At 41.5% G+C, this 144,179-nt stretch overlaps 1 protein-coding gene across 8 annotated transcripts; it reads right to left on the bottom strand.

The window, feature by feature from the left end:
* Positions 1-30,626: 30,626 nt before the first annotated feature.
* Positions 30,627-142,430, bottom strand: SHLD1 (shieldin complex subunit 1). Of its 8 annotated transcripts, none has more exons than XM_070381252.1 (5): positions 142,311-142,402; positions 129,386-129,567; positions 66,361-66,446; positions 66,148-66,237; positions 31,412-31,540 (listed from the first exon to the last, which is right to left on the bottom strand). In XM_070381252.1, the coding sequence occupies exons 2-4, from the start codon at positions 129,561-129,563 to the stop codon at positions 66,196-66,198; spliced, it is 306 nt and encodes a 101-aa protein (XP_070237353.1). In that variant the 5' UTR covers positions 129,564-129,567; positions 142,311-142,402; the 3' UTR covers positions 31,412-31,540; positions 66,148-66,195. The 8 variants fall into 8 exon arrangements, with proteins under 8 accessions (XP_005891120.1, XP_070237351.1, XP_070237352.1 ...); XM_070381253.1 differs by lacking the exon at positions 31,412-31,540 and adding an exon at positions 62,784-64,205; XM_070381254.1 differs by lacking the exon at positions 66,148-66,237 and having other exon boundaries at positions 31,373-31,540.
* Positions 142,431-144,179: the final 1,749 nt, after the last annotated feature.

Genomic DNA, 144,179 nt, shown 5'->3' with positions numbered 1-144,179 from the left:
TTTGCATAAAATGTGCTATTACAAAGCACTAATGAATGTTCAGTTAGGAGGCTCCAAACCAAACCAGTATTACTCCTGGAGCCATTTCAGAGCAACTTGTCCTAGAGACATCCAAGGGGAGAGAATCCATGAATAGAATGTCAGACACAAGGAGAGGTTCCCCAGGGACCTACTTCAGTTAAGAGCCTTCTCGATGTCCCTCAGCTCATACCTGTGGGTTGTGGCCCACTTGGTGGGCCAACTCTGCTCTTGCTCTACAAGGAAACAATAACTCCCATAATTATATTCTTGGAGTGGGGATGGGGCTGCTGAAGTGGACATTTCTGTGAACACTGCAAAGTGGGTGGTGGGAGGATTTTCCAGAACTCCTGGGAGGGGCAGAGGTCTTTATCATCTCTGTCTCTTGACAGCATTTGATCCAACTTCAGTGATTAAGGAGGTGTTCATCTTGGGATGTAACTTGACTGCCTCTGCTGATCTCAATTATCCACAACTAACATACTTTACCTGTGCCCATGAGCTCAGCCTTGCCTTCATCTTAGGACCTCTCTCAACCTCTGTTAGGAGAGATTCACAGAGTTCAGCATTAGGCCACATTTCTTTCTATGTGGTTGGGCTCAACCCGGCGTCTGACTTTTCACGACTTTTTTATTTCTGACTACTCTGCCACAAGTCTTGGGGTCATCCTCAACTCCTCTATTCTCTTACTTCACTAGTTGATCTTTAGAAAATCCTGGAGACTCTTGATTAAATATAAGTAGAGAATCTAACTGCTGGTTTCCAGCTCTAATTACTAATGCTGCTGCTACAAGTTACCACCATCCCTCAGGTAGATAAATGAATGTCCACCTCACTGCTCTTCCTGCCCCTACTCAGGTCTCTTTATAGTTCATCCTCCAAAGAGCAGCCAGAAACAGACTGAAGTGTGTAGTTGTGTCATGTCACTACTCTACTTTGAAAATGTTCAACTGACTCCCATCTCATTCAACCAGTCTTTCATGATCTGGCTTCCTTTACCCCTCTTGCTTCTCCACTTGTGTTTCTCCACTTGTGTGCCCTCACGCACCTGCTCCAGCCGTACAGGCCTCTGTGCTCTTCCTAAAACATGCCAAGAACCCCCCTGCCTCAGACCCTTGGTGCTTTCTGTGCACTCAATGCCACCTTTTCAGTGAGGTCTTCCCAGAACTACCCCTCCCACTTTGCCAGCTTTCCTTATCCTTTCTCCTGATTTTTTGTTTTCCAAAAAATAAGTAAAAGAGCACACTTGTTTTACTTATTTGTTTGCTGCCTACCTCTCCCACTAGCGTGCAGGCTCCATGGGGTCAGGGGTTTTTCCCATTTTATTCTGTACTTTCCCTGGCATCTAGGAAAAAGCCTGGCACACACTGACTGATCAGGGCATGTTGAGTGAGTGACTGATGGCGAAACTATATAGGGGAATCATTATTAGGGAGGACATTCAACCAGTAGGGAGCTGGTCTATTATGACCTATTTTTGAGAACATTAAAACTATGGCATTGTGTAGCATTTGCTGGGTTAAATTCAAATGTTAGATTATTTTAAAAAAACTACTCAATTATGTTCAACTTCCCTGGTGGCTCAGATGGTAAATTGTCTGCCTACAATGTGGGAGACCTGGGTTCAATCCCTGGTTTGGGAAGATTCTCTGGAGAAGGAAATGGCAACCCATTCCAGTATCTTGTCTGGAAAATCCCATGGACGGAGGAGTGTGGTAGCTTACAGTCCATGGGGTCGCAAAGAGTCGGACACAATTGAGCAATTTCACTTTGTTTCCTTCAGTTATGTTCACTGACTTCCCTGGTAGCTCAGCTGGTAAAGAATCCACCTGAAATGCAGGGGATCTGGATTTGATCCCTGGGTTGGGAAGATCCTCTAAAGAAGCGAACAGCTACCCACTCCAGTATTCTGGCCTGTAGAATTCCATGGGGTCACCAAGAGTCAAGTATTCTGGCCTGGAGAATTCCATGGTGTCACCAAGAGTCCAGTATTCTGGCCTGGAGAATTCCATGGGGTCACAAAGAATTCCATGGACTCTATGGGGTCACAGAGTCAGACACGACTGAGTGACTTTCACTTTCATGTTCAATGGCATTTACAGTGTTTGGGTATTTGCTAGAAGCTACAGTTTTTTGTACATACTACTAAGCTGTGTTTCTCATTTATTAGAATATTTAAAGAAATTCATAATAATGAATAAAAAATTTCTAATATTTCACTTTCAAGTCCTAAAAATTAATATTTTTGGAAAATTTAGAAACACTATAATGAGTGAAGATACAAAGAAGTTAGTGAGATCCGTTTTGAAACTTTACCCAGGGTCAGTCTTGTTCCTGGAGGACAAATGATGGTCTCCATGAGGCATGGGTTTCCACAGGAAGCATAGATATTTAGTAAATGTCACAGGCTAAAGAAGCCATAGAAAGTTGCTTTTGTTTATCTTGTCTCCCATGATTGCAATTTCATTTAAAACATAATTTTACTCTGTCTTGGCTGACAAGTCAGCTCATATGCTTATGGGGGCTTAAAAGAATGAGGCAACCTGAGCTACTGTTTGGTTGTAGAATCAGCAGTTTCTTAACTACTCTGAGGCTGAAAGTGCCCAGGGCCAAAGAGCAAGATCTGCAGCTTCTCATGCCAACTGCATGTTTTCCAGCCCAGACCAGTTTAGGTGGAACAAGATGTGATCAAACCATATCAAGTTCTCAAAGAACAGTGACTGCTCTCTTAAGAATAAATTATTCTTTATCACTGTGTTGGAGACAATTGTGTCTGCAGCAGATGCCCTCTGGTCCTGGGGACTGGCAAGCAAAGAGAGGGCATGAATGAAAATCATCAAGCACATGCTTAACTTCTTGCTTCAATCCAAATAAAAATGGAAGCCTCTTTGGCTTCTACTAGCAGGAACCAAAGTTGTCCTTTGAAGCCAGGACAAAGCCTGCAAAGAGTTCACAACTCTTATACTTTAGCCAGTGTGATCAACAATGGTCATGCTCTGTTCTGCTCACATTTTAGTATGTGGCTAGAGGAGAGGAGAATTAAAATTAAATTTTAATTTTAGATGAAATGGACCACTCATTTTGGTGTAACAAACATTTTTGTATGTGGCGTGTGATATTATGATTTGTAATAAGAAATGTATATACTTGTCTCTGTCCCTGTTTCTGGCACAGAGCTTCTAAAACCCTTGAAATTTCCTAAGAGTGATAAAGTTGCTTTGATATTCATAACAAACCTCTTTTGATTTGAATTTATGTTAAGAAGATGACTTCTGAAAGCACCTAAGGATGGGAGCTGGTTTCCAGAGGAACCAACAATCCACATGATTGGAGATTCAGAACTTTCAGTCTCATCCCATTTCTGAGGAAGGGACAGATCCTGGAAGTTAAATTCATCATGACTATGTAATGACTATGTTTGACTATGTAATGATTGACTATGTAATTAATTTTGACTATGTAATGAAGCCTCCATAAAGATCCCAAAGCATGGAGTTTGGAGATCTTCTAGGTTGGTGAACCAAACTGCTTCCATGTGCCACCATGCCAAGCCCCAAACTCCATGAGGACAGAAGCCCCTTTGTCTGAGACCTCACCTTTGAAACCCTTCATTTATAGTCAGTCAGTCAGAAGAACAGATACTGTAACAGAGCAGGATGAGCACAGCCCTCAGCAGGCAGCCATTGCTGTGCCTCCTCTGCTCCCTGTTACTAGGCAACAGGTCTTGCTCAGCCATTGCTCAGTGCCTCAGGGCCTCAGTGGGCCCTGCCCACAAGCAACCAACTGTCAACGAGCGACTGTTAATTGTCCTGCTCAACAACTGTTCAGCACCACAGTGGGCCCTGCCCACTGGTAACTGTCAGTGGGAGACCACTGTGGGGAAGTGATTGAGTCCAAGGATCAGTGTTGAGGTGGTCATCAGGTAGAGAGTGAGGTTAGAGGCAGATTCAGGCCTTCTCCTGGAGGCCCTCTATCTTACCCAGCTTTGGGTCAGTGAGTGAGCTAGAAGACCCAGAGACCAGACTGGGGACTATGTCCTGCAGGTCTCCAGAGCCCTCACCAAGGCCCTCCACTAGCCTTGGTCCAGCCCTTGAGGCAGCGGTGAACCTCTCCCCCATCCCCGTCTCTGAGACCTAGTAGAAGTGGCCATATGCCTAGGTCACAATCTGTGAGACCTAGTCTTCCCATTTGGGTGGCCTGAGGAGACTGAGGGCCAGTTAGGTTGGGGGCCAGGCTCCCTCAGGGATAACAGTTGGGCACATTGTGAGAAACTGACCCCAAAGGAGCTGCCAAATGAGATCTGCCTCCTCTTAGCCAGGACTGGGACCTTGGAGGGTGAAAGTTGTGCCTTGGGACTTTGCCCTTTCTTGTCAGGATAGAGAATAACATTTATCTGGCAGAGATTTACAGGAACATCGTTACCTGACCATGACCTTACCTCAAGAACAAAGGATCTGACACCAAGAAGTCTACAACAATTAACCATGCCCATCCCTTACCTTTTGCTTTTACAAGGACTTGCAGAAAGCATTCAGTAACTTTGGGGTTCTTAGAGCATGAGCCACCCATCCCTTTGTATGAATCTGTAATAAATCTTTCTCTGTTCCAAACTCTAGTATTGATGGGCCTCACTGTGCGTCAGGCACATGGACTTAAGAATTTGCTAACAATACCAACTTAGACTTGTGATTGGCACCTGAAGTGGAGGGCAGCCTCGTGGAACTGAGCCCTCAACAATGGCATCTGATGCTATCTCTGGGGTTGACAATGTCAGGATTGAGTTGACTTGTAAGACTCCTAGTTGTTGTCTTACCATTGCTTAATGGTGCAACCCCTTCCCCCACCAACAAACTCATGAACTGGTTCATCAGAATCTTTATGGTCAGAGAAGGAGAGAATTAAGATTAAATTTTAATTTTAGATTAAATGAACCACTAATTCCAATGTAACAAACATGTTCTGAGCTGCTAATTAGATATAAAGGTATATGTAGATTTAAAAAATGTAGGTTATGTAGATGCAGGTGCTGATATAGATTATGTAGTTTATGTAGATACTGTAATTGCTGTCAATGACATAGATGTAAATGCATATGTAGATTCTTTAGATATAAATACAGATGTAGATAGATATCAGTTAGAGATGTAGATGTGTATGACATAGCTGTAAACATGGGTGTAGATTAAAATTTTCAACTGTAGCACTATTGATATTTTGAGCTGGATAATTCTTTGCTATGAGGGGCTGTCCTAGATGCCAGGGGCCCTCTCTCACCTACTCTCAAGTTGTGACAATCAATGATGTTTCTGGATGCCTCCAAATGCCTTTTGGGTGCACGTTTCTGGGGTTGCAAACCAGTGATGTAGACAATGTAGATAACTGATATATGCAAATATGGATGTATCAATAGATGATGATATGAGTAGATACAAATTATATAACTCTAAACATAGATGTAGATGCTTTTGTACTTTTAAAATTTTTATTTATTTATTTGGCTGTGTCAGGTCTTAATTGTGGCATGTGGGATCTTTGATGCATCATGTGGAGTCTTGTTGTGGCACATTGACTGTCTGGCACATGAGCTCAGTAGTTGTGGGGCACGGGCTTAGTTGCCCTGCAAGTCATGTGAAATCTTCCCAAACCAAGGATAGAACCCATATCCCCTGAACTGGCAGGCAGATTTTTAACTGCTGGACCACAGGGAAGTCCCTAGGTGACATATTTGATATGGACAATGTAGATGGCATAAATATAAATTTTATGATCTGGGCAGGAAAATGTAGATGTTAATGATGCAGATGACATAGATTATGTATAGGTGATGAGATAGATATCTAGATAGATTAAAATAGAAATGTTTCTCAATTTGAATTTAAGTTCTTTGAAGGTGATATTCATATCTCCAAAAGCAATTTGAAGCTATTCATTAGTGATCTGTTGATTGGTTAATTAGCTCTACCACTTCAGAGCCACCTAAGTTCTCTTCAATATTTCATGTATGCTTTCTATTAAGAAAAGATTATCTTCAGAAAATTTATGGGAATTTAAAACCCTGAGTTATAAATAAATGTATGTGGGCAGACAGTAAATACATTTTTTAAATATCCTTCATATATTTTCCCAACATTTTATTATGAAAATTTTCAAACATGCAAAATACTTGATGCAAATTTACAAGGGCTGTATACCCACCACATTTTACCATTAATATTTTATATTTTACCATTAATTCTTACTGTGCTAACTTATTTCATGTCTATCCATCCATCACCCCATCTTACTTATTGATGCTTTTCAACCACATCTTGCACATGTTTTTAATTGATTTCCTAGAAGACTAAATTCCTGAAAACTGCTTTGACTTCATATAATTACATACTATCATTTTACTTGTGATGGTCATAGGCCACTTGAGAGTTCTGCAGAATAAATCTTTGTAGTATTGGGAAGTTTGTCATAATGTTTATTAAAAATTTGAAGCTAAAGGGGATATATGTACATGTATGTATGTATGTATGTATATGTATGGCTGAATCCCTTCCACTATTCACCTGAATCTATCACAACATTGTTAATCGCTATCCCCCAATACAAAATTAAAAGTTCAAAAAAAAATTTAAGCTGAAATTTAAGAAGGAATAATCCCAGAGCTTACTAAGGAGAAACACTGAGATCAGGGAGGCTGTGGCATTTCTCACACCTCTTTTAGGAGAGTTTTCAGACCAAGGGTAAGTAGATTCCTTTCAGGAGTGGTTTAGTGTAGTGTTGCATGAAGTGAAGTGAAAGTCGCTCAGTCGTGTCTGATTCTTTGCGACCCCATTCTCCAAGCCAGAATACTGGAGTGGGTAGCCTTTTCCTTCTCCAGGGTATCTTCCCAACCTAGGGATCAAACCTATATCTCCTGCATTGCAAGCGGATTCTTTACCAGCTGAGTTACCAGGGAAGTCTAAGAATATTGGAGTAGGTAGCCTATCCCTTCTCCAGGGGACCTTCCTGACCCAGGAATTGAACTGGGGTCTCCTGCATTGCAGGTGGATTCTTTACCAGCTGAGCTACCAGGGAAGCCCAGTATTGCCTGAAGACAGAGAAATTTCCCAGATGATCTATTAAGGCCCTTTTCAATAGAGCTAACTGATTCTGAGATCACTCAGTTTTTAATAAAGGTTAGTAATCAGGGTAAAAGAGGGAGAAAAAGGATGAAAATTAGAAAGACATCAGACTCAAGCTATCCGTTTATTAATATAAAATCATATGGCAAGACTCAGATGGCCTTTCAACTCATTCAATAAATCTTGGCAAGATATTCATACATCAGACTACAACTGAGTATATGTTTCTGCTTTTACCAATGTCTTTCTTTCTAGATATTGCCAAGTTGCCAATTCACCACTGGCTGACTCATAGTTTACACGATACTATCCATAGTCCTAAAGGAATGTGACCTTTTCCCTTGGAGATGAGAAATACTATATCCCCTCAAGATCACATACCGAAATCATCATGTTTAGCAAATGGTAAATCTCTCCAGAAGATCAAAGCTTACAGTTTAGTTCAGATCAGTAGCTCAGTAGTGTCCAACTCTTTGCAACCCCATGGATGGCAGCACACCAGGATTCCCTGTCCATCACCAAATCCCGGAGCTTGCTCAAACTCATGTCCATCGAGTCGGTGATGCCATTTAACCATCTCATCCTCTGTTGTCCCCTTCTCCTCCTGTCTTCAATCTTTACCAGCATCAGGATCTTTTCCAGTGAGTCAGTTCTTCATTTTAGGTGGCCAAAGTTTTGGAGCTTCAGCTTCAGCATCAGTCCTTCCAATGAATATTCAGGACTGATTTCATTTAGGACTGACTTGTTTGATCTCCTTGTAATCCAAGGGACTCTCAAGAGTCTTTTCCAATGCCACATTTCAAAAGCATCAATTCTTCAGTGCTCTGCTTTGTTTATGGTCCCAACTCTCACATCCATATATGACTACTGGAAAAACCATAGCTATGACTATACAAACCTTTATCAGCAAAGTAATGTCTCTGCTTTTGAATATGCAGTCTAGGTTTGTCATAACTTTTCATCCAAGAAGCAAGTGTCTTTTAATTTCATGGCTGCATTCACCATCTGCAGTGATTTTGGAGCCCAAGAAAATAGTCTCTCACTGTTTCCATTGTTTCCCCATCTATTTTCCATGAAGTGATGGGACCAGATGGCATGATCCATGATCTTTGTTTTTTGAATGTTGAGTTTTAAGCCAACTTTTTCACTCTCCTCTTTCACTTTCATCAAGAGCCTCTTTAGTTCTTCTTCATTTTCTGCCATAAGGGTGGTGTCATCTGCATATCTGAGGTTATTGATATTTCTCCCAGGAGTCTTGATTCCAGCTTGTGCTTCATCCAGCCCAGCATTTTGCATGATGTACTCAGGATAGAAGTTAAATAAGCAGGGTGACAATACACAGCCTTGACATGCTCCTTTCCCAATTTTGAAGCAGTCCATTGTTCCATGTCTGGTTCTAATTGTTGCTTCTTGACCTGCATACAGATTTCTCAGGAGGCAGGTGAGGTGGTCTGGTATTCCCATCTCTTCAAAAATTTTCCACAGTTTGTTGTGATCCACACAGTCAAAGGCTTTAGGGTAGTCAATGAAGCAGATGTCTTTCTGGAATTCTCTTGCTTTTTCTATGATCCAATTGATGTTGGCAATTTGATCTCTGGTTCCTCTGCCTTTTCTAAATCCAGCTTGAACATCTGCAAGTTCTCGGTTTATGTATTGTTGAAACCTAGCTTGGAGAATTTTGAGTATTACTTTGCTAGCATGTGAGATGAGTGTGATTGTGTGGTAGTTTGAACATTCTTTGGCATTGCATTTTTGGGGGATTGGAATGAAAACTGACCTTTTCTAGTCCTGTGGCCACTGCTGAGTTTTTCAAATTTGCTGGCATACTGAGTGAAGCACTTTCACAGCACTGTTTTTTAAGATTTTAAATAGCTCAACTGGAACTCCATCACCTCCACTAGCTTTGTTTGTAGTGATGCTTCCTAAGGCCCACTTGACTTCACACTCCAGGATGTCTGGCTCTAGGTGAATGGTCACACCAAAGCTAACAGGGACCTGTCTAAAATACATTGGCTGTGGACTATGGAGTTTCCAAACACCTAGGTTGTTGCTGAATTGGAAGTAGGAGTGAGTCAGTCAGTGAGACTTATTCAGTTTTTCCAGAGCTGTGGTTAGGGTCTGAGCTGCTAACATGTTACTAGGCAGGGCTGAAAGAGGACTAAACCACAGATTGACCCTGTAACATGGGGGGAGATGCACTGAACAATAAATGGTGAAATAAGTAATCTGTACCAATTAGAAATCTGGTTTGGAGTAGACAGAGGATGCACACCTACTGGTTGACTCTGGGCTGAATGGATGGGGAACAGAAAGGTTATCCATGAGTCTGGAGGATGAGAGAACACAGTGTAGCAGATGCTGAGGCTATCCTGCCGGTATCACCCTGGGCCTTGACATTTTGCACACAGCAGCCTGATTTCCAACTGCCAGCATCTGCCTGTTTACCAAAGGTCTTCATCTGCTGGTTTGCATTTGCTCTGTTCAGACATGCAGCAGGCCAGAAGTGCTGGAGAATTAGTGCCTTCCCACCTGCAACCTTCCACCAAACACTGTGGAATTGGTGCTTATATCCAGCTCCCTAACTCCTTGTGCAGGATAACTGAGGCTTACATTCTGTACTGACCCCCAAAGTTCCCCAGTAGGGTTGAATTCCGATTGTCTGTGGTGGCAATTTCCTTAAACATGAGCTTCCTACAGGCTTCTGTCCCTCCCGTCTCATGTCCTACTCAGACAAAGTACTTGCACTTGAATTTGTATCTCAGTCTACTTCTAAGGGAACACAAACTATGACACACAAGCAGTGGACAAATGCTCTGAAGGTCACTCTGGCTTTTTTTTCCTTTCTTGTAATCTGTTGGATAAGAGGCTTATGGGAGTGTCCTGATGGGAGAGACTAAGGGGGAAACTGGGTCTTGTTCTGAGGGCATCAGAACAAGAGGGCAGAGAGAATGAAAAACTCTGAGGGCATCAGAGGGCAGACAGAATGAAAACCACAATCACAGACTACTAATCACACTGATCACATGGACCACAGTCTTGTCTAACTCAATGAAACCATGAGCCATACCGTGTAGGGCCACTCAAGATGGACAGGTCATGGTGGAGAGTTTTGACAAAATGTGGTCCACTGGAGAAGGGAATGGCAAACCAATTCAGTATTCTTTCCTTGAGAACCCCATGAACTATATGAAAAGGCAAAAAAATATGACACTGAAAGATGAACACCCCAGGTCAGTAGATGCCCAAAATGCTACTGGAGAAGAATGGAGAAATTACTCCAGAAAGAATGAAGAGATGGAATCAAAGCAAAAGCAACACCCATTTGTGGATATGACTGGTGATGGAAGTAAAGTCTGATGCTGTAAAGAACAATATTGCATAGGAACCTGGAATGTTAGGTCCATGAATCAAGGTAAATTGGATGTGGTCAAACAGAAGATGGCAAGAGTGAATATCAACATTTTAGGAATCAGTGAACTGAAATAGACTGGAATGGGCAAATTTAACTCAGATGAGCATTATATCTACTACTCTGCGCAAGAATCCCTTGAAGAAATGGAGTAACCCTCATAGTAAACAAAAGAGTCCAAAATGCAGTACTTGGATGCAATCTCAAAAATGACAGAATGGTCTCTGTTCATTTCCAAGGCAAACCATTCAGTATCATATTACTGTGATACTGAAGTTTATGCCCCAACCAGTAATGCCAAAGAAGCTGAAGTTGAACGGTTCTATGAAGACCTACAAGACCTTCTAGAACTAACACCAAAAAAAGATGTCCTTTTCATTATAGGGGACAGGAATGCAAAAGTAGGAAGTCAAGAGATACCTGGAATAACAGGCAAATTTGGCCTTTGTACCAAATGAAGCAGAGCAAAGGATAACAGAGTTTTGCCAAGAGAACACAATGGTCATAGCAAACGCCTCTTCCAACAAAACAAGAGAAGACTCTACACATGGACATCACCAGATGGTCAATACAGAAATCAGATTGATTATATTCTTTGTAGCCAAAGATGGAGAAACTCTATACAGTCAGAAAAAACAAGACCAGGAGCTGACTGTGGCTCAGATCATGGACTCCTTATTGACAAACACAGACTTAAATTGAAGAAAGTAGAGAAAAGTACAAGACCATTCAGGTATAACCTAAATCGAGTCCCTTATGATTATACAGTGGAAGTGACAAGTAGATTCAAGAGATTAGATCTGATAGGTAGAGTGCCTGAAGAACTGTGGACAGAGGTTCGTGACATTGTGCAGGAGGTAGTGATCAAGACCTTGCCAAGAAAAAGAAATGCAAAAAGGCAAAATGGTTGTCTGCTAAGCTACTAAGTCACTTCAGTCATGTCCGACTCTGTGCGACCCCATAGACGGCAGCCCACCAGGCTCCCCCGTCCCTGGGATTCTCCAGGCAAGAACACTGGAGTGGGTTGCCATTTCCTTCTCCAATGCAGGAAAGTGAAAAGTGAAAGTGAAGTTGCTCAGTTGTGTCCGACTCTTAGCGACCCCATGGACTGCAGCCCACCAGGCTCCTCCATGCATGGGATTTTCCAGGCAAGAGTACTGGAGTGGGTTGCCATTTCCTTGTCCAATGCATGAAAGTGAAAAGTGAAAGTGAAGTCGCTCAGTCATGTCCAACTCTTAGCGACCCCATGGACTGCAGCCTACCAGGCTCTTCTGACCATGGGATTTTCTAGGCAAGAGTACTGGAGTGGGGTGCCATTGCCTTCTCCAATGGTTGTCTAAGGAGGCCTTAAAAATAGCTGAGAAAAGAAGAGAAGCTAAAGGCAAAGGAGAAAAGGAAAGATATACCCGTTTGAATGGAGAGTTCCAAAGAATAGCAAGGAGAGATAAGAAAGCCTTCCTTAGTGATCAATGAAAAGAAATAGAGAAAAAAAAAAAATAGAATGAGAAATACTAGAGATCTCTTCAAGAAAATTAGAGATACCAAGGGAACATTTCATGCAACAATGGGCTCAATAAAGAACAGAAATGGTATGGACCTAACAGAAGCAGAAAATATTAAGAAGAGGTGGCAACAATACACAGAAGAACTATACAAAAAAGATCTTCATGACCCAGATAACCAAGATGGTGTGATCGCTCACTTAAAGCCAGACATCCTGGACTGTGAAGTCAAGTGGGCCTTAGGAAGCATCACTACAAACAAAGCTAGTAGAGGTGATGGAATCCTAGTTGAACTATTTCAAATCCTAAAAGATGATGCTGTGAAAGTGCTGCACTCAATATGCCAGCAAATTTGGAAAACTCAGCAGTGGCCACAGAGCTGGAAAAGGTCAGTTTTCATTCCAATCCCAAAGAAAGGCAATGCAAGAATGTTCAAACTACCGCGCAATCACACTCATCTCACACGCTAGCAAAGTAATTCTCCAAGCCAGGCTTTAACAGTACATACCATGAACTTCCAGATGTTCAAGCTGGATTTAGAAAGGCAGAGGAATCAGAGATCAAAATGCCAACATCTGTTGGATCATAGAAAAAGCAAGAGAGTTCCAGAAAAACATCTATTTCTGCTTTATTGACAATGCCAAAGCTTTTGACTGCCAGGATCACACCAAACTGTGGAAAATTCGTAAAGAGTTGGGAATACCAGACCACCTTACCTGCTTCCTGAGAAACCTGTATGCAGGTCCAGAAGCAGCAGTTAGAACTGGACATGGAACAACACACTGGTTCAAAATTTGGAAAGGGGTACGTCAAGTCTGTATATTGTCACCCTGCTGATTTGACTTATATGCAGAATATATCATGCGAAATGCTGGGCTGGAAGGAGCACAAACTGGAATCAAGATTTCCAGGAGAAATATCAATAACCTCAGATATGCAGATGACACTACCCTTATGGCAGAAAGCGAAGAAGAACTAAAGAGCCTCTTGATGAAAGTGAGAGTGAAAAAGTTGGCTTAAAACTCAACATTCAGAAAACGAAGATCAAGGCATCTGGTCCCATCACTTCATGGCAAATAGATGGGGAGACAATGGAAACAGTGACAGACTTTATTTTGGGGGGCTCCAAAATCACTGCAGATGGTGACTCCAGCCATGAAATTAAAAGGTGCTTGCTCCTTGGGAGAAAAGCTATGACCAACCAAACTAGACAGCATAATTAAAAAGCAGAGACATTACTTTGCCAACAAAAATCTGTTTAGTCAAAGCTATGGTTTTTCCAGTAGTCATGTATGGATGTGAGAATTGGACCATAAAGCTGAGTGCCAAAGAACTGATGCTTTTGAAATGTGGTGTTAGAGAAGACTCTTGAGAGTCCCTTGGACTATATGGAGATCCAACCAGTCAAGCCTAAAGGAAATCGGTCCTGAATATTCATTGGAAGCACTGATGCTGGAGCTGAAATTCCAATACTTTGGCCACCTGATGTGAAGAACTGATTCATTGGAAAAGACCCTGATGCTGGGAAAGATTGAAGACAGGAGAAAAAGGTGACAACAGAGGTTGAGATGGTTGGATGGCATCACCAACTCAATGGACATGAGGTTTGAGTAAGCTCTGGGAGATGGTGATGGACAGGGAAGCCTAGTGTGCTGCCGTCCAGGGGGTCACAAAAAGTCGGCATATGACTGAGCAACTGAACTGAACTGTGATCTGTTAAGGCTATCAGAAAGCAGAGAAGACAGGAACTGCCCAGCATTCTCTTCAGCCCAGGAAACTCAAAGACATCTTTTCTTGGTAATAAAAAATTATTTGCCTTTGGGAACAGCTGTCATTGGGTCAGCTCTGGCTTCATATTACTTAACCACACAGTACCATCTCCCATTGCAAATTTAAGAGACATCAAAAATACACTGAGAGGTCAGTAACAGAATCCTAGCCGTTGCTTTAACAAATCTCCTATGTTCCAGCTCATCTTTGCCCCAATCTGATATGTAAAAACATGATATGTAGCATATTAATCACTAATGGAGTCCTTGTAGAAGAAGTTTTAATGCCCTTGTCAGCCACTGTGTTCACATTGGGCATCTGAGTGAATCAGGTGGATAAATTGATCTTTGGTTTCCCCCCCTAAGGAGACAATCGCTGAACCACTAGGACACAGACTAAAACTGTTTTTCTTTCAGTGAGGTTAAAGTCTTTGCAAAATCAGCTCTTAGAATAATGCTGTTTGTCTGGGGATGTAGTCCATTTTTGGAGGTAGGAAATAGCTCCATATTTTGTAAAAATAACTATTGTTGTCTATGTCCTTATACTAGAAGTTCAGTTGCAGAGACAGAGTGTGTGCATGGGTGCTCAGTCACTAAGTTGTGTCTGACTCTTTGCAACCTCATGAACTGAGGGCTGCCAAGCTTCTCTGTTCATGGGATTTTCCAGGCAAGAATACAAGAGTGGGTTGCCATTTTCCCCGCCAGGGAATCTTCCTGACCCAAGAATTGAACCTGAGTCTCCTGCATTAGCAGGCAGATTCTTTACCACGGAGACACCTGGGAAGGCCCACCACAAAGATAGAGTGGTCATCTGCTATCATGGGAGGATAATTAGCATCCTGACACTCTTTCCTCTATGATGTGGGTCATATGGTAGAAGCTAGCCAAGCCAGATGGTCCTTTCTCTGATCTCTGTCTGCCAGAGGACAGTCATAGGATCCAGCCTCAGCAAGTCAGACATTCTTACCCTGGACTTTTAATTTAGACTCAGAGACAGCTTAGAATTCTATGGCAGCAGAGGCACTTGGGCTGTTGGCCTCAGCTGTGGTGGTGTCCGTCAGCCAGAAAGGCAGCAAGGCCAGTTGGGAGCGTTCAAATCAAACTGTCCCTGCAACATGACCTCAGCTGTTTCTCCTGCCCAGCCTCTCTCAGATCCTGTCTTTAAAATCTGGTTAACCAGCCTTCTGGTCAATTCTGTTAGCCCCCATTATCCTTGTACTAAAGTTAGCAGGTGTCCACTCCTGCTATGCGCCATCCAGAACCCTGAGGGGCACAGAGAGCAATATTTTCGTGTGTGCAGGGTCTCCCCTGTAGGTCAGAGACCTGGCTCTTGTCCAAGGAGCATCTAGATGTCTAGTTAACTAGCAAAGGAGCCTTATCTCCTTCCCTGCAGAGAGCTTGATTGCATACTTGTTGTTTCCTTTCCTGTTCTAAAAGTCTATGACTCTTCATGAAGTGTTGTACAGTAAAGACTCAAAACTACTTAATCCTGCAGCCTTAGTGATAAGGAGAGGGTTTCTGGGCGGGGTGAGGGGTGGTGGTGGTGGGGAGCCATCATGTGAAGCCCATAGATGGATCTTGTCCAAATCAAATAATCAGAGTATCTCAAATCCATATTATGCATAGGTCCCCAAAGAGGTGATTGTATCTGGTAAACAATGTTTGTGGCATATCAAGGCCAAGAAAATGCACAGTTCAGTTAATAATGTTCACAGGTGTCTGTTATATGAATGGTCCCATTGGTGACAAAGAATCAGAGATGATAAGACAGGGAGATTGACTGGCACTTATACATACTCAGTAATCTGAATGATTTTTGTAGCCTGGAGAGTGGGCAATGTGGTCATAACATGCATAGGTCATGGGGTTTGGTGGGGAGAGTAGAGATTGTTTGTTTTTAAGCTGTTCCCATGGTCACATTATAATAGTTTCAGGGAAAACCCATTTGAAACATTATGGATCAAGGAAACTTTCTTAGTTAATGATGAAAGTGAAAGTGAAAATCAGTCAGTCGTGTCTGACTCTTGGCAACCCCATGGAAAAAGTCCTTGGAATTCTCCATGGAATACTGGAATGGGTAGCCTTTCCCTTCTCCAGAGGATCTTCCCAATTCAGGGATCAAACCTAGGTCTTCTGCACTGCAGGCAGATTCTTTACCAGCTGAACCATGAGAGAAGCCCAAGAATACTGGAGTGGGTAGCCTGTCCCTTCTCCAGCAGATCTTCCTGACCCAGGAATCAATCTGGGGTCTCCTGCTTTGCAGGCAGACTCTTTACCAACTGAGCTACCAGGGAAGCCATAGTTAATGGTAAACCAATCTATTTGGAGTGGTTCAAAACAGTTCTTAAAGGAAAGGGAGACTATCATAGATTGAAAGAGGCTTAAGAGCTATGTCAACCAAAAGCAGTGGTAGATCCTTACTTAAATCCTGATTCAACTAAAACTGTAAGAACATGAACTGAGTACTAGATGATATTAAGGAGTTACTGATGATGATATTGTGGGGGTATTAGTGGTATTGTGGTGTGTTTTTTTTCCCAAGTCCTTACCGTTAGCGATACATATTGAATTTATGTGTGAAATAAAAGAATGTCTTAGACTTGCTTTGAAATACTCTAGCACAGTATTACTGAAAGTGTGGTCTGCAGATCGGTGCCAGTTTTCCAACTGTGTGCTATGAGTTTGTGGTAAGTGCAGACATTGACAATGAGTGTTTAGAAACTGTGATATACTGAGTGGGTTGCCATTTCCTGCTCCAGGGGATCGTCCCAACCCAGGGATCAAACCTATGTCTCCTGTGTCTCCTGCATTAGCTGGAAGATTCTTTACCACTAGCGCCATCTAGGAAGACCAAGAACCTGTGATAACACTTTGCATTGTCATGGCATCCAAGCAGCAATGAGTGGACTTGTCTCATTGACCACCGCAGAGCCAAGTTGGGTATCATTGAACTTGCATGGTGAACAGCCTGTGGTCCATGATAACTGGAAATAAAACGGAAGGGTTCTTAACCACTGATAGCTTAAGAAGAAATGGAAGGGTTCTTAACCACTGATAGCTTAAGAAGAAATGCTTTATTTAGTACACACAGAGAGGGGTGAGGGTTTAGAATTAGATGAAAAAGAATTGCAAACATCTGGTGACTGTTGAAGCTAGGTGAAAGGCATATAGCACAATTCTATTTTTGTGAAAATTTGAAAATCCACATCATTTGGTTTATTAAAATTAACCCAACATGTTAATTTTAAATGCACATTGTCAATAAATATATTTATATCTAAACATACAGTATGTAAGTATAATACATGTGTATTTCACACACATAAAAATGACACATAATATAGAAAGATACACAGAATTCATAGCTCACATACCTTACATAACACATGTAGTTTTATTTTACAGAAATCTTAGGTAAACAAACAAATTAATTTGCTGGATGATAAGCTTGGTGAGCTTTTATTATATAACTATAATAAACTGATTATATAATAGACGCCTTGAGGCCAAGGATCCTGTGAGATACCATTTCTGTGTCTCTACAGCACTCAACCCAGGGTACTGCAGAGTTAATGGTATCCAATAAACCCTGGCTAATCAGCTAAACTCAGGAAATGAATTGTGATGCAGAGTGGTTTAATTCTCCGTGCAATAAGAACATACCACTCAATTCAAGAATCAGTTTCCTGAATCTGCCCTCATGGAGATTTGTCACAGAACATTTGAGACTGAGGGGAACTTGGAGCTTTACAAAATGTCCTCATTCTGTAAACAGAAGTGAGGGCCGGACAAGTTCCATGAGCCTCGCTGGACATCTCGCTTGTTAATGACGAAGCTGTTGCCTCCAGTGCCTGCAATTGGACTGTTCCCTCTGCCGTGTTGTTTCTCAGAAGATACAAATCCACCTCCCACCCTGTGCTCTTTGCTCCTGGCTTAAAATTATCTGGTTTCAGATGTAGGAAAGACTGACTCCACCAGGAGGCTGAATAGATGTGACTACAGAACAAGTCATAACATGATTAGTATCTACCCAGCACTGCTCTGTGCCTCTGGCCTTCAGGAACTTTCTGTCTATTGGGGAAGGCAGGTTGTACACATGTCAAGAGAGAGTGGTTTTGCTGTGTAGGATTAAAGCAAAAAGGATTAGCTGGGTAGAGCCCTGGGGGAGAAGGGACAGAATGTCTTAGAGGCCATGGAGATTGGGCATGAGGTCAGAGAACCAAGGAGAGGGCAGAACTCTGGGTTAGAATCACACGGACCTGGGTTTATGCTTTACCCTGTTGATATTAAAGAGCTTGAGAGGTTTCTGTGGGGAACAGGATAAGATCCAATACTGGCTGGATTTAAACAGACTAAGTGTGTGGAAGTGTCTGGCAGCAGGAGAACCATGAAAAGGGCCTAAGGAGATGAAAGTGTGGAGCAGGTGATGGCAGAGGGAAGAGAGAGAAAATGCAGTTGTGAGAATTTTGACTTTTAAGTAAAAAAACCAAAAAGACAAAGAAAAAACCCCGCCAACCCTCCCACCCCTGTCCAAAACCGTGTGACATGCCAAGAGCTGTTCTGCTGCTGCTGCTGCTGCTGCTGCTAAGTCGCTTCAGTCGTGTCTGACTCTGTGCCACCCCATAGACGGCAGCCCACCAGACTCCCCCTTCCCTGGGATTCTCCAGGCAAGAACACTGAAGTGGGTTGCTGTTTCCTTCTCCAATGCATGAAAGTGAAAAGTGAAAGTGAAATCGTTCAGTAGAGTCCGACCCTCAGCGACCCCATGGACTGCAGCCTTTCAGGCTCCTCCGTCCATGGGATTTTCCAGGCAGGAGTACTGGAGTGGGGTGCCATCGCCTTCTCTGAGCAGCTGTTCTAACACCATAGAAATCTGAACTAATCCGAACATCCTGAATTAGGTATTATTGTTATTCTTGCTTTACAGATGAAGAAACTGAGGCAAGGAAAGTTAAGTCACATGCCCAAGGATAAACAGTAAAATCAAGATCACACCCAGGCAGTCAGTCTGTCTGCTGGTCTCAGCTCTTCACTACCATTGCACACTGTAGTGAAGTAAAGGTATTAGAGGTAAAAGTCATGATGAATCCATCCTGACCAAGTGACTTAGAAAATGTTAATGCCATTGACAAGTTAGATACATTAAATGAGAATATTAGCCTGGGGGAAAGCAGATACATATAGCTGGTTTTTTATACATTTTGTCTAAGTTGACAAGGCCACATCTGAGTAAAGTGTCCCATGGGAATTTAGAACTATAGGACAGAAACTTGGGAGAGATGTAGTTGCCAGTTCCCTCCTGTCGGCACTTGAAAAATGCTGTGCCTCTTCATTCTGGCCTCTGTGATATCAGATAAGAAATCTGCTATCATTTGAATTGGTTTTGCTTGTAACTATTGCATCATTTATCTCTGGTTGCTGTTAACATTTCTTAGTTTTCAGAAGTTTAATTATGATATGTTTGATGAGAATTTTTTTAGATTTATCTTATTTCAGGTTCACTTAGCTCTTGAATCTGTAGGTTTCTGTTTTTCACTATTTATTTCAGCCATTATTTCTTTGATTATCATTTAGTTCAACAGTCTTTCTTGTCGCCTGCTAGGATCCTGATGATATAGGAGTGAGCTTTTCTTAGAGGGTCTGGCAGCAGGGAGAACTATGAGCAGAGCCTGAGGAGATGAAAGTGTGGAGCAGGTGATGGCAGAGTGAAGAGAGAGAAAAGGCAGGTGTGAGAATTTTGACTTTTAAGTAAAAAAAAAAAGCAAAAATCCCACTAACCACCCCCCGCCCCACACCCTTTTTAGTTAGAGCTTTTATTACTATCCACAGATGTCAGAAAACCGAGAGCTTTTGTTACTGCCCCACAGGTCCCTTCCCCACCCCCAGTCTCTTTTAGCTGTTTCTCAGATTGAGCGAATTGAATTGAATTGTTCTCAAGTCCAGTGATTCCATCTTTTGTCATCTTCACTCTACCACTAAACCTATCCTGTGAGTTTTTATTTTAGTGGTTGTACTTTTCAGTTCTATAATTTTCATTTGGTTCTTTTTTTGTAATTTCTATTTCTTTGCTGAGGTTTTCTATTTTTTTTTTTTCATTTTTCTAGGGATTTCATAATTGCTCGCTGAAACCATTTTATGGTGACTGCTTTAACATCTTTGCCAGATAATTCCGGCAATCTGATTCATCTCACTATTGATGTCAGCTGATTATCTTTTTTCATTCAAGTTTTTATTTTTCTGCTTCTTGGTATGACAAGTGATTTTTAAAATAGCATTCTGGAGATTTTGCATATAATGTTAGAAGACCCTTGATCTTATATAAATCTATTTTAGTAGGCACTCTGTATTTAGTTTTTCTTTAAGGCATACTTTTGTAGGCTATCATTTCAATGACAGTTTAGTCTTCTGAGTCCTTGCAATGTTGTTCTGGCTCTGCTTAAGCTCCCACTGACTCACTACATGTGATACTTGTACGGGTAAAGGTATTTCCCTGGGCTGCTTGATGTCATTAGGCAGATATAGGGAGATGCCCTGGGTTACCTTCTGCCACTGCATGGAGGTCTGGAGACAGCCTGCTGGCACTACCAGTGCAAGTGTAGGGCCCTGCCTGCCAACCTGGTGTTGGGCAGTGTATGAGCTTGGTTCCTCAGTTTCTCTGTTTCTACTGACGTGGGCAGATTGAGTCCACTGCTGCGGGGGATTGGGTGGTACACAATGGGTTGGCCTGCCTGCATTTTGCTTTTGCCACTGCTATGGGTAGCTCAGTTTGCTGCTGTCTGTGACTGTGGGATGAAGATGGGTTGGAAGTTAATTTCTGCTTCTTGATATCGCTATGAGTGGGTTTGGCCTGCTGTTACCATTGAGTATGTATCTCCTTATTGAGGCCCTGCTATGGTTCTCTTTTCCTGGTCCTATATATCCAGAGAGAGCAGGTTTTTCTTCCTTCCTCCTTTCCTTCCCTTTTCCTTCCTTCTTTCCATCTCTTTCTTTATTGCTTGATTGCTTTCTTTCGCTCTTTCTTCTTCTCTCTATTGCTTTTCTCTTTTTTACCTATTATCTCTTGTTGGTTTCAAGTGCAGGCTGGCTGGTACCCAGGATCTACGGAAGATAAAAGAACACCCAGGGAGTTCTCCGTGGTGTTGTTCCTCAAGTCATGAGGTCCCCAGCCAGTCCACTTTCTTCTTTCCATCTTTAAAAGTCTTTAAGAGTATGATTGTCTTTTGAATTCTTTCTGTGACCTTTACTTGCTTTCAGAGGGGAGGAGCCAGGAAAAATGAATCTGTATCATCTTCTCCTGGAACTGGAAGTTGCTTCAGGATTTGGGGCAAATGTTTTTAGATTAAGCCACTGTATTGGCTGCTGACTGCTGCTGTAATAAATTACCACAACCTTAGTGGCTTAAACCAAGACAAATATGTTACCTTTTGTTCTGGAGGTCAGAAGTCCAATAATAAATCTATAGAGAAAATCAAGGTGTTAGCAGGGTTGCCTTCTTTCCAGAGGCTCTGGGGGAGAATTTATTCTTTGCCTTTTCAAAGAATGCTATCTGTGGTCTCCTTCCAGGAATGGCATCACTCTGACTTCTGCTTCCATCATCACCTCCCCTCCTCTGACAGTCCTTTGTTTGTTACAAAGCTAATGCATGTACTTTTGGCTACAGATGTCCCAGCCTCCCAGCTCTTCTTCACAGAAACAGCGGGTGTTTCTTCTTCTGCATGTCTCCAAAGATATTTCAGGCATTCACAAACATTTCTCTTTTGCCTTTGTTTCCCCCATAGAAATTGACTACATATACTCTTTTCCCCAATTAATAATAGAGTTTGGAGGTATTTCTACATTATAGTGAAAAGAACTTACTCATTCTTTTTACAGCTGCATATTGGTCCCTAATGTGGATAGGCCATAATCCATCTAATGGTCCCTTACAATGGGACATTAGAGGCCCTGCTGGGATTTGAGGGGGTGACTGACAATGGCCTTATTTTTAAGGGAGGTAGGTGCTATTCACAGTCCTGGCTGAGAGGAGCTTCAGCTGAGCATCAGTAGGATAGAGGTCAGATTAGAAAGGGATAATGAACCAGTGAGCACAGAGCAAAAGAGGCCGTCTCACAATTTCACTGTGCTCTATAATTTATAAAGGGTTTTCAGGGACATTTCATATTAATATTGAATATTCATTAACTTATGAGAGTCTCATAAAGACTCCGAGACATAACAATCACCTATTATCTATAATTGGCATAGAAGTACATTCAGGCCCAGCAGGGCTGAGTGATATGCTTGGAGGTGAACAGCAGTAGAGCCATCTCAGGGTCTTCTCTGTTTCCAAATTCCATCATCTTGTATCTTGGCTATTTCCTGGGTCCCAAAAGGAAGAGAGGAGCTGAACAGAGATAAAATGATTAAATAAAGGGTTTTTTTTTTGTTTGTTTTGTTGTTGTTGTTTGTGCATGGATATGTGTGTGTGTGATTTTTTTTTTTAAGGTAAAGGAAACTTATAAATATGTGATGGAAAATGGAGAGGACATAGAAGAGAGCTGAGGATACAAGACAGTGGAGAGAGAATGTGAAAAATCAGGGGAGGGTTAGGCACTGCAACCTAGCTCCCAGGTGTTCCTGAACCAGAACATCTGAGAACTCCACACCTTATTCCAAATGGACCACACACCTTCTAGAGAGTCAGCATGGCAAGCATTAATCAGGATCCCAGGGGCATCCCATTGCAAAGTAACCAGAACGCTTTCATGGCTTGAATACACATGAATTACATTCTCATGAAATAATAAAGTATGCTTAAGGCATCTGACATTAAGCTGCAGATGCTGAAGGAGGCCAAGGGAAAATAACAGCCATGGCAGGATCCTAATTCTTGAGTCTTCTGTGAATGCACCATGCAGTGAGACAGCAGTTGGGAAGGATTCTCTTGGGTGGATTTGGAGAATTCTTGCTTCAGCTGCTGGTAAAATTACTTTCTCCAATGCACAGCTTTCAGCTATTTAAGAAAAAAGCAATGAGAGAATAAGGCTGGTGGGTTGCAAGCAAGTAAACAGACCTGACTCTGGTCCACAAGCCTATTTGCTGGGACAATCATTTATCCCAAAGGGGCTGTCATTTGAGTCTCCTTAATATACTGGATCCAAGCAAGAAACTGGGATAGGTTGCCATGGAAACAACTGTGCAGTGGTAGCCCAAGCCCACAAGGGACAGTTTGGGTTTTCTGGACTCTGTGTTTTTCTGGAAAGGCCCAAGGACTGAATAGCTCCTGCAGGTCTAAAACCATGGCCTTGGACCAATAACATTCAGAGATGTGGCCTTAGAGTTCTGTCAGCATGAGCGGAAACTTCTTGACCCTGTTCAGAAGAAACGGTACTGCGATATGATGATGGAGAAATGTGGTAACTTGGTCTCAGTGGGCCCACTGCATTTCTAAGCCAGACATAATTGTGATATTGGAGCTAGGGAAAGAATCCTGGATTGTTCTGAGGGAAGAAACAAGAAGCTGGTGTACAGATTTGGATTCAAGTTATAAAATAATCAGAGATAGAAAAACGTTTATATATAGAAAACATTCATCTCTTTTTTCTGCATCAGAGAATTCATAGTGTGAGAAACTCTTTGAAGATGAAGAATGTAGGAAGGCCTTTAGTTACTCCTCAAACCTTGCTTAACATGGAAGAGTTCATATTGGAGCAAACAGCCAGGGCTCCAAGATGGCATCAGTCATCCCCTGAAGGAGAAGGAGCTCCTGGATGTCAAATTAGGGGAGCTGCCACACTGGATACTAATCCAGGATTTCATCCCTAAACACATTACTGGACCATTTTGAAGAGGTTATTACTGGTATTACTAGTATTTCAATATGAAGAAAGGGATTGTTGCTGGGCTTTCTATGGTGCTGGCAGCTTAAGTGCTTTTCAGCTACTGCTGTTCTTACAAGGAACTTAAACATGTGAATTCCCTGGTGGCCCAGTGGTTAGGACTCCACCGTTTCACTGCCAGTGGCCCAGGTTTGATCCCTGAGTGGGGAACCAAGATCCCACAAGCTGGTTATTAAAAAAAAAAATAGGAAAAAAAAATTAAAGATGAAAAAAAGAGAGGGAAATCTTCCATAAACATGAGCAGCTAAGCTAGTACCACTGAAGAGGGTGCACTCTGCATTCCTGACCATGACCTTTCCCTGGCACCTTTCATATCCTAATGGAGAATTAACAGTAAAAGATGGAAAAAACAGAATCTCTCAGAAACTTTTGAGTATGTAATACAGTATTATTAACTATACTCACTATGCTGTACATTACATCCCCATGACTTATTTTAGAATTGGACATTTGTAGCTTTTGACCACCTTCACGCATTTCACCCACTGCCTCTGGCAACCATCAGTCTGTTCTTTCTATGGCTTCAGTTTCACTTTTTTTGGAGGGGGATTTCACATATAAGTGAGATTATACAGTACTGGTATTTGCTTTCTCTGATTTCACTTAGTGTGATGCCCTTAAGATCCATCTATGTTGTCACAAATGACAGGATTTCCTTCTTTTTATGACTGAGTAATATTTGATTGTATATATGCCACATTTTAAAAAATCCATTCATTTCTTTATGAACTCTTGTTGATTCCATGTCTTGGCTATTGTGGGTGGTGCTGCTTTGAACACTGGGGTGCAGATATATTTCAAGATAGTATTATTGTTTCCTTTGGATGGATACAGAAGTGGAACTGCTGGGTTACATGGTAGTTCTAGTTTTAATTTTTTGAAGAAACACCTGTTTTCCATGGTGGCTACACTAATTTGTATTTCTGCTAGTAGTACATAAGGGTTCCCTTTTTTTCCAGGTCCTTTCCACACAGAATTGGTAATCACAATTCTTATAGATGTGAGGTGATATTTGTTGTAGATTTGACTTGCATTTTACAAATGCAAATTGTAATGATGAGTGACAGCTGTGGATGTCACTGATAACTAGTGATGTTAAGCATCTTTTCCTGTACTTCTTGGCCATTTGCATGTCTTCTTTGGAAAAATGTCTACTCATATCCTCTCCCCATTTTTTAATTGGGTTGTATGTTTGCTTTCCTATTAAGCTGTATAATGTTTTAAAAATATATATACTGTGGATTGTAAATCAACTGTACTCCAAGAAAAAACAAAAATTAAAAAAAAGGGGGGGCTTTCTTTGAATATAAACTTGCTCATGGAGATTGTGTTCTCTGACAGTTAGGGAAAGTGGTTTTCCTCTGTGAAAGAAAGTACAGTCTGAGAGAGTCAACCACTGCAAAGTGACCTGGGGGAAAGGGAATAGAGAGAGAAAATGGGAAAAAAAAAAAAATGTTTCAACTCAAAATGCAGACAAAAGCAAATTGGCTTGTCATTTATTTGGAAGTATACAAAGCAGCATACAAATGAAATTGATCATATCTGTTTCATCTTGCTTCCATTCAAGTATTTAAAAGTAAATTACAACCATTACGACATTTTATTGCTGAATTCTTCAGTACACATCTCTAAGCACTAGAGATGTTTTTCTACATTCTATTTTATAAATATAAATGAGTATCACTGTTTGCCAGCCGGGACACGCTAGGCATGGGTGAACAAGATAGAACTCTCTTTCCTTTGGTGTGGGTGGGAGATGGGGAGGTGGGGGAGACTTAAGCCATGTACTACATTGCTCATTGTTACGTTCATTTGGTGAAGTCAAGCTGTGAAGGTGATGCTCAGTGCTGCAGGACTACATGGAAGGCAGCAGCCCCTCCCAGCAGTGGTGGGAGGTGGAGGGAGTGTGAAGGCTTCTCTGAGGAAGGCACACTGTGGGTGGCCCTGGGGTGGGAAGAACGTTAGCATTTGGGAGCAGGGAGCTGAGAAGGATAGCTCGGGGTTAGGTATGGGCTCTGGTACTTCTTCCACTATCTATTAGCTTTCTGTGCCTGTTTCCCCATCTGTAAAATGGGGCCAGTAAGAGGGGTGTTTGAAATGATGGTTAGCCTTATTAAGGAATTCACGGTCTTACCCAAACACTGTTGGTTAAGGCGGTGGCCAGGTTTAGCAACTGAGAAGTCACTGTGGCTGTAGCAAAGGTAAAGCGATGAGATGGGCAGGACCAGCTGCTAGTCCAAGGGCAATGAGAAGCATGGAAGGGGCATGTGGCAAGTCTGGGTCTATATTTCTAATTTTTCATTACTTACTCAATTGCAAATTGTGATATGTTTTCATTCTGGACTGCCATGTCCGCACATCTTTGTTATCACCAGACAGGATTGATCTTTTCAGTTTCTTACCAATCATATAGACTCTAAAACGGCAACACTTTAAAAACTGTGTTTCTGTGATGACTCACATCAAGCAGCTATTCATACTGAGCACTGGAAACACACACACACACACACAACTTACAGTTATGAGTTGTGTTTTATTCAGGGACCTTACTGAGGACTACAGCCTGGGAAGGCAGCCTCTCAGACAGCTCTGGGGAACTGTTCCAAAAGGTAAGGGAGGAGCCTGGATATACAGGAGTTTCTGCTGAAAAACAAACAAAAAACATGTAGTTTTGGACTACAGGTAGATCAAACCAGTCAATCCTAAAGGAAACCAACCCTGAATATTCATTGGAAGGAGTGATGCTGAAGCTGAAGCTCCAGTACTTTGGCCACCTGATGTGAAGAGTTGACTCACTGGAAAAGACTCTGGGGCTGGGAAAGATTGAAGGCAAAAGAAGAGGGTGACAGAGGGTGAGATGGTTAGATAGCATCACCAACTCAATGGAGGTGAATTTGAGCAAACTCCAGGAGATAGTGGAGGACAGAGGAGCCTGGCGTGCTATATAGTCCAAGGGCTCGCAAAGAGTCAGACACGACTTAGTGACTGAACAACAACATGTAATATCTGTGAAAGTATAGATGTGATTTATTTTTCTAACATAAATTGAAAAGATAACAATGAAAATAAACATTGTCCACCTAGCAGCACCTAAAGTTCTTTTGTATACTACCAGTAGTTTGAGAAACACTGATCTGAGCAAACCATTCTAATTAGTTCTTTGAAAATCTCCACTCAGGGCTAGCTGGTAAAATCTGTTGCTTGAGTGGGATGCTGGTTGACCGGTAGGTTCAGTTTGTAAAAATCTTCAAGATGTTCACTTATAAACACTCTTCTGTATGATTAAAACCAATAAAAAGTTTAAAAAATAAACTTTGAAAACTTTAAAAAGTATCACTGTACTGTTTTTTGTTAATTACCAGTAATATGATCTATTACATACATACATCATGCAAAGAAACAGACTAGTAAAGTGAAAAGCAGTTACACAAATATATTAAAATATGTTTCTCCTCCTTAGAGTTCAGAGGTTTCTGCAAGCAAATCCACCCTCCCATAGACTTCTGAAATGGACCAAAGATGATATCCTAGATAGAATGTTCATAGGCTAAGATGTCAATGAAGTAATCTGTAGGGCAGTATTAGACAATGATACCAGAGATCAGAGTCTTAATATCCTTATCTCTTAGTCTTTATTAAAGGAAAACAGAGATGAGTGGAAAATGCCATCCTAACAGCATGAAGATCAAATTAAGGAGTGAGATTGCAGGGAAACAAATATTTTGTACTGACCTGTCACAAACACTTACTCAGATACAAGAAAGCACACACCACACTTTTTTTTTTTTAACCCTGAAATGATTCTGGCTTTTAGATTTCTAAATTCTCTATTTTCAGAGTTTACCTTTTTTCTGAACACCCGCAGCACTGATGTTAATCAAGGTTACAAAGTCACTGATACTAAAATCTTACCACCAAATAGAAGCAGCTACTTCTTAGTATGGAAATTCAAATACCTTATATCTTTTGTCTTTTAAAAACAGTATAAAATACTCTAGTTTTCTTCTGTTGATAGCTATGGAAAGTAATCTCCAATACATCAGTGACTGCTGCTGCTGCTGCTAAGTCGCTTCAGTCATGTCTGACTCTGTGCGACCCCAGAGACGGCAGCCCACCAGGCTCCCCTGTCCCTGGGATTCTCCAGGCAAGAACACTGGAGTGGGTTGCCATTTCTTTGTCCAATGCAGGAAAGTGAAAAGTGAAAGTGAAGTTGCTCAGTCGTGTCCGACTCCTAGCGACCCCATGGACCGCAGCCTACCAGGCTCCTCCGTCCATGGGATTTTCCAGGCAAGAGTACTGGAGTGGGGTGCCATTGCCTTCTCCATCAGTGACGGAATATGCTAAAAACTACAGCATATTAAAAAGTAGAGACATCACTTTGCTGACAAAGGGCCATATAGCCAAAGCTATGGTTTTTCTGGTAGTCATGTACGGATGTGAGAGTTGAACCGTGAAGAAGGCTAAAAAGTGAAAGTTGCTCAGTCGTGTCTGACTCTTTGCAACACCATGGACTATGCAGTCCATGGAATTCTCCAGGCCAGAATACTGGAGTGGGTAGCCTTTCCCTTCTCCAGGGGATCTTCCCAACCCAGGAATCGAACTGGGGTCTCCTGCATTGCAAGTGGATTCTTTACCAACTGAGCTATAAGGGAAGCTCTGAAGAAGGCTGAGCGGTGAAAAACAGATGCTTTTGAATTGTGATGTTGGAGAAGACTCCTGGACTCCGAGGAGATCAAACCAGTCAATCCTACAGGCAGCCAACTGCAAATATTCATAGGAAGGACTGATGCTGAAGCTGAATCTCCAGTACTTTGGCCACCTGATGGGAAGAGCCAACTCACTGGAAAAGACCCTGATGCTGGGAAAGATTGACGGCAAAAGGAGAAGAGGGTGACAGAAGTTGAGATGGTTAGATAGCATCACCAACTCAATGAACATGAATTTGAACACACTCTGGGAGATAGTGAAGGACAGAGGAGCCTGGTGTGCTGCAGTCCATGGGCTCGCAAAGAATCAGACACGACTTATTAGCTGAACAAAACAACAGCAGTCAAGGGCATCTACGGGTTAACTTCACATTAAAAAACAATAAAACTAGCAACTTCAAAATTCAACCTGTAGTTTTTCAATTATAAATCCTCATGGTTTGACAATTATTGGGAGGCCAGTTGAATAGGAGAAGCCCATGGAGAAAATGCAGATAACTGGTTGTCAGAGGAAGACCTGGAGTTGTTTTCTCAAAGGACTATTCATTTCCTATTTCCTTCCTGTTAGGTCTCCTTCCAGTGGTGCTGTATTTTGAGGTGGATACTGTTCCCACATTTGTTTCTCCTAGAACTGGAAGCCATAATGTGTAATTCCAAACTTTTAAAAGGCTTCTCTCTCCAGTCAAGAATCTGCAAGACCTCTGGTTTGAGAGGGCACCCTCATTCACTGTTAATATACACATATAAGCTGATCTTTGTGCATACTCTGCTTTCCGGAAACCTATGGAGTCTCATGCTAATTAAATTTCCCCTAGAGTTTCTCAAAATCTAATTACTCAGTGTTGCCGGCTTTTCTCATAGTCCCCCTGTCAAGTGATAGAACACTTTAGTGCAATTTGTTCCAAGGACCTTTGAGGGAGGGGTTAGCACGAGGCTTCCGATTACAATTTCAGGGAGCTCGGTGCTGAGAGATGTCCTTCTAACCAAAGGAATCTCAAATAAACCTTAAGGATGCAGCTGAAGAGCAGAGGACCTACCAGCACAGGCTTGCTTGGGCTATTTAAAAGCCATTCCCCTTAAAAAGGAACAAAATAATGCCATTTGCAGCAACATGGACCTAAAGATTGTCATACTGAGTGAAATAAGTCAGAGAGAGAAAGACAAATGTCATATGATATCACTTACATGTGGAATCTAAAAAAAGGGTACAAATGAACTCATCTACAAAACAGAAATAGAGCATAGACATAGAGAAGGGTAGGGGAGGAGGGATAAATTAGAAGATTGAGACTGACATGTATACACTACTATATATAAAATAAACAACTAATAAGGACCTACTGTAGAGCACAGAGAACTCTACTCAATATTCTATAATGGCTTATATGGAAAAAGAATTTAAAAAGGAGTGGGTACATGTATATGTGTAACTGCTTCACTTTGGTGCACACTTGAAACTAATGCAACACTGTAAATCAACTATACATCAGTAAAATTTTTTTAATTAAAAATTTTTTAAAAAATGAAGCTGCTCCTGACCAAGCAAGGGCAGGACAGGGGTGAGACATCCGTTGTTCAGAGGGTGACAGAGGGTGTGGGCAACAGGCAGGTGGAACCAAAAATGAGAGGAAAGAGTCCACTTGGGCAAACGATTCCTTTTCTTCTTCCACCACAAGTTGACAAGGCTGCATCCATCAATTAAGCATATGATAAATGAGTTTACACATACTTTGGTGAGTGGTGCACATTTGTTTTTTTCTCACCTCTCACATTTACAATCTGGTGGAGATGAACAGACTTTTTTTCTTTTAATTTGCGAATCTTAGCTCTTATTTTAGATGGTTCAAATGTTCCTTCCATACCCAGTGAGTATAAAGCAGAAAACTCTGGCATTGGAGAAGCACAGGTATGATTAAGATGTGATGCACCTTTTGGAAACATATTTAAATTATTTGGGGACACACGTTCTCAGTCACATGGTCACAGTTTTACAACTTGATTGAATTCTTATATTTGATTCAGCATAAGGCTTTGTACCCTTCAAAAAAACTAACTCATCAAGGGACTTGTTTGGCACTCCAGTAGTTAGGACTCCATACTTCCACTGCAGGGGCCCAGGTTCTATCCCTAGTCAATGGGCACCCCCCCCCAAAAAAAAAACCCAAAAACTCATCAAATGGAAGCCTGTTCTCTTAGGTCAGGTTCTTCCAGAAGTAGACTCTGAGTCAAGGGTTCAGCTATAGAAGATTTATTATAGAAATACTCCCAGGAGACACCAGTAATTGAATGAGAGAAGGAGGGCGGGGAAAGGAAGGAGCCAGGAAAGGGTGAGATAGTGAAACCCCAGCTTTGACCTGACCAGGAGGGGAGCTCTTGTACTTGAATCATGCCTCAGAGCATGTCCTTCCTGGAAAGAAGGAAGGTGGACTTTGGACTCCCAAACCACTTGGTCACTGGCCTTAGGTCAAAGGGATGGCCTAAAGGCAATAAAACCACCAGACACTGCCAGCTCTCCATTTGGACTGGACTGGCTCCAGGACCAGATCACAGATGCCAGCCTTGGCCTGCAAAGCACTTAGCTGGGGGCTGGGCACACCAAGCTGGCAAGAGACCTGATGGGTTCTGGGTGATGCACCAATGGTACTGGCCACAGGGATACTCTCCTCCTGCCCCCATACACCTGCTCTCACCACCAGGCACCAGTTACTGGTCTTTCATCAAGTTCTGCTGCAAGAGGAAATGAATAATATCTTTTGAAAGTCCTGGGGTCAGCTTTTCATCCTGTAGAGACGTACTTCCTTCTCTGACTGGGTAGAAGTGGGCATCCCTGGAATGTTTCTGTAAGATGGAGCAGCCATTCTGGTTAAAGATGACCCGGGCCATTTGAAAACTGCGGAGGGTGTACGTTTGGTTCTCCTGGTCCTTCAGTTCATTGATTTTCTGAGACAGGCACTGGCAAACAGATGTGGAGAGTGAATTTCCAGAGGCTTGCTGTGGATTGCCAAATACTTCATAGAATTTATCCAGAGATTTCCGAAGTCCATCATCCTCTTCCTTGGTTTCTGGTTGGCCCTTCACAGAAGGGTAAAGCCAGGAGTTCTCAGAGGTCCAGGAATCATTTTGCTCAGTATTTAGGTTACTGCTGTCTGCAAGACAAAATACATTCCAATCTTCAAACACATATTTTAAAGTATCAGAAAGCAAGGCAAGAGCAAATGATATTTCTTTTCAGTTAACATACTCACTGTTCCTTGGTCCTGGATGAAGCACAAGCTGGAATCAACACTGCTGGGAGAAATATCAATAACCTCAGATACGCAAATGACACCACCCTTATGGCAGAAAGCAAAGAGGAACTAAAGAGCTTCTTGATGAAAGTGAAAAAGGACAGTGAAAAAGCAGGCTTAAAACTCAGCATTCAAAAAATGAAGAATCATGGCATCCAGTCCCATCACTTCATGGCAAATAGATGGGGAAACAATGGAAACAGTGACAGACTTTATTTTCTTGGGCTCCAAAATCACTGCAGATGGTGACTGCAGCCATGAAATTAAAAGATGCTTGCTCCTTGGAAGAAAAGATAGGACCAACTTAGACAGCATATTAAAAAGCAGAGACATTACTTTGCTGACAAAGGTCTGTAGAAAGCTATGGTTTTTCCAGTAGTCATGTATGGATGTGAGAGTTGGACCATAAAGAAAGCTGAGTGCCAAAAAATTGATGCTTTTGAACTGTGGTGTTGGAGAAGACTCTTGAGAGTCCCTTGGACTCCAAGGAGATCGAACCAGCCAATCCTAAAGGAAATCAGTCATGAATATTCATTGGACTGATGCTGAAGCTCCAATACTTTTGCCACCTGATGTGAAGAACTGACTCACTGGAAAAGACCCTGATGCTGGGAAAGACTGAAGGCAGCGGGAGATGGGGACGTCAGTGGATGAGATGGTTGGATGGCATCACCAACTCAATGGACATGAGTTTGGGCAAGCTCCGGGAGACGGTGATGGACAGGGAGGTCTGGCTTGCTGCAATCCATGGGGTTGCCAAGAGTTGGACACAACTCAGCAACTGAACTGAACTGTTCCTTAGTAACTGGCAATGAGTAGAATAACCTGATTTCAGAATCTGTTCCCACTATCTAGGGATTATGCCACTCATTTCCTCAAAATAAGAATATCTTACTTGCATGTATCAGGCAGGTGTTCTTAACCTGGGAGTCCTTATATAGAAATTCAGGATGTTTATGAACTAGAATGGGGGAAAAACCTTATTTTCATTAACCTCTACCTGAAATTAAGAATTTCCTTCCATAAAGAATGTAGGCAACAAACTTATTAGCAGCAGCGTCTGTGACTCTGTTACCAACAGATCACAGCTATTTTTATTTCATATTAAAGTTTATTGAAGATGTTTTAAAATATCACTTATGCTTATCACTATGTATGGACCAAACTGTCCTTCCAGAATTCATATCTTGAAGGCCTAATCCCTAATGTGACTATAATTGGAGATGGGACTTTAAGGTTATTAAGGTTAAATTAAGTCATAAGGGTGAGGCCCTAATCAGACAGGACTTGAAGGCCTTGTAAGAAGAGGAAAAGATCCCTCTCTCTCCCCTTCCCACCCCCTCCCCACCCCCATGTGCAAGAACCAAGGAAAGGACATGTGAGCATGTAAGCACACAATGAAAAGGTGATCTTCTGTAAGCAAGAAGGAAAGCCCATGCTGACACCCTGATCTCAGGCTTCCGGCCTCCAGAACTGTGAGGAGATACATGCCTTTCTTTGGTGTGAGCCTCGCAGTTGATGGTACTTTGTTATGGCAGCCTGAGTAGTTGAAGACACACTGCTCTGAAATCACCATAGTTATTACTTCTGATACTAGATCTTATTATATAAGTGTTAATAAAAAGCATTATATATTGATTATAATATCATATCTTTGTTCTTTAAATATTTTAATAACTATTTTTCAATATTTTTTCCTTAGTAATCCTATATATTTTGATTCATGTATTTAAAAACACTATTCTGAGAAGTTGAGAGGCTGCACCAGAGGCCAAAGGAGGCAAAGGAATTCATGGCACAAACACAGCAATGACCCCTAACATACAGTTCTGGGCCTTTATACAGTTCAGACATTTTCTTTTCTACTCCCTATAAGAATCCTTTAGACTCTTTACCTCTAAATTAAAGTTACCATTTTTTGTGCTTTTTAAAGGAGGGGTAACAAATAAAGTAAGTGATTTAATAATAAAGAAGAAAGCAGATCTAAAGACAAATCTTAGTTCTTGATCTAACCTGTTCCTCTCTGGACACCCTAATTCTTAACGTAGAAACCCTTTAGGTCATTCGAAACAATGTTCCTATTGATGTGTTCTACAAAAGACTTTATACAAAAAATTAATTTGCAAGTTGCAGAATTCCTTATACAGCTAGCAGTTTTATTCTTTAAAATTTCATACTTTAAATCAAAATGTATTTTCCTTTTTTCACTATGACATAAGCTTTATTAAATTACTAGCTTTAATTTCACACACACTCTACCCTTGCTAACTCAATTAATAGCTATAATAAAAATACTTGTACTTGCTAAAGATGAAGAAAGTTGAATGGCGCACTGGGTGAAGTTTAAAAAAGAAGGCAGGATTTGATGTTTTGACTCTAGTTTTCCTACCAGGTAGACATGACATCTTTCTAAGCTTTGGCTTTCTCGTCTATAAAACAAGAGTTTTGCTAAATGATCTCTTTCCCAGAACTTCCATGGTAATACAGGGAATGGAAAAGTATAATCCAAAGCATTAGAGTATACAAAAAGAACGTGGACATAAGTTCTGTGAGACACATGCAGGGCCAATGTGGACAAGCATCCACTAATTCAACACACATTTAAAAGCAATCTAATGATATCAGTGTAACTCATTACAAGTTGCTACAAAATACACAGAGGATGCTGAAGACCATGGCCTTCACCTGAGACTCACACTTCAACTGGACCTCAGTTAGAAAGAGAAGACATACTTCTAGATATCAAACAACTGGAAAATACTCACAGGATGTGTGTGTGTGTGTGTGTTGTCAATACACAAAGATGGGATGATATTGACTGGGGACAGTGTGGATACAAAGGATAAATGCAGTGTTAGGGAAGGATCAGCATGTAGCAGAAATAGTGAGGGGTGCCTCTTTGGAGAAGGTTACATGCAGTCTTATTACGAAGCGACCAGCAATCAGAGACCACGGAAACAGAAGGAGGGTTAGTGAACAAGGCCATGTGGCAAGAAGAAGCAGAAACTAAATAATTCCATGGCTGGTGTCAACATCCTCCTCTACTAGTTGGCTATATCTTCAGCAGCCTGAGACCCAGCATGGAGGCAGAAGGAGAAAGAATTCATAGAGTGGCCAGACAGATTCCTGGGACAGACAACAGAGACCATGGCTTTCTAAAGAATTTAGTGGCAGATATGGTATATCCATTACACTGGATTTCAGCAAGTCTAAAACTATGTCCCAGGCCCCTCAATCATAAAAAATAAAATACAATTTTTTAAAAAGAAAAAGAAATCTCCTTTGTTGTTGATATGCCCAGAACTTCTGCCTAAATTCCCCCCAATAAGCCCCTTACTGAACTGCAGCCTCCTGGATGGGTGGAGGGTGAGGGAGGCAGAAGCTGGCTTCTTTCTGGTCCTGGTGTCAGAGAAACAGCAGGAGAGGACTTCCTAGCCACCCGACTTGGAATGCTAAACACACTTTCCAGTAGCAACTTTCTTATCCACACAGGTCAATAGGTTCTATAATGTGGAAGGGGATGTGAATAGACAGTGGAAAGTTTGGGATCATCTAAAGCAGAGTGATTCATAACACAGTTTCCAAAGTCAAGTAGACCCAAATTCAAATCCCTGCTCTGCCAAGTTCAAGTTGTGCAAACACTGAGTAAATTACTTAACATCTCTGAGACTCAGCTTCTTCATGTGAAAAATGGAAATACTACCAGTTATCAGCTCATGAGTCTCATGTTGTGAGAACTGACTAAGATAATACATGTAAAGCACTTAACCCACCTTGAAGAATGGCTGATTCCAGGCTGGTGATAGGGAAGTATAAGCCCAGAACATGAATCCATAAAATAATTGAAAGTTTGATGAGAAACAGGCTATTTACAGCTCATAGTATCTCCCCATAAGACACTTATTAGTTATGAAAGGAAAAAGAATAACTTTATATATAGTGGAGAAGCATGGCAAGTATCACCATACACAAGGGATCTAAGAGCAACATCAGTAACAGGACAAACCAAAATCATGTGTGACCTGATCCAGTGAACAGGAAGGCCCAGCATCACTTCTTGGATATTCTTGCCAAAGGTGCAGCACCTGAACCAATTATGATGAAGCGGCAGACAAAACCAAATCAAGAGAAGTTCTACAAAATGAATGGCCCGTACTCTTCCGAAGTGCCAAGTTCATGAAAACCAAAGAAAGGCTGAGCAACTGTTCCAGACTGAAGGAGACTACAGAGACAGGACAACTAAATGTAGCATGGGATTTCCTCTGGCTCCTTTTGCAGAACATTCTTGGGCCCCTTGAATGGAGTCTGGGGATTAGATGGTAGTAACATGTTACTGTTACTTTTCTGATTTTCATGGTTTCATTGGACTTTGTAGGAGAATGTCCTTATTTGTAGGAAAATCAGAGGTGGTGGGCAACAAGTTGGCAACTTACTCTCAAATCATGAAAAAAGAAAAAAAAACCTTTATATCATACTTGCAAATTTCTATGAGTTTGAGATTGTTTCAAGAAAAAAAATTAAAACAAACCTCTGAAGGAATAATTGTTAAAATTTCTTTGGGTAGCCTACTATAAAATTAAAACAATCATAAAAGCCTTAGTTCAGGATTGGCAAATATAGTTGCCTAACAAATGTACTGCCATTAGAGAGGTGAGGGGAAAGGGAAAAGGGAAGGATCCCACCATGGCAGGGCAAGGTGTCCCTTTCCACCTTCTTTCCCACAGATGATCTGGTCCTGGGGGTAAAGGCAGGAAGCCAGGGGCTGGGGAGGGTCAATGGGAAGAAGTGGGAGAGAAGGAGAGCTACGCAGAGACACTCCAAGTAGTAGGGTGTGTACTTAATAAGCAGCTGGTCAATAACTTGGATATGCAGATTTAAAACTTCTCATCTGTGTTCCATTTTTATGTTTCATTTAATTTTTGAAATTCAGTGTCCATGGAAGAACCTAAAAACCTAGCCTGTCATCTCTATTTTCAGGGATATGTCAAGCAGCTGGCAATTCATCTTCAAAGAGACCCTCCTTCCCCTTTCCAGAAGAGTAATGACAATATGGATTGAGTTATTTACTACGTCAGTTCTTTTGAACACTGCTTCTAGTTCATTTCGACTTTAATTTCCTTTAAAAATTTGCTTTACCACTGACTACAAAGTCATCTCTTTAATTATGTGGCTGTGGTGAACTTTTGGATATATTATTGTTTCTTCACCAGTATACAAAGCCAGCCACTTCTTTTCCTGATGTACCTACACACAGACAGAAGATGGACATCTGATAACTTGGTCAGTTCCTGCTCAGTGGAGCATCCTCACAGCTATATTCAAACCCCACCTTATTCTACCTGTTGCTAGAGCTCAGACTTGTAGGGCTCTCAACTGGGGATAGAAATGTCTACTCCAGGGACAGTCTGGGGATGCTTTTGTGTCAGTGACTGGAAAGCGTTACTTGTATTTAGTGAGTGGGATCAAGGATGTAAATGTCCTACAACGCATGGAAGAATCCCATATATCAGAGAATCATCCTTTCCCCAAATCCCAGTAATGCCCTACACTCCCAGGGAGTGACACTGGCTCAAAGGATTCTGGAAGGAGCGGAACTGAATGCTGAATCCTACAGAGCTGTAACAGATCGATTTGCCTTGAGCTCTCCAAGGCATTTTTGCTATTGATACCTGCATAGTGAATGCCCTTCTAGGGGGTCACCTGTTTGCACCATGCATTCCTTCCCTCCAAGGCTTTGAGATGGCTTTTTATTTTCTCAGTGAGGCCCCCAATCCTAATAATTCTGGCATTATGTAAATTGGGTGAAATTTCCCTTTCTATTTCAATATGCTTTCCATGGTGAATAGATTTCTTTAGGATTTGAAAGAAGAAAGCAGCAAGGATGGGGCTTGAGATCACAGTGCTTTTGCATGCATTGCTTCCAGGGCAACTATCTACCAGAGGTAAATTGTTAAATTTTCTTTGACCAAAGAGAGTAGTGATAATATATAGATATTTAAGATTCTTATAGACCTAAAAACTACTTTTTATCTTTAGGAGTTATAGATGCTATTTGAGTTTAGTAATCCAAGACAATCAATTAGCATGGAGCATTTGAGATTAATGGTTGTATTCTGAAATTAATGCCATTAGCCTTCAGAAAGTCAGATATTTAATGAGAGTTTCTCCCAGTAAATCTTCCAAGGCTACTACTTCTGTGGTTGATAAATGCACAGTGGTATTTTTATCTCTGTGAAACATTTTAGCCTTCAACTTTTAAGTTTCTTTTAGATGGATTTGATATTTAGAACTCTGCCTCCTCCATGCAGAAGCATCAATAGCCGCCTACTCTGCCTTACTTGGGGAGAAGGCAATGGCAACCCACTCCAGTACTCTTGCCTGGAAAATCCCAGGGACGGGGGAGCCTGGTGGGGCAGTCTATGGGGTCGCACAGAGTCGGACATGACTGAAGCGACTTAGCAGCAGCAGCAGCTGCCTTATTTGTCCAGAGTTTCTTTCACCAGCAACTGCTAATTAGGAGGATCTGTGGCTTCAAGGCTGTACAGAGCTGACAGAAATCTAACCCAACACTTAATAAAAATATGGAGAATGATCAGGATTTAAAGAAAGAAGGAATATGTGGTTTGTATAATCTCCTATGTTGCTTGGGCAGGGGTGGAGGGAGCTGCCCCTTTCTCAGGGTGCTGCATGGCACTCCCAAGGGTAGCTCTGTTGCCTCAGTTTGTCTGTTGGAGGCTCCCTGGGTTCCGTGTGGCTCTAAGAAAAATTTACGGGCATGAGAACAAGGAGAATGGGAGAAGGGGAACACGTCCTGGTGAGGGGTGGTCACTCACCAGCACACTTTGGATGCGCTGACTCATCTCCTTCATGACAGCAGTCAGAGGCCTCCCAACGTCCCTACATGGGTGACCTACCAATTTTAGTATATCAGGGGCTGTGGCCCAAAGATCTGGGGCACCCCCTGTGAGGCTGCATCTTCCTGCTCCAAACCTCATTTGCTTTTCCTTCCTTTATATCCTCTTCTTTCCTCTCATTCTTGCTGCCTCACTCCACACTCTGTGGAGGAACAGAGAAGTGAGCAGAATCACTGGATGAACAAGAACAAGTCCTATGTCCAGCCCTACAGACCTCAGGGAAATCAAACCGGTGCTGACACCTCTGCATCCTGACTTCTTTCCTGATCCTTGAGCATATCAAGAATGCTCCCGCCTCAAAACCAGGACTTCCCTGGTGGCCCAGAGGCTAAGACTCCATGCTCCCAATGCAGGGGATCCAGGTTCAACCCCTGACCAGGGAACTAGATCCCATGTGCTGCAACTAGAGTCCACAGGCAGCAATAAAGATCCTGCACGCTGCAACTAAGACTGGTGCAGCCAGATAAGTAAATAAATATTTTTTAAAAAAAGAAAAGAAGGTTCCCTCTTCAAAACCTTTTGCACTGGCTATTCCTCCCCATGGAACATGCTTGCTCCACATGTCTGCATAATCGGTTTCCACATCACCATCAGTTCTCCGCTCAAATGTTTGTTACCTTCTCAGTGAGGCCTTCTGTATGAGTGGCCTAGGGTGGCCTAGGTTATGCTACATAACAAGCAAATCCCAAATCTCATAAAACAACAAATGATTATTTTTTACTCCTTGCACTCTGTCATGCTACTAGCAGATCTGTATCATCCTTGTCCTTACCCTAGAACCCAGGCCACTACCTCAACATTGCTAAGTGACTATGGAACAGAGCATGATAGGGCAGTCCCTGGGAGAGCACTGCCATTTCTGTTCACACATCAATGCCAATGTTAAGTTGTATGGCCAAACCTGATTTCAAAAGAATGAGGAAGAAAAATTCTCCCATAGGGAGAGGAAGAGATTACTGGTGAACAATAATTCAGTCTGCCACACTTTTCTGGAGCACACTATTTAAAACTGTATTTCTTTTACTTCCTAGATCCTGCTGCTGCTGCTGCTAAGTTGCTTCAGTCATGTCTGACTCTGTGCAACCCCATAGATGGCAGCCCACCAGGCTCCCCATCCCTGGGATTCTCCAGGCAAGAACACTGGAGTGGGTTGCCATTTCCTTCTCCAATGCATGGAAGTGAAAAGTGAAAGTGAAGTCACTCAGTCGTGTCCGACTCTTCGCAACCCCATGGACTGCAGCCCAAGAGGCTCCTCTGTCCATAGGATTTTCCAGGCAAGAGTACTGGAGTGGGGTGCCATCGCCTTCTCCGAGATCCTAGCTGTCCCTATTTCCCTTGTCTGTCTTATAGTTTCCATATAAACCTAACAGCCTTTAATAATACATGATTCGTTGTTTACTGTCGATCTTCTCCTACTCAGTTTTTTGTCACTCTCATTATCTGTTGTATCATCATGGCCAAGCAGATGGTAGATACATTTTAAAAGTTTTGATGTTTTGTTTTATTTGATAAGTTTTACTTTCAAATGTACATGTAAATGTGTGTATTACTATGGTAACCAGTATTCACTAGGGTGACTGGGATGTTTGCCTGGAAAACCTCAGTTTGTGCCTGTTGTCTCAATTATTTATTAAGAGTATCCTTTTTCACTCTCAAAAGGGCCCTGGGTTACATAATCCACTATATGAACATATGAATCATGATATATTACACTTATAAGCTGATGCTGGAGGAAGGGGCAGATATATCTTGGGTCAACAGTGAGACATTCCACCACACACACCTGGGGGCAAGGTAGGGGAGGGTTGAGTTTTGATGCCGGAAATAACCCCAGTCTGTGGTATACATAATGGACCTACAGATTTTTGTTTCTTTGTTTTTACTAAACCTTCTGTGGATTTGTTCTACTGTATTCTAAGAAAATCCTCTTTTTCTACCCTTGCTTTTTCAGACCTGGTATTTTTCCTACCCACTTGCTGTCCAAGAAATTTTGATTACTGCCCTGCAAGTGAAGGGCTTCAGTTTACTCTACTCTATCAGCAACTTGCTTAGATTCCTCTTTCTGGTTTCATCTGGCTATCCCCCACCCCTCAAGGAATAGCATCAGCATAGTTATTCCCCATCTCATTAGTAACATAAAATCAATGACCAGAAAAACATAAGCTTAAGCCTCCTTTTGCCTGATGGCTTATACATTTTAGAATCTGCAAACCATTTCTTTAAGGGACATAAACCACATACTCATAAGGAAAGGCAAGGAGATACTCATATTAGGATATTTAATCCAAATTAACACTTCAAAGGATGGATGGTGTGGTCAGGTGCTTTTGAAACCACAGTCTAGGTCTGTATTTACATCTTTTCAAAAGTAAAAGCATGGATGAATCACCCAACAGATGCCAAGGGCAGAGAACAGAGTCCTCTAAATGGCAACTGCTGAGAAATAAAATGAATGCTGAAAAAATTTAAAAAAATATGTGTCATAGGTGAACAGCCCTAAGAGTAGGTGCCCAGAGCAATTAATAAAGGTCAATCTCTACTGTCTGATTTATAAACTATCTTACTTTTATCTTGGCATTTTAAATTTTTTCTGAAGAGATTAAAATTCAAAATTTTCTAAAGAGATTAAATTCTGAAAATTACAGAGAACAATAATATCCAAGTTCACACCACTCCAGATTGACAATTACCTAATGACATATTTGCTTCAAATCTTTTTTCCCTATTAAAGAAGAATTAAACAATTCAATTAAAGTTGACATGTAAGTAGAAATTCCCACATAGAAACTGATTTCTTCCAGCCCATTTTTATACTTTACATATATAAGTATCCATAAGCAAGATAGAGTGTTGCTTTATGTGTGATGGTCTTTTCAATTTTATTTTCAAGGCTGTGTAGGTTGTGTCTAATTTTTCACTTTTACAAACATGGCCTTAGTGAGCCCTTGTGTACTTGTGAGACTTTCTCTGGAAATACATCCAGGAGTGGAACTGCTGAGTTGAAGGAAACATGTGTTTTCAATTTCACTAGATCCTGCCAAATCACTTTCCCAAGTGGTTGCAGCATTTACAGTCCCACCGGCGATGTCCAGCTTTTCCTGTTTCTCCACAGCTTTGCCAAACCCTGATACTGTCAGATGCTTCAAGCTCTATCTCCTTATTGGGTTCACATTTTCCTGATTACTCCTATGCTGAGCTGCTTTTCATATGGGTTTCCTTGCTGTAAACTGTCTGTTAATGTTCTTTACCATTTTTCTTTCGAGTTTTTGTCTCTTTTCTATCTTCTTTTTAATGGCTTATAAAATTATAAAGAAAACAATATCTTTTCTGACTTTTCTCCAATTAATCTCAAGACCAGATTTTTCCAGACTGGAGATTTTTTTAAAATGTGAGGATGAAAAAAAGACGACATGAAAAGCCTCAAGTCCTGTTTTTGTTTTAACCGCAAACCTGCTTCCCAAACAAAACAACTCTCTGTGTTAGTTTATCACTACCAAAAAGTGATACTGTGTTTCTACTCCATTTAATAAAAAGTCACGATCCAGGGGCTGGGGACACAACCAGCTTATTGAATCTCATTTTCCAGACAAAAAAAATTAAGACAGGACCAAGTCTCCAGAGTCACTTGATGAAGGTATTGGCAAATAGAACACACAAAAAAGGCTAACAGACTCATTATTTTTCTTAATTAAAATCATTTTCATATAACTACTATTTGCCACAATGAGGACCACTGATGGTGATGATGAGCCAAGTAGGGCGTTCAAGAGTCTCCCTAGATGATTCATAATCAACATTTAGAAACCATAAGCTTAGATACTAGAAATGCTTAACAATTCTCTTCTTTACTATGAGACTGAGGCTTAGCCTGAAGCTTGATTTTAAAACAGCTTGAATTGCCTTTTCTTCTTTTCTTTCAGTTGCTCAGTTGTGTCTGACCCTTTGGAGACCCCAACAAACACCAGGTGAAGGCTTACCTGTCCTTCACCATGTCCTGGAGCTTGCTCAAACTCATGTCCATTGAGTCGGTGATGCCACCAATCATCTTCCTCTCTATCGTTCCCTTCTCCTGCCTTCAATCTTTCCCAGCATCAGGGTCTTTTCCAATGAGTCAGTTCTTCACATCAGGTGGCCAAAGTATTGGAGCTTCAGAATCAGTCCTTCCAATGAATATTCAGGATTGATTTCCTTTAGGATTGACTGGTTTGATCTCCTCACAGTCCAAGAGACTCTCAAGAATCTTCTCCAACACCACAGTTCAAAAGCATCAATTCTTCAGCACTTAGCCTTCTGTATGGTCCAACTCTTACATCCATACATGACTACTGGAAAAACCATAGCTTTGACTCTACAGACCTCTGCCGGCAAAGTAATGTCTCTGCTTTTTAATATGCTGTCTAGGATGGTCATAGCTTTTCTTCCAAGGAGGAAGCCTCTTTTAATTTCATGGCTGCAGTCACCATCTGCAATGATTTTGGAGCCCAAGAAAATAAAGTCTGTCACTGTTTCCATTGTTTCCCCATCTATTTGCCATGAAGTGATAGGACTAGATGCTATGATCTTTAGTTTTTGAATGTTGAGTTTTAAGCCAGCTTTTTCATTCTCCTCTTTCACCTTCATGAGGAGGCTCTTTAGTTCCTCTTCACTTTCTGCCATAAGGATGGTGTCATCTGCATATCTGAGGTTATTGATATTTCTCCCAGCAATCTTGATTCCAGCTTGTGCTTCCAGCCCAGCATTTCAATGATGTATTCTGCATATAAGTTAAATAAGCAGGGTGACAATATACAGCCTTGATATACTCCTTTCCCAATTTGGAATCAGTCTGTTCCATGTCTGGTTCTAACTGTTGCTTCTTGACCTGCACACAAGTTTCTCAGGAGCCAAGTGAGATGGTCTAGTATTCCCATCTCTTTAAGAATTTTCCACAGTTTGTTGTGATCCACACGGTCAAAGGCTTTAACAAAGTCAATGGTGCAGGAGTATATGTTTTTCTGGAATTCTCTTGCTTTTTCTCTGATCCAATGGATTATATTTTGTTAAGTAGCAATTAAGTTACTGGAACAGAGAACCTGACCCCTTCACTGTTAGAAAAGCCATGAGGAGTCACCTTGTTCAACTCTCCTCACTTTCTGGATCAGAACATTTTAGCTACAGCTGGAATAAGAACTGAGGCCCCCACAAACACAGAGAACAGACTTGTGGTTGCCAAAGGAAGGGCTGGTGGGTGAGGGATGGACTGGAAGTCTGCAGTTAGCAGATGCAAATTATTACATACTGGATGGATAACAACAAGGCACAGGGAACTATCAGATCAGATCAGATCAGATCAGTCACTCAGTCGTGTCTGACTCTTTGCAACCCCATGAATCGCAGCACGCCAGGCTTCCCTGTCCATCACCAACTCCCGGAGTTCACTCAGACTCACGTCCATCGAGTCAGTGATGCCATCCAGCCATCTCATCCTCTGTCGTCCCCAGAGAACTATATTCAATATCTTTTTTTTTTTTTTGACTGTATTGGGTCTTCATTGCAGCATGCAGGCTTCTCTTGTTGTGGTGCACAGCCTTAGCTGTCCCGTGACATGTGGGATCTTACTTCCCCAACCCGTGATTGAACCCTCGTCCCCTTCATTGGAAGGCAGATTCTTATCCGCTGGACCACCAGGGAAGTCCCTGTACTCAATACCAGGAGATAAACCATTATGGAAAAGAATATTTTGAAATATATATATATATATATTTGTGTGTGTGTGTAACTGAAACATTTTGCTGTACAATAGAAATTAACACAATATTGTAAGCCAACTATTCTTTAATTTTCAGTTCAGTTCAGTTCAGTTGCTCAGTTGTGTCCGACTCTTTGCGACCCCATGAACCACAGCATGCCAGGTCTCCCTGTCCATCACCAACTCCCAGAGTCCACCCAAACCCATGTCCATTGAGTCAGTGATGCCATCCAACCATCTCATCCTCTGTCATCCCCTTCTCCTCCTGCCCTCAATCTTTCCCAGCATCAGAGTCTTTTCAAATGAGTCAGCTCTTCGCATCAGGTGGCCAAAGGATTAGAGTTTCAGCTTCAAAATCAGTCCTACCAATGAACACCCAGGACTGATCTCCTTTAGGATGGACTGGTTGGATCTCCTTGCAGTCGAAGGGACTCTCAAGAGTCTTCTCCAACACCACAGTTCAAAAGCATCAATTCTTCGGTGCTCGGCTTTCTTTATAGTCCAACTCTCACATCCATATATGAGCTTTTTATTTATTTATTTTATCTCTTTGCATATTTTTAATCATTTTAGGATAATTTTTAACACAAGCATAAAGTTCAGCATTTCAATTTACTATTCAGGATAATTTTCTTCTCCTATTGTTTAGAAATACAAATAACAAAATTTTCAAGGCTTTCTCTACTATGAGCTTTTTAAAATGCTGTCTATGTTGGTCATAACTTTCCTTCCAAGGAGTATTGTCACAAAGAAAAAAGAACTATGACCCCTAGACCTCATCCACATTCTGAGCACCAGGAACCCTGAGATGAGATAACCAGGTGAGGCCATCACACAAGGGACTTATGCTTTTTCAGGAACCTTTGGGAATTATGAGCTTCAAGGTATCATTTAAAGCAATCATTTTAAAGTATTTTTCCCCTCCCAAACTATTTGAAAAACCTAATTTACATGGGAATTTTCAGGAAATTTGTTTCCTATCCAGGCCTAGCTAGTAAGGAACAATTGTGAACAGAAAGGAAAAGCGAATGATTTGGATTTAGGTTGCTACAGCAACATTACTATTTTGAATATAGCTGTTTATTTCAGCAGAGTTAATTTAAACGTGAGTGGCTAATTAAGATGATGCTTGAAACTTTAACCTAAACCTTCACTGTAAGAAAAAGTAAGCACTTTAAAAATGATACTTGAAAGTGTTGCTGGAGACATACTTAGTAAGAAGATCATGCTCCTCTGCTGGAGAAGCAGAAACCGGATCTGTTTTCTTTGAAGAAGGCAGGCCTACTCACAATCTGTCCAAATCCGCAAGTCATTTCCTAATTGTAAGATTTAAAGGGGAACAGAATTCCTATCAAAACCAAGCCAGTTCCACTGTTGACACCACCAGTAAGACTTTCTGAGACTGACAAGGAAAGTCTGATGTTTCTCTACACACAGCAGTATTTGTGTTAGACGCATATTTATGTAAAGGGCTTCCCTGGTGGCTCAGCAGTCAAGAATCCACCTGCAATAAAGGAGATACGAGTTCTATTCCTAGGTTGGGAAGATCCTCTGGAGAAGGAAATGGCAACCCACTCCAGTATTTTTGCCTGGAGAATTCCATGGACAGAGGAACCTGATAAGCTATAGTTGATGGGGTCACAAAGAGTTGTACATGACTAAACAACAACAAATACTTGTGTAAACATATTTCACTCTACATCAAATCAAAGTCAAGTATATCTACGAAGTGACAGACTGAATTGGAAGCAAACAGACCAGACCATATTTGTATATGTAAATATATCACTGAATGTTCCCTCTTCAAAGTGACCACCTTAGGGGGCAGGGGTAAGCTCTTAATTTAAAAATGTTGATGCTGCTGAGACCATTTTGGAGTTTCTTTAGAAAATGTCTTTATTTACTCTGGAAACTTCTGTATGTCCTTATTAGTGGCAAATCTCCATCCTCAGAGGACAGAATTAGCTTTTTGGAAAATGTCAAGAGGCATTAGGAACAAAAACTGATAAATTGTGTATGTGATCATGCAGGGTAACAGGGCTTGGGTTAAAAAACAAGGTTCATCTCCAAAAGGAAACTACTTTTCTTCTGTTTCACATGCTGGTTCTAAAAGCAGTTCCCACAAGGGAACTTCAAAGTTAGTTCTATGCAATGGAAGGCAGCATGGTTTCAGTGTACATATATTTTCACATCTGCTACCTTAAAGGAGAGACTAATGTGGTTTTAATTTCTGGTTATCGTAAAAAAAAAAAAAAGCTCATAATCATAAATCAGAAATCTGAATGCTTTTGTCCTGACAGACAAGACACTGGTGGACTTTGTATTTAGAAGACTTGAATTTGAATCTTATCGTGGTCACTTACTGGGTATGTGACCATGGGAAAGTTACTTAACATCTCTGAATCTCCATGTCCTCATCTGTAAAATGGAAATTAACAGCTCCTGCCTCATAGGACCATTGTAAGAACTAAATAATCTTTCAGTATAAAACCTAGTGTGGGACTTCCCTGGTGGTCCAGTGGTTAAGAATTCACTTGCCGAAGAACGGGATATGAATTCAATCCTTGGTCTGGGGAGATTCCACACGCTGTGGGGCTACTAATCTTGTGTAACACAATTACTGAGCCCAAGAGCCCTAGAGCCTGTGCTCTGCAACAAGAGAAGCCATCACAATGAGAAATCTACATGCTGAAAAAGAGTAGACCCCATTTGCTGGAAATAGAGAAAGTCCATGCATAGCAACAAAGACCCAGCACAGCCATAAATAAGCAAATTTTTAAAAAACCTAGTGTGCCATGTCCAACGAATGTAGACTACTTTATAATTATCACAGTGACAAGAGTAATACCAGCAGCAGAGTTGTTACATGTAAGTATTATGCTATTTGTCATTTAGCATCTAGGGTTATGTTTTATTTTTTGGCCACTCTGTATGTAGAATCTTATTTTCCTGACCACAGATCGAACCCATGCTCCCTGCATTGGACACACAAAGTCTTAATCACTAGACCACCAGCGAAGTCCCAGCATCTAGGATTTTAAAAAGTGAATTGTAAAGGCTGCTATAGGTCTTCTCTGCAGTGATAAATGAATATCATAAGCAAAGTCCAGATGAACAAGCATTCATTTTGGACTAGAAGGAATATCACTTTTATCTACTGCCTTATCCTGGCATCAGGATTGGTGGGATGAATCAGAGTGTACATTGCCCATCTCACAGCAGTAGGACTATGACTACAGAGAGGTCCCAAGTGCATGCTATGCAAAGCAAACACAATCCCATCGTGGGTGGGAACAGCAGGTGCCTTAGTGTGTGGGCATGTCACACATAGAAGCTCAGGCTGCTGGAGCCCTCATCTGTCCCCCAAGGTGCACCAGCCCCAGAGTGTGGGTGGGACTAAAATGACTCAACCTCCAGGGAGCCTCATGGGGGGGTGGTTTTGGAACTAGATGGAGATCAAGTGAAGAATTTCAGGGAAAATTTTATATTAATAAACACATTGAAGAAAGAAACAGGCTACTTTAAAAAAAAAAAAGAAAAGATTGAGAAACTAGGGAAGAAATGATCTGAGTTCACAGAATGACCCCTGGCTGACTCAGAAATGTAGTGTGACTTAAATTTTAAAAAGGAAGATGAAACTGGGAAATACAGTGAGAACAATTATAAGAGATATTTCTTAATTTGCTTCTCTCTCCTTCCTTCCCCCACTAACAGCTAAATCTAAGAAGGGCAAAGCTTTGAGCCTTCTCTGAAACAAATAATTTCAGAGAACACAGAAAACGCAGCAGAAGTAGGAAAAAAGCCATAAACAAAAATTTTTATATAGTATAATATACAACCTATGCAGAATATGCTTATAAACAGAAGTGAAACCCCCAGAAAGCTGAGGCTGACTGAATGACAGAAAATATGGGATGTGGGGGTTTAGGATGTATTTGTGTAGAAAATGTTTCTAACATGGAAACATGAGCTCGACAAGGACTGCTGCTGTTGCTGCTGCTAAGTCGCTTCAGTCGTATCCGACTCTGTGCGACCCCATAGACGGCAGCCCAACAGGCTCCACCGTCCCTCGGATTCTCCAGGCAAGAACACTGGAGTGGGTTGCCATTTCCTTCTCCAATACATGAAAGTGAAGTCACTCAGTTGTGTCCGACTCTTAGCGACCCCATGGACTGCAGCCTACCAGGCTCCTCCATTCATGGGATTTTCCAGGCAAGAGTACTGGAGTGGGGTGCCATTGCCTTCTCCACAACAAGGACTAGGAGGTACAAATATGGAACTGAATTTCCACCTTTACAAGGACATGACAAATAGTCCCTGTGACCAAACATCTAAAAATGCTGGGTAAAACTTTAAAAAAAAATCTCTTATAACACATGACTGAGTTGGGATAAAATAAAGTCCTTAGAGACCAAGAGGAAAATAAGAGTGGGTATTCCAAGAGGAAAGTGAGTCCTGAGCTGGTGCCTAGAACCTAGTACATCAGTTTTAATGTCCACACAGCATTCAGAACACAAAGCCTAGATCATAGCAAGATGGGGGCCTGAGAGGAAGCTCACTGCACAAGGCTGAGAGTACTGTAGCTCCACCCTCAGAGAAAAGATGAACTAGGAAAAAAATATGCCTTGAAAAGGGTTGTAGAAACTTCCCTGGTGGTCCAGTAGTTAAGACTCTGAGCTTCCACTGCAGGGGACATGGGTTCAGTCCCTGGTCAGGAAACTAGGATCCCACATGACATGCAGTGAGGCCAAAATAATTTTTTAAATAAAAAATAAAAATAAAGAAAAGGATTACACTTAAAAAAAACTTGTCTGTCTTGGCTTTGTTCTAAGTGGAGAGAAAAAAAGAACCATCTCTCCAGAGATATAACTGTGAGCCAAATCTCACAAATATATGTGGCCTGAGTTGAAACTATTTTGTAGTGAAAATCCTCTAAGCCAGGTATATATTTTAATATGGTTCCAGACTGAAGTACACTCACATGTTTGGAGAAAGCAAATGCAAATCCTTTTAGAAGACTGTACTCTCAACTCCAAAAGAAACGTATATAAAGTTCCATGGAATATGACTTTACAACAAAAACAACACTCAAAAAATACATATTGAAACAAGGCACCTTTATTGACAAGGAATAAACAAAAGAAACAGCACTGGAATGAAACTCATGGAAACAGACTACTGAAATTAGCACAGTAATTTAAAGAAATAAAATAGGGAATAGGCAATTTGACTAAAGAACAAGAGACTGTGAAAAATAAACAGGTAAATTAGAAGTTTAAAAGCTTAGAAAAAATGTAAAATTATAATAATATTTATTTATACTTCAGTAGCTGGGTAAAAATAGAAGATTAGACACTGCTGAACAGAGAATTACAAAATGGAAATCAGATTTGAAGATATTAGTCAGAATTTAAGGAAACAATCCCATTCACCATTGCAACGAAAAGAATAAAATACTTAGGAATATATCTACCTAAAGAAACTAAAGACCTATATATAGAAAACTATAAAACACTGGTGAAAGAAATCAAAGAGGACACTAATAGATGGAGAAATATACCATGTTCATGGATCAGAAGAATCAATATAGTGAAAATGAGTATACTACCCAACACAATCTATAGATTCAATGCAATCCCTATCAAGCTACCAACAGTATTTTTCACAGAGCTAGAACAAATAATTTCACAATTTGTATGGAAATACAGAAAACCTTGAATAGCCAAAGCAATCTTGAGAAAGAATGGAACTGGAGGAATCAACCTGCCTGACTTCAGGCTCTACTACAAAGCCACAGTCATCAAGACAGTATGGTACTGGCACAAAGACAGAAATATAGATCAATGGAACAAAACAGAAAGCCCAGAGATAAACCCACGTGCCTCTGGACACCTTATCTTTGACAAAGGAGGCAAGAATATACAGTGGAGAAAAAACAATCTCTTTAACAAGTGGTGCTAGGAAAACTGGTCAACCACTTGTAAAAGAATGAAACTGGAACACTTTCTAGCACCATACACAAAAATAAACTCAAAATGGATTAAAGATCTAAACGTAAGACCAGAAACTATAAAACTCTTAGAGGAGAACATAGGCAAAACACTCTCTGACATAAATCACAGCAGGATCCTCTATGACCCACTTCCTAGAATACTGGAAATAAAAGCAAAAATAAACAAATGGGACCTAATTAAAATTAAAAGCTTCTGCACAACAAAAGAAACTGTAGGCAAGGTGAAAAGACAGCCTTCAGAATGGGAGAAAATAATAGCAAATGAAGCAACTGACAAACAACTAATCTCAAAAATATACAAGCAACTCCTGCAGCTCAATTTCAGAAAAATAAACAACCCAATCAAAACATGGGCTAAAGAACTAAATTTCTCCAAAGAAGACATACAGATGGCTAACAAACACATGAAAAGATGCTCAACATCACTCATTATCAGAGAAATGCAAATCAAAACCACAATGAGGTATCATCTCACACCAGTCAGAATGGCTGCGATCCAAAAGTCTATAAGCAATAAATGTTGGAGAGGATGTGGAGAAAAGGGATCCCTCTTACACTGTTGGTGGGAATGCAAACTAGCACAGCCACTATGGAGAACAGTGTGGAGATGCCTTAAAAAACTGGAAATAGAACTGCCATACAACCCAGCAATCCCACTGCTGGGCATATACACTGAGGAAACCAGAATTGAAAGAGACAATTTCTCTGTGTACCCCAATGTTCATCGCAGCACTGTTTATAATAGCCAGGACATGGAAGCAACCTAGATGTCCATCAGCAGATGAATGGATAAGAAAGCTGTGGTACATATACACAATGGAGTATTACTCAGCCATTAAAAAGAATACATTTGAATCAGTTCAATGAAGTGGATGAAACTGGAGCCGATTATACAGAGTGAACTAAGCCAGAAAGAAAAACACCAATACAGTATACTAATGCATATATATGGAATTTAGAAAGATGGTAACAATAACCCTGTATGTGAGACAGCAAAAGAGACACAGATGTATAGAACAGTCTTTTGCACTCTGGAAGAGGGAAGGGGGGGGATGAGTTGGGAGAATGGCATTGAACATGTATAATATCATATAAGAAATGAATCGCCAGTCCAGGTTTGAAGCAGGATACAGGATACTTGGGGCTGGTGCACTGGGATGACCCAGAGGGATGTATGGGGAGGGAGGTGGGAGGGGGGTTCAGGATTGGGAACATGTGTACACCCATGGCAGATTCATGTTGATATATGGCAAAACCAATACAATATTGTAAAGTAATTAGCCTCTAATTAAAATAAGTAAATTTAAATTAAAAAAAAAATTAGCACAGAGAGACAAAGAAATGGAGAAAACAAAACAAAAGAAAATTAAGAGATGTGTAAGTCAAAGTGAGATGTTCTAATTGGAATTTCAGAAAAAGACAATAGAGAGAACATAGGAAAGGCAAGGCACAATGAGTTAATGGGTGAGAATGTCTTAGAACTGATAAAAACATGAATTCTCAAATTTAATAATCACAATATTTTGTAAGCAGGCTAAATAGAAAAGATATTATTCCACTGCTTTCTTGCTTGCATTGCTGCTATTGAGACATCAACAGTCAGCTTAATTATCATTCATTTATAAGCAATCTGTCTTTTCTTTATGGCTGGTTTTAGGATTTTTATTTTTGCCTTTGATAATATATAATCTTGTATTTATTAGGCTCTACATTTTGTTTCCTGAAATTTTCATTCTGTAATGAGTTAATTATGCAAAGTCATTCCACTTCAAAGTTGTTCTAGTTGGTTTCATTAAAAAATGTGGATGCTTTTATTAACAATGTTTCGCAGATGTTATTTTCTCTCTTTAATCAACTGTTTTCATATGTTTTTCAAAAATTACTACCTGGATCTTCCTAAGTCAGCTCATGCTGCTACTCTAGTGCCCTCAGCATTATAATACTAATTGTACACTGACCTACAGACCAAGCACCCTTTTAGAAAAAAAGGAAAATAATTATTTTTACTGTTTCATGATATTCACTCTCTTTGAAGAGATCATATAAAAGCAGGAATATAGCTTAATTTTAAGAAAGTAAATTTTCAGTACTTCCCTGGTGGTCTAGTGAACGAATTCGCTTGCCAATGCAGGGGACGTGAGTCTGATCCCTGGTCAGGGAACCAACATCTGGCACACTGAGGGGCAAGTAAGCCCATGTGCCACAACTACTGAGCCTGCCAGCAGCAACTACTGAGGCCTGTGCACCCCACAGCCTATGCTCTGCAACAACAGAAGCCACTGCAATGAGAAGCCCAAGCATACGCTGCAACTGGAGAGTAGCCTCTGTTCGACCTAACTAGAGAAGCCCTGAGCACAGTGATCATGACCCAGAGCACCCAAAAATAAATACATAAATAATTTTTTTAAATGAAAGTAAACTCACTTTTAGCTAGCCAATGAATTATGCCAACCATAAGAAGATAAACAGAGTCAAAGGTTATGACTCACAAGTTATTAGTCGTAACATTTACAGCTTTATTTTTTTGTTACCTAAGGTCCTTCTTAAATTTATTCCATTTCACATTAAATGAAATAATTTTCTTCATAAACCTAGGATGGGGTACCAATTTGTAAGCGACAATGAAGAAGGAAAAAGAGGAAAATGACCTCGTTATACTGGTCATTCCAGACAATCACTTTTTTGACCTCTGAGTGGCAAAATCTCAAATGTATTCGAAACTTTATCTCCTTTTAAAAGGAGCCCCACAAATCCCATGCACACAATATATTTTTCATGCACATATCTGTTTTCCTATACCTTGACCTAGGTAGTAGCTAATTGGGTATATATATATATATTTTTTTTTTTTTCCTTTTTACATATGTAAAATCTACCAAGCTGAAACACAAAAGACTCATGCATTTCACTGTATAGAAATTGTATCTCAATTTGAAAAATATTTACACACACACACACACACTTCCTGTCTTCAATAAGTCTTGAATGTGGCACAGACATTAAGTTTTTTAAAAAAGATTCACAGATGATTCTAATGTTTAACATTTGATGTTTGGTTGGGTTCTGCTGCCCCAAGACACCTAGAACACGTGTTAATTAAAATAGCCACCCAGCAAATAACTGTTTCAATAAACATATGAATGAATGAATGAACCAACAAACTAATAAATATCTATGTTATTCATGGTTCTAGGTATACCATTTATTGAGGTCAGAAAAAGCTCTAAGAATGTCAAAAAGGGGAGGGGGGCATGCCACATGTTTTGGGTTTCCCTGGCGGCTCAGTGGTAAAGAATTCACCTGCAATGCAGGAGATGCAGGTTTGATCCCTTGGTAGGGAAGATTTCCTGAAGGAGGAAACGGCAACCTGCTCCAGTATTCTTGCCAGGAAAATTCCACGGACAAAGGAGCCTGGTGGGCTACAATCCGTGGGGTCACAAAGAGTCAGATATAACTGAGCAACTAAGCATGCTACGTTTTAGGCCCGTTAAATGCCTTATTGCTCCTCATTACAACTCTATAAGGGAAGGTGACTGTTCCTGATCTTTAGTTGCAGCCAACATAAGTCATTTTGGCTACCTTAAACAGAAAGAGAGGTATAACACAGCTCATGATATTGTTGGGAGAACTGCAGAGACAGACTCTAAGATGAACTTTTAGGAATTACTCCTCAAATCACTCAGCAGAACTGGACAAAGGTGCTGCTGAAACCTAAAACACCAGGAAGCTGCTGCTACAGATGCTGCTCCAAACTCAGTTTTTGCTACAGTTTGGAAGTTCTCAATCAGGAAGCTGCCTGTCGAAGCAGGAAGCTATTACTAAAGCAGCTGGTTTCAGAACCATGCTGCCTCTGCCATTATCCATACCAGCTAGAAATGAAATGAAGGTCCAGACCCCATCTCTCTTCCCACATAATCTAGGTCTGAATTCAGAGGTTTATGGGAATGTATTTGATTAGCAGATCTAACTCCAGAATACTAGCTGAAAGATATAGAAATGGAAACTTCCAACCCTGTGTAAAGCAAGAGATAATGCTAGGAGGAGGCTGGAATAGGCATTAAGTGGGCTAATTAATAGATAATGAAACTGAAGCACAGAGATTAAGAAACTTGGTCAAAGACACACAGCTAGTAAGTGGCAGGGCCAGGATTCAAACACAGGAAGTGGAACCAAAGACCAATAAGGCATGGGAGGAGGAGGAAGAAATGTTGCTCAGCTGTGTCTGACTCTTTGCGGCCCCATGGACTGTAGCCCACCTGGATCCTCTGTCCATAGGTTTCTCCAGGCAAGAATACTGGAGTGGGTAGCCATTCCTTTCTTCAGGGGTTCTTCCTGACTCAGGGTCCTGCATTGCAGGCATTCTTTACCACTGAGCCACCGGGGAAGCCTGAGACTAAAAACCTGAGACTAAAGCTGGTGGTATATTCTCTGTTATCTGATACTTTATTTCCACACATTCTTAGCACAATTCAGGTTGTCAATCTGCCTCTCTGTCTCTCTCTCTCTCCATCTAGTCACCCACCCATCCATTTCTCTCTAAGAGAATGACCCAGATGGTAGAATAAAAACATTAAACTGTATCCAATATAAATACATCAATAAGTATGGACTAAGGCTGAGAGGAGTGAGAAGGGTCATTTCCAAATCACAGGGTGGACATGCTGAAAGTTCCCCACAAAGGAGAGTGTGTCAGCTATTTTTTAAAGACTGTAATTCAGAAAATGCTTCATTTGACATGACAAGTTATAAATTACAAGTCAGTTTGGGAAGGGTAAATATTTGCTGAAGATTAAGTGCATGGCAAAGGTACATCATTAAATCTGAAGTAATTGAAAAGTTCAGTTTGGTATCATATATGTCCACTCCATCTTTAATGAGCACACAACCTCAACAACCATGAGCCACAGTCTTATCCATCTCCATGGTAAAGAAAGAAATAATAAATGTCTTCAGCATGACTTCCAATAAAGTGAGCCTGAATTAATTATTCTGTGTGCAAGTGCAAATGGATTTGGTTAAACTAATGAGACTACCCGCCAAGGACATCAGCGAGATACTGGACTGAATTCACATTAATCAAGCGTACATCAGACTGAATCACTGACATATGCACAGAAGCAAGGCTGCTTAAAACTTATATTTTAATTCCTGATTTTTATGTTTTTAAAAGTAATATAGGCTCAGAGCTTTTAAAAGTCAGATGAGGCTAAAAGTCTGATAATGAGCAACAATACTTCCTGTCTCCTCCAGCATCCTCCCCATTGCTCAGAGTCTACATTCCTATTTGATGTTCCTTCTGGTTTTTAAAATCTTTTTATGTCTAATGAACATGATCCTATATGATAACTTGTCAGTCTTAAGACACTATATGTTGACATCAGGCCCCATCACACACATGCCCCTGTGCAGAGACTTACCTTTCCTTGTTCTCTAAATACAATTATACCCAGTTTTAAAATTAAATCAACATTTAGAGTTTTAAGTTATGATAACTATATAAAGTTGTCACTGCTTTATTGTACAATATTACTATTTCTGTGCTTGTTATTCCTCTTTTACATTTGCTTGCTTTGCTACCCACATTCCCCAAGAGCCTCTCAGCGTAACTTCCACATGTCCACCTGGCAGAACAGCCTCAGGTCCCCAGCCTGCTGAGCACTTGCCTGAGCAGCTCTCTACCCTCAGGCTCCAGGCCTGCTCCATGGCTGCTGACCCAGGTCTCCCCCTTGTTGCTTTCCTAAATTTTTTGTATTATTTCTATGATGATTTCCTCTACCCCACTTCCTGTTTTATTTTTTTGCAGATTACTTCTGCTCCATCATTATCGCTGTCTTCTGAGTTCTTTGTTTCTTACTTATCTTGGTTTCTACATTTTATGATGGAGGATTTCCACAAATATCTGCTAATCTTTGGCTGTGAGTTCTTAATTTAAGGGTGAGGCATTAAAATACTAATTGGAAGCTCTTGCCATGGGTAGGGCTTATAGACTGGTGGACTTCATGAAGCGTGACTGATATTCATTTAGGTTTTCCAGAGATGGATCCACTCATCTCCAAAATGGCCATGAGGATGCTGTTTTAGACGGAAAGGCCCAGACAGTCCTCTCTGAGGAGATGGCATTTAACTGGGGAGCCCTACATGCAATGAGAGAGGAAGTAATGCGAATATCTGGGGCAGATGGGCTTCAGACAGAAGAAACGGCAAGTGCAGAGTCCCTGAAACAGAGGCAGGTTTAATTAGCCAGGATGAGGACCAGACAGGAGGCCCCTGTGGCTACAGCAGGGGAAGTAATGGGAAGACAGAAAGAACGAGGTGCATTTATAGCTTGTGGAAACAATTTTCACATAGACTTTGTCAGAGACATTAAAAAGCCTAATATCAAAATATTTAGTTATAGTTTATAAAAATGAATCTGAATCATTTTTACAGTACTTGACATCAGACAAAAAAAGATCATGGTGACTTGCCTTTGTTTGGTTTATCAGGTAAGCTAACAGATATGTGAAATTATTTATCTCTGTTCAACCTTGTGAAGATTATGAAAAATGAGACTCTATACCTCATAAACACACTAGCAACACTGAATGAGATATAAATCTGTTCACACATCTGAGCTAAATCAAAGGAAGCAGCTCACGTTTTTGAGAAAAATCAAAAGCTTAAAAAAAAAAACCCCAACCAGTTGCCAAGGCAACAACAAAAAAAAACTAGACAAAATATATTTTCCATCTTAAGCACTATCACATTCAAAAGCTCAGTATCTTCTGGCCCTGCTTTTGAAGTTTTATTTAACCTTCATTTAGTCATTCCTGGAGATGGGGCAAGAATTGAGAATCCACAGAACCTGGGTCTTTGTCAAAGCTGGGTGGTGGCAATGCACTAGTAAAAAGTATTTTAAGGGAGGGGAATAAACCCTCTGGTAAACAGACTAAGGCATAAGAACTACCTTCTTGAAATTATTCTTTGACTTTTCCTGTATGACACGATTTTGCAGAGAACTTCCACTTATGAGCTGGACACCAAATGGTTACTGAGAGACTGGAAGGTCAAATAATGTGCTGGAGAATTTCCAGATCCTTCCCCTTGAACTTGTGCAATTTCAAAGGGTGACTCAGAGCTGACATTAAACACCATCTGTGCTTCTCCACCAGACACCCTGCTAAAAGCCCTGCTGTCCACAAGGCTGCCAAACTCAGTCTTGACTCTCCCCTTGCTGGCTTTCTCTATCCAGAGGCTCCGTTGCTTCTTGGAGTCCCTGTGCTCCATCCTCTATGAAGCCCACACAGGTTCCCAGGCAAAACTGACCCGCCCACGCCACAGCCCCAGGGTCGAGTACACAGCACCCAGTGGTTCTTCCACATCTGCTGAAGGCCTGTGCATAGCTCTTTTCTTATCTGACTGTGGCTCCCTAGAGACAGAGACACTGTCCTAGATATTGTGGTACATGTGCCCCACACAAGCCTGGGGAAAATGGTTTTAGTGAATAAAACAGAATGCATTCATATACTGCTCTAGATTTTAATGCTAAAGAACAATCTCAAAACATCATCAAAACAAGTATTGGGAAGAATCTGGTAAGCTGGTGGTGGGTAGAGGGAGGCAACTGTGTCTGGCTCCAGCTCAGGCCCTGGCCGGCTGTGTGACTAGTTGAACCTCTCTTGTTTTCCAAACTGTGTCTGCAGAAATACCACCCGTGTCCAGAGAGAGGGTAGTAAGTGTTCATAAAAAAGGGGCTTGAAGTTCAAGGTGGCGGTGTTAAAAGCATAAGGTAAGTCTTTTTTTTTTTTTTTTTAAGGCAAGTCTTTTTACTGTAGACCTTTGTGGAACAGTGTCTGACCTGGAGGATGGAAGGAAGCAGAGCAGGCCAGACACCTGATAAACAATGATTCTCATTTTCTTTATTGTTGCTCTCCTCATCTTCTACATTCTGTAGATTGTTTTCTATAATGACTGTATACTATTTTAGTTAAAAAAAACTATTTTATTAAAAGAATCAGTCAAATTAGAATGTAACCTAATTGGATAATGATTCCTTTTCTAAAGTTACACACAATTAGTTTCACTGTCAATTTTTTTCCCTTAAGTTTGTAAAGTTGTATACAGGATAGGAGAACCACCCATCCTGGGTGAGGGAAAACACCACCATAAATCTTCCTCCTGGCAGGTGGTTCTGTTCTGGCCTCCAGAGGGCTTGGGCTTGAATAGTAGCTCCCAATCTGCTTTCCCCAAAACTGAGCACCACCTTCCTGACAATGAGGGCATAAACACCACATGTATGAATTCACCCTTAAGCAGATATCTGCATTCCATGGGTCACAAAGATGAAGGGAATCAAATGTAAACACACGTGAAGTTTTGTCTCCTCAGTGCCAAGAATAGCAGGCACATCTTAGGTGAATGGGGTTCCAGACAAAGAACAGTAGGGCCACTCAGGTCAAGGGTTAGACAAAACAGAAATGATAATGGTGCAAATCCAATCTTTAACCTTTTTCTCTTTTCTGTAACTATTTCCACAAGAACTAACTTTTCTATAATGTTGTGTGTGTGTGTGTGTATTTCTCTGTCTCTCTCACACACACACCACAGGACCCATATTAGATGGACTCTGTTCAGGACAACCATTTATAATAACAGGGTGAAGCAGAAGCTTAGAGATGATGCAAATGTCATGAGACCCCCCTAAGCAGAGCTGAGCTGAACAAACCGTGTTCCCATTAAGTTATTTTAAAGGTCAAAAGAAACTGTCTGTCAGAGTTAGAGGCGTGATTTTTCTTACCAATGAACAATCTCATTTAAATGAGTATAATTTAAATACTTTAAGAATCTAAAAAGAAACTTGGGACAAAACTCAGAGGAATCTGAAGGAAAAAAACTGAAGCAGAAGAGTCTATTTTTAGGACAATTTTAAGAGAAAAAAGAAAGTGTAAAACACTGTATCTTGAGAGTCCCTTGGACAGCAAGGAGATCAAACCAGTCCATCCTAAAGGCAATCAACCCTGAATATTCATTGGAAGGACTGATGCTGAAGCTGAAGCTCCAATACTTTGGCCACCTGATGCCAAGAACTGACTCACTGGAAAAGCCCTGATGCTGGGAAAGACTGAGGGCAGGAGGAGAAGGGGGTGATAGAGAATGAGATGGTTGGATGGCACCATTGACTCAATGGACATAAGTTTGAGCAAACTCTGAGAGAGAGTGAGGGAAAGGGAAGCCTGGTATGCTGCAATCCAGGGGGTTTCAAAGAGTCGGACATGACTGAGAGCACTGTATGGTGCGTACACCCAGGGGAATGACGGGTGGGGAGTGGGAGCTCCAGGTATGGCAGGAGGACAGACCCGTCAGCCACACAGCACAAGGGAAGGGAAGGCAATGACCAACTGGTTCCAGAAACAAAGAACAGTACAGACTGAGACAAGTGCCTAGAAACCTCAACCTGGAGAAGTAGACCTTCTCTAAGATTCTTGAGCAGAGAACTAGGATTAATGGGATGTTAAGGGCTAAAAGATGTTGAAATCTAAAAAATCTAAAAGATCTCATCCTGCTTTCAGGATGAGACTGAGAACAATACTATTAAGTATTTTAGTAAGCAGAATAATGCTATCCTGGAAGAACTCTATGTCTTTTCAGTAATTTGGAGTATAATGCACCCACCAGCAATGCTGACCTCAAAAATAAAGCAGTGGATAAGAAGAAGCTTGAGTTAAATATCATGACATACTCTTCTATGGCCCAGCACTTCATCTAAGCTACCCCTTCACACATGGAGAGTAAAGAAAACCAAAACAGAAACACATGCAGCCTCTACTCTATCCAAGAATTCTTTAGAAATGTAGAGTAGTCTCTCCTAGACTTATTTCCATTACTCTTAGGAAATTTAAAAAAAAGGGGGGGAGAGGAGGACAGGAAACTTGAAAGCAATGCATTAGAAGAAAAGCAAAAGAAGATAATATAGCAAAATAGCAAGAGTTTCTTTTTTGTGTTTTTTATATTTTCCATCTTCTACAGTAAACATGTAAACAAGAAAATGTTTAAACAGAGAGATCAAAGGGATTAACGAAATCAAATTGAGACAACTCAAAGGAAGCAACACAACTGCTATCACTTAAAAGCAAATGCTTGCTCTGGCTCAGGCATGGTCTCTGTTCATCTTCCTATCTCTTCAATGACAACAGTCATTTGTCAAATATTTACTAAGTGTTCTTTTTTTTGGCGGTACACTGAGGCATGTGGGATCTTAGTTCCCCAATCAGGGACGGAACCTGGACCCCCTGCATTGGAAGCATAGTCTTAACCACTAAACAGCCAGGGAATTTCCCTCAAATATTTACTAAATGTGCACCAAATGCCTGACCCTACGTAGAGAAACAAAAGACCCTGGTGGAGCTGTTGTCCTCAACAAACTTGTAGTCAAGAAAGATATTAAAAAAAAAAAAAAACCCCACACCGAGAGCACTATAAAATGCTAAATCACGTTCTTCTGATGACCGCTGTAATCAGAGCTTGTAAGAACAGAGTCAGAGGTGCCATAAAGAATTCACTGAACCAGGACTCCAGACCCAGCTCCTAAAAGAAATGGGGATTTGGATAAATTCCCATGGTTCTCCACAAATGATCACAGCTAAGTTGAAGTGGTTTCAACTTGGTAGCTCAGTGGTTTCTCTGAATGAATGAGACACACATGTATCTGAGAGTGGAACTGCTGGGTTACAGAGTATACAAATGTTCAGTTTTTAGAAATCCTGAAAGTAGGTGTCATAGCATATATGAGAGTGAAGGGCCTGACTCTGGTTTGGCCTGTTCTGAAGATGGTGAGCCCTCAAACCACTCTATTTTCATCTACCTTAAGAATATCATCTTCATAGACATTGCCAACATTTATTTTTTCCTAAAGAAAAGGCTGTTAAAACTAAGAAGGGCAGATGAAATTGCACTGTTGTTAAAGGCAAATTATATTATAAAGGACAAGCTGTCTAGTAAAACAAACTTATAATTACAATTATCTTCAAAATAAATCAAATTATCTGTATAAACCCAACCACTCACTGGTAAATTAATGGAAAAACATGACAATGTTGAGCTTTTAACTGCTTCTATTGCAAAAGCCCCAAATATAAACTTCAGTTATCAGGCAGAAAAGAGGCAATTAGTTTGCAACAGATGTACCACTAAAAACCTGTTACAGTGGAGCCCCAGAGTTATTAATTTCAAAATTTATGAAGTCCATCTGTGCAATTTTTACAGGTTTTCACTTAGACAGTCCTACTTAGATGGTCCCTCCTAACTAATTGCTTTTTATTTTGCTTTTGAGTCTTAAAAAATATTTCCAGTATATATGCTTCATATGAGCTCTATTATCTCAAACTCCAAGTTTAATTTCTTTTCCAGAACATTTTTTTGTTGTTGTTGTTATATTAAACCTTGGGAAAATACCAGATGACAAGATTATTGAGCAATGATAGGACTTAAACAAATTAAGGCTTCCAGGCTGTGTTGCTACTTGTTTCAAAAAATCAGTCTTTTTCAGGTTATCAAACATCACTTGTGACCTTTAAAAAGAACTCCCTGAAGTCATTCATTCGTAAGAAAATCTGGTTAGACTATTACAGTAGTGAATAATGTAAAATGATGCCAATGTTCAATTATAAGACCTGCTAATGATTACTACATATTTTTAGTATTACTGAGTAGGGTTGAAATGGTTCAAATAACAATCAAATATATTTTGCTTGGTACCATCAAATGAAACTACAAACAAATACAATAAGAGAAATGAGAAATAGAATAATTTCAGGGAAATAAATTTCCCCCAGTAATCCCTATGAATATTGAAGGAAAAAATAATTTGTTCTTGGTACAAGATCTGCTCCCATTCAAGTAAAAAGGGTGGTTGCTCTACTGATGGGAGAGTGGGGTCATACGGAAATGACCCCTTAAAGCAGTGAGGAATGACTCGAAGAGTATGGAAAGGAACTTCATGGATCCTTCCATGGCACCTAGAATCCCTACTCTGCTGGCCTCCTGAGATTACAACATGCCACAGAGTACTGTGACCAATATGTTTATTCATTCAACAAATATTTGTGAAGGATCAATTATGTACCGTACTCTGTCCTACAGCCTGGAGATTCTGTGATGAACGACACAGATAAAGCCCTCATGGAGCTAAAGATATAGCTGCTGCTAAGACACTTCAATCATGTCCAACTCTGTGCGACCCCACAGACAGTAGCCCCCCAGGCTCCTCCATCCCTGGGATTCTCCAGGCAAGAACACTGGAGTGGGTTGCCGTTTCCTTCTCCAATGCATGAAAGTGAAAAGTGAAAGTGAAGTTGCTCAGTCGTGTCCAACCCTTAGTGACCCCATGGACTGCAGCCCACCAGGCAAACAAGGAATAAGTAATTCCACAGATAAATTCTAACAAGTGACATATAGGGTGTCCCAGAGAATATTACAGCAACTAAATCTGGATACTGTAGGGAAATGGGGTTGGAGATGGACTTGGTTATATATGACATAGGAGAGTTAACCAGGTGATAAATATACTAAATCCATTATTCATAACTAATGGCATCTGTATCTAGGTGATATTTATTGCATCTTTTCCTTAGTCATTTCAATATAACTAATTTTTTGAGCACTTTTTAAAAAACTTTTTATTTTGTTTTGGGGTATAGCCAATTATACCAATTATACATCTCAGATATGCAGATGACACCACCCTTATGGCAGAAAGTGAAGAGGAACTCAAAAGCCTCTTGATGAAGGTGAAAGAGGAGAGTGAAAAAGTTGGCTTAAAATTCAACATTCAGAAAATGAAGATCATGGCATCTGGTCCCATTATTTCATGGGAAATAGATGGGGAAACAGTGGAAACAGTGTCAGACTTTATTTTTGGGGGCTCCAAAATCACTGCAGATGGTGACTGCAGCCACGAAATTAAAAGACGCTTACTCCTTGGAAGGAAAGTTATGACCAATCTAGATAGCATATTAAAAAGCAGAGACATTACTTTGCCAACAAAGGTCCGTCTAGTCAAGGCTATGGTTTTTCCAGTGGTCATGTATGGATGTGAGAGTTGGACTATGAAGAAAGCTGAGTGCTGAAGAATTGATGCTTTTGAACTGTGGTGTGGAAAAGACTCTTGAGAGTCCCTTGGACTGCAAGGAGATCCAACCAGTCCATTCTGAAGGAGATCAGCCCTGGGATTTCTTTGGAAGGAATGATGCTAAAGCTGAAACTCCAGTACTTTGGCTGCCTCATGTGAAGAGTTGACTCACTGGAAAAGACTCTGATGCTGGGAGGGATTGGGGGCAGGAGGAGAAGGGGACAACAGAGGATGAGATGGCTGGATGGCATCACTGACTTGATGGACGTGAGTCTGGGTGAACTCCGGGAGTTGGTGATGGACAGGGAGGCCTGGCGTGCTGCGATTCATGGGGTCGCAAAGAGTCGGACACGACTGAGCGACTGAACTGAACTGATAGCCAGTTAACAATGTTCGGATAGTTTCAGGTGAATAGCGAAGGGACTCAGCCACACATAGACATATATCCATTCTCCCCTAAACTCCCCTCCCATCCAGGCTGCCACATAACATTGAGCAGAGTTCCCTGTGAGCGCTTGTTTTTATTTCAACTACTTGGAGGTCCCACAAAGGAATGCAGAGTTGAGCATGGTGCGGTCTCTGTTCGAAGAGTGGAAAATCAAGTCTACAGAGCACGTGGTCCCACAAACAACCCTGCACACCACAACATGAACTGCCCTTGTAATGAGGCTGTAAGGGAATCTAACTGGAGGCAGGGGAAGACTGCAGAGAACAAGCAAGGATATCCGGGCCAGACGCAGTGAAGATGCAGCACTTCTCCAGACCTAGGAGGAGGGAAGAGCACTCCTGAGAAAGCAAATGAGCATGAAAAGTTTAAACATGGTACACAGGTCATGGCATGTTTTATGGGCAGCCAGCAGACTGGTCAAGTGGCAGGGGAGGGGACCAGAGTGCTGGGTATGAGGGCAGAGACAGGAGGGTTTATGTGTGGAGAGATGGATATGGGCCAGACAACAAGGCACCATGACTCAGGGCCACGTGGGAGCTGCAGAGCAGAGGGACCACGGGCGCTATGCGGACATTTTCCACCCACCCTCTGGTCTAGATGCACTCTTTAGCTGGCTCCATCCTGCTCTGCCTCAGGAGGCTGACCACATGGACTGCACAGATGGGCACTCTTGCCCTCTGCCTTGGGGTTGAGAACCAAAGGGAGGCCTGGCAGGAGATGCAAGGAGGGAGAAAGGTGAAATGGGACCACTTCCCTGGCTCCCTTCCTGGGTGGTTGTCATGGGCTGACCACATCCCTCCTCTAAGCTCACAACTCAGCCCACCTACCACAGCTCTCAGGCCCTGGCCGTGCCTCCCCTGTGGTTTCCTCACCCTTGCTCACAGCTTTAGTAAGCTTTCCTCAGATTATCTGGTTGGGTTGAATTATCTGTTCCTCACCAGGACTTGAACTAGTGCAGTCATGCAGCAAGGAAACTGGAAGGTGACTGAGGAAGGCATCACAGGCAAATGCAGAGAGGGAGAAGCTTGTGGCAGAAGGAGAGGACCATGGAAGGTCATGATGACGGAGAAGAGTCAGGGAGGTGGGATGCCAGACTGGCCATAGGCCACAGCACTTACGTGAGCCCTGCCATGTGCCAGGCATGATTCCACAGGCTCTAACAAAGCTCACTTAACTCTTAGAACTTCCTAATAAGGCATGCCAAACTAGTAAGTGGTGAAGCTCGAATTTAAATCCAGGCAAGTCTAGTGCCAGAGTCATGTTCTCAACCTCTGTGCTAGACTGACTGCTCTGCCTGGCAGAAAAGGACACTTCAGAATTCCAGACCCTGGAGAAGGCAAGACAATGGTGGTAAAAACTCTGAGGAAAGCCATCTGGGTAGACTGCTGAAGTAAGGCTACTGAAGAAAATCTTGTAACCCTATGCGAACTCTGCCTCAGTGACAATGTAGAATCCTGGGCAGAAATCCTAAAAAAATAAAAAATGACCATGTCCAAATAAATTAGTCAGTTGGAAATTCCCTGGTTGCCTAGTGGTTAGGATCCTGGGCTTTCACTGCCGAGGGCCTAGGTTCAATCCCTGGTTAGGGAACTGAGATCGTGCCAGCCTTGTGATGTGGCCATTAAAAAAAAAAAAACAGTTTTCTCATAAAACCATAATAATTTTATGTTCTTAAGAAACCTCACATTATCAAAACACATATCACATAGTTATTTCAATATGGAAAAAGGAGAATTATGGTTAGAGTTGATAAGATTAGATACTTTTTCCTGTAGGACCTTCAACAACTGAGAGTTTAGTTATATTTTGTTACCATCTGAAAAGAATAAATGACTTGATCAAACACCAACAGAGAACCAAAAGAGAAATCTGAAAAATAACCTGTGGCCAAGTTCACAACCAATGAAGGCAAAGAAAAGCCCTGCACACCAGCTGGCCTTGGGCCTCTCACACAGCGTGGCTGTGTGCCTTGTGCCCTGCGGGCAGCCGCTTCCTTCCTCCAGCCCAGGGGAGCTTCCAATAGCACTCACATCTCAACCCCTACTGGTCCAGAAAATGAAAACTATGATTTCAACACACTCAGATGAATAATAACCAGTTTGCAGAACAAACTTACACAGTAAGGAAAATATTAGTCAATGATGTTTGTTTAGGGCTTCCCAGGTTGCCCAGTGGTAAAGAATCCATCTACCAATGCAGGAGATGTGGGTTCAATCCCTGAGTCAGGAGATCCCCTGGAAAAGGGAATGGCAACTCACTTCAGTATTCTTGCCTGGGAAATCCCATAGACAGTGGAGCCTGGTGGGCTACAGTTTATGGAGTCGCAAGAGTCGGACACAACTCAGCGCCTAAAACAACAACAACAATTTGTTTGTTTCGAGTCTCCTGCAGCAGATGAGGTCATGAAATCAACCGTGCTCTGCGATGTGTAACAGGGCACATCCCATGACTTCTTTTAAATGGCATCTCACCATCTTAACTCTGCTGCTGCTGCTGCTGCTGCGTCGCTTCAGTCGATCCTTGCTCAAATAACTTCCACAGCAACCACTTTCCTTTCCTAAGAGAGAAAGAGAGGAAGAGAAAATACTCCCTAACCAGACTTTTCATATGCCCGGTGGGTGGCGACATAGTAAGGATGAGTGCAATAACAAGTTCTTAGAAACTTGTTGCAGTCTGCAGCCACACGATGGGGCCTGCAGCCACACGGTGGGTGTCAGACTATAGCTGCTGACTGCACTGATGGGCCTCTCCTTTATTCTGTTCTTCCTGAACATCCTCAGGTGGGGTTCCAGGCACAGGAAAGATGGGGCTGCAGAGAACAATCCGTTTCTGCGGTTGTTTCCTCTACATTAAGGCAGGTTGCCATGACTGTGTGTACACTCAACTTGCAAGAGGAGGCAGTTGGCACATGGCACTGGTTAATCAGGAATGTTCCATACATTCATATTAACAGGAGCCAGGAAAACCTACACTACTGTGAATATTTATCCTTTCAGGTTCAATCTGCTGATTTGTTTTAAAGAAGAACATCCTCTCTTTGGGGTATAATGGGAGATTCCATAAAGGACTTTGACAGGGATGTGCTTTAGTTGATTGTATTGCCAACTATTAAACCTTCCTATTTTCCTGATGCCTCAACACCCCCGAGCACAGACTGCAAGCACCTGCCAGGCAACCAGATGCAAGTGTGACAAGGCTGGTCCCTTCTTGCCCTCCCTTGACTGTGACCAAGTGACATTCAAACACACCAATAAAATCCCTTCACACCTTTCACTTGTGTGGGAACCGTACCTGACCCTTGGTGCTCATTCGTTCTCAGCCCCGGACCTGCTTGTTGAGTCTGCTCCCTGAGTGCTCCTCCCACATGGCCTCCTGCCCAGCCTGAGGGCCTCTCTCCTCTAGCACTGTGAGTATAATAAACCCTCTCATTTCATACGCATCTCAGAGTGTGGCTGTGTGGACATCATTCTTAAGACCCCACAAGGGCACTGACTCCCCATTTACAATATGCTAGCAATCAGGTGGTTTTGAAAAGGAAGATAAGGCCTCTGATGACCGCAGCAGTTGCGAAAACACACACTTCAATCCACACTGTAGTGGAGATTTCATCATTAAATTCTTCTATAGGTACATATTCCCTTAAAAATCTCAGTTTGGGAAAGAGATCTTTTTCTTAGGCTGGATATGGTCAATTTTGGAGAAGGCAATGGCAACCCACTCCAGTGTTCTTGCTTGGAAAATCCCATGGACAGAGGAGCCTGGTGGGCTGCAGTCCATAGGGTCCCTAAGAGTCGGACACGACTGAGTGACTTCACTTTCTCTTTTCACTTTCTCGCATTGGAGAAGGAAATGGCAACCCACTCCAGTGTTCTTGCCTTGAGAATCCCAGGGAGGGGGAGCCTGGTGGGCTGCCGTCTATGGGGTCACACAGAATCAGACACGACTGAAGAGACTTAGCAGCAGCATGGTCAATTTATGGAGAAGGAAATGGCAATCCACTCCAGTATGTTTGCCTGGAAAATCCCATGGACAGAGGAGCCTGGTGGGCTGCAGTCCATGGGGTCACAAAGAGCTGGGCACAACTGAGCGACTTACACACTTGGTCAATTTATATACCAATGTATATAATTTTAAATAAATCTGTTTCTTATGTTTCTGATCTATTTAAAAATATTGAATCCAGATCTCTTTTAATTTCTTTTCAATGACTGGTAATATTTCTCTTTCAGTTACCACTTGTTTTCAACTCACTTGATTCCCTAAGCCCTCTCCTTTTCCACGAAGAGGTTCATTTCACTTAAGCCATGATCATGGGTAAAATTCATGTCAAAATTCCAGTCCACTTTAAACTATATTTGACAGCCAGTGTGCAGAGCAGCACCTCCAGTTCTTTCGACTAAAGGGCAAAACTAGGCAGTAGATAGCTGTAGGCATTAGATTCTTGTGGTAACTTGGGCTGAATCTTGTAGATTCTACATTGCTACTGCTTCATTTAGGAAATGACACTTTAGATCAAGGAAAAAAGTAGACACACAGGTTAATAACTCATCCCAGATCTCTACTGCAGTGTTTAAAACATAGTTCTTCAATTATGGTAGAAGATGAATATTAATTCAATCATCACTTAACACAAATTTCTTGAGTAGCTGCTTTGTGTCAGGCATTAATTCTAGATACTGACAATTCAGCAGTGAATAAGAGAAATAAAGTGCTTACTCTCATGGAGCTTATGTACCCCCTGGTAAAACAGAAAATAAGTGAGCAGAGACTTTAACTGGAGACCGTGAAAAACCCCAGGAAGAAAGATAAAGCAGAGGAAGGGGATAGAGAACGATGTGGATGGGAAGGCCAGGATGGAGGGGGTGGGCCAAAAAGGCTCCTGGGAAAGTCATATTTGAGCAGAGATCTGCAGGAAATGAGGGAACAAAACATGTTCCAGTGGAAGAACATTGCAGGCTAAAGGACCTAAAAGTGCAAAATCTGAGAGGTGGGGATGAGCTTGTGTATGGTCAGAAGTGGGTAAGGAGGAGGGGATATACCCAGGCAGGGAGAGGCCAGATCACGTGGGGCCCAGAGGCCAATGGAAGATACTTGGATTACGTCCAAAGTGCACTGGAAGCGTTTCAGTAGGAGAGTTAAGTGGCAGAACTGACAGTTTAGGAACAGGTTGCTCTGGGTGCCAATGGAGAGTGAATTAAGGAGGGCAAGAAAGGGACTGGAGATTAGTTAGGAAGCTACTGCAGAGTCAGTGTAAGATGGCGGCTTGCATGGGTGGAGTGATGGAGGTGGAGAGACGCTGCCATACTTGGAACATATTTGGGAGATAGAGCCTGTGGGACAGCTTGTATTGGACACAGAGGATAGGTTTGAGGACTGAGGAACTGGGTAAAGAGAAGACAATTAGGTGAGAGGTTGAGCTGTTTGTTCATCTGTTTGAAGGGGATCAAGAGTTCTATTTGAACCGAAGTTTGAGGTGCTTATTAGATGCCCATCTAGAGCTATGGAGTAGGTAGGTGAGTGTACGTGTCTGGGGCTCAGGGAAAGCTGGCACCGTAGGAGTTAAAAGACATCATCATGGGATGAGGCAGATGGTGAAGGGGAGAGGCCTGAAGTCTGAGCCTGGGATGCTCCAGGGGTTAGAAGCAGTAAGAAGAGCCAGAACCAACAAAAGAAGCTGAGAAAGAGCAGCCAATGAGAGGGGAGAAGCAGCAAGAGGAAGGGGTGTCCCAGAAGCCAAGTGAAGAACAGATGTCCAGGAAAGGGATGACCAGCTGCATCAACCGTGCTGTTTGGTTAAACACGATGAGGACTGAGAACGGACCCCAGGATTTGAGAGTTAAAAGACACCACAAGTCCACAAGAAGAGCAGAGGTATGGTGTGTGGAGGTAGGGGAGGGGAGGCCTGGTGGGGAGGTGAGGCAAAAGCCCAACTGCATGGGTTGAAGAGAAATTAGGAAGAATTAAGAGAGTGGGTCAGACAAGCTAGACTCCTCTTTCATAGCCCTTTGCTACAAAGACGAGCAGAGAAATGGGGGCAGTAGTTGAGGGCAATAAGGAGTCAAATTAAAGATGAGAGATTTTATACTGCGAAGAATGAACCAGTCAAGAGGGGGAAATCAAAAATGCAGGAGAGAAGAGATAACTGGAGGTGTGATGCCCGTGAGCAGGAGAGAGAAGATGGGAATTGCACATGAGTGGAAGGAATAGCCTTAAATAGGAACACAGACAATTAGTCACTGTAGCAGACTGGGGCATCTGGGGACACAGGCAGGTGGTAGGCAATGAGAAAGTTCTTTTTCTTTTCAAATTTTATCAGTCAAATGAGAAGTAAGAAGCAAGGCTGCCTTATGACTCATGGGGGTAATCCTTAATAGAGGCCTAAACGAACCTGCTTCCTTTAGACCCAGGCAAACAAGCGCCTCAGGATGGACTAATGAGGGCACCAAAGCCCACAGGGCAGCCCAGCTCTCCAGGCGAGAACTGCCGAACCCAATGCTTTCTCTTTGTTTCTTTCTCTCAGTCTTTTTGTTTTAGCTTTTGTGATTGACTCCCATTGTAGAGTTTGTAAACTGAGCTACAATAAGTTTCAGCAAAACAATATAATGTATAACATTAAATTAATGCTGTTAATTTTTTAATTTTGTTGTTTATTGTTTTGGCTTCATACTTGTATAAGCACAATAAGCCTGAATTTTTTTTTTTAATGTTAAGCATTCTCACTACACACACGAAACTTAAATTAACTCTGTGAGGTAGTGAATCTGTTATTTTCATCTTGGTAATCATTTCACAGTGTATATCAAATCATTACACTGTACACTTTAAATATATATAATTATATTACTGTCATTTATTCCACAATAAAGTTGTAAAAAAAAAAAAAGCTACGTCTTTTTTTAAGGAGAGGAAACAGCTGGGAGAACCTAACTTAGCAGCCAGAAGAGGGCATAAGAATGCAAATCTCTGAGGAATCAAAACCAGGCAGAGAAAAGCCCCTAATCCTTCAGCTACACTTTAAAAATTTAGAAGTCTGTGATCCATTTGCGCTCAGTTTCACTAGTGAACCCCTCTTACTTATTGAGGGAAATACCAATGTTCCAATAAGGAAAGTAGGTAAGGACATTTACAAAACAATTTATAGGTGAAAAATGGGAAATGCCAATTCAGACCAAAATAAATGTTGCATTTCACCAGTAGAGGTAGAAAGTAGACTGGTGGTTGCCGTGGCGGAGAGAGGGCGGGGGGCAGGAGGCGGGGGTCGGGGTAAGGGAAATAGGGAGTTAGTGTTTAATGGGTAGAGTTTCAGTTTGGGAAGAAGAAAAAGTTCTGGATTTGGATGGTGGTGATGACACATATTGCCACTTAACTGTGTATTTTATTAATAAAAAATGGTTAATATGGAAAATTTTTTATGTGTATTTTACCACACATGAAAAAATACTGCATTTCACTGGCAAAGAAATCCAAATTAAAACAATGAGACAGAAGTTTGTACCCGTACTCTAGCCGCAGTGGGCACGGATGGCTGTGGAAGAGGTGGATGTCACCCAGGACACAGGGAGACCAGCCTCCTCGCAGCTTGCTGGGTGGAGGGAAAACAATGTCATCTTCCCAGAGGCCTATGAGACTCAAATGCTTTGACACTATGCCTGTCAAGAGCCTATTCTAAAGGAAGCATCAGTACCCAGACTGAGAATATGAAACCAAGTGCATACATATGCATTCACTGTATGCTGGAAGGCCAGAAGGGTGCCACCAAGGGATGACAACCAGGGGAGTATCTGGGAGACAGAAAGCACAGTGGGCAAGACAGCATAGAACTCAAGGGTGCCAGGCACCCATACCCGTCCAGCTGAAAGAAAATAGCACGCAAAAAGTGAGCTTTCGAGCAGAAATCGGAAATGATCCTGCAATCGGATGCAGGAGGAACTGGAAGCAGAAAGTGTGGGGCAGGGAGAAGGAGGCGGTCTCTCTGGATATTATAAAGGGATCAGGACAGTTGACCCAGCTTTTTCACGCTCCTCTTTCACCCTCATCAACAGGCTCTTTAGTTCCTCTTCACTTCCTGTCCTTACAGTGGTGTCACTTGCATATCTGAGGCTGTAGATACTTCTCCCAGCAATCTTGATTCCAGCTTGGGATTTATCCAGCCTGGCATTTCACATGATATACTCTGTATATAAGTTAAACAAGAAAGATGACAATATACATTCCTGTGCTCCTTTTCCAAATTAGAACCAGTTAGCTTGAAATTCAACATTAAAAAAATGAAGATCATGGCATCCAGTCTCACTCAGTTCAGTTCAGTTGCTCAGTCGTGTCCAACTCTCTACAACACCATGGACTGCAGCACACCAGGCTTCCCTGTCCATCACCAACTCCTGGAACTTACTCACACTCATGTCCATCGAGTCAGTGATGCCATCAACCATCTCATCCTCTGTCGTCCCCTTCTCCTCCTGCCTTCAATCTTTCCAAGCATCAGGGTCTTTTCTAATGAGTCAGTTCTGCACATCAGGTGGCCAAAGTATTAGAGTTTCAGGTTCAACATCAGTCCTTCCAATGAATGTTCAGGACTGATTTCCTTTAGAATAGACTGGTTGGATCTCCTTGCAGTTCAAGGGACTCTCAAGAGTCTTCTCCAACACCACAGTTCAAAAGCATCAACTCTTCGGTGCTCAGCTTTCTTTATGATCCAACTCACATTCATACATGACTACTGGAAAAACCACAGCTTTGACTAGACGGACCTTTGTTGGCAAAGTAATATCTCAGCTTTTTAATATGCTGTCAAGGTTGATCATAGCTTTTCTTCCAAGGAGCAAGCATCTTTTAATTTCATGGCTGCAGTCACTATCTGCAGTGATTTTGGAGCCCAAAAAAATAAAGTCTGTCACTGTTTCCTTTCCTTGTTTCCCCATCTATTTCCCATGAAGTGACTGGACCAGATGCCATGATCTTTTTTGAATGTTGAGTTTTAAGCCAACTTTTCCACTCTCTCTTTCACTTTCATCAAGAGGTTCTTTAGTTCTTCACTTTCTGCCATAAGGGTGGTGTCATCTGCATATCTGAGATTATTGATATTTCTCCTGGCAATCTTGATTCCAGCTTGTGCTTCATCCAGCCTGGCATTTTGCATGATTGTACTCCACATGTAAGTTAAATAAGCAGGGTGACAATATGCAGCCTTGATGTACTCCTTTCCCGATTTGGAACCAGTCTGTTGTTCCATGTTCAGTTCTGTTGCTTCTTGACCTACATATAGATTTCTTATGAGGCAGATCAGGTGGTCTGGTATTTCCACCTCTTTAAGAATTTTGCACAGCTTCTTGTGATCCACACAGTCAAAGGCTTTGGTAGTCAATAAAGCAGAAGAAGATGTGCTTCTGGAACTCTCTTGCTTTTTCAGTGATCCAAAGGATGTTGGCAATTTGATCTCTGGTTCCTCTGCTTTTTCTAAATCCAGCTTGAACATCTGGAAGTTCACGGTTCACAAACTTTTGAAGCCTGGCTTGGAGAGTTTTGAGCATTACTTTGCTAGCATGTGAGATGAGTGCAATTCTGCAGTAGTTTGAACATCCTTTGACATTGCCTTTCTTTAGGATTGGAATACAAACTGACCTTTTCCAGTCCTGTGGCCACTGTTGAGTTTTCCAAATTTGCTGGCATATTGAGTGCAGTACTTTAACAGCATCATCTTTTAGGATCCAGTCCCATCACTTCATGGCAAGCAGATGGGGAAAAAGTGGAAATTGTGACAGATTTTATTTTCTTGGGCTCTAAAATCACTGGATGGTGACTGCAGCCATGAAATTAAGACACTTGCTCCTTGGAAGAAAAGCTATGACAAACCTAGACAGCATATTAAAAAGCAGAGACATAATTTTGCTGGGAAAGGTCCTTATGGTCAAGGATATTGTTTTTCCAGTAGTCATGTATGGTATGTAAATGTTGGACCATAAAGAAGGCTGAGCGCCAAAGAATTGATGCTTTCAAATTGTGGTGCTAGAGAAGACTCTTGAGACATGGACAGCAAGAAGATTAAACCAGCCAAACCTAAAGGAAATCAATCCTGAATATTCATTAGGACTGATGCTGAAGTTGAAGCTTCAATGCTTTGGCCACCTGATGGAAAGAGCCGACTCATTGGAAAAGACACTGATGCTAGGAAGATTGAGGGCAGGCGGAGAAGGGGGCGACAGAGGATGAAATGGTTAGATAGCATCAGTGACTCAATGACATGAATTTGAGCAAACTCCAGGAGATAGTGCAGGACAGAGGAGCCTGGTGTGCTGCAGTCCATGGGGTCACAGAGTCAGACATGACTTGGTGACTGAACAACAACAATGATGATAACAGCTGACCCAGTTCTACCCCGACACACACCATAAATATGTTCCTTCTCAGAGCTGCCATCTCTGATGTGTGTCAGAGGATGTAACACAAAACACATGGGACACTGATGTGCTCAATGGCATTATCTGTAAGAGCAAAAATATTACTGATAGCTGGCAAAGTTAGCTAATAAATTACAGCATATCTCTATCATTCAAAGTTTTTCAGCGATTAAAAATTTATTTTTGAATTTAAATGATATCAGAAAAGGCTCATGTCTAAAGGAAATAGACATCTGCAAAAATTGAATCGGGTCTGTGGAATAATCCACAGTGAAGCTCTGTATAAATGTTGATTTCTCTGATTCTGATAACTGTACTGTAGTTATATATGAGAATGTCCCTTTTTTAGGAAATATACACTGTACTACTGTATTTATGAGTGAAGGAGCATCATGTCTACACTTACTCTCTGTTAACGTTCTGTTATGATTAACAGAAAAAATAATATACAGAGAGAATGATGAAGCAAATATGGTAAGAATATTCTCAGTGGGAGAATATGAATGGAAGGTATAATTTTTTCAAAAAGCAAATAACCCAGTTAAAAAAAAATCCAATGATAAGGACAGATAATCCACAGGAGAATAAAATGTCTAAGAGAATTAAATAGAGTGATGCTCAAACCTTACTAGTAATCAGAGAAAAGCAAATTAGAACAATGAATTCTTGTTTTTCAGCCATGTCAGCAAGGATGTGGGAACACAGTCACTCTCAGACATTTCTGATACCGTTGTTTGGAGTGTTAGCAGCACTTATGTAACAAATTTGGAAAGGCGTGTGCCTTTTGATGCAGTAATTCTACCTTCTAGGCACAGAATGAAAAAAAGCTGCATGCAAAATTATACATAGAGCATGACTTTTATTTGGTTAAAAAGAAAAAAAAAGCTATAAGTAAATCACAAAAATGGTAACAATGATTAAGGATTATCTCCAGGTTTTAAAAAGAAGAGGGGTTTCTTCTCAGTATTGCTTTTTAAAAAATACATGAAATACTCAAGCAAGCAGGAAACATACAAAAACAAAAATAGCAAACCTTCATGTACCCAGGAACCAGAGTTAAGTGATGTGAACAGTTATAAGAAAGTAAGTCATTAGATGTGCTTGAAGACCATCCCAACTTCTTCCCACCCTTTTCATCCTAGAGTTTCTTCTAAGCATTCTTCTCTAAGTTTGTCTGTATTTTACAATGTTAACTTATTACCCTTATAACAAGAACAACCCTTCTGAAAAGCAGCATTGAATGGAAACAGAGAGAATGATGAAGCAAATGTGGTAAGAATATTCTCAGTGGGAAAATATGGATGGAGGGTATAATTTTTTTGAAAAGCAAATAAGCACATCATTTGCACACTTCTCAGAATGTCTGGGGGACTCTGGTGATTCCCTCTGACTATCTGTTACTGGAGAAACCAGGGTACTGTCACGTACCTCCACTTGCATGCCATAAGACTGGCTACTTATAAGTCTCTGAGTGGAAATAAAATGCCACTTAGAAACCAGTAGCTTTCACATTTGAATGCCCAGTAACTCTTCAGTGGTCAATACCTGCTGAAGCAGCAGTTGCAACGTGACTGAACTAAAAGGAAGGCAGGTGCTGATAAATTTTTCTTCTAGCCCAACCACTTTGTAATTTAAGGAATTTAAATTCTAGAGCAAGCATGTGACTTGGTCAATACCAGACCTGGATCTCATAAGGAGGAGACTAAAGGAAGGGCTTTACCAGCAGCCTAACACTGGATCCTTCTTTCCCTTTGTGGAAAATGAGGGCTAAAAGGCACCATGGCTTTGATGTGTTCCCAGGATGTTCCACTGACTACAGGTTCCCTCCTCAGATTCCCCAGACCTGGAGCCTGATCAGTGTCCCCTTCAGTGGACAGACAAGAGGGGGTTTTTCCCTTGTACTGGGTCCCTGGTCTTGCCCAGGTTGAGATTGTTCATCCAATCCCAAGTCTGTGAGTGATCAATCCGTGCCTCTCAAGTGTCAGCTCTTTCGCCTGATGGATGATAGGAAACTACAGAATTGGCCTCAAGGCTGGGATTTAGGGACACACACATGCACATTTACAACCTCTCAGATCTGGATTTTCACTCTGTGTCTCTCAAGAAGATGAGCAACAGAAGCAGTATATATCAACTCACCTGGCCCAACATGATGGACTTTTAAATGAAATTTTGCCTGATCAACAGCCGACATGGTAGCCAAGCCTCCAAGATGACCCCTAAACGTCTCCATCTCCTGGAGTTCATGAAATTCTGGAATAGCCTCCTGCCACGCTGTAGCAGGGTAGGCTTGTGCGACACATAGAATATGGTAGAAGTGACAGTCTGTTGCTTACAAGATTAGATTATGAAAGGTACTATGGCTTCTGTTTTGAGCACACTCCACCTCTCTCTCTCTCTCAACTCACTTGGGGAGAAGCCACCTGCCATGTCTTGAGGACACTCAGCAGCCCTGTGGAAGGGCCTGGAGAACAGAAAACTCCAGCCAGGAGTCACATGAGTGAATCTTCTTGGAAGCAGATCCTCTAGCGCCAGTCAAGGCTTGACTGCAACCTCATGAGACCCCTTAAGCCAGAAACCCCTAGCTAAGCCACTCCCAGATTTTTGACCCCCAGAAACTGTGAGATAATAAATGTTTGTTGTTTTAAGCTGTGGAATATTGGGGGTAATTTTTTATCACTCCCAAACTGAGTGATAACTCAGGTAACTGAGGTAACTGAACTCACTCTCCCTCAATACTCAGTATGCTACAATGAAGTTTTTACCAAGCTATGTTTTAGAGTTTAAAAAAATGTTGGTCGCATGCAGACACAGAGAAAGGAGTTAGGGACAGAACAGTGGGGACGGAGTTGGGGGTATAAATTGAGAGAGTAGCGCTGACATATACACTACCATACGTAAAGTAGATAACCAGTGGGAATCTGCTATATAACACAGGGAGCTCAGGTCAGTGCTGTGTGATGACCTAGAGGGATGGGATGCGGGAAAAATGGAAGCAAGCCACAAGAGGGCAAGGATATATGTATACTTATAGCTGATTCATGTTGCTGTACAGTAGAAACTAACATGATATTGTAAAGCAATTAAAATTTTAAAAAATATATTGGTCACAGACTTCCACATAATTTTAAAGCCCTTTATTTAACTTATCTATAACTGATGGACCCATAATTTCTTATTTTCTCGGTTGACTACACTCTGATGGTAAAAGATGATCCAAAGGATTACAGATTGCTGCCATACCCAAGCAAACTGTGCCTTTCAAAGTAGGATGGGGAAACACTATTTTATGAGGCTTTCAGGGTGCTGCCTCCCAGCAGGCTCTCCCTGAGCAGGCTGCAGAAATCTTCTGTGTGGCTCTCAGACAGCTTGATTTGGGACAATATATCAGGCTCTTAGGGATGGCCTGGCTGGCTTTGTCATCCCAGTCTCTTTCTTCAGAACACTGTAAATCAAAGGCCCTGGCTAAAGCTTATACATCAAACTCGGAGATGAAAAGAAGACAAGACCAAAGGAGACATACATAAAACCTTCCCTGTGAGACAGCATAACAGAAGGCTAAGAGATCATTTAACATCAGCCTAAAGTAACATGTTCCCATCTTTATTTTATGAACTTTACTTGCACTTCCACAACTGTTCCTTTTTAAACCTACCTATGACAAACAATTCTGAGTTTACTGGTAAAAATATTATGGTGGGAAAATGTCTTCTAATCTGGACGTTTCAGAAATGGATTCCATGGGTTTTCTATCACTAAAGGGTAAATTCCAAGACAGGAAAGACTGTTTCTAGCTCACAATTCCTCCCTAGGAGCTAGCACAGAGCTTGTTCAATGAATAGTTGGTGAATAAATATACTGAATTTACTTTCCATCTCTGAAGGTCTATAGTCAAAAGGTATCAGCTGAGTGCCTATGGACAGCATGGTGCCCTTGCATTGCTCCTTAGCCGTGAGGGCCACAAAAGTTAACAAGGCCTAGACCTGAAACTGAAAAAGACTATCAGGCCCCCATGTGTGTCCACTGGAATCCAGTAGCTCTTTAGGCATAAAAACAAATGTGTGACTTTCTTAGCAAATTAACTGCTGTTTTAAATATTCTATAGAGTTCTGATGGTGCCTAAAATCAATAAACATTCATCAATAAATACCACATTATATGTGGTGAAGACAAAGCAGTTACAAAGGTGAGCATTACAGTGAAAAACCAAAGTTTGAGATTGAAAATAATGGATAACGGTAAGTATACAGATGATTTTTGTCCTTCTAATGTTCTGTATTTTCAAAGTCTCCTACAATTAGCATGTGTTGGTTTTAAAAATAAGAAGAAAATAAATGGTATTCCTGCAGGGGCAGAATCAGGTGAAAGGGGAAAAAATACTAGGAAAGTCAACAAAAATGAGTCAGGGAAAGGTACCCTCTGCTGGTGAACCATAACGATGACTAGCACGAACTTCGGAGTCTGCTGTGCCCTGTTCAAATCTCAGCATTGCTGCAATATTGTTATGGGCAGGTAATTTTGCCTTTGAGCCTCAGTTTCCTCATCTATAATATAGGAGTAATAGTGTCTTCTTTAGGTAGAGAATGAAGATTAAATGAGATAATATGTTGAAGCATCTCAGGTCAGCAGCTATTATTTCTATATTGTTACGGGTGACAGTGAGTGACATCTTACACAACTCTTGGGGTTACTATAGCAGCCCCAACTTTCTCTTCTGATACACAGATATAGAGCTCTTCCTACCCCATTCTTCTACCACTTTCTTTTTTTATTCTGTTTTCTCTTCTCTCCACTGCTTTTGTCTCTGCCAACTGGAACCAGTAATACTCACTGGTGTGCCACTACCAACACTCACTGGTATGCTTAGGTCCACAGGCGGGATCTAGTCTAGTAAGTCAGGGCAAGGTCATATGATCCAGGGTTCCTGCCATCCTACCAATTCAGTATGTGATCTCAAGCTTCTTAATCACTCTTGGCAACTCTGTATCATCTAACCTATAAAGTGGGGACAAGATCTCTGCCTTTACTTAATATGGAAAAATAGTAGAGAAAAAAATCTAAATAACCTCTCACAAAACTTCATGGCAAATAGATGGGGAAAAAGTGGAAACAGTGACAGACTTTATTTTCTTAGGCTCTGAAATCACGGCAGGCAGTAACTGAAGCCATGAAATTAAAAGACTCTTGCTCCTTCGAAGAAAAGCTAGACAAACCTAGACAGCATACTAAAATGCAGAGACATCACTTTGCTGACAAAGGTCCGTATAGTCAAAGCTATGGTTTTTCCAGTAGTCATGTACTGTACTCACATGTACAGATGTGAGAGTTGGATATAAAAACGGCTGAGTGCCAAAGAACTGATGCTCTCAAATTGGTGCTGGAGAAGACTCCTGCGAGTCCCTTGGACTGCAAGGATATCAAACCAGTCAATCCAAAAGAAAATCATCCCTGAATATTCACTGGAAGGACAGATGCTGAAGCTGAAGCTTCAATACTTTGGCCACCTTATGCAAAGAGCCAACTCACTGGAAAAGACCCTGATTCTGGGAATGATTGAGGGCAGGAGGAGAAGGGGACAACAGAGGATGCAATGGTTGGATGGCATCATTGACTCAATGGACATGAGTTTGAGTCAACTCTAGGAGATAGTGAAGGATGGGGTTGCAAAGAGTCAGACAAGACTGAGCAACTGAACAAAAAAAACCTCTGGCAATGATACACTATCTGGTACCAGACTTGCCCTTCTGCTGTAAATAACCAGAAAATAGGACAAAATGTATGGAACAACTCTTTTCAAATACTGGACACAAGTGGTATAGGATCCCTGAGAAAAGGAAAACAAAACAAGATGCGCTAGGACTGCCTCAGTTTCCTACCTGGAGGCATTTTCTGGATCACAGTGCAGGAGTGGGATCTAAGCAGAGCCCACTAAGGAGACAGATACGAGTATAAAGTACTTGGAATTTGTGAAGCTAAGTCCTAGAGAGGAGGGAGCTACACAGGGAAAGAGCTCCAGAGACTGGAACAGGTATTCTTTTTGCATCTTTTACTGAACACATGATCTTGATTCATTTTGAAGGCAAACCATTTGACATCACAGTAATTCACAATTTTTGTCCCAACCACTAATGCTGAAGAAGCTGAAGAGTCGAACAGTTCTATGAAGACCTATAAGACCTTGTAGAACTAACAAACAAACAAAAGATGTTCTTTTCATCATAGGGGACTGGAATGCAAAAAGTAGGAAGTCAAGAGATACCTGGAGTAACAGGCAAGTTTGGCCTTGGAGTACAAAATGAGGCAGGGCAAAGGATAACAGAGTTTTGTCAAGAGAATACACTGGTCATAGCAAAAACCCACTTCCAACAACACAAGAGACGATGCTACACATGGACATCACAAGGTCAATACTGAAATTCGATTGATTATATTCTTTGTACCCAAAGATGGAGAAGTTCTATACAGTCAGAAAAACAAGACTGGGAGCTGACTGTGGCTCAGATCATGAACTCCTTATTGAAAAATTCAGGCTTATGTTAAGAAAGGAGGGAAAATCACTAGGCTATTCAGGTAAGACCTAATTCGAATCCCTTATATTTATATATTGGAGTTGATGAATAGATTCAAGGGATTAGATCTGGCAGACAAGAGTGCTTGAAGAACGATGGACAGAGGTTTATAACACTGTACAGGAGGCAGTGACCAAAACCATCCCAAGAAAAAGAAATGCAAAAAGGCCAAGTGGTTGTCTGAGGAGGCCTTAAAAATAGCTGAGAAAAGAAGAGAAGCAAAAGGCGGAGGAGAAAGGGAAAGGTATACCCAACTGAATGCAGAGTTCCAGAGAATAGCAAGGAGAGATAAGAAGGCCTCTTTAAATGAACAATGCAAAGAAATAGAGGAAAACAATAGAATGGAAAAGACTAGAGATCTCTTCAAGAAAATCAGAGATACCAAGGGAACATTTCATGCAAAGATGGGCATGATGAAGGACAGAAATGGTATGGACCTAACAGAAGCAGAAGATATTAAGAAGAGGTGACAAAAATGCACAGAAGAACTATGCAAAAAAGATCTTAATGACCTGGATAACCAGAATGGTGTGATCACTCACCTAGAGCCAGACATCCTGGAGTGTGAAGTCAAGTGGGCCTTAGGAAACATCAGGAGGTGATGGAATTCCAGTTGAGCTATTTCAAATCCTAAAAGAGGATGCTGTGTAAGTGCTGTACTCAATATGTCAGCAAATTTGGAAAACTCAGCAGTGGCCACAGGACTGGAAAAGGGCAGTTTTCATTCCAATCCTAAAGAAGGGCAATGCCAAAGAATGTTCAAACTACCATACAATTGCATTCATTTCACATGCTAGCAAAGTAACGCTCAAAATCCTTCAAGCTAGGCTTCAAAAGTATGTGAACCAAGACCTTCCAGATGTACAAGCTGGATTTAGAAAAGGCAGAGGAACCAGAGATCAAATTGCCAACATCCGTTGGATCATAGAAAAAGCAAGGGAATTCCAGAAAAACATCTACTTCTGCTTTATGACTACACTAAAGCCTTTGACTGTGTGGATCACAACAAACTGTGGAAAATTCTTAGAGATGGGAATACCAGATCACCTTATCTGCCTCCTGAGAAATCTGTATGCAGGTCAAAAAGCAACAGTTAGAACTGGACATGGAACACCGGACTGGTTCAAAATTGGGAAAGGAGTATGTCAAGGCTGTATGTTGTCACCCTGTTTATTTAACTTATATGCAGAGTACATCATGAGAAATTCTGGGCTGGGATGAATCTTTAGCTAGAATCAAGATTGCTGGGAGAAATATCAACAGTCTCAGATATTCAGATGATATCACTCTAATGGCAGAAAGTTAAGAGAAACTAAAGAGCCTCTTGATGAAGGTGAAAGAGGAGAGTGAAAAAGTTGGCTTAAAGCTCAACATTCAAAAAACTAAGATCATGGCATCCAGTCCCATCTGTTCATGACAAATATATAGAGAAAAAGTGGAAACAAGGGCATATTTTATTTTCTTGGGCTTCAAAATTACTGTGGACAGTAACTACAGCCATGAAATTAAAAGACATTTGCTCTTTGGGAGAAAAGGTATGACAATCCTAAATGAAAGTGAAAATGAGGTTGCTCAGTTGTATCTGACTCTTTGCGACGCCATGGACTGTAGCCTACCAGGCTCCTCCATCCATGGCATTTTTTCAGGCAAAAATACTGGAGTGGGCTGACATTTCCTTCTCCAGAGGATCTTCCCAACCCAAGGAATGAACCTGGGTCTGCTGCATTGCAGGCAGACGCTTTACTGTCTGAGTCACCAGGGAAGCCCTTATGACAATCCTAAACACTGTATTAAAAGCAGAGACAACACTTTGCCGACAAAGGTCTATATAGTCAAAGATACGGTTTTTTCAGTAGTCATGTATAGAGGTGAGAGTTGGACCATAATGAAAGCTGAGCACCGAAGAACTGATACTTTTGAATTGTGGTGCTCAAGAAGACTCAAGAGTCCTTTGGACAGCAAAAGATCAATCCAGTCAATCCTAAAGGAAATCAACCCTGAATATTCATTGGAAAGATTGATACTGAAGCTGAAGCTCCAATAGTTTGCCCACCTGATATGAAGAGCCGACTCATTGGGAAAGACCCTGATTCTGGGAAAGATTGAGGGCAGGGGGAAGGGGCATCAGAGGATGAGATTGTTGGATGGCATCACCAACTCAATGGACAGGAGTTTGAGCAAACTCCGGGAGACAGTGAAGAACATGGGAGCCTGGTGTGCTGCTGTCCATGGCATCACAAAGAGTCAGACAAGACTGAGCAGCTGAACAACAATAACTGAGCACTAAGTTGTGCACATTTATGGTGAAACTCCATAGAGCCAGGCAAAGCCAGGGAAGTTGAGCTGAACAAGTCCAAAACCTTGCACAGGGCTGGAAGACTGCCATGTTCTGGCAGCCATAAGGAAGAAAACTTGCTGACCTTTCAGTAGTGATCCAGTAAGGCCACATCTTGGTAATAAGCTAAACTAAGGACTGAGTAAAGGCTACACCAGAATCTCCCTAACGAACCTAAAAACAAGCCTGAAAAACAGCAAACTGACGAGCAAGTAACTTAACTGTCTGCCAAAATGAACTTCAATACTTTTTAAAGACTGCAAAAAAAAAAAAAAAATGATGTCAACTACGTAATATCATGAAGTCCAAGCAGCTAGTAGAATTTAACTAGACTTGAGAAGTAGAAAAATGTAACCTATATCCAGAAGAAAAATCAATCAGTAGAACTAGATCTTGAAAGGACAGAGATGATGGAATGAGCAGACAAGAACTTGAAATAGCTATTATAAATATCCTCAAGGTTTTAAAGGAAAACATGAACACTGTGAGTAAAGAAATAGGAAGATCTGTGATAGTTTTGCTTCTTCATATATATAATTTTATTTATTTTTGGCTGTACTGGGTCTTCACTGCTGCACGGGCTTTTCTTTAGTTGGCATGAGTGGCGACTATTCTCTACTTGTGGGGTGAGGGCTTCTCACTGTGGCAGCTTCTCTGGTGGAGCATGGACTCTAAGGCATGCGGGCTTCAGTAGTTTTGGTTCCCAGGTTCTAAGTGCAGGCTCAGTAGTTGTGGCACACAGACTCAGTTGCTCCGCAGCATGTGAGATCCTTCCCAGATCAGGGATTGAACCTGTCTCCTGCACTGGCAGGCGAATTCCTTACCACAGAGCCACAAAGGAATCCCCGTGATAGTTTTATATACTGTCAAGCATTTCAGTCACAATATTGGATTTTGAATATGATATCATAGAAAAAGTATGAACCAGGAACCAAATCAGAAGAATAAGTTCCAGATCCACTTCTACCATTATCTTGCTATGGCACTCAGGCCCTGACTTGCATTTTCTGGAGTCTGAGATCCTCATCTGCGAACTGAAGATGTGGACCTAAGTAATATCAGTTGCTCAATTTTTCTGATTTTAAAGTCGCACTGCCTCCTGTTTACCCATAGGGAATGGATCCCTGAAGCACAAAAATTCATTCATCCAGCACTTCACTTGAAACCAATACTTAGGGAATTCCAAGGCAGACCAGTGGTTAGGACTCCATACTTTCACTGCCAAGGGTGCAGCTTCAGTCCCTGGCTGAGACTCCATAAGCTGCATAGCTCAGCCAAAATATATGCGTTGTTGTTGTTGTCCAAGAGCCCAGTTCAGTCTGACTCTGCAACCCCATGGACTGCAATACGCCAGGCCTCCCTGCCCCTCACCATCTCCCGAAGTTTGCCCAAGTTCATATCCATTGAACTGGTGATGCTATCCAGCCATCTTATCCTCTGACACCATCTTCTCCTTCTGCTCTCAATCTTTCCCAGCATCAGGAATTTTTCCAATGAGTCAAAAATATATATATCAACCATTATCAGTCAGGTTGTGTGTGACAAATCTAGGCAGAGAACTTTTCTGTTTCTAAAGAGGAATCCTCAGTGGTTCTGCCCAGGAAATCCTTATTTAAAACCAAAAATTGTGATTCAAGGAAAATGTATCTTTTTGGTGCTATAATAAAGTCACTTAAGAATTTTTTTTTTTAATGTAATTAGAGGGCAGAAATTTCTTTTAAAATACTAATACTTCTATCTGTAGCCAATTCCATGTTCAGACAGTAAAGCGTCTGCCTACAATGCCAGAGACTCAGGTTTGATCACTGGGTCCGAAGATCCTCTGGAGAAGGAAATGGCAAACCACTCCAGTACTCTTGCCTGGAAAATCCCTTGGATGGAGGAGCGTGGTAGGCTATACAGTCCATGGGGTTGCAAAGAGTCGGACACGACAGAGTGACTTCACTTTCTTTCTTTCTTTCCATGACCCAAAACCCATGAGCTTCAAATTCTACTAGTTGTGCCATTTTGTTGTTGTTGTTCAGCTGCCAAGTCATGTCCGACTCTTTAAGACCACATGGACTGCAGCACACCAGGCTTCCCTGTCCCTCACCATCTCTTGGAGTTTGCCCAAGTTCATGTCCATTGAATGAGTGATGCCATCCAACCATCTTATCCTCTCTTGCCCTGTTCTCCTTCTGCCTTCAGTCTTTCCCAGCATCAGGGTCTTTTCTAATGTGCCAGCTGTTTGCATCAGGTGGCCAAAGTATTGGAGCTTCAGCTTCAGCATCAGTCCTTCCAAAGAGTATTCAGGGTTGATTTCCCTTAAGATTAACTGCTTTGATCTATTAGCTTTCCAAGGGACTCTCAAGAGTTTTCTCCAGCACCACAGTTTTAAAGCATTAATTCTTCAGCACTCAGCCTTCTTTATGATCCACCTCTCACATCCGTACATGACTATCGGCTAGCTCATAGTCTTGACTATATGGACCTTGGCTGGCAGTGATGTCTTTGCTTTTCAACACACTGTCTAGGTTTGTCATAGTTTTCCTGCCAAGAAGCAATCGTATTCTAATTTCATGGCTGCAGTCACCATCCACAGTGATTTCAGAGCCCAAGAAGAGGAAATCTGTCACTGCTTCCACCTTTTCCCCTTCTGTTTGCCATGAAGTGATGGGACTGGATGCCATGATCTTAGTTTTAATACTGAGTTTTAAGTGGGCTTTTTCACTCTCCCCCTTCACCCTCATCAAAGGGTTCTTTACTTCCTCTTCACTTTGTGCCATTAGAATAGTATCTGTATATCTGAAGTTGTTGGTATCTCTCCCAGCAATCTTGATTCTAGCTTGTAACTCATCCAACCCAGCATTTCGAATGATGTGTTCTGCATGTAAGTTAAATAAACAGAGTGACAATAAACACCTCTGTTGTACTCCTTTCTCAATCCATTGTTCCATACAGGATTCTAACTGTTGCTCCTGATCTGTATGCAAGTTTCTCAGGAGACAGGTAAGATGGTCTGATATTCCCATCTTCTTAAAGAATTTGTTATGCCATTACTTTTATATAAAAACAAATTCCCAAGTACAGAGAAAGAAGTGCCATAAAGTGAGCAATGCCACTTACGGCGTGCCATAAAATAAGATAATGCTGAGAAGGAATTTTCAATGGTTGTAAGGAGGTTTATCAAGGGTCTGTCTTCTAGAGCAGAGATTAGCAAATTTTTCCTGTAAAAAGCCATAAGGCTGTACAAAAAGAGGCCTTGGGTCAGATTTGGCCTATAGGCCATAGTCTGCTAACCCTGGCTCTACAGTCTTATTTAGACATCATTGGTCTCTACCTCAGACTTTACTGAATTAGAATCTACATTTTAAAACAGACTGATGACTGATATGGACATTACATTTAGAGAAGAACTGCGCTAAAGGCAGTGGTTTTTAAGTTTAGCTGCATATTGGAATTACCTGAGGAGGTTTTAAAAACTCCTGATTGCCCAGGCTGCCCTCTGTACCAATTAAATCAAAGCTTCTGGCAGTGGGTCCCGAGCATCAGTAATATCATTAAAGCTCCTTCCCAGGTGATACTAATCATTCTCAGCCAATGCTGAGAATCAAGGTGAAGAGGCTCACTTAGTACAATCAAATCAACCACCAAGCTCATCTGCTAGCAGACAAAGCAGCCCAATGCCCCACTAGGCCTGCTCCCTGTCAGAGATGAATATATTTCAGAACTACAGAAATTCCCAAGGGGCATGAATGGTGACAAATAACCTTAGATCAAACTCGATGTCTCCTCCAATCCTCTGGTGGTGTGTAATTGGAAAGAATAATCTTGGAAGCGCAGAACTTATTTAAAAGGATGTTACCAATTGCAGCCTCAAAAGCTGAACATTTAGCTAAAAGCAGAAAATTCAATAATCTTTCATGACTTTGGAATTATGTTAAGGAATTCATTCTATAGGGCTGTGTTCAGAAGCATTTAAAATTCAGGAACATTTACCAGGAAATAAACAGATATTCCTAAATAAACCACCTTTGAGTGCTCAGTACTTTTCTTTGAGCTTCTTGGGTCCCACAGATCAGACTTACTTTTCCCAATATTAATAAATAACACCTTTAAAGATGCTTCCTGGATTGATACCCAAGCTGCCATGGATGAGAAGCAGTAATAGGTATTCTAAAAAAACGCTGGTTCAATTCTTGGTATAAAGTCCAAAACAACCATCAGTCCTTTTTATTTGCTTCTTTTTGCTTTGTACTTTGAGGAGATAGTGCTATAAATATATGACTATTTCTCTAATTGCTATTATCTGATATTTGCATTTTCTCCTCTTTCAAAGAAAAGTATAAAATAGACTCTTTATCACAGAATTAACTTTATAAGCAAAAAAAAAATAAAGCATTAACTTACTTCACTAATACTAAAATTCTTCCAGCCACTACACACGTCACATATCAGAGGCCTTTTCTAGCTGTGGTGTTTAAAATGCACCCCCACGCAGCAAGCCTTTTCTTCATAGCATCAATTGATAGAGTACTTATTTCTTTGTTTTATTGTGTATCTATCCCTTCTGTACCCCCTCCAACCAGGACCCTAGTGCCAGAATAAAAGCTCCTGGAAGGCTGGGTCTTTATTTTGCTCCCTGTGTATGCCCAGTGCCAAGCGCGGGGCCTGACACATAGCAGACACTCAATAAACATTTCTTGACTGGATGAATGAACACCACCTACTGCATTTTAAAGAATCCGGTCATCAGGGGTGCGAGTAAACAACCCAATACAATATGGAGAAAACAGAAAAGAATGCAGCAGGTTGGTGAGGTATTAACACCTAGTAAGAAAGATACACATTAGAAAAGTTACTTCTCAATAACCTAATGATTTTCTCTATAAAGCAGAGAGACAAACAGTTTAACTGAACTTGAATCTTGGTATAATCTACTACAAATATGATTCATAAACTTTACAGAAATGTCTCCACCAGAGAAAATTTAATTGACAGAAAAGAATAGCCAGCTACCCATTCACTTGTTCAAAGATGTTATAATTTTTTAAAATGGTAGGAAGGACTCAAACTTTATGCATTGTAACCTCTAAGATATAGTTAGTAATAGTATTTATCACCATTTTCCAGTTGCCTATCATGTATAAGGGGACAGTAGGCAGTGCTTTACACACTGTATACATCAAACAGTCCTGAGCAGTTGCCTATAAACTCATGCTGAGCCATGATGAAATTCTCACCAGTTCATGGCTAAGTGAGAAAAATAGTGACTGGAGAAGATGGATCTTTATTTTGGGATTATTCTCTCACTTGGGATATTAAAATATCCTTTTTTTCACAAAATGATGGGAAGTTTGTGGCGTGACTGATATATGCTGTTTTTAAGATCTTTCCTTGGCAAAATAAAGAGATGGCCCAATCTTTGTTGGGCTTCAAAAAAGGAGAAAAAAGGAGGAGGAGGAGGAGAGAGGAAGAGAAAGCAAACTACCCAAACACTGCCAAATGTCCACTGGGGGCAAAAATCACCTCTGGTTGAGAATCACTGGTGTGGAGTGAAAACTTGAGTTATCTAAACAAAAGAGAGAAGATGGGCGCATTGTTATGAGACACAGAATCATAGTAGAAGAAAATCTGTCCTGGCCTGGAGCTGGAGCTGCCAAGAGTCACTCTTGGTGGCCGCGTGGCAGTCCATTCAGGAGCAAGCTGGACTGTGGCACTGGGGACCCACCTCATGCGAGGTACACAGCTTTTTGAACATGGGCACTGCTAATCAGACAGACAGTGGGGCTTTGCCCACAAAAGGAAAAAGGGATTTAAGTGTGAACTCAGATTGTTCTGAGTTTATCTGCATGAATCTAATTCTAAGGAATCTGTTTAAGGACAGCATATCTGTTAATGATATCAAGATTTACTTTAAACAGTAGTTAGTATTCATTTCATGGAATTAAAATGGGTTGCCCATTTTTGTACAAACATGTTCATTCAGCTCCTTTCTCCTATTTACTCATACATCTAGTTCTTTACTGAGTTTTTAAAAAGCTGTCACTTTAATCACTTATGAACACAGTCTTAGAAAGAAAAATCCACCCCAACATTTCTCACTTCCTCTTACGAGAAATTCTTTCATAGTTCCACCTCTGGAAGCACATTCTAATGATGTATGTGCCACAGCCCTGTATCTGCCACTACGGAAACTCACTAAAAAATGTTACTCCCTTAAATTCCTTCATGGCATATTAATTTGATGTTTTAAAACAAATATTTTACCATGAAATAACTCCCATAAAATAGTAAGATCAATCTAACTAAACTGGCTTCTCTAGCCCTTCCACCATCTGTAAATGTGTTTCTTATACTTTCTTAAAGGGATCATTTTTTGGTCATTGTATGTGTGTTAGACACTCAGTCATGTCTGACTCGTTTTGTGACCCCATGGACTGTAGCCCGACAGGATCCTCCATCCATGCAATTCTCCAGGCAAGAATACTGGAGTGGGTTTCCATTTCCTTTTCGAGGGATCTTTCCCAACCCAGGATGGAACCTGGCTTCATTATAAATATTCTCCACTAATATCTACTAAATCACTAATATTTAAAATAAAGAGTGGAGTCTTCCCTGGTGGTACAGTGGATAGAAACCCTCCTGCCAATGCAGGGGACACAGGTTCGATCTGTGATCTGAGAAGATTCCACATGCCAAGTAGCAATGGAACCCATGTACCACAACCACGGAGTCTGCACTCTAGAGCCTGCAAGCTGCAAATCCTGAGCCTACGTGCTGTAACTACTGAAGCCTGCATGCCCTAGAGCCTGTGCTCCTCAAGAGAAACGACCTCAGTGAGAAGCCCGTGGACCTCAATGAAGAGAAAGCCCTCCTGCAGCAATGAAGACCTACTACTACTACTACTAAGTCACTTCAGTCGTGTTCAACTCTGTGCGACCCCATAGACGGGAGCCCACCAGGCTCCCCCGTCCCTGGGATTCTCCAGGCAAGAACACTGGAGTGGGTTGCCATTTCCTTCTCCAATGCAGGAAAGTGAAAAGTGAAAGTGAAGCCGCTCAGTCGTGTCCGACTCTTAGCGACCCCATGGACTGCAGCCCACCAGGCTCCTCCATCCATGGGATTTTCCAGGCAAGAGTACTGGAGTGGGGTGCCATTGCCTTCTCTGAATGAAGACCTAGTGCAACCAAAAAGTAAAATAGATAAACAAATAATTTTTAAAAATACTAAAATAAAGCATGAGACCTCCCTGATGGCCCAGTGGTTAGGACTTTACCTTCCAATGCAGGAGGTGCAGTTTGATCCTGGGTTAGAGAGCTAAGCATGCCTCATGACCAAAAAACAAACAATTTTTTTACAAGCAGTGTTGTAAAAAATTTAATAAAGACTTTAAAAAATGGTCCATATCAAAAAAATCTAAATAAATTAATTAATTAAATAAACTGCTATAGTTCTCAAGATATGATCCAACTAATAAGACTATTCACCCATCAAATACATTGGGTAAGATATGTATGAGGAAACCCATAACAAAACTGTGAGAGTTAAAAAGTGGAGACAACCTAAACATCCAACAACAGACATCACATTATGTAAATTATGGTCCAACCCCACAATGGAACACTATGCAGCCACCAAATATATGAGATCTATATGTATTAACATGGGAAGTGCTTTAATATAGCATTAAGTGAAAAGACTAAGATACAAATTGGTATATATAGTAAAATTCTATTTGCATTTCTAAAAAAATAGATCTATGAGCTGTTTGTGTATGTGTAATACATGTGGTGTATGTGTATTGTGAATACATATGTATAACTATATGTATGTTTAAGTTTATAATTGCAGAGAAAATGTCTAAAAGAGACATAAAAGTTATTTACAATCATCTCTAGGGAGGAATACGGAAGAGACACAAGACTTTTCCTTTCATACCCTTCTGTGCTATTTATTTTAATAACTTTGTAAAAAGGATGACTAAACCTCCATCACTAGTATCATAACTATCATACATATTCCAAAGTGGGAACCTTCCTCCAAAGATGAAGGAGTAAGTCTACAAGAAAGACACACTTTGGATTTTCTCTATAGCTCATTGTCTGAAATCCCTAATGGCTTCGAGGGAGCACAAATCCTGAAGCCTGACAAAGGAAGGCCGTATGTCTAAAAAAGGAAGTCTCCCGGGCACCACTTTTTCAACAGTGTTCAAATAATTTTAGATATCTGGCTTGCCAAATTGGGAACATTCCACAGAAGTAGGACTCTAAATTATGAAACTGCTTTGAATAATGAAGTATCCTATATATTATTTTCAGAAATACTTTCAGAAGTTGGAAGTTACACTATACTTCTGGATTTTAATTTTTCTAAACCAAAGTGATATCATTGTTCCAACTCTAAATCACAATTCAAGCACAATCAAATGTGGCCAAGAGCTGCCCTTGACCCAGAGTAGGAAAGGAATACAAAGCAAAGGCTGACCAAAAAGAACACAGCCCTGTGGCGCTCTAGCTGAGAGCAGGGCATGCTGGCCTGGCACGTGGCTGCTAGCCAGCTGATTTCTAAGCCAGTGTGCTCATGCACACAATGAGGAGTCAAGGTGGAAAATTACAGGTGATGGTTACAGAACCCCCACTTGCTCTCAGGTACTAAAAACAAGTCTTGCAGTGAAGGATGCAATGTGTGGCATTCCAGTGGAGAGGACAGAGGGCTGGCAACCATCACTGCCACTCTGCACCCTCTCCCACCCTCAGGTTACTCAGTTTGGATTCCCTGGATGCACAGAAACAAAAACAGGGACACCAATAAGGAATGCTGGTGGCTTAACTGATGAGCACAGCACAGGCAGACAGGATGGCTAGCTGCTGCTGCTGCTAAGTCACTTCAGTCGTGTCCGACTCTGTGCGACCCCATAGATGGCAGCCCACCAGGCTCCCCTGGGATTCTCCAGGCAAGAACACTGGAGTGGGTTGCCATTTCCTTCTCCAATGCATGAAAGTGAAAAGTGAAAGTGAAGTCGCTCAGTCGTGTCCGACTCTTCTCGACCCCATGGACTGCAGCCTACCAGGCTCCTCCATCCATGGGATTCTCCAGGCAAAAGTACTGGAGTGGGTTGCCATTGCCTTCTCTGGGATGGCTAGCTAGGAAAGTCAATTCTACCATCACACTGAAGAGACACGGTGATGCTCAGTCTCTCCATCCATGGCCAGAGGCAGACACCAGTGACCTCAACAGCTCCAGGGACAATACCATAAGCCTCTGTTCCATTTCCATCAAAATTACCGTTTGATTTCTTTTAGCCCTAAACCCAATGCCTTCAGAACTTGGGAAATAGTTTATCAAAACTCAGTCCTGACTGGTAAGAGTGGAAATGGACACCAGAATTTATGGCAGATAATCTATTTTCTTACAGTAATATAGGAAAATCATCAATGCTCTTAACCATCACAAGATATGGGATATATGGTTAAGAAAAAGAGACAAGCAAATATCATTTCAATATGGAGGAAGAATGTGTAATCCATAACTCTATACACTGAGCCTGATGCTTAAACAAGAGTTAAGTGTGGGGTGGGGCTGCCATTTGTGACACTTATTGAGTCTCAACCCCACTGGTTAGGTATTATTATCTGCATAGAACAGATGAAAAACTGAGGCTCAGAAGTTCTTAACATGCCTAAGGACACCCAGTAAAAAGTGATAAAGCCCTTTAAACCCCAACAGCTGTCCTTTCTTCCCATTCAACAGAGAAAAGGAGGTTGCCAGGCCCAGCTGTCACTCCTACCATAGGAGGCTCATCTCTGTCTGATCACAAATTTAGCAGAGAGCTCAAGCATTTATATTCCTACTTTGTTGTCTGCCCCAAACTACCTTTTTCACTATCTTAAGAAATTGAAAAATGTTCCACTTGCAGAAGGGTCAAATTTCTTTATTTCAAGAAACTAAAAGGGGGATGGGGCATTGATTGAGGGACAGTGAGCGAGGGAAACACACCCATGTTACTGCAGCTTTGTGACTGTTAGGCCAAGAGCTGGGGACAAGATATAGCTTTCCTAAGTCTGGCAAAACAATACTATCTTCTGCAAGGGAAAGGGGGCATTTGGAGTTAGTGTTATAAGATTTTTGTTTTTCCCTCAGCTGATCACTGTGGAACACTGCCCAGGTTCCTGCTGCCTGGACTTCACAAGAATTCCTGGGCTGAGCAAAGACCTTATTCACCACCAACACATAACTCTTTTTAGTAAATAAACTCCCAAAGAGTCAATATATGGCATCTCTTCAGGTGTCTGGTGCTTTTACCCCAACTGCCTTCAAACACTTCAAGTTTCCCAAGTCAACAGGAAACATCTCATACAAAATTGAACAAGATCCTGCTTCTAAACATAAATTCCTGTTAGATGCACCAGCACATGTATTCATGTACCCATGCCAGTAGCAAAATGTCAAGTGCACCGATCTACAGGGTTAGGGGACAGGCACCTTCACCCAGGCCAATGTCTGCGGTGGAACTCCTGTGAGGCCATCATGAAAATGTCCTGTACAGTCTCTGCCAGACCAGCTCCAAGATAGCAGAAGATTATACAGGACGTGGCAGACCCTAAACATACAAAGCTAGCCAGCAGGGACCTTAAAGTCATGTTAAAAAAAAACACGAGAAACTGAGTGGAAGATAGATTATTCTTTCTGGGAACTATATTAATGTTTTGCATCAATTTTAATGATCAAATCATAGGGACAGGTAGCTTTTGCTTTTGATTGAGGAGGCAGGAGATAGGCTCCCATACCCCCTCAAACAGCAAGCCCACTACCACCTCTTCTTGTCATCATTGTTTTATTCCTTTAAATGTTACATTCAAGGCCTAGGTTCCTAGTGGGGATTCCCCCAGAACCACATATTACACTTGAGGTCCCCCTCTTCCTCCACTGGGAGAAAAGTTTTTATATGTATATATATATATGTACACTTACTGTGTGTGTGTGTGTGTGTGTACATCTATATATTCTTTTTCAGATTCTTTTCCATGGTAGGTTATTACAAGACATTTGATATAGTTCCCTGTGCTGTACAGTAGCTTCTTGTTGTTTATCAATTTTATACATAGCAGTTTGTATATATTAACCCCAGATTCCTAATTTATCTCCCCCCTCACCTTTGCTATCCCCTTTGGTAACCGTAAGTTTGTTTTCCATGTCTGTGAGTCTACTTTCTTTGTAAATGAGTTCATTTGTTATCATTTTTTAGATTCTACATTTAAGTGATATCATATAATATTTATCTTTATCTGACTTACTTAACTCTAGATAAGCTCGAGGTCCATCCACCTATTTGCAAATGGCATTATTTCATTCTTTTTAATGGCTGAGTAATATTCCTGTGTGTGTGTGTGTGTGTGTGTGTGTGTGTGTGTACACACACATCTTTGTAAATCTTTCAGATTCTTGAAGGGATCTTCAATCAAACAAGGTGAAGAATAAGTGTCTTCAAGCCTCTCTGGTCTTTAAGAATGTTGTGTTGACATGAAAAGATGCTCAACATCACTCATTATCAGAGAAATGCAAATCAAAACCACTATGAGATACCATTTCATGCCAGTCAGAATGGCTGCGATCCAAAAGTCTACAAGCAATAAATGCTGGAGAGGGTGTGGAGAAAAGGGAACCCTCTTACACTGTTGGTGGGAATGCAAACTAGTACAGCCACTATGGAGAACAGTGTGGAGATTCCTTGAAAAACTGGAAATAGAACTGCCTTATGATCCAGCAATCCCACTGCTGGGCATACACACTGAGGAAACCAATTGAAAGAGACACGTGTACCCCAATGTTCATCGCAGCACTGTTTATAATAGCCAGGACATGGAAGCAACCTAGATGCCCATCAGCAGATGAATGGATAAGAAAGCTGTGGTACATATACACAATGGAGTATTACTCAGCCATTAAAAAGAATACATTTGCATCAATTCTAATGAGGTGGATGAAACTGGAGCCTATTATACAGAGTGAAGTAAGCCAGAAAGAAAAACACCAATACAGTATACTAACGCATATATATGGAATTTAGAAAGATGGTAACAATAACCCTGTATACGAGACAGCAAAAGAGACACTGATGTATAGAACAGTCTTTTGGACTCTGTGGGAGAGGGAGAGGGTGGGATGATTTGGGAGAATGGCATTGAAATACATATAATATATATGGAACAGTCACCAGTCCAGATTCGATGCACGATACTGGATGCTTGGGGCTGGTGCACTGGGACGACCCAGAGGGATGGGTATGGGGAGGGAGGAGGGAGGAGGGTTCATGATGGGGAACACATGTATACCTGTGGCGGATTCATTTCAATATTTGGCAAAACCAATACAATATTGTAAAGTTTAAAAATAAAATAAAATTAAAAAAGAATGTTGTGTTGAAATTCAGCCCCTCTTGAGTAACAGGTGTTGTGGGCTTATTGAGCACATGCTGAGGATACTTATGGGCTTTTTGAGTGTATGCTGAGAATGAGAATAAGCCCAGTAAAGTGAGAAGAGAAGGCCAGGGCTGGTGATCAAGCCAGATGGGATTCAAAGCAAAATGTCACCCATTTCCCCTTATCCTGGCCCTGGCTGTGGAGTGTGACAGAGAACGTGATGGTGTAAGCACTGGAGGAAACCCTGAGAAGCGCTGCTGCTTGAGGGAGTCACTTGGGCAGTACTGTGTATGTGGTCATTGACGACCACACACAAAGGTGGTCTGGAGTGTTGGTTAAATAACTTAGCTGGGCCTCAGTTTTCTCAGCTTTAAAATGGAGATGAGGTTTTCCCTGGCAGTCCAGAGGTTAGGACTCTGTGGTTCTACTGCAGGGGCACAGGTTCAATCCCTGTTTGGGGAACTAAGATCCCACATGCCAGCTGGCCAAAAAAGACAAATCTCTAAAATGGGGATGAAAACAGTATCTCTCCCCTTGCTTACTGAAGGATTACCTGAGACAGGGCCAAGAAAACAATAAATGTCAGCTATTGTGATGACTATTTGTAGGTGACTTTATACTCCCTTTGTAATCTTTTTTTTTTTTTTTTTTGTGACCTTTCCAGTGAGCACTTCCTGAGGGTGAGAGATGTACTATAATGGCTATGTTAATTCTTTAAGAACATCTAGCTACATGTCTCAAAAGTACATTCTTAACTCTGTTACTTAACTATTTCAGAAGTTCTATCTTCAAAGAACCAAAGCAAATTTATCTCTTCCATGTTTTTCTAATATTTTATTTTCTGTAGATATCACATGAAGTGTACAATGATTTGAATATTTCTAAGTTCAACAGACAAAATGACAAAGTGATTTTCTAACCTCTGCCACTGATAACACTTACTGGCTAAAAATGTCTCATATGTATGATGCTTTGAACTTTTTCAGTGCTTTCATAAGTACTCTTTATTTAATTTATGTGATTCTTTACTTATTTATACCCTACTTTTCCCCATCAAGTTCTGAAGGTGGCTTTAAGGACACACAAAATCACAAGATAGAATAAAATAAAGACAAAGCCAAGAAAGAAAACAAAGAGGAAAGAAGACCATAATCCCTGGGAGTTGGGAAGAAAAAGGTACTGTTACAGCTTCTCAGAAAAGGAAACCAGACATTTGAAACTTTTGGGGTTAAAAGCGAGAAATATCTGCCACTAAAGCAGTCCTAAAAATGATAACCTCGGACTCTGGAGTACTGGGAAATTAATTCAAAACAAAACAAACTAATGTCAGAGACCACCATCCAGGTGTGTGAAACTCTGGGGAGAGTCCTGGGAGTTAGATGTGGATGGAGCTTGGAAGGGAGGTAGTGTAGACAGCCATGATGATAGTCAGTAATAACAAAGTGCTGGGCACCATTCTAAGACCTTTCTAACCATCATCTCATTTAATACTCACAGTGACTTATAACATATGTACTAGTATTAATCAGATCTTGTAAATGAGGAAAATGAGGGCCAGAAAGATGAAGTAATTTGCCCAACATCACAGAGTGAGTGAGTTCATGGCGGATTTAAACACAGACAATCTGACCAGGGCCCACTCCCAACCTCCTTTGCCTCCACAGACCCAATGCAGACAGAGGCCACCAACAGGAAGGCTTGGCCTGGAGAACAGGGACATCCCTTCTCAAAGCTGAGAGGGCAAGAAGAGTAGGCATAGTGGGTGGGTCAAGAAAGTTAATAGAAAATGAGGACTCAGCTAGTAAAAAGGGGAACTTGGGATCTAAATAGCTGAGAAAAGGAAGAGAAGCTAAAAGCAAAGGAGAAAAGGAAAGATATACCCATCTGAATGAAGAGTTCCAAAGAGTAGCAAGGAGAGATAATAAAGCCTGCCTCAGCAAAGAAATAAACGGAAAACAACAGAATGGGAAAGACTAGAGATCTCTTTAAGAAAATTAGAAATACTGTTAGGGGAAGCATACTGACTGAAACTGCCCACCCTGGCCAGGCACCATAGTAGCCATCTGCATGAGTTGTTTTACGACAGGAGGTCCTGGTAAGGGACACGGAACTAATAAGCCACCACCAACCAGAAGAGTTCGGGAAAAGTCAAAAGGAGACACCACATGTCTGACCACATCCCTGAAGCCTTCTTGCTGGCATTCATCTTGGTTGAACAAGGCATGCACCTCCAGGAAGGACTCTGAGTCAGAATGATTGGCTAAAGACAACCTGGAAACTAATCCCATCACCATAAAACCTGAGACTATGAGCCACGCGGCAGAGCAGTTCCCCTGGGTTCCCTTAACCTACTGTTCTCTGCCCGGGCACCCTTTCCCAATAAAATCTCTTGCTTTGTCAGCACATGTGTCTCCTTGAACAATTCATTTCCGAGTGTTAGACAAGAGCCCACTTTTAGGCCCTGGAAGGGGTCCCCCTTCCTGCAACAATACCAAGGGAACATTTCATGGAAAGATGGGCACAATAAAGGATAAAAACGTATGGACCTAACAGAAGCAGAAGATATTAAGAAGAGGTGGCGAGAATACACAGAAAAACTATACAAAATGATCTCAATGACACAGATAACCATGATGCTGTGATCACTCATCTAGAGCCAGACATCCTGAAGTGTGAAGTCAAGTGGGCCTTAGGAAGCATAACTATGAACAAAGCTAGTGGAGGTGATGGAATTCCAACTGAGCTATTTCAAATCCTAAAAGATGATGCTCTGAAAGGCTGTACTCAATATGTCAGCAAATTTGGAAAACTCAGCCGTGGCCACAGGACTGGAAAAGGTCCATTTCATTCCAATCCCAAAGAAAGACAATGCCAAACAATGTTCAAATACCGCACAATTGTACTCATTTCACATGGTAGCAAAGTAATGCTCAAAATTCGCCAAGCGAGGCTTCAACAGTACATGAACAGAGAACCAGAGATCAAATGGCCAGCATCCACTGGGTCACAGAAAAAGCAGGAGAGTTCCAGCAAAACATCTACTTCTGCTTCATTAACTATGCCAAAGCCTTTGACTGTGGGGATCACAAAAAACTGTGGAAAATTCTTAAAGATATGGGAATACTGGATCACCTTACCTGCCTCCTGAAAAATCTGTATGCAGGTCAAGAAGCAACAGTTAGAACCAGACATGGAACATGGGAAACATGGGAAAAGAGTACATCAAGGCTGTATATTGTCATCCTTATTTAAATTAATGCAGAGTACATCATGCAAAATGCCAGGCTGGAGGAAGCACAAACTGGAATCAAGATTGCCGGGAGAAACATCAATAACCTCAGATATGCAGATGACATCACCCTTATGGCAAAAAGTGAAGAGGAACTAAAGAGGCTCTTGATGGAAGTAAAAGAGGAGAGTGAAAAAGCTTGCTTAAAATTCAACATTCAAAAAACTAAGATCATGGCATCTGGTCCTGAGAGAGTAACAGGCAGGAAGGCTAGAGGTCTCCAAATGGAGGAAATAGGCTGCAAGTGTCAGACATTTTTAATTTCTCTCTTAAGGAGCAGGAGGAAACAAACTACAAGTGTCAGATTTTTTTCCCTTTTCTATACAAATTTAAAAGGAGGTTTCTTTTAAAATTCTGAAACACAGGTAAACAATGAAACCAGTGACAGACTTTATTTTCTTGGGCTCCAAAATCACTGCAGATGGTGACTGCAGCCATGAAATTAAAAGATGCTTGCTCCTTGGAAGAAAAGCTATGACCAACCTAGACAGCATATTAAAAAGCAGAGACTACTTTGCCGACAAAGGTCTGTCTAGTCAGAGCTATAGTTTTTCTAGTAGTCATGTATGGATGTGAGAGTTGGACCATAAAGAAAGCTGAGCGCCAAAGAATTGATGCTTTTGAACTGTGGTGTTGGAAAAGGCTCTTGAGAGTCCCTTGTGTGGTGACCCAAGGACAAAAGAGCAGATAAAACCAAGGAGGGTCTTGGAATGCAGGAACGGAAAAACCAGACCTTTATCGTCCTTCCCTCTCCCATGTTGTAACTATTAATGCAACAGTATAACCTGTCTCCCCTCCTATCCCATAAGGAGAAGGTATTTGCCACATCAGCAAATGATCCGCAAGACCCCTATCCCACTCCTTGTACCCTGGGTATAAAAGTTGACTAAGGACCCCTGTTCAATGTCAGTTCTCTCTTGAGCTGGCCTGCTGTTCTAACAGCGTCTCCCACTCTAATAAACTTTATTTCCCTCTCATTCTGTCTCACATCTGGAAATTCTTTTCCAACTCATGCCCAGACCATGACACCTTGAACTATAAGGAGATCAAACCAGTCAATCCTAAAGGAAATCAATCCTGAATATTCATTGGAAGGACTGATGCTGAAGCTCCAATACTTTGGCCACATGATGCAAAGAACTGACTCATTGGAAAAGATCCTGATGCTGGGAAAGACTGAAGGCAGGAGGAGAAGGGGACGACAGAGGATGAGATGGTTGGATGGCATCACCAACTTGGTGGACATGAGTTTGAAGAAGCTCTGGGAGTTGGTGATGGACAGGGAAGCCTGGAGTGCTGCAGTTCATGGGGTCACAAAGAGTCAGACATGACTGAGCAACTGAACTGAATTGAGAATCTAAAGCCCTAGGCTTCAATGCCCTTCATTTGGATCCTGCCAGTTGCTGGGTGGGAGAAATTCCTTTAAGTGATTTCACAAGGGGTCAAGACACTGATTTGTTTCTAAAACCAAATTTATCTCTGAGATAGGATAACAGGATGATGATGACAATAAATAATAACAACAATGATTGCTTTTTTCCTGTGGTAAACTTAGAGCCATCATTTAATCAATTATTTATTGAGCACATACTATCTATCAGGCACTGTATCAGGTGCAGTGACTTTGAACACAGGACTTTATAGAGGAGACTTTTTGTCATTTCCATAGCACATGAACTGTGTCCCCAGGCGGTCCACTGATTAAGACTCTGCCCTTCCAACACAGAGGACACCAGTTCAATCCCCCATCTGGGAACTCAGATCCCACATGCTACACAATACTGCCAAAAAAAATTTTTCCCTAAATTTTAAAATAGAACACCCCTACTTCTTCCAGCTCTAGGGCATGGGTGGCTAACAATCTCCCAGGCTATCCCTACTACAAGACTCTAACAAACTGCTCTATTTGTGGTAAGGTCCCCTCCTCCTCCATGTCTTTAGGAGCCATTCTACCTCCACAGTTCCTCCCTGTGCCCACTCTGAGCTGTGGTTTCTTTTTCCATCAGATCTGCTCTACCTTGGCCTTTTAGGGATCAGTAAGGCTATATGCCAAATACATCCGGTTCTCCTCTCTCCAGGCCAGTGACAGGATTGCCCTTCCTGGCTCCTTTGTGGAAATGGGGACACATCATTAGTTTGGGAACATGGACTGTGAGTGTAATTCTTGATGCTTGTCACTTCCAGAAGGGATCATTTAACTGCCAATGAGAGGCTCTCTGGAGTTCTTTTTTCCCTCTACATAGCAACAGCAGCATGTGAGATGGTGTCTCCCAGTGTGACAAACCAGCCTGACTGCTCAAAATGAAGATGCAACATGAGTGAGAAACAAATTATAGAATTTAAAATAACTTAGATTTAGGGGTTGTTTGCTATCACAGCATAACTGACTGAGTGAACAGCCTTTCAGTGAGGCTCAGTTTCCGGTCCATAGTGATCACTCCTTCGTCTTCTCCAGGAAAGAGACAGAGATATACAGTCATGTATAGATAAATACACAGATATAATTTTTTCTTATTATTTCTTAGATTCCAAAGTGGAAGGAAGAGAGTTCAAAAGAAAAGCAAAGAGGGTGGAAAGAAAAGGAAGAGAGTGGAAACCCTACTGGCCACCTTGATCCAATCTCTGTATATAAATTATTTAAATACAAAAGTAAATAGAAGTTGCAGCTTTAAGAGCCCTTAAAGAAATCTTACAATTTGAATCTGTAAATATTCAGGTAAAAGGTTTTATTAATCTATAAATTGAAAGGCACAATAGATGATTTGGAGAATAAAAAGCAATGCACTCTGGGGATTTTCCTGGTTAAAAATCCACCTTTCAATGCAAGATAACACGTGTGTTAGTTGCTCAGTTGTGTTCAACTCTGCGACTCTATGGACTTGGAGCCCACTAGGCTCCTCCAACCACAGGATTTCCTAGGCAAGAATACTGGAGTGGGTTGCCATTTCCTTCTCCAGGGGATTTTCCCAACTCAGGGATCAAACCTGGGTCTCCTATGTTGCAGGCAGATTCTTTACTTTTAATCCACCAGGAAAGCCCAAGATACCAGCCTCGAGCCATAACTACAGAAAGCCTGCATACCACAGGAAGACCCAACACAACAAAAAAAATTTTTTTTTAAAAGCAATGTGCTCTGTATGAACTTATAAGACAGCATGGAGAAAATCTTTGCTCTACTTTAGGGTTTCTCAACCTCTGAACTACTGACATTTGGGGCTGGAAAATTCTTTACTGTGGAGGAAGGGCTATCCAGTGCATTGTAGGATCTTTAGCATCACCTCTGGCCTCTACTCACTAGGTTATAGGAGCACTGCCCCAAACCATTCTTACAACCAAAGATGACTCTAAGTGTTGCCAAACATCCCCTGAGGGACAATGTCACCTTCAGTTGAGAACTTCTGTGTTAGTTATAGTTACAAACAGGCCTAAAGCTTCCCCTACAGACTGGATCCCTTGGACAGCAAGGAGATCAAACCAGTCAATCCTAAAGGAAATCAACCCTGAATATTCATTGGAAGGACTGATGCTGAAGCTGAAGCTCCAGTCCTTTGGCCACCTGATACGAAGAGCCAACTCAGTGGAAAAGCCCTGATGCTGGGAAAGATTAAAGGCAGGAGGACAAGGGGATGATAGGGGACGAGACAGTTGGATGGCATCACTGACTGAATGGACATGAGTTTGAGCAAACTCTGGGAGATGGTAAAGTACAGGGAAGCCTGGTGTGCTACAGTCCAAGGGGTCGAAAAGAGTGGACACGACTGAGCAACTGAACAAACAGACTGGATAACAATTTTCTTTCAGAAGAGATTACATAGTATCAAGTTTATATATTGACACAACTGGACCCAAAACAAATCAGAACAGGTTCTGATGTTTAGGCCAATGATGTCTCACCACCTTTTCCACAATTACTTCCGGGACATGAACCTTGAGCCTGTGAGGGTCCTTTTAAAGGACAGGCTCACTGAAGGCAAATTTAAAGGAATGTAATGTTTACCCTGTTGTAACATGGTCACTCATCAGCTTCTTCCCTGCCCTGTATACCATTCCCAAATCGAGAGTGGAGCTGACTCCTTCACCCCCTTGAGTACGAGCTGGCCTGTGACTGCTTTGACCAATAACACAACACAGGTGAGTCAAGTTTTTGAGAGGACTGGAAGTTTCTGATTTTTTTGTCTTGAAACACTCATTGCTGGGATTCTCCCTGTAGGAACTCAGCTGCCATGCTGTGAGAAGCCCGAGGAACCTGGGCATGGAGAGGCCACGTGCAGGTGCTCCAGCCGACAGCCCACCTGAGCTCCCGGTGGATGGCCATCATCAGCTGTCAGTCATCTGGGTAAGCAATCTTGAATATACCAGACCATCCAAGCTCTCATGTAACTGCAATCCTAGCCAGCATTATTTGGAGTATAAGAACCACCCATCTGAATCAAGTCAACCCACAAAACTATGAGAGATAATAAAAAGGTGGTTTCAAACCACTAAGTTTGGGAGGAGCTGGGCAGCAACATAACCAAAACATGACCTCAGATCCAACTACTGTTAGTGACAGAGACCAGAAGTGTCACATATACATGTGAGAAGGGCATAAAGTCCAAGGAGTGGCCCAGGAAACAGTGAGTGGAAAAGCCTGTGACAATGGCAGAGTCTAGGATTACAAGGCTAGGAGTATGAAATTTCCCAACTATCTCAGAGATGTCAGTGAAATCAGGTAATCGAATGTACATGAGTGGTAAAGTAGGTGACTTGCTAACCAAATGTAGATAGGTCTGCAGATACTATTCCCTGGAACGTGCAATTTTACATGATCGTCATCATGGCAGATACTCTCAATAGTGTGTCTAGCACATGTGAACACTGTACTGTGTACTTTATGTACATTATTCTTAATTCTTGAAACAGTCTTGGAAGATAAGTATGCTTTTCTCTTCCTCCACTCTCTACCTTCCTTCCTGCTTCCTTCTTTTATCAAGAGGGTAGTTTAAAAAATTTTTAAATCGCATCATACATTGTCAGATGAAAAAGTTTCCTGCTACTACTTTGAGCAAAAACCCAGAACCCAATCCAGAAATCTGTTTTTGTTTTTCTTCGTAGGTCTTAATATGCTGAAAGACACTCAATAATCCTTTTCCTGGCTAGTTGTAAACAACTTCAACTTCTCATGCCTGTTGAAGGTTGAGTTAATATTTTAACAGTCATATGTAAGTTTGTGGTCTAATACTGGGAGAGACCAAGTATCTTTCAACTCACCTCCCTGTTCTAATTCACCATGCAAATGTTTAATGCGTATCTACGATGTGGGTACACACCATGTTGCCTCCTCACTAGATTAAATCTGGAAACAGATCATAAGCAGGAAGATTCTATCTGATGGATTTAAACAGCCTCAGGTAGTGGCAAGTGTGGTGGCTACAATTTAGCAGAAGGAAAGACATTTACTTTCTACCATTCTGTAAGTGATAGTCACTCAGTTGTGTCTGACTCTTTGCGACCCCATGCACTGTAGCCCCCAGGCTCCTCTGTCCATGGAATTCTCCAGGCAAGAATACTGGAGTGGGTAGCCATTCTCTTCTCCAGGGGATCTTCCCAACCCTGGAATCGAATCTACATCTCCTACGTTTCAGGCAGATTCTTTGCCATCTGAGCCACCAGGGAAGACCATTCTATAAAGCTCCTGGATATTCAACACAAGACACATTATTCAGTCAGAGCATGCACTTCTTCAGTGCTTCCTGGATGAATAAAAACCATTAAACAGACAGTAATATGAGTGTGTGGAAATGATGTAAGACAACTGTGTTCACTGTGTAGAATAAGTATGATCAGCTGCTATTATTACAGGTCATACCGACTCTACAAAATTAAGTATATTTTAAAAATTCTCATCTATAGCATTATATAGCCAATTCCAAATTTGTTTTTCCCCAATTTTGGAACCCTGCTAATTTCTACTTTTGCTCAGGCTGCTACTATCTTGGGATGATTGCAGGGAGTTATCACATAATCCACATCTATCAGTTCCAAGTTTGATAAATGGCACATTTCGATCACTCATTCTTTGAAGGTTAAAATCACGATTAGCCATGGACTTGGCCACAAAGATTAATGATCTTCTCATATTTACAAAATAACTCAAATTCAAATTTAGGAAATCAGCTGAGAGTTTATAGGCAGAGGTAAAGCAGTGGGAAACTATAGGGTGCTTCTGAGATGTACCATGAAAGGAAAAACTCAGCTGGAATCACTTTAAATCACAACTGAGAAATTACCAATTGCTTATTATAAATAACTATTACCAACAGAGCAATTAAAAAATAATTTAAAACTCCACAGGTAAGCGTACTCACATTGAGAAAACAGGTCTACTAGTAAAGTCATAAAAAAATTTTCCTCCAAGATCTGATTAATTTGGTTTAATTTATTGTTCTTTTAAATGTAAAATAACATGCTAAGTTCTAATCTTTCAGTAATATTTTTTAGTATCTCCAGAATGTAATCGATTCTACAGCTAATCTTTTCATAGAGGATTCTGACAAGGGACAGTAAGAGGACATCTGTTCTTTTCTTGAATGAATTTGTTCATTTCTACATGTTCCATGCAACCATGAAAGTTATACTGCCTGGTTTTGTTCCCTCTTATTTTAAGTTTTATTTAGAACTTTGCATATTTTATTTTCCCAACTGGACCATCAACCCTTTGTGTATAGGACTCATCTATTCTGGGTATTTTATATCACTCTCAATCTAAGAGCATAGAATTTGATACAGATACAATATGAAAAACTGCTTCATTTGACTGGTTAGACCTATAAAAACCATGCCATAAAATATATTCTCACAGACTCAGCTCTGCTAAAAGCCACCCCAAATTAAGTGAGAACCTTCATCATGATTATTTGTCAAGGCTACTTAGGAGCATCTGTAATACTAATCAAAGCACTCTGCAAATGAGAAGGCATCCACTGACAATCACATTAGAAATGAAGAGTTTATACGAGAACAGGATTAGATGATTTGCCTAACAATATGTTCAAAGTTAGTAGAAAACATATATATTAATAGCAAATGCTAGGAAGTAATTCTACAGATACTTTGGGTCAGGGTTAATAACTTCTCTGTAAGGGCTCTGTCCCAGTACAAATCACCTTTTTGCTCAGTACTGAGCAACATGAAGGACAAGGCTTGGTCTACTCCTGAAAGGAATTCGGTAAAAAAGATATGGGAGTCCAGAAACACCCCGAGAGGCGGTACTGGTTCTAATAGCAGCAGCAGTAATGGCAGCAAGCCTTATTCAGTGTGATAAGCTCCAGGTGCCTCACTCAATTCTCAGGACAATAGAAAACAGGCAACCATTCTCATTCTACCAGTGAGGAAATTGAGGAAAGCAGAGCAACTTGTCCAAGGTCAGAAAGTAGGTATAAACTGCAAGTCAAAGACAAACTACTTCAACTCCCAAAATAAAAGAATGAAGAATACAGTCTTCTAAAAAGTCAGGGCAACATTTGAAAGCAGAGGGAAAGGATAAAAGTAAATAAATAGCAATAAGACAACTGGCTCCCATTTAGAATCGCCCCATACCTTTCACCAAAGTCAAGATTTCAAAGTAAACAAACAAACTATTCCTTAAAAATGCCAGGAGGGACTTCCCTGGCAGTCCAGTGGTTAAGAAAGACTCCAGGATTTCACTACAGGTGGCATGGGTTCCATCCCTGATAGGGGAACTAAGACCCTGCATGCCATGCGGCAGAGTCAATAAATATAATAATAATACCAGAAGTATATAATTATATAATCTTGGGAGTGAGAATGATTTTCTAAATATTTTACCAAAGTAGAAGCATTGATTGATAAACCTGACTATATAATAACCTAAAATCTCTACACACCCACACACACACACACACACATGTATTTATCTGTAATTATCAGAATTTGTAGGAACAAACGGCCATTAATAGGGAGATAGTTAATGAACTTCCCTGGCGGTACAGAGGTTAGAATCCCCTGTCAATGCAGGGGACGTGAGTTCAATCCCTGGTCTGGGAATATTTCACAAACTGTGGGGCAACTAAGCCCGCATGCCAGAACTATTGAAGCCCACTCGCTTGGGGCCCATGCAGACAAGAGAAGCCACCGCAATGAGAAGCCTGTGCACCACGATGATGCAGCCCCTACTTGCCATGACTAGACAAAGCCCTTGTGCAGCAACAAACACCCAGCAGAGCCAGAAATAAATAAATAAGTAATTTTAAAAACTGGGAGATAGTTAATATATTATAGGATATTTGCATCCAAAACACTATGCAGACCTTAAAAGGACTGAGATATTAACATTTAATAATGGCTGTGATAGAAGGTGGTATTTTAAAAGACAAGTTGCAGAACAATGTTTTTGTCAGAGATATTTTGGGTAAAAACTGTACATAAACAACTGCACTAAAATACATACATTCACATGCATAGATTTACCCACACTGAGACATGTTTATGGGTACATACCAAAAACCGAATACACACACTACCAGTTACCACTAGGACACAGAAAGGGCAAGGTGAGACTATAGAATGTCCCATTTCTACTTCCTTTTGGCCTGCAGTATTTTACTTAAAATATATATATATATAATTTTGGCCACTTTAGAGAAAACAAACTTTAATCAATACATACATTTAATAATCAACAAAGATATGCAGATGATAACACTCAAATGACAGAAAGCAAAGAGGAACTAAAGAGCCTCTTGATGAGGGTGAAAGAGGAGAGTGAAAAGCTGGCTTGAAACTCAACATTCAAAAAACTAAGATCATGGCATTCAGTCCCATCACTTCATGGCAAATAGATAAGGAAAAAGTGGAAGAAGTGACAGATTTTCTTTTCCTGGGCTCCAAACTCACCGCAGATGGTGACTGCAGTCATGAAATTAAAAGATACTTGCTCCTTGGATGGAAAGTTAAGACAAATCTAGACAGCATATTAAAAAAGCAGAGACAAAGCACTTATGCTTCAATTAAAAATAAATAAATTAAAAGAAAAAGCAGAGACATCACCTTGCAGACAAAGATCTGTCCAGTCAAAGCTATGGTTTTTCCAGTAGTCATGTACAGAGTTTGCCAATATAGAAGACTGAGCACTGAAGAATTGGTGCTTTCAAATTGTGGTGCTGGAGAAGACTCTTGAGAGTCTCTTGGACTGCAAGCAGATCAAACCAATCAATCCTAAAGGAAATCAACCCTGAATATTCATTGGAAGGACTGATGCTGAAGCCGAAACTCCAATACTTTGGCCACCTGCTGTGAAGAGCCAACTCATTGAAAAAGACCCTGATGCTGGGAAAGTTTGAAAGCAAAAAGAGAAGACGGCAACAAAGGATGAGATGGTTGATAGCATCACTGACTCAATGGACGTGAATTTGAGCAAACTCCAGGAGATGGTGGAGGTACAGGAACCTGGTGTCCATGGGGTCACAAAGAGTCAGACACGACTTAGCTATTGAACAACATTAAAATTAAAAGGCAAAACTGGAAAAAATAACTGCCATCCTGATGTATAAAGAACTTTCATAAATTAGTAAGAAAAGATGAAAATTCTAATAGAAAACAATTCATAGAAGAAAAAACATGTCCAAGAAAATGCAGAGAAATGCAAATTAAAACAAGAAATCCTCTATGGCCATACCACCCTGAACATGCCAATCTCATCTGATCTCGGAAGCTAAGTAGGGTTGTGCATGATTAGTACTTGGATGGGAAAACAAGAAATCATTTTTTGCCTGTGACAAAATTATCAAAGTATTTTAAAACTGTAATATTAATGTTGATATAAGTCTGGGGAAAAAAATGATATTTTTGGCCCCAAAAGCACTGTAGATAAGTGGTATCAAACTGTTTGTATCCTTCTGCAATTTGTTTTTTTTTTGCTCACCATTAATGACCTGGACTTCTCTGGCACTCCAGACAGTTAAGAATCTGCCTTAGATGCAGGAGACCTGGGTTTGATCCCTGGGTCAGGAAGTCCCCCTGGAGAAGGGAACGGTTACCCAACTCCAGTATTCTTGCTTGGAGAATCCCCATGAACACACAAGCCTGGAGAGCTACAGGACAGAGCAATTAACACTTTCACTTTCAATGATTTATGTAAGTTGACACTGTGTGTGTAATAATTACACAGGTAGCTCTTGTTCATTCATCTTAACTGCTATATCATATGCAGTTATACATTCACCTTAATTTGTTTATCCATTCTCTTCTGGTAGATACTACTTTGTGTCCATTTTTTTTTCTTCTGTTTTAAGCAATGTTGCTGTAAATGTATTTTGGAGTGCAGGTGCTGAGATTTCTCTCTTGAGTGTTTACTGAGAAGAGTAAACTGAACAGGTGGGGCAAAGACTATGAGCATCTTCACTTTGCTCTCCAAGGGTTCATAGAAATTGACCCTACCAACAGCTCTAAGAATTTTATTCCTCTGCATCTCCAGCTCTATTAGCAGACATTAACTTCAGCTTAGCGAATGAATGTAAAATGGTATCTAGTTATTCTTTTATTTTGCAATTTCTTGATTACTAGTGGGGCTGATTTATATGTTTGCTGGTCATTTGGGTTTTTTTCTTCTGTGAATTGCATCTTCTTATTTTTTTTTTAAGAGATTTTTATCCCTTTTGTTCTGGAGGACAAACAAGCAATACATACATATATATATATATATATATATATATATAAAATTTACTGTGATACAGCAATTCTTCTTATAGGAATGTAGCTTGAAGAATAATTTAAGGGTAACTTAATTTAATATACAAGGGTTTAATAATTAAATTTAAAAATTAAATTAAATAATTTAATATGCAAGGGTTTAATCAGGAGGATATTGAACACAGCTCTTCATCATAGCAAAACATTAGAAACAGTGAAAATAATCAAGGATAGGGAACTGTTTATTTGCATAATGTTTTTAAAAACTCTGTTTCAGAGAAACATAAGGCACAAGGAAAAGGTGATCTGACAAGCATTTTAAAAGAAAAAGGATCAGTGTTTCTTGAGATGTCCAACAGGTTTTTTCCTTTGTAAGTTTTACTGAGATAATTAAAGGTTCAAATGCATTGCTAAGAAATATATAGACAGATTTTGTGAACATTTACCCTCCTTCACGGAGAAGGCGATGGCACCCACTCCAGTACTTTTGCCTAGAAAATCCCATGGACGGAGGAGCCTGGTGGGCTGCAGTCCATGGGGTTGCTAGAGTCGGACACGACTAAGCGACTTCACTTTCACTTTTCACTTGCATGCATTGGAGAAGGAAATGGCAATCCACTCCAGTGTTCTTGCCTGGAGAATCCCAGGGATGGGGGAGCCTGGTGGGCTGCCGTCTATGGGGTCACACAGAGTCGGACACGACTGAAGTGACTTAGCAGTAGCAGCAGCACCCTCCTTCACCTACCGTATTTCAAACGAAGTATATTGACATGGATAAATCTAACCACCTTATTCATAGTTCCCAGTTTTCCTTAAAATCATTTATGTGTATCTACACAATTTTATCACATGCATAAGTTCACATATCCATTCACAGTCAAGATATAGAATACTTCCCTCACCACAAGGATCCCTTATGTTGCCCTCTATAACCAGGCCCATATCCCTCTGTCTACCCCAACCTCCATGTCATCCACTAAACTGTTCTCCAATTTCTAAAACTAATATTTCAAAAAATATTATATAAATGGAATATAGTATGGGAATTAGCCGTTTTTCTCACACAGCCTAATTCCTGGCGATTTACCCAAGCTGTTGTGCGTATGGCTAGTTCATTCCTCTTTACTGCAGAGCAGTGTTCCATGGTGTGAATGCACCACACTTTTAAAAATTCTCCTGTTGAAGGATATCTGAGTGGTTCAAGTTTTTAGCTATCATGAATAAACCTGCTATGAACATTCCTGTATGGGATGGGTTTTTGCACAAATCTAAGTTTTCATTTCTTTCAGAATTTTTTAAACGTCCAAGAATGCACATGTGGTAACTGCTAAAACATTTTCCAGAGTGGCTGAACCATTTTACATCCCCACCAGCACTGCACGAATGACCCAGTTTCTCTGCCTCCTCACCAGCATTTGGTACTGTCATTATTTTCTATCTTAGCATTCAGATAGGTATCATTATGGTTTTAATTTATATTTCCCTGTGGCAAATGATGTTGAACATATTTTTCACATCAGAGAAATGTCTCTTTTGTCCATTTTCTAATTGGATTGTTTAGTTTTTTCTGTTGAGTTTTGAGAGTTTTTTTAACGTACTCTAGAGATAATACTCCTTTGACAGGTATCAGACTTGCAAATACTTTCTCCCTGTGTGTTTCTTATCTTTTCATCCTCTTCATATGGGCTTTCACAGAGCAAAAGCTTTTAACTTCAATGAGGTTCAATTTTTTTGGCTATTGTATTTTCATTCTACCATTTACATTTGCTTCTTTTTCTAATTGTTTGCTAAGATTTTCTAATTTTCATTTATTTCCAGAGAACTTGTAATTGATTGTCAAGGATTTTTATGTTGGTTGCTTTAAAGCCCTTGTCATTTAATACCAAATCTGTGATTCATCTCACTGTTGGTGTGTCATTGTGACTTTTCAGCTCTTGGTATGACAGGTGATTTGCGGTTGTATCCTGAACATTTTGTCTGTTATGTTTAAAGAATATTTTTTAGAGAAGCCTCCATTTCCTTCTACAGGGGATCTTCCTGACCAAGGGATTGAACCCTGGTCTCCTGCATTGCAGGCAGATTCTTTACTGTCTGAGCCACCAGGGAAGCCCTAGGGAATCTTGGTCCTATTTCAAAATCCTTCATTTTAGCAGAAAACCCTTTTCTTTAGGTTCAGCATGCAGGTTCTGGCCTGCTTTCTGTGGGCTGTGGTCTTATTTCCAGATTCTGCATTTCATTTTGGTTTGTCTGGTGCTGCTAAGGACACTACAGGTCCCTGCCAGTATTGTCTGAGGGCCTGGCCTGGCCTACGGGTGTTCCTTGGCAGGGGGAGACCTCAGGCCCTGTGGCAGGCTTCCCAGGCAAGCTGCTTGTGGAGGTAGGGTTCCCCTTTCCAGTGCCCCCTTCTTTACTGCTCCCCAGCTGCTCCAGTGAATGTGGGTGAAGGACGGGAGTCTCAAGCCCATGAAGATAAGGAGACTTCCCAGGCTGGGTCACTGACAGTGCTAGCAGAACCCCTGTTGATGCCTCCTGGATGCCTAGGTCTGGCTTAGTAGGGGAGGGACATCTTGTGCTCAGTGGAGGAGAGTGCTTATCTTGGTAATTTACTGTTATGGGTCCCCTATAGATGGCCCCTTGCTGGGAGCTGGGTTTTCCTGATACTTTTGGATGGACAATGAGTCAATTGTGGGGAGAGAAGATCCTATGTGACCCCTTCCTGTTGCTAGATGTAGGTCAGGGTGTACCCGTCCTGGCACCTTCTCTATGCTGCTCCCTCAGTCCTAGGACCCCCCTAGACCAATTCATCCTCTTCTTACCACTCCAAATGCTCTCCTTTGGTTGTCACTTGTATTTCCAGGGTTTATAATTCTACTTAGCAGAGAAAAGCAGGAAGAAATGGATCTACACCATTTTGTCAGAGTACAAATTTTTTAAATTTCTAACCTTTTTTTGCTCCTATAATCTCATCAACAAGGCATACTTAAATCCTTTGATTTTATCATTTCAGAAAAAGACACAACTTTAACTTGGCCAATGTTCAAAACAAAACAAAAAATCAGATAGCATTCTTTGTATTTGTATTCTACCCTGTGAATAATCAAGACATGTGAAAAGATGCACTAACCAGGCCTAATTAACAAGTCAGCTTCTTCTCAGACTTCAAATGAGTAAAATAATCTCTATCAACTTTAAGTTTCAAGGTGCAAAAAACTGCAAAGAATGAATCACAAACGTTTACAAAGGCTTAACATATCGGTACTGTGCGTGCATGCTAAGTTGCTCCAGTTGTGTCCAACTCTTTGTGAGGCCACAGACTGTAGCCCGCCAGGCTTCTCTGAGGCAAGAATACTGGAGTGGGTGGGATGCCCTCCTCCAGGGGATCTTCCCGACCCAGGGATCAAACCCTGGTCACTTTATGTCTACTTGCATTGACAGGTAGGTTATTTATATATGGTGTATTTAAATTCTTTTTCTCTGCAAGGGTCAGAAACATAAAAAAAAAAAAAAAAATAGCCACTAGAGGGCAGAAGACCCAAACTCTGCCCCACAGCAAGAGCTTGCTGGGCAAACTGCCAAGCTCCAGAACTAGAGCAGCTGCTTAAACCTTACTGGCTAAAACCATGGGATACTATTTTAACCCATTCTTCCCCAAACTCTACTACTAAAATGGCATTGCACCGACCTAGATAACATATTCAAAAGCAGAGAGATTACTTTGTCAACAAAGGTCCGTCTAGTCAAGGCTATGGTTTTTCCTGTGGTCATGTATGGATGTGAGAGTTGGACTGTGAAGAAGGCTGAGCGCTGAAGAATTGATGCTTTTGAACTGTGGTGTTGGAGAAGACTCTTGAGAGTCCCTTGGACTGCAAGGAGATCCAACCAGTCCATTCTAAAGGAGATCAGCCCTGGGATTTCTTTGGAAGGAATGATGCTAAAGCTGAAACTCCAGTACTTTGGCCACCTCATGCAAAGAGTTGACTCATTGGAAAAGACTCTGATGCTGGAGGGATTGGGGGCAGGAGGAGAAGGGGACGACAGAGGAAGAGATGGCTGGATGGCATCACCAACTCGATGGACGTGAGTTTGAGTAAACTCCGGGAGTTGGTGATGGACAGGGAGGCCTGGCGTGCTGCGATTCATGCGATCGAAAGAGATCGCAAGAGTTGGACACGACTGAGTGACTGAACTAAACTGAACTGAACTTCCTCATCTTTGTATCTATATTGTGCATAACATGCCCTAAAGTTTCCCAAAAAGTTCTTTGTAACTAGACATAACACTTACTGAATATATTATAGAGAAACACAGCTAAACTTATTTCCTTTTTTTGTTTTTAGAATTTAAATTTTCCACTTAGTTGTATTATTTTGTAAGTAGGAAAAAACTCACAATACTATAATATACACTTTCTTAAAAAAAAAAAAAATGCAGTTTTCTTAAGAAAAGGGCTTTAAAAGGCAGTCGTTAGGAATATCCTTAAAACTGTAATCTCATGTACTACAACTAGATCTTTGCTGAAAAAATATGAAGGAAACAACTCTACTTGAAACATACTTCATGATGGGAAAATGTGGTGATAATTCTCTACTCTCATAGCATTATATCTCCTCAAAGATGTTCATTTCCATGTGGTTTTCTTACCAAAAAAAGTAAGAAAGAAGAAAAAAAAATAAAAGGAAAAAAGAAAAAAAAACTAGGGGCTTTAGAAAGAGACCAGTTTGGGCTAATCTGAACACTTTCTTTCTTTTTTTTTTGCCATGCCCATGGGGCTTGCAGGGTCTTAGTTCTCTGACTAGGGATTGAACCCGAGCCCTCAGCAGTGAAAGCCCAGAATCCTAACCACTCGGACACCAGGGAATTCCTTGAACACTTTTCAAATCAGAGTTAGGCAAATCTGCAGGACTTACATGAGAATATAAGCTATTTAACATAGACTATTTATTGTGCTACAGTACCCATAAGCTCAGTCCCAGCTTAAATTTGACGGTAAAGTTATAAACTGGTGGTCGAGGTACTGTGATACTTAATATCTATTTTAAAATCTTGTCAAATTTCACTTAATGTGTTGTTCATTTATCCAGCCAGCCTCCACTGAAGAGGCTCCACTTACTATGTGCCAGTCACTGTGCTTTAGACCAAGCAGAGAGCTAAACCAGGAACCCAGAGAGGCAAGCATCAGAGCCCCAGGAATGAATTAAAGCACACTTATCCTTAAGAGTTATGTTCCAACAAGCTGTGTTCTTATAATTTTGAGCATATTAGCAAAACCCAGCTCTATCAAAATCTCCAAGGAGCTTACGGGTCAGGAAAGAAAGGGCAGTCACTCGCCAAAAAAAAAAAAAAACAAGTATATTTACAGCTTCAAAGGGCAAAGAGCCAAGAATACGAAGTGTTTCGTGGCCAGATAAGAAAATTTTTCTATTCAGACAGAGCTATCAAGAGTTCCATCCATCCCAGCAAAGTTAAAAATCCCGGCTTTGTTTTCCTTCAGTTTTAACATAAGGATGTGGATCTATCCTTGCGTAAGAAATTTATTCAAAAAGGCAATGCTTTCTTTCCAGTTGCAGATAGTTAGAGCTTCTTCAACAATGGAGAGATGAGAGGCTGACAGGGGAACTCAGCGGGCAGTGGACACAATGCTGGTCAACAAACCAGAGTCCCAGTGTTCTGAGAGAGTGCTGAGACTGCTGTGAAGATACTTAAAGTTAGCAGAAAGAGGCTCACACGGACTCTGCAAAAGACGTAACTGCAAATATTTAAGACAAAGTTACTTAGTAGTTATTCACACCTTAATGTTGGAATTTCTTTAAAGTTCTGCCTTAAAGTCAACATGACCCAAATTTGAGTCTCAGTTTAAAGGCAGAGGAACCAGAGATCAAATTGCCAACATCTGCTGGATCATCGAAAAAGTAAGAGAGTTCCAGAAAAACATCTACTTCTGCTTTATTGACTATGCCAAAGCCTTTGACTGTGTGGATCACAATAAACTGTGGAAAATTCTGAAAGAGATGGGAATACCAGACCACCTGACCTGCCTCTTGAGAAATCTGTATGCAGGTCAGGAAGCAACAGTTAGAACTGGACATGGAACAACAGACTGGTTCCAAATAGGAAAAGGAGTACGTCAAGGCTGTATATTGTCACCCTGCTTATTTAACTTATATGCAGAGTGCATCATGAGAAATGCTGGGCTGGATGAAGCATAAGCTGGAATCAAGATTGCCGGGAGAAATACCAATAACCTCAGATATGCAGATGACACCACCCTTAAGGCAGAAAGTGAGGAAGAACTAAAGAACCTCTTGATGAAAGAGAAAGAGAAGAGTGAAAAAGTTGGTTTAAAGCTCAACATTCAGAAAACTAAGATCATAGCATCCGGTCCCATCACTTCATGGCAAACAGATGAGGAAACAGTAGAAAGAGTGGCTGACTTTATTTTTGGGGGGCTCCAAAATCACTGGAGATGGTGATTGCAGCCATGAAATTAAAAGACACTCCTTGGTAGGAAAGTTATGACCAGCCTACACAGCATATTAAAAAGCAGAGACACTACTTTGCCAACAAAGGTCCGCCTAGTCAAGGCTATGGTTTTTCCAGTAGTCATGTATGGATGTGAGAGTTGGACTATAAAGAAAGCTGAGCGCCAAAGAATTGATGCTTTTGAACTGTGTTAGAGAAGACTCTTGAGAGTCCCTTGGACTGCAAGGAGATCCAACCAGTCCATCCTAAAGGAGATCAGTTCTGAGTGTTCACTGAAAAGATTGATGCTGAAGCTGAAACTCAAATACTTTGGCCACCTGATGCAAAGAGCTGACTCATTTGAAAAGACCCTGATGCTGGGAAAGACTGAAGGCAGGAGAAGAAGGGGATGACAGAGGATAAGATGGTTGAATGGCATCACCGATGAAATGGACATGAGTTTGAGTAAACTCTGGGAGTTGGTGATGGACAGGGAAGCCTGGTGTGCTGCAGTCCATGGGGTTGCAAAGAGTTGGATACAATTGAACGACTGAACTGAACTGAACTTTCCATATTTTGGGGGGTAACATATTAATATGTTACATACTGACCTTTCTATGGCTCTGTTTTCTAATGGGGAACATAGAGATCATAACAGTTTCTATTTCTTGGAGTAGCTCTGAGAATCAGAAGGGACCAAGCATGTAAAATGCATAGCACAGTGCCCAGAATGCAAGTGTAAATAAATGATAAACTACTGATCTTCCTGCCCCCTTTTAATTGTATACAGTCTCCTCTGTCCTACAAATACATGATGATGAAGGCAATTAGCAATAGTGTATGTTCGTTTCCACTGAGTTGTTTCCTCAAACTGTAAGAAGATACAGCTGAGTGACAAGTCATGAATGAACATTCACTCGGAAAAGCCCCTGAAGAGCTATGCGTCAGACCATAGGCCCACTTATGTGTGGCTGAACTGAAGATATAAATGCATGTCTCAACAGGATCAAGGCCTGTTTTTAAAACTGTAACTGCAGGCAGAGTGCACAGAAGTAAACAAATCTCTTCTCCCCCTGCAAATGTCCTTGACACTCAAAAGTAAGGATGATGAGAGATGGCGCAGATCATAAACAGCATTCTTGAGCCTTAAAAATAATTCTATTAATACTCAAACAATTATCATTTCTACTGACTGTTTAGCATCTACAATTTAGCAAGTTAAAATACAAAACTATATCTTTTTATTTTTTTAAAAAAGGGATAGAAAAGTCAGAAGTAGCTTCTATGAGGGTCACCAAGGAAATAGGAGTTGCCCGGTCACTGTGTGACTTTGGGTGACTTTCTTCATTATCCTGGGGTTCAAGTTCCCCTTACAGAAAACAAGACAACTAAGAGAGCTTGATGGGTTTTTTTTCTGTTTGTTTGTTTTTTTATTTATTTCTTTGGCTGCACTGGGTCTTCGTAGTGGCATGCAGGACCTTCAGTCTTCACTGCAGCATGCAGTGTCTTCAGATGATCTTCAGTCTTCACTGTGGCATGCAGTGTCTTTAGATGACCTTCAGTCTTCACTGCGGCATGCAGTGTCTTTAGATGACCTTCGGACTTCACTGCGGCATGCAGTGTCTTTAGATGACCTTCAGTCTTCACTGCGGCATGCAGTGTCTTTAGATGACCTTTCAGTCTTCACTGCGGCATGCAGTGTCTTTAGATGACCTTCGGACTTCACTGCGGCATGCAGTGTCTTTAGATGACCTTCGGACTTCACTTCGGCATGCAGTGTCTTTAGATGACCTTCGGACTTCACTGCGGCATGCAGTGTCTTTAGATGACCTTCGGACTTCACTGCGGCATGCAGTGTCTTTAGATGACCTTCAGTCTTCACTGAGGCATGCAGTGTCTTTAGATGACCTTCGGACTTCACTGCGGCATGCAGTGTCTTTAGATGACCTTCAGTCTTCACCGCGGCATGCAGTGTCTTTAGATGACCTTCAGTCTTCACTGTGGCATGCAGTGTCTTTAGATGACCTTCGGACTTCACTGCGGCATGCAGTGTCTTTAGATGACCTTTGGACTTCACTGAGGCATGCAGTGTCTTTAGATGACCTTCGGACTTCACTGCATGCAGTGTCTTTAGATGACCTTCGGACTTCACTGCGGCATGCAGTGTCTTTAGATGACCTTCAGTCTTCACTGCAGCATGCAGTGTCTTTAGATGACCTTCAGTCTTCACTGAGGCATGCAGTGTCTTTAGATGACCTTCGGACTTCACTGCGGCATGCAGTGTCTTTAGATGACCTTCGGACTTCACTGCGGCATGCAGTGTCTTTAGATGACCTTCAGTCTTCACTGCAGCATGCAGTGTCTTTAGATGACCTCCAGTCTTCACTGAGGCATGCAGTGTCTTTAGATGACCTTCGGACTTCACTGTGGCATGCAGTGTCTTTAGATGTAGCATGTAAACTCTTAGATGCAGCCTGTGGGATCTAATCCCCTGATCAAAACTGGGCCCCCGACATTGGGAGCTTGGAGTCTTAGCCACTGGACCACCGGGAAGTCCCAAGCTTTGTGATTTTCAAACCTTTTGTTGGTCCTGACATCCTTTCTTCCAATGAATGATTATGTGGAAGCTGATATGGATGAGCAGGAGAGGAGAATCCAGGGCCCCTATAAGCTCACTACGGTCTCCAGTCCTGACCTGTAGCTCCCAAAGGGCTGCCTGGAGCACATTTTGGGTACTCTGGCTCATAAGCTGTACCATTCTCTAACTCTGTAGGGCTTAATCATGTACACTTATGGTTTATTCTTCACTCTCTGGGCCACACAATTAGGACACACTGCTGCCTTCCAAAAGGGGTAAGAAGTTCAAAACCCATTTAGAACTTGAAAATTAAGCATAGATGGCTGAATTTGCATAACTAAATCCAGGAAGTGGTAACAAATGCAGAGATGCATTGCCATGAAGAATACTCAAACCTTCCAAATAAAACCCATCAACTTGACATGTGATAGGAAGTTTCAGATTTTGCTCTAGGATTTCTCAGAGAACTGGTTCATCAGTCTCCTTCCTTCCCTTCCTGACTGTATTTTAGATCCAATTTAGAGGATGCTGAGCCATTAGCCACTAGGTTGGGTCCTATTTAATGCAGCTATAAAGAAAATGTCTTTAACATTATATCCATGACTGAAATATACCGACTCCTATTTAAAATGATAATACCACATCCAGAATTCTATAATTACTATGTAAATTCTATTTTGAGATTTTAAATTTAAGAGCTTATAACTTCTTACGGAAATAAAATTTGCAAGAATTATAAATGGATTTTGTACACAGGAAAAAGATATACTTATCTACTCTTAATAAATTCCTTGGACGAAATGCCTAACTACACAGGATATAAAGTGGCCTTTGAAGCCTGGGATGTTGACAGATTCCAAAAGAAGAATAAGAAGCATCAAACCACTATTTACTTTAAATTTATAGTCACTTGTTAGCAGGGCCTTTAATCATCAAAGACACTATGTTTAATATTCAACTTGCTGTATACACTCAACTAATTTCCCCAGCAACTGCTCTAGGAAGTTCAAGCTGAGGAAAGGACTGAAGTTTCCCAAATCCACACTGCAACGTCAGAGCAACAAATGCAGAGTGCCTTGCATTAGAACGCATTGTGGATGCTCTCCAGGAAACAGGCCACATGAGCTACCCAGAGTTTATCAAGCTAGAGTGATACACAAGACTGTCTCCAGGAAGTCTTTGTTGACCTTGAGTCTGAGGTTTCTCCAAGACCATTTGCCATTAGATTTGGGCTTCCATCCTGTTTACGGTATGCCTTCTTTGAGCCCAGTAACAAAAGACAAAGGCAACACGTATCTATGAGGCAGGGAGCTCAAGTCCATCAGCTAACTGACAGGTTCAATTCTTTAATCTCTGGAGTGGACTGGTGCTGACTAGGGACACAAGAGTACACGCGAGGAGAGTGTAGCCGAGGCACTAAGGCCTGACTTAGCACAGAAACAGGCCTGACAGGAATGGCAGACTTGTGTTAATGAGTAGTTAGGCACCAGCAGGGGCCTGTAGTCAGCTGGTTTGTTCCCGCACAGCCTTGCCAGTTGTTAAAATACTGTAATACTGCTGAATTGGTTGTTAAATACTTTGAACAAATATCACAGACATCAGATTACACAGTTCTGAAAAGGAGGTACAGAAGCCTTGAGAGGAGCTGGCAGGAAGTGGACCAGGACATCTCAAGGGGACTTAAATAGAGGGCATGAAGGAAACAGTATTTCAGGAGGACCTTCTTGACATGTGGGTCTTCTGCCTGATCTCCCCAGGAAGTGCAGAGGGAGGGCATTTTGGTGGAGGTGACAAGTTATTGTTTGCCCCCAGCACTTCATGGGAAGTGGCTCACTGGTCACTTCATGATAGACAATCTCTGTTTATTTAGACAGAGCCTGGCCTCACCTGCCTTAGATACCCAGATGGAAACAACTAAGGCTTTGAGATTTTTCTAATACTCTAATACTAATTTTTCCGACTAATACTTCTTGGAAATCTCAGTCCTTTGCCACCAGCCTCCTGCCCCAGGGCACAGGCAGTGAGATGGCAGCTGGGCGAAAAGAGATAAGGGCAGAGGACTATCCCTTCTGATTCGCTTCAGCACATGAGCAGGAGCAGTGGGGGTACAAGTCACGGCCCAGGAATGAGGAAGAGTCTTGTGTGAGGTGAGGTGGGAGGAGGGAGAGCAGGGCCTCCTCCAAAGGCCGGGTCAGTGACAGGCCCCCAGCAAAGGCAGCTGCACAGGGACACAGGGTCCCTACAGAAGGAGCCAAGCCAGAGCCACACAAGCACAGCTCACAAGGCCAGTGAGCGAGTCTCAGGGTGCCCAACGCAGGTGACCCTGGTGACTGTAACTGGAAACCTTTGCCCGTTCACCAGTCTCTGGAAGAACAGTTTCCTAACAACACACAGAAACAAAATGCAAACCAAGAATGAAGTCAGCTTGGGAAGAGGATGTGGTGAGGAGCTGTGATAGGATGAACACCATAAGGACACTCACAGATACTGGCATGCAGACGGGCCAAGATTCTGACAAACTGTGGGCCCAGAGGTACTGGGCCAAGACAGGGACCAGAGTCTGCAGAGGGCTGTGGAACCACAACCAGCAAGAACATGCAGCAAAGGGAGGAAAGGGACTCAATTTGTCAGTAGCAAATGCACAGCTCAGGTCAGAGAAGAGCCTATCGGGCTGGGCACTTGAAGCAGTGGCTCCCCCAGAGGTTGGGGCTGTCCACCTCATGTTCATGGCCTGGTAACAGCCAGACTACCAGTGACAACCTAAGTTTACTTTGTAGAAAATCTTCTCACAATAGGCAGCTCTGGAATGTTTACAACAAAATAACCAGCTTTCCATGTAAGCATCCCTCAGTGATGTTAGAATGAAGTCCTTCTGTGGTGGATAAACCTGAGCCCAATTATTTCCCTTTAGCATGAACTATTAGATGCAGGCTGTTAAACAAACAGATGGATGCCTCCTGTTGGACCCCAGCGTACTGTCCCCCGTTTCTTGTAGGCAAGATTCCAGCTCCCATAACTTTCCTTGACTTCCAGAGAGCAGATGTGAACTTTCTCAAAGGAGGAGCAGCCAAGAAACCACCTGAGGCAAGATTAAAGGGACCGGGGAAGCTCATCAAGATGAGGAGACCTGAGACACTGCACACACCCTAATCTTGTCAGCAACCAAACACTGAAATATTGTTATAAAAAGTGAAGTTCAGTCTGTCCGACTCTCTGTGACCCCATGCACCGTAGCCCTCCAGGCTCCTCCATCCATGGGGTTTTCCAGGCAAGGGTACTGGAGTAGGTTGCCATCTCCTTCTCCAGGGGATCTTCCCAACTCAGGGATCGAACCCGGGTCTCCCACATTGTAGGCAAACGCTTTACCATCTGAGCCACCAAGCTTTGTTATAAAACTCCTTATCAAATCCTCTCAGGTTGGGACACATAGTTTTTGAGGCAGGATCCTGCTGTGTCCCTCTTTGCCTAGCAAAGCAATAACACTTCACTTTTCTACTTAACCCAAAACAGTCTCTAAAGTTTGATTCGGCACTTGTTTACAGACAGGCTAAGCTACTGGCATCAGCTTCACCTAATTCAGTGTTGCCTATGACTCCCAACACTCACACTGTCATCCACAGTCAATCTTCCAAAGTCATCCATAACCAGCCTTAGGCAATGTGTGTAGGGGGAGGGAGGAGGGGAGTGGAGACATTTTATGTTATGATCAACTTCAGTACCAAATCCACAGGGCCTGTCTCATAATGAAATCATAATAATAACAGTTAGCATTTACTTATTCATTTTTTTGTTTTTAATTTTGTTTTTGAGGGTTTTCTTGTTAGTGTGTGCTGTTTTGTTTTGTTTTGTTTTTTTGAGGGTTTTTATTTTCAAAACCTGCCATCCCGAAATTTATGTTCTAGTTGGGGGAGACAAATAAACAATAAAATACATAGGGTGCCCAATGGCACTATGGGCTATGGGAAAGAATAAAGCCATAAAGGGAAGAATAAAGAATAAAGGGAAGGATGTAGTGAGGGAGCACTGGCAGGAGAGAGGCAAGGATGGGCCTCTCTGAAGGGTGAGCTTGGAGGGCGGCAGCCCACGCCAGTGTGGGGATGGGTGGGATGGTACAAGGTAAGGTCAGAGAGGCCAGGCCCGGGACCCAGGGGCATGGCTCCAGGTAAGTCTTGGCTGTTGTTGTTGTAGTGGTTTTAGTCACTAGACCCTACCAGGACTATAGCCTACCAGACTCCTCCCCATGGGAGAATCCCATCCATGGAAAGAATACTGGAGTGGGTTGCCATTCCCTTCTCCAGGGGATCTTCCCGACCCAGGGATCAAACCCAGGTACTCCTGCACTGCAGGCAGATGCTTTACCCTCTGATCTACCAGGGAAGGAGGTTGTGTCCAACTCTTTTGCAACCCTATGGACTGTCCCATTAATTGTAGCCCACCAGGCTCCCTGGTGGCTCAGACAGTAAAGTGTCTGCCTACAGTGCAGGAGACTGGGTTAAATCCCTGGGTCAGGAAGATCTCCTGGAGAAGGGAATGGCAACCCACTTTTGCGGGCTTCCCTTGTAGCTCAGTCAGTAAAGAATCTGCCTGCAGTGCAGAAGACCTGGGTTCAATCCCTAAGTTAGGAAGATCCCCTGGAGAAGGAAATAGCAACCCACTCCAGTATCCTTGCCTGGAAAATCTCATGGACAGAGGAGCCTGGTGGGCTGCAGTCCCTGGGGTCGCAAAGAGTCGGGCACGACTGAGCGACTAACACTTACTTACTTAGGCTCCTCTGTCCATATTTCCCAGGCAAGAAAACTGGAGTGGGTTGCTGTTTCCTTCTCCAGGGGATCTTGCTGACCCAGAGACAGAACCCATGTCTCCTGCATTTCACAGGGATTGCCTACCACTGAGTCACCTGGGAAGCCCAAGTCCTGTTAAGTTTGGATTAAGTTCTGAGTCAAATAAGAAGCTACCAAGGACTAACATAATATGATTTACATTTTAAAAGGATCCTCTGGTGTGTTAAGAAGAAACTGTAGGAGGATAGATTAGATGTGGGAAAAGCTAGTTAGGAGATTTAACAATAACCCAGAAGACAAGAGGATAGAAGCAGGGACCAAGGTGTAGCCTGGAAATGACAAAAAATGTTTAGTCTAGATTTACTCTGAAGGCGAATTGACAGGATTTGCTGATGGACTGGATATGAGATTAAAGAGAAAGAAAGAAGTTGAGGACGACTCCTAGGATCCTGCCTAAGTGAGCAGAAGGATGGAAGCACTTTTTTGAGGTGACAGAATCTCAAAGAACAGGTACATATACGTATACATGAAGGGGTAGAGGAATCAGGAATTTGGTTTAGGGTATGTACTGTGGTCAGCAGGTAAAGAAACCGCCTGCAATGCAGGAGACCTGGGTTCGATCCCAGGGTTGGAAAGATCCCATGGAGAAGGGAAAGCCTGGAGAATTCCATGGACTGTATAGTCCAAGGGGTCACAAAGAGTTAGACATGACTGAGCAACTTTCACTTCACTTCATGTCAAATTTGGAAACTCTAATAGAAATCTAAGTGATGAGGTCAAGTACACAGTTAGTCTAAATGTCAAGCCAGAGATCCAAGCTGGAGAGAGAAATCTGGGACTCAGCAGGGCACTGAGGGCATTTAAGGCCCTGACACTGGATAAAATCACTCAGGAAGTACGTGATGACAGAATAAAGAGCTGGCAACTCAGCCCCAGGCTCTCCAACACTAAAGGGCTGGAGAAGAAGGAATCAGGCAAAAGAGACTAAAAATAAATTGACAAGTAAGAAGATGCTGCTTCCCTGAAAGCCCAATGAAGAAAGAATTCAAGAAGGAAAAAAGTCAATGCTGCTGACAGATGAAGGAGGAGAAGGCTTAGGAACTTCCCTGGTGATCCAGTGACTAAGAATCCATACTCCCAATGCAAACGGTATGGGTTTGATCCCTGGTCAGGGAACTGGATCCCACATGCTGCAACTAAGGGTCCTATGTGCCAGCAACTAAGACCTGGTGCAGCCAAATAAATAAATATTTAAAAAGAAGAAGAAGAAGAAGGCTTTTGATCTAACAGTGACCTTGACAAGAGCTATTTCCTTGGAGTGATGGAGCTAGAAGCCAGGTTGGAGGGTTTTAGGAGAAACAAGGAAAAGAGAAACTGGAAACAGCAAGTGTAGATGACTTTTTTGAGGGTTTTTCTGTAGCAGAGAACAGAGGAATGAGACTATAACTAGAGGGGAATTTGGGGTCTAGGGTGGTTATTTAGTGAAGATGGGAGCTATTAAAACATGTCTGTACAATCATGAGAATGACCAGTAGAGAAGAAACCCATGATGCAGGAGATTACCAGAAGTGCCGACGTTGAGCAGATGAAAGTAGACAGGAAGAGAGGAATAGGCAGGGGTGGGTCTCCCACAGAAACAAGAGGGAAGAGGGAAGGAAGCTGATGGGTGTGGGGTGTGAGCGTGTGCTCTTCTGAGAGCTTCTGTTTTCTTGATGAAATAGGAAACCAAGAGCAGCTGAGAGAAAGGTTGAAGGAGGTAATAGGGATTTGCAAAGAGAGGAGAAAATACTACACAGTGACCCAGGAGGGTAAACTTGTTGGGGAAAATTTGTGTGATGGATGGGCAACAAGGAGGCTCCACTTGAGGTGGGAGGTTATGAATTTAAATGGAACTTGTCATGAAGATGTAGAGAAAAGGGAACCCTTATATGTTGTTGATGAGAATGGAAATTGGTGCAGCCACTAATGTGTGGAGTTTAGCCACTCCACACTAAAACAGTATGGAGTTTTCTCAAAAACCTAAAGCACTGTCATATGACCCAAAAATTCCACTCCTGGGTATACATCTGAAAAAAACAAAATCAGTAATTCGAGAAGATATATGTACTCCAATATTCACAGCAGCACTACTTATAATTGCTAAGATATGGAAGCAACTTAAGTGTCCATCAACAGGTGAATGAAAAAAGAAGATGGAGTATGTATATATCGTGGAATACTACTCAGCCATAAACAAAGACAAAATTTTGCCATTTGCAACAACATGAATGGACTTGGGGAGTATCAGCCTAAGTTAAATGTCAGACCACTTATATACATAGCATTTAAAAAATAAAACAAACTAGTAAGTATAACAAAAAAGAAACAGACACACAGATATAGAGAACAAACTAGTGGTTACTAGTGGGAGAAGAAGAACAGGAGGGGTAAGATGCAAAGAGGATTAAGTGGTATAAGTTATTATGCACAAAATAAATACACTATAAGGATATACCATATAATTGGGAATATCACCAATATCTTATAACAGCTGTAAATGGAGTATAACCTTTAAAAATTTTGAATCACTATGTTGTGTACTTGTAACTTATATAATATTGAATGTCAACTATACTTCAAATTATAAAAAAAAAAAAGTCTCGTCACCGTGGTGGTGTGTTAAGAGGCCCAGGAGCTAAACGCATGAAGAGCTGGGTTTCCAAAGCCCACCATGTGCCAGGCATCATGCCTCATACACTTTGACTCTTATTACGGCTGCCCCATGACAAGGTAGGCATTACTATCTCCATCTTACAAATGAGGGAACCTACACAGAGAGGCCAAACGATGTACCCAAACCACAGAAAAAAGCAGAACCAGAACTCAAACCAGGCAGTCTATGCAGCACCACTACCACCCATGCTATGCAAAAGAGCTGTCTCAGATTGGAGTACTCCTTTCCACTTTCAGACCTTTATAACGGCTTCCAAAATAATCTTTTTTCCATGAAATGGCTAGATTTTAAATCCAATATAAACCTTTCAACGGTCACCTCAATTCAAAGTAGGTAACAGTTGTTCTCTTTGGGATGAGAAGTAATGCAGAGCCACCAGCTTGGGAAGGAAAGAGCAAAGGTTAAATAAACTACAATCCTGAGCCTAGAGGAAAAAGGATAAGAAATAAGTTAGTTCTTGCTTAGAACTAAAGGAGGCTGACTGATCCCGATTACTATGTCCTAAAAATCAGAATACATATTCAATAAATGGTGTTGGGAAAACTGGACAGTTACATGTAAAAGAATGAAATTAGAACACTTCCTAACACCATACACAAAGATAAACTCAAAATGGATTAAAGACCTAAATGTAAGAGCAGAAACTATAAAACTCTTAGAGGAAAACATAGGCAGACCACTCAATGACATAAATCAAAGTAAGATCCTCTATGACCCGCATCCTAGAGTAACAGAAATAAAAACAAAAGTAAACAAGTGGGACCTGATTAAACTTAAAAACTTTTGCACAGCCAAAGAAACTATAAACAAGGTGAAAAGACAAGGCTCAGAGTGGGAGAAAATAATAGCAAATGAAACAACTGACAAAGGATTAATTCCAAAATATACAAGCAGCTCATGCAACTCAATACCAGAAAAACAAACAACCCAATCAAAAAGTGGGGAAAAGACCTAAATAGATAAACAGACATTTCTCCAAAGAAGACATACAGATGGCTAACAAACACATGAAAAGATGGTCAACATCACTCATTATTAGAGAAATGTAAATCAAAATTACAAAGAGATATCACCTCACACTGGTCAGAACGGCCCTCATCAAAAAGTCTACAAACAACAAATGCTGGAGAGGATGTGGAGGAGAGGGTGTGGAGAAAAGGGAACGCTCTTGCACTATTGATGGGAATGTAAATTTATATAGCTGCTATGGAAGACGTATGGAGATTCCTTAAAAAACTAGGAATAAAACCACCATTAGATCAGATCAGATCAGATCAGTCGCTCAGTCGTGTCCGACTCTTTGCGACCCCATGAATCGCAGCACGCCAGGCCTCCCTGTCCATCACCAACTCCCGGAGTTCACTCAGACTCATCCAGCCATCTCATTCTCTGTTGTCCCCTTCTCCTCCTGCCCCCAATCCCTCCCAGCATCACAGTCTTTTCCAATGAGTCAACTCTTCGCATGAGGTGGCCAAAGTACTGGAGTCATAGGACCCAGCAATCCCACTCCTAGGCATATACCCTGAGGAAACCAAAATTGAAAGAGACACATATATCCCATTGTTCATTGCAGCACTATTTACAATAGCTAGAACATGGAAGCAACCTAGATGTCCATCAACAAATGAATGGATAAAGAAGTTGTGGTACATATACACAATGGAATATTACTCAGCCATAAAAAGGAATGCATTTGAGTCAATTCTAATGAGGTGGATAAACCTAGAACCTATTATACAGAGTGAAGTGAGTCAGAAAGATAAAGATAAATACCATATTCTAACACATATATACGGAATCTAGAAAAATGGTACTGAAGAATTTATTTACAGGGCGACAATGGAGAAACAGACATAGAAAATAGACAAATGGACATGGGGAAAGGGGAGGAGAGGGTGAGATGAATAGAAAGAGTAACATGGAAAGTTACATTACCATATGTAAAATAGATAGCCAACGGGAATTTGCTGTATGGCTCAGGAAATTCAAAGAGGGGCTCTGTATCAACCTAGATGGGTGGGACGGGGAGGGAGCTTCTAAAGGGAGGGGATATATGTATACCTATGGCTGATTCATGTTGAGGTTTGACAGAAAACTGCAAAATTCTGTAAAGTAATTATCCTTCAATAAAAAATTAATTAATTAAAAAAAATCAGAACAGAAACATAAAGGAGTTTAAAAGTATTTTTTTCCCACAGAATTCTTAAAGACAATGATAGGCACACACCTTACTTGCTGGCAACTCGGACGATGTTGCCAGATGATGAACTCATCATCTTTACGGCCAACATTTTCTCAGTGCCTGAGTGCTCTTTAAAAATACATATTTGGAAATAAATACAATTTTCCACATTAGAAAAAAATACTATTTGGGTTTCTTAATATTAACAACAGTAACAATAGCACCAGAATAACAGCAACTGACTATGTATGGCAAACACTATGATGGGTCCCTGATACTGTTCCCTGAGTTAAACCTACTCCACGAGGCAAGCATTCTGATTCCCATTCTGTAGACAATCCTAGAGCTCAGAGGGGTTAAGAAATATGACCCAAGTCACATAACCAGTAAGTGGCAGAACTCTGAATCTGCGAACATCTGGGCTTGGATTAGGCAATAAACAGGGAGGAGACAGGCTTACAACCAGAAATAGTCACTAACTAGGTCAAAGAACTGTCACTAAACTTAAATAATACACTTTTAAGCAATTCAGTCCGGGAAACTTACAAAAGGGTTGTTGCCTAAATTCAGAGTATACTTCGTAAGAGAAACACCAAAGTCTCCATGACACACAACAGGCCCACATGGCTATTTTCTGAAGTTTTTTTTTTTTTAATTGGAGGCCAATTACTTTACAATATTGTCGTTGTTTTTGCCATACATTGACATGAATCAGCCATGGGTGTACACGTGTTCCCCATCTTGAACCACCCTCCCACTGCCCTCTTTCTGAAATTTTAAAAGAACAAAACAAAACAAAAAAAACAATTCCACTCTCCCTATTGAACCAAGTGTTCCCTGCCTCTAAATGTATTTGGATGGAGATCAGAAAGAGACTCAGACAAAAGGGCCTCCAGGAAACCACTCCTAGCCCTGGTTTCACCAGGGAGGCTGTCCTTTGAAGTCTCTCCCAACAGTTTCACTTAGATGTTTTTCTCTCCAAGACAAGGAATGATTCCTCAGAGATCCACCACTGGAAGGCAGAGAAACAAACTGTCACATACGGGTATGTCAGGAGGTTTTTGTTTGTTTAATATTAGTTTGCTTTAAACTTTGCTTCTTACCTGGATCCACATCAGAAGAGCAAGGAATAGAACAAGCTTCCTCAGAACTAAAAGCCTCACTGTTGGTGTGCTGGCTGGGTCTCTGCAACACATAATCCCTTATGTCATAAGCTGATGGCAGGTCCAAAGCATTGCTCTCCTCTGTCTGGCTACCTGGTGTGGTCTCCTGGGTTGCCATAGTCCTGCATGAAAAAAATGAGACAATTCAATATAGAAGGCATTGCATGAGAGAAGCCTCCATTACAGCCATGGCTTAAAGCACCTTAAAGGCCAAACAACAGTAGAATCAGAATAATTTACTTTCCTGTTATTAATGGTTTTGTCTTCATTTTAGACCCAGTATTTGTTCACTGCTGCTACTGCTACTGCTAAGTCACTTCAGTCATGTCTGACTCTGTGCGACCCCATAGACGGCAGCCCACCAGGCTCCCCCATCCCTGGGATTCTCCAGGCAAGAACACTGGAGTGGGTTGCCATTTCCTTCTCCAATGCATGAAAGTGAAAAGTGAAAGTGAAGTCGCTCAATCATATCCGACTCTTAGCGACCCCATGGACTGCAGCCTACCAGGCTCCTCCATCCATGGGATTTTCCAGGCAAGAGTACTGGAGTGGGGTGCCACTGCCTTCTCCGATTTGTTCACTATGTCTCTCCATTATGAGAAATAAATAATTCTCAGTACAGAAAGAAACCATGAATAATATCAACTGGAAAATGAACTGCATGTCTGATAAGGATGAAATACTGTGCAGCAGTACAATCCAAGGTCTGAATAAATATTTAACAATATGGGAAACTGTCCATGATATAGTAAATGGAAAAAGATTTAAAAACTACAGATTTTATAAAATATCATGTGTGAGATGCGTGTGTATGAAAGATACAGACCTATAGCTAGAACGGGCTTCCCAGGTGGCACTAGTGGTAAAGAACCCACCTTTCAAAGCAGGAGACGTAAGAGACTCTAGTTCAACCCCTGGGATGGGAAGAGCCCCTGGAGGAGGGCATGGCAACCCACTCCAGTATTCTTGCCTGGAGAATCTCATGAATAGAAGAGCCTGGAGGGCTACAGTCGATAGAATTGCAAAGAAGGGGACACGACTGAAGCAACTTAGCATGTATGTACACACCTACATAGGTAGAAAAAACAAGTCTGGAAGGGTATGAAAAGTAAAAGTGAAAGTGTTAGTAGCTCAGTCATGTCCAACTCTTTGTGACCCCATGGACTGCCTGCCAGGCTCCTCAGTCCATGGAATTCGCCAGTATACTCCATCTTAATTCCAGTGATAATTAATTCAGTGGTTTAATTCCTGGATGAAAGTGAAAGTGGAGAGTGAAAAAGTTGGCTTAAAGCTCAACATTCAGAAAACGAAGATCATGCCATCTGGTCCCATCACTTCATGGGAAATAGATGGGGAAACAGTGGAAACGGTGTCAGACTTTATTTTTGGGGGCTCCAAAATCACTGCAGATGGTGACTGCAGCCATGAAATTAAAAGACGTTTACTCCTTGGAAGAAAAGTTATGACCAACCTAGATAGCATATTCAACAGCAGAGACATTACTTTGCCAACAAAGGTCTGTCTAGTCAAGGCTATGGTTTTTCCTGTGGTCATGTATGGATGTGAGAGTTGGACTGTGAAGAAGGCTGAGTGCCGAAGAATTGATGCTTTTGAACTGTGGTGTTGGAGAAGACTCTTGAGAGTCCCTTGGACTGCAAGGAGATCCAACCAGTCCATTCTGAAGGAGATCAGCCCTGGGATTTCTTTGGAAGGACTGATGCTAAAGCTGAAACTCCAGTACTTTGGCCACCTCATGCGAAGAGTTGACTCATTGGAAAAGACTCTGATGCTGGGAGGGATTGGGGGCAAGAGGAGAAGGGGACAACGGAGGATGAGATGGCTGGATGGCATCACTGACTCGATGGACATGAGTCTGGGTGAACTCCGGGAGTTGGTGATGGACAGGGAGGCCTGGCGTGCTGCAGTTCATGGGGTCGCAAAGAGTCGGACATGACTGAGCAACTGAACTGAAGTGAACTGAATTCCTGGGTAGTGAGATTACAGGTGACTTGCATCTTCTTCTGTAACCTTCAGACAACTGTTAACATGTCAGGCCTCGAGGATACAAAGGTGAGTATGATAGATACTTCCTTTGAGTTGCTTACGTTTGGATGATCCAAACACAGAGACAGACAATGCTAACACCATGATAAGGTGGAGAGACACCCAGAGAGGGGCAGTGGGCCTTCTGGAGGAGACTGTCCCCAGGCATGGGGCAGGCCACGGCTGGCTCCCAGAAGAACCAGCTTGGCCCACTCCAAGTAGCAAGGGGTGTCGGGAGTGTGAAGTGAGAGTCAAGGACAGTCACATATTGGTTAACCGGGGAGGGACAAACCTGTGGTTGCAGATAGATGGCCATGGGACCTCTGCTCTTCCTTACCACCTCTAGGAAGGACAGCAAGGCCTGGACTTGTCAACAACTTAGATACACACATCCTCTAGCTGAGCTCTGAAAACCTCAAAGGCGGCTTACTTTGGTTCACCACTTGGACATTTCTTGTTAAAAACTAGGTGTCCCTTACCCCACCTGGTTGATGTCTACCTGAGGGCTGAAAGGCTCTTTGTCAGCCCTGCCCACCTCTCTGTAAAGTAATTATGGGCCTGGGAAGATCATGGACCCTCTGCTACTCTCTGCCTCATCAGCTGTCATCAGTAAACCTTACTAAGGTCAACATTATGCCTTGTGACTGCCATGGGCCATCAAGCACCATGAAGAGAAGACACATGGTCAGATCTGCAGATTTGGCAGCTGAACAGCAACAGACTTGCAGGGCCTAAGTAAGCCCAGTGGCAGGCAATTTCAGAAGCAACAGGAATTCAGTCACCTGCTGTGGTCCCAGGGAGGAAGAGCATGTGAATGAGGGCAGGACACTAGCAGCCAAGAGCAGAGGGCAGGTTAAGAACATATTTAGGAACAGAGATGAGAGTCAAACTTAATAACTAAATGGATAAAGGGGCTAAAGAGGAACCAGGAGTCAACAAGGAGTGACAGCTTCAGTGATGGGGCTATATTATCAATTGACTTAGAGCAGACAGGAGAAACACAGGCTTGGGAGGAGCAGTATTCCAAACTATGGAATACTATCCAGCTGTTAAAATGACAGTCAGAACTTGAAAGATGTATGTCTGAATGACAGAAGCAATTTCAGAATAACATGAACAGTATACTAATACGAGAAGTTAACATTTATTGAGTGCTTATTGGATGCCAGGCACTGTGCTAAGAGCTTCCGCCACAACAGTCCTATGAGGCAGGTAATTTTATTACATATCACCCTCATTTACAGTCAGATAGTCAGTTCCCAAACACAGCAGAAGCAGAGTAACTCACCCAAGGAAACCTGTGTAGAAAGTATCAACCTAGGATGAACCCAGCTCTAAGACCTGCCAGCCTTCTGTGCCTCAGAGCCTCCTGACTGCAGCCCAAGCTACCACCTGATCAGGCAAAAATAGGGAGGTATAAAAACAAATAAACAGAGAGACATGGCGAGATCATTCTTGTCTGAGGGCACCCAGTCACATGCCATTGTGGACATTCCTTTAGGCAGACAGTGAGCCAAGACATCAGCCGATTGTTTCTGAAAGGAGTGATCAAGGTTCCCAAAGAAGTAAGAACATCCTGTCTTTGCACAGGTGCTGAATTAGCCTACTAAGCCTGAAATTTCAGCAAACATATCTGCTGCAGGCATCTGTGGCTCCTCCTTCTGCTCTCATCTTACCAAACACTGCTCTAGAGGCTTCTGGAAGGGAACAAGCAGGTCAGTGAATGACAACCAAGTATCCTGCCTGCCTACAAAGGTGCCTTGGAATCAACCAAGGGTCTCCTGCATTGCAGGCAGATTCTTAACCAACTGAGCTATCAGGGAAGCCACATATATACAATGTAATATTCTGCCATATAAAAGAGTAAATCTTGCCATTTGCAGCAATGTGAATGGACCTAGAGGGCATTATAAATGAAATGAGTCAGAGAAAGACAAATACTTTATGATCTCTCTTATATGTAGAATCCAAAAAAGCTTTATATGTATTATATAATGTATTCACATGTGGCTTCCCTGATAGCTCAGTTGGTTTTGGTTTTGGATTAAAAAAATCACTGCCAAGACCTATATGGTATAGGAATTTTACTTTTTTAGGTCTTAAATTCAAGTCTTTAATCCATTTGAGTTAATTTTTGCGTATAGTGGTCCAGTTTCATTCTTTTGCATGTGGCTGCCAATTCTCCCAGCACCATATATTGAAAAGACTATCCTTTCCCCATTGAATATGCTTGTCTCCTTTATCATAAACTAACTGATCATCTATGTATAGGCTTATTTCTGAACTCTCTATTCTGTTCTACTGATTTATGTGTTTATGCCAATACCATACTGTTTTAATTATTATAGCTTTGTAATATAAATCAGGGAGCATGATACCTGAAGCTTCATTCTCAAGATTGCTATGGCTATTCAGCATCTTTCATAGTTCCACAAATTTTAGTATTTTGTTGTTGTTGTTTTATTACTGTGAAAAATGTCATTGGGATTTTGATAGATATTGCACTGAATATGCATATGGTTTGGGGTAGCATGGACATTTTAATATTAATTCTTTCAATCCATGAGCACAGAATCTTTCCATGTATTTGTGTCTTCTTTAATTTCTTTCATTAATATCTTGTAGTTTTCACTATACAGATCTTTCATTTTCTTGGTTAAATTTATTCCTAGGTAAAAACAAAAAAATTTTAAAAAGAAAATTTATTCCAAGGTATTTTATTCTTTTTGATGCAACTGTAAATGGGATTGTAGTCTTAATTTCTCTTTTCAATAGTTCACTATGTAACAGATTTTTTTGTGTTGATTTTATATCTCACAACTTTGCTGAATGTATTAGTTCCAATAGTTTGTTGACAGAGGTTTTAGGTTTTCCATTCATAATATCATGTCATTTGCAAACAGTGACAGTTTTACTTCTTTTCCAATTGAGATGCCTTTCACTTCTTTTCTTGCCTAATTGCTCTGGCTATAACTTCCAATCCTATGTTGAATAGAAGTGGCAAGTGTAGCCATCATTGTCTTGTTCCTGATCTTAGCTGTGGGCTTGTCACACATGGTCTTCGCCTAGATTTCACAATTAACATTTTACTATGATTCTCTTTTTCAGATACAGCTATCCAACCCTCTATTACTCTGTCAATTCACCTTATTTTTATACATATTTCCATTTAAAAATTGATAATAATGAAAGCTTCTGAGGGGATGCTTAAGATATAATCAGTTTGCATTTTCAAAGGCTCGCTCTGTCAGAGGAGAGTAAACATGAAGCAGGGAACACAGCTAGGAAGATTTCAGAAATGCCCGAAGATATGCAGGAGCTCTGGAGTTGGAGAGACAGACCTCATATTTTAGCTGTCATCCTGGGCAAGTCACTTAACCTCAGTTTCCTCATCTATAAAAATGGTTGTCATAAGAATTATACAAAATGTATGCACATAAAATACTTAGTATAGTCTCTGCATTCAATAATGGCTAGCTCCAAGAAGTAAAAATAGTAATAATTAAAAAACAAATCATAAGCTCCTCTCTTCCCAGACTATCACCAGCCCATTTGCCCCTCTATTTCCCATTCTGCAGCCATCTTGCTTCTTTACCAGTATATTTTACGGTCCACAATCTTATTAATACCCTGATCTTCCCCACTCTGCCCATCCTGTCTTTTCCTCAACTATCTACCTACTGGACATGAGAGTCATCAAACAGGTGAGGGCAGACTGACTCACTCTAACTATCTGAGTACCCACATATAATGGGCTGTCTGGCCAAATAAATCCCGAGATGTTTATCTCATAACTTCCTCTCAGTCCCCTGCTTTTTAAAAATATTTACTTATTTGGATGCCCCAGGTTTTAGTTGCTGCATGTGGAATCTAGTTTCCTGACCAGCGATCAAACCCAGGCCCTGTGCATTGTTAGCACAGAACCTTAGCCACTGGACCAAAGGAAAGTCCCTCAACACTTTCAGGTTTTCTCTGAGTGAGTGAGTGAAGTCGCTCAGTCATGTCCGACTCTTTGCGACCCCATGGCCTGTAGTCTATCAGGCTCCTCCATCCACGGGATTTTCCAGGCAATAGTACTGGAGTGGGTTGCCATATCCTCCTCCAGGGTATCTTCCCGACCCAGGGATCGAACATGGATCTCCCTCATTTTAGACAGATGCTTTACCATCTGAGCCACCAGGGAAGTCCTTATGTTTTCTCTACTCTTCTTCAATGACCGTCCCCATCACTCAAACAACTTCCTCTTCATTTCAATAGATCATCTTACTACCCAACTGACAAGGAAATAGAATCCAGCAGAGGAACTTCATTTCCATCAAAACATAATAAAGGCTCCCGTATCTGCATTCAGTCATGTCCAACTCTTTGCAACCCCATGGACTTGCAAGGCTCTTCTGTCCATGGAATTTTTCCAGGCAAGAATACTAGAGCAGGTTGCCATTCCCTTCTCCAGGGAATCTTCCTGACCTAGGGATGGAACCTGGGTCTCCTAAATTGCAGACAGATTCTTTACCATTTGAGCCAAGCTATCCCTTATGTGGCAAAGGCCAACAACTATACCTGGGTTTTAGATTCAACTCTCTGGACCTTTCCAGAAGCCTTAAGTGATGATAATCCCTTCTCTGGCTTCTGTTTCACTGGATCTTCACTTACACTTTTTAAATCGTTCTCATTTTCAATAAAAACTGGTGTATAAAAGAATGTCCTTATTCTTTGGAATGGTACCCAAATATTTTAGTTTTAGAGAAACATGATGTCTGCAACATATTCATATATATTTTTGTTGTTGTTCAGTCAGTCAGACATGTCTGACTCTTTGTGACCCCATGGACTGCAGCATGCCAGGCTTCCCTGTCCATCACCAACTCCTGGAGTTTGCTCCATAAGTTTGCAAACTCATGTCCGTTGAGTCCGTAATGCCATCCAAGCATCTCATCCTCTGTTGCCCTCTTCTCCTTCTGCCCTCAATCTTTCCCAGAATCAGAGTCTTTTCCAATGAATCAGCTCTTCGCATCAGGAGGCCAAAGTATTGGAGCTTCAGCTTCAGCATCAGTCCTTCCAATGAATATTCAGGGTTCCTTTTCCTTTAGGATTGACTAGCTTGATCTCTTTGCTTGATCTCTTTGCTTGATCTCCTTGCTTGATCTCCTTTTCCTTTAGGATTGACTGCTTGATCTCCCCTATCCAAGGGACTCTCAACAGCCTTACAAATAGCTAAGAAGAGAAGAGAAAGTAAAAAGGCAAAGGATAAAAGAAAAGATATACCCATCTGAATGCAGAGTTCCAAAGAATAGCAAGGAGAGATAAGAAAGCCTTCTTAAGTGAACAATGCAAAGAAACAGAGGAAAGCAACAGAATGGAAAACACTAGTGATCTCTTCAAGAAAATAAGAGATACCAAGGGAACATTTCATGCAAAGATGGGCAAAATAAAGGACAGAAATGGCAAGGACCTAACAGAAGCAGGAGGTATTTAGAAGAGGTGGCAAGAATACACAGAACTATACAAAAAAGATCTTAATGGCCTGGATAACCACAATGGTGTGGTCACTCACCTAGAGTCAGATATCCTGGAGTGTGAAGGCAAGTGGGCTTTAAGAAGCATTAATATGAACAAAGTTAGTGGAAGTGTTGAAATTCAAGCTGAGCTGTTTAAAATCCTAAAAGACTATGTTGTTAAAGTGTTGTACCCAATATGCCAGCAAATTTGGAAAACTCAGCAGTGGCCACAGGACTGGAAAAGTCAGCTTTCATTCCAATCCCAAAGAAGAACAATGCCAAAGAATGTTCAAACTACCCACAATTACATTCATTTTGCATGCTAGCAAGGTAATGCTCAAAATCCTTCAAGCTAGGCTTCAACAATATATGAACTGAGAACTTCCAGATATATGTACATGTATAAGAGAGAGAATGACAAAGTAAATGGGGCAAGTGTAGACAATTGGTGAATCTGGAAAATGTTATTTGAGAGTTCCTTGTACTAGTCTTGCAATTTTCTGAAAGGGTATAATTATATCAATATGAAAAGTTGTCAAGAAAGTAAAGCAAAAAGAAAACCTTTGATAACTGCCTTCCTTACAGCCAATCTCCTCTCACTTCCACAGACTTCTCAGGAGTCTAGAATTGGCTCATTTCCTCATCTCCACCAACTCAGTCTCTCCACCATAACTTCTAGAAACTCCTTCTTCTGACATTCTTTCTTTACTTTTCAGGAAGCCACTCATCGGACTGACATCCCATCTCTGCCTGCTCTGTGGTTCATCTTCCATCTCCAACTGGACTCCTTCAAGGATCAGTCCAAGGCTTTCTCCTCTTCTTTACTCCTCTGAAACATTAATTACCACTCAGAAATGTCTAGTCTAGTTCCCCAACCTCCTTTCTTTCTGTCAGGTTTTCCAACAAGCCCTGTTTCTTCCCACTGAACCTATCCTTCCTTCTTGTAGATAACTATTCTAAAAAATGGGAGAGGAGGGAATACTTCCAAGTTTACTCTATGAGCCCAGTATTATCCTAACACCAAAACTAGACAAAGACATCACAAGAAAACTATAGACAAATATTATGAATACAGACAAAACTAGCAACATATAAAAAGGATTGTACTCTGTGATCAAGCAGAACTTACCCCAGAAATGCAAAGTTACTTTAACATCTGCAAATCAATGTAATACACTATAATAGAATAAGGGACAAAAACCACAACAGACACACACACACACACAATAATTTGACAAAGTCAAATACCCACTTGCTATCAAAACACTCAATAAGCTAGGAATAGAAGGGAACGTCCTCAATCTGATAAAGAGTAATTTTTTTTTCTGGCCACTCATTGCAGCATGCACAGCTTCCCCTAACCAAGGACCAAACCCATGTCCCCTAGCCACTGGACCACCAGGGAAGTCCTAAAGGGCATTTTTTTTTTTAACGGGAATTTTTGAAAAACCTATAGCTAGCATGGAACTTAATGGTGAAAGACTGAATGCTTTTGTGTTAAGATTGGCAACAATATTAACTGCTTTCGTCATTTCTATACAACATTCTACTGAAGGTTTGAGCTGCACAATTAGGCAAGAAAATGAAATAAAAATTTTCCAGCTTGGACAAAGAAAAGTAAAACTATTTCTATTAGCAGAAGACATGATCTTATGTATCAGAGAAGACAATGGCAACCCACTCCAGTACTCTTGCCTGGAGAATCCCATGGACGGAGGAGCCTGGTAGGCTGCAGTCCATGGGGTCTCGCGAAGAGTTGGACACGACTGAGCGACTTCCCTTTCACTTTTCACTTTCATGCATTGGAGAAGGAAATGGCAACCCACTCCAGTGTTCTTGCCTGGAGAACACTTTTCACTTTCATGCATTGGAGAAGGAAATGGCAACCCACTCCAGTGTTCTTGCCTGGAGAATCCCAGGGACGGCAGAGCCTGGTGGGCTGCCGTCTATGGGGTCACACAGAGTCGGACACGACTGAAGTGACTTAGCAGTAGCAGCATGATCTTATGTATAGAAAGTCCCAATTAATCCACTTAAAAAAAACTAGGGGAAAAAAAAAAAAACTAGTGGAATAACTAAACAAGTTAATCAAGGTTGCAGGATACAAAGATCAATACAGAAAAATCATTTGTATGTATATACACTAGCAGTAAACAATCTAAAAATGAAATTAGGACTTCCCTGGTGGTCCAGTGGTTAAGAATTTGTCTGCCAATGCAGCGATACAGCTCTGACCCCTGGTCCAAGAAGATCCCACATGCCTCGGGGCAACTAAGCCTTTGCATCACAACTACTTAGCCTGTGCTCTAGAGCCCATGTTCTACAACAAAAGAAGTCACCACAACGAGAAGCCCATGCACTGCAACTGGAGACTAGCCCCAACTCGTCGCAACTAGAGAAAGCCCACGCAAAGCAACAAAGACCCAGTGCAGCCAAAGATAAATAAAATAAACAAAAATAAATTGTAAAAAAGATAAAAATAAAATAATAATATAATTTCATTTATAAAAGCATAAAAAGAATAAAATACTGTAGCTCAGTCAGTAAAGACTCTGCCTGCAATGCAGGAGACCTGAGTTCTCTTCCTGGGTTGGGAAGAACTCCTGGAGAAGGAAATGGCAACCCACTCCAGGACTCTTGCCTGGAGAATCCCATGGACAGAGGAGCCTGGTGGGCTCCATGAGTCCATGAGGTCTCAAGAGTTGGACACAACTTAGCAACTAAACCACCATACATTTAATGAAAAATATGTAAGGCATGTACACTGAAAACTATTTTAAAATACTGAAAGAAACTAAAGATCTAAGTGAATGGAAAGACATTCTATGTTCACAGAATAGAACACTTACTATTTTAAAATGACAATATTGCCCAAATTGATGTATGGATGAATACAATTCTTACAAAATCTGTTGGCTTTTTTTTTTAATTTGCAGATGCTGACAAAACTATTTTAAAACTTCATATGGAAATGCAAGGGGTCCATAAAGCCGAACAATCTTAAAAACAAAGAACACAAAGTTATAGTATCCATACTTTTCGATTTCAAAACCAACTACAAACAAACAAACCACCAACTACAAGCTTCAGTAATCAAGGCTGTAGTATTGAAATAAGGACAGTCATAAAGGTCAATGTAATAAAATTGAGAGTTTTGATGTAAAATTTTATATTTATGGTCAACTCATTTTCTCCAGCATCCAAGACAATTCCACAGGACAAAAACAGTCTTTTCAACACTGAGACAACTGGATCTCCATATACAAAAAAAGGTAAAATAGCTCAAGTACTTTGGAAAACAGTTTAGCAGTTCCTCAGTTGTTAGAGTTACACTTGGATCAGGCAATTCCATTCCTAGGTATCAATATATATGTTCAAGAGAAATAAAAACATGTGTCTGCACAAACTGTACACAGATGTTCATGTGTGCATGCATGCTCAGTTGCTTAGTCATATTTGACTCTTGAGACCCCACGGACTGTAGTCCGCCAGGCTCCTCTACTCATGGGACTTTCCGAGCAAGAATACTGGAATGAGTTGTTATTTCCTCCTCCAGGGGATCTTCCCTACCCAGGGAACAAACCTGAGTCTCTTAAGTAGCCTGCATTGACAGGCAATTTCTTTACCAATGAGCCACCTCAGAAGCCCCCACAGATGTTCATAGCAGCTTTATTTATAAGAGCTAAAAAGGGGAAATAATCCAAATATCCATCAACTGATGAACGGATGAATAAAATGCAGGGGGCACTAGTGGTAAAATGCCTTATGGCAGGAAAAAAAAAAAAAAAAGGAATTAAAGAGCCTCTTGATGAAGGTGAAAGAGGAGAGGGAAAAAGCTGGCTTAAAACTCAACATTCAAAAAAAGGTCATGGCATCTGGTCCCATCACTTCATGACAAACAGATGGGGAAACAATGGAAACAGTGACAGACTTTATTTTCTTGGGCTCCAAAATCACTGTGAAAGATGACTGCAGCCATGAAATTAAAATTTCATTCTTCCTTGGAAGAAAAGCTATGACAAACCTAGACAGCATATTAAAAAGTAGAGACATTACTTTGTCAGCAAAGGTCCATCTAGTCAAAGCTATGGTTTTTCCGGTAGTCATGTATGGATGTGAGAGTTGGACCATAAAGAAGGCTGAGCACCAAAGCATTGATGCTTTTGAACTGTGGTGTTGGAGAAGACTCTTGAGAGTTCTTTGGACTGCAAAGAGATCAAACCAGTCAATCCTAAAGGAAATCAACCCTGAATATTCATTGGAAGGATTGATGCTGAAGCTGAAGCTCCAATACTTTGGCCACCTGATGCAAACAGCTAACTCATTAGAAAAGACCCTGATGCTGGGAAAGACTGAAGGCAGGAGAAGGGGAGGACAGAGGAGGAGATGTTTGGAAGGTATCACTGACTCAATGGATTTGAGTTTGAGCAAACTCTGGGAGATGGTGAAGGACAGGCAAGCCTCGCATCCTGTGGTTCACCGGGCTGCAAACAGTCAGACACGACTGAGCGACTGAAGGACAACAACTAGTGGTAAAGAACCCGCCTACCAATGCAGATGTAAGAGATGCTGACTCAATCCCTGCGTGGGGAAGATCCCCTGGAGAAGGGCATGGCAAACCACTCCACTATACTTGCCTACAGAATCCCATTGATAGAGAAGCCTAGAGGGTTATGGGACATAGGGTGGCACTGAAGCAATTTAGCAAGAACACACACATATGAATATAAGGAATATTTTTCTGCAGTAAAGGAATTAAGTTCCAATACATGCTAGCACAAGAACAAACTTTTAAAACATTATACTTGGTGAAAGAAGCTACTCAAGAAAGACCACACGGTGTATGATGGCATTTATATCAAATATGCAAACAAACCTATAGAGACAAAAAGTAGACTAGTAATTGCCTAGGACTCTAGGGCCTCAGAAGGAGGCCCTTCTGAATAGAAAGTGACTGCTAATTGATAACAGGGTTTTTCTTAGAGGTGATGAAAATATTCTAAAATTAGACTGTGATGATGGATGCACAATCCTGGGGGTATACGAAAAACCACGAGATTTTACAGTTTAAATAAGCAAATTTTATAATACGTGAATTATAGTTTGGAAAAGTTATTTTTAAAAAAGAACCAAAGCTCATCTAGACACGCAAATTCTGGGGCTTCCGCAAAGGGTTGGCTGCAGAGGCCGTGCAAGGTGGGGGTAGGAGGGGTTTGGGAACTTGCCAGGGAAAGCGGCCATAACTTCCCAATTATTAAAGAACGGTGTCCTAATTGCCTAGAGAATCCCCGAGATGCCTCGCGGAGAGCCCCCTCCCTCCCTACCTCCTCTCAATCGAAAGCCTTCAAGAGTCCACAGAGAAAACTAGCCCAGAAAAGTCGCCGGGTCCCAGTTGCACTCACCACCGGGCAGTAGCTGCAGTCTGGAACCGGAAGCGGTTGCGCCACGTTTGTTATGGGAAAAGTGAGGTTTGAAAGGAAGTCACCAGAACCATCTTTACTTAGGGCAGGGAAGAAAGGGGAAAGGCAATTACGGGCATCTTGACTGAGGGCATTGGCTGTCGATGATGCGTTCCTGGAAGGAGTAGTTTGTTCGATTTCTAGAGGTTTATTGATCAATGTGCTTGAAAGTGAAAGTCGCTCGGTCGTGTCCGACTCTTTGCGACCCCATGGACTATACAGTCCGTGGAATTCTCCAGGCCAGAATACTGAGGTGGGTAGCCTTTCCCTTCTCTAGCGGATCCTCCCAACCCAGGGATCAAACTCGGTTTCCCGCATTGCAGGGGGGATTGTTTACCAGCTGAGCTGTAAGGGAAGCCCAAGAATACTGGAATAGGTAGCCTATCCCTTCTCCCGAAGATCTTCCCAACCCAGGAATCAAACTGAGGTCTTCTGCAATGTAGGCAAGTTTTTTACCAAATGAGCTATCAGGGAAGCCTGGTGTGCTTGGTAGACAGGAAATGGCATAGGAAAAATGTTTTAAATATTTAAAAACCTGAATGTATATGTTAAAAAAAAAAGTGTAGTGAAATTAACAAAAAGAATGTTAATATTTCAACATGTTGCATTCAACTCAGTTCAGTTCAATTCAGTCGCTCAGTCGTGTCCGACTCTTTGCAACCCCATGAATCGCAGCACGCCAGGCCTCCCTGTCCATCACCAACTCCCGGAGTTCACCCAGACTCATGTCCATCGAGTCAGTGATGCCATCCAGCCATCTCATCCTCTGTCATCCCCTTCTCCTCTTGCCCCCAATCCCTGCCAGCATCAGAGTCTTTCCCAATGAGTCAACTCTTCACATGAGGTGGCCAAAGTACTGGAGTTTCAGCTTTAGCATCATTCCTTCCAAAGAAATCCCAGGGCTGATCTCCTTCAGAATGGACTGGTTGGATCTCCTTGCAGTCCAAGGGACTCTCAAGAGTCTTCTCCAACACCACAGTTCAAAGGCATCAGTTCTTCGGCGCTCAGCCTTCTTCACAGTCCAACTCTCACATCCATACATGACCACTGGAAAAACCATAGCCTTGACTAGACGGACCTTTGTTGGCAAAGTAATGTCTCTGCTTTTGAATATGCTATCTAGGTTGGTCATAACTTTCCTTCCAAGGAGCAAGCGTCTTTTAATTTCATGGCTGCAGTCACCATCTGCAGTGATTTTGGAGCCCCAAAAAATAAAGTCTGACACTGTTTCCTCTGTTCCCCATCTATTTCCCATGAAGTGATGGGACCAGATGCCATGCTCTTCGTTTTCTGAATGTTGAGCTTTAAACCAACTTTTTCACTCTCCACTTTCACTTTCATCAAGAAGCTTTTTAGTTCCTCTTCACTTTCTGCCATAAGGGTGGTGTCATCTGCATATCTGAGGTTATTGATATTTCTCCTGGCAATCTTGATTCCAGCTTGTGTTTCTTCCAGCCCAGCGTTTCTCATGATGTACTTTGCATATAAGTTAAATAAACAGGGTCACAATATACAGCCTTGAAGTATTCCTTTTCCTATTTGGAACCAGTCTGTTGTTCCATGTCCAGTTCTAGTTGTTGCTTCCTGACCTGCCTACAGATTTCTCAAGAGGCAGGTCAGGTGGTCTGGTATTCCCATCTCTTTCAGAATTTTCCTCAGTTTATTGTGATCCACACAGTCAAAGGCTTTGGCATAGTCAATAAAGCAGAAATAGATGTTTTTCTGGAACTCTCT

The sequence above is a fragment of the Bos mutus genome, chromosome 13 (genome assembly GCF_027580195.1).
Source record: "Bos mutus isolate GX-2022 chromosome 13, NWIPB_WYAK_1.1, whole genome shotgun sequence".
In the NCBI taxonomy this organism is placed as follows: Eukaryota; Metazoa; Chordata; class Mammalia; order Artiodactyla; family Bovidae; genus Bos; species Bos mutus.
Note: the sequence above shows the minus strand (reverse complement) of the source record. Positions and strands in the feature narration are given on the sequence as shown.

Coding starts and splice junctions, on each gene's coding strand:
- SHLD1 (XM_005891058.2), bottom strand. CDS start 129,563: ATGGCAACCCAGGAGACCACACCAGGTAGCCAGACAGAGGAGAGCAAT. Junction 31,541..129,385: donor CTCTTCTGATGTGGATCCAG/GTAAGAAGCAAA, acceptor TTTGTCTTGCAG/ACAGCAGTAACCTAAATACT.